The following is a 144179-nucleotide window of genomic DNA, read 5'->3' on the forward strand; positions in this document are numbered from 1 at the left end:
TCCAGGGTTAGGGCCAATGAACGCGGACTCACGAAGTTCGGTTTAAGTCCGGGCGCTGCAAGTCGGGTAGGACCTCTGCAGGCGCGAAAGTCTGGGCCACTGGAAACAGATCCGCGAGGAGTCTGCTACATGTCCGGGCGCTACTAAGTCTGGAGCCTCTGTGAGTGCTTCGGGCACTACAAGCAGGAGACCTCTGGTAGCGCGAAAGAACGGCTACACGCCGGGGGAACTCCTACCTGCGGTCAATCCCACGCTTGTCCGCACCCAGGTCAGGGTGATTCCCGGGGAGATAGGGAAACGGCGAGCCTCTGTGGATTGATTTAGCGGTAGGATTTGGTCAGGAAAGAGTGGCCCCCGGCCCCTGTAGTCGTGGTCAGAGCCCCCCCTGTCTCTGTGAGCGGTGATCTCCCCGTTACATGCAGGACGGGCTCTGCGTGTTACTGCTGAAGGTTTAAAGGTACTGACAGTGGAAACACCAAACCAGGAACCCCAGGGATACCTACACAAGTATCTGTGGGAAGCACCAAACCAGGATTAGTACACCACTGATCTTAGATAAGAGATTCGACATGGATAGCATTGAGACCATTTTTGAATGGGGGCCGGAAGGGTCCCTCACCCGCTATCTAGCAGATAAAAACAAGAACCTAATTAAAAGCATGATTAAAACAGGGGGGAGTCCCCCGGTAACCACCGATCCCCCAAACGCCAAAGCAGCACCTCTTAAGATCGAATGTATCCCAGGGGGACAAGGGAGAGACGGGCGAGGAAGGCAGGCCCAAATTAAAATGACTTATGTGTCACTCTCGCCAGGGGACACTATGAAATTACTAGAAAAGCTCCCAACCCTGCAGCCCAGGCACAGTAACGTAATTTTTTGGCAAAAGATGAAAGGGATGCAACTGTGCCACAACTTACACAACCGAGATATAGCAGGGTTAGTAAGAGCCAAGATGCCCGAGAATCACTGGGCTCGGCTCCGGGCAGAACACCAGAATGGGACTTGGTGTGCAGACCTAGACGGGAGCCGCCGGGAGCAGGAACAGGCTCTGACAGGCTTTAAAAACGATATCATCCTGACCATGGGGGAGGTCCCCGTGAGTTGGAGTGTAATAGTAGGAGTAACGCAGAAAAAGGAGGAAGGGGCTCAGGAATACGGGCGACGAAAATTCGATGCCTTTGTAGCCCACGGAGGAATGCCAGATGCAGATAGACAGAACCCGGCATTCCTCCGGTTATATAGGGATGGGCTGAGCCCAGCACACCAAGCTATCCTAAAGACAGGATTGGTAAACTTTAACACCTTCAATGAATTAGAAAACTGGGCTGTCACTGTAGACAACCAGCAAAGGAAAACACAGGGCGCCAGAGTAGGGATATCAGCGGTAGGAACTGAAGGAGGAAATTGCTACAGGTGCGGGGAATTAGGCCATTTCAAAAGGGAATGCCGAGCTATGATCCCGCACCCTCCTAATACAGGTAATAAGTGCGGCAGAATCGGACACACCGAATCTACCTGCAAAGACAGAAGGATCCCAAGGAGAGAGAGAGCGCCCCCGAAGAGACTGGAGAAAACCCCGGCAAGCGCCCCAGATATAAGGGAGAATGAGGTGGTTTCGGACCCAGCGCACCTCAGCCACCAGCAGCTGCTGGACATTATACAAACCTTGGCGGCACAAAAATCTGCATGAGTGGCATCGGCCCCCGCCCCGGGAACGGACCCCCGTATCTGGGTGAATGCATCGTTAGGGGGCCGGCGATGCAAAATATTAATAGATACGGGGGCTTCGATATCCCTCACCAACATGGCACTACCCACCACCCACCGTTCCATAGTAGTAGTAGGAATAGGGGGGGATAGGACTATAGCATATCAGAGCGAAGCAGTGTTACTTGAGGTAGAGGGGATCATACTCCCCGTACACTTCTGGGTGGGCCCAAATGAAGAAGGGACAATTTTGGGAATAGACCTCCTGGGAGAGTTAGGAGCAGTGGTGGACGCTTTCAATAAGCGCCTGCTGTGGACGGCAAGGAAAGAACACAAGAGCGGGATCCAAGGATACTGGGTCCCTAATAAGAACGTAGCAGCCATAGGCATGGGGGCTCCGGCTCCGACGGCCCGAGACTGGAAGAAGGAGGGACTAGTGGGACTCTTATGTCAAGCACTACCCCGGGTCTGGGCTACAGGCAAGCAAGACTGCGGTCTCGTCACAATCCTTCCTTTACAAATACAAGGACCAGCCCATGCCCCTCATAAACAATATCCCATAAAACCCGAGGCGTTACAGGCAACCGAAACAATCGTCCAGGCTTTGGTTAAACGGGGCATCCTGAGACCCACCGTGTCCCACACAAATTCCCCGATGTGGCCCGTCCGTAAGCCAGACGGGAACTACCGACTAACCATCGACTATACCGCCCTGAATAAGGTCACCCCAAAGGAACACCCTATCGTTGCGAGCCCGGCCACTATATTTAACGGACTGCGACCTGAATATTGTATCTTCTCCGTGCTAGACATAGCAAACGGATTCTGGTCAATTCCACTCCACCCAGACTCCCAGGAGAAGCTTGCCTTCACCTGTGGAGGTAGACAGTACACCTGGACCCGTCTCCCCCAGGGATTCCACAATAGCCCCGACATATTCCACCGGGTTATGAGCAAAGCCCTCGAAAATTGTAACTTATCCCCCTATGAGAGCGCTTTTCTCCAATATGTGGATGACATCTTGATAGCCTCCACTAACCCGACGGGGCATTTGGGAGCCCTGTCAGTAATCCTGCGGGGCTTACAAACAGCAGGATTTAAGGTTAACCCAACCAAAGCACAACTCGCAAAACCAGAGGTCCGATATCTGGGGCATTACATAAGTCAGAGAAAGAAAACCCTTCCCACGGACCGAAAAACAGCAATTGCCAACATGACCCGTCCGAACACAGTTAGGGGGGTGCGTAGGGTAATGGGACTCTTTAATTACTGTCGGAATTTCATCGATCAGTTTGCATCCATAGCAGAACCTATCCAGCGATTGGTAAAAGGGGGGAGACCTCTGCTCAAGTGGCCGAGCTTATAGCATTAACAAAGGCCCTTAGCGCAGGAAGGGACAAAAGGGTAAACATATACACGGACAGTCAATATGCGTTCGGGGTGGTTCACGACTATATGATAGCATGGAATAGGCGCGGATTCATTACCGCAGCGGGGGGACACACTTCACAGGCAAGGTAATGAAACACGCATGTAAAACCTTAGGGATCCGACAGCGGTTCCATATACCATACCACCCCCAGAGTGCTGGAATGGTAGAGAGAATGAATCGCACCCTCAAGAACACGATAGCAAAAACTATCGCAGAAACAGGTCAGGGGTGGGTAGATGTCCTTCCCTGTATCCTGATGCGCCTACGGGCCACCCCAGGTCGAACCATAGGGCTCACCCCGTTCGAACTAATGACCGGGAGAGCAATGCGACTCCCCGAAAACATCGCCGTGGGAGGGGAAGAAATGACACCCCTCCGGGACAAGCTCAAACGATATGTGCAACACTTAGATTCACAACTCCGAGACCTGCACCACACAGCCAGGGACCAGCAAGCCATTAGAACCAGGCTAAAAAGGAAAATGTCAGTCATACCCCCACCCTCCCTCGAGTAGGGGATAGGGTTTTGATTCGGATTGCCCCAGACCGACCCGGGTTTGCACCGAAATGGATGGGACCCCACGAGGTTATCCTTACCAGCGATACATGTGCGTGTGTCGATGTGAAAGGAAAAGGCCGATGGAAACATTGGTCGCAATTAAAATCCTATCACCACGGGGAAAGAGGACAGAGCAGACTGACTGAAAGGACAGAGGATGCTCCGTCCACTCCACGTATTGGCCCTTAACCATCTTTGTCCTTACAGCGGAAATCGAAATAACAACCTTTATTTTCCAACACTAAAGGAACTATATGCCAACCGAGGCATGAATGTATATATGTAGATAGAAATAAGAATAAGATAAGTAAGACAAGTTCATCACCTAATATGAACCTAACGACTGGCGGCCACCAGGTTTTATATATCCTCCCCCAACCCCTCTCCAGAACCATGTGGACCACTTGGAGGATGATCCTCGCGGCGACCTTCCTGACGAGTGTGGCACCCGAAGAACACCCCATCTACCCGCGATTCCACGGGGTAGCCTTCAACACATCCGAGGCACTCTGTGTGCCAGCTGGACCGGACCCTATGAACAGTAGAACTTATCTTAACGCATGGCTACAAGTTTACCCGGGTATCAACGAGATCTGCTTCACTTGCACTTTAGAAGGACTCCGAACATGCATTCAACAGCGGGACCTCCAGAACAGAGACCAGTGCGTTTTTGGGACTCTCTGCGCCCTCCCCGACAACCCACAAGAGGCCCGACCACAGGATACTTTGAATTCAAACATGGACATTTGCGGCTATTACGGACTTGTTGAGGCTCCCGCAGTCTCATTGTATGTATGTTTTGCACCGCTTCCAACGCGGGCCCCCACGACCACAAGGCCCGAAATCTTACCCTGTCCCTTGCAAAGCAGGGGACCGGAGGGAGGACTGGTATTGTGGAACGAGGGGGAAATTGTGTACGACAACGTAAAACATGAGGTGGTACCTGTCCTGATCGACATTTCAGGAATCCAGGTACCCAGGCATTGCTCAGAACGGGTACAGAACTTGTATCAGATGTTAGAGAGAGAGGCCATAAAACGGGCCATTGACGCAATGGGGGCCACACACTACAGGGGAAACATAAACACCAACACATACCGAAGCAAACGGGGTATTATCAATGATATGCTCACAGGGCTGAATACAGGAGACACAATGATTAACTCCATTGACATCCAGGGCCTCAACAGTAAAATTGAACAGCTGAAAGGGGTAATGAAAAACATATTACAGCGGTCATTAGACCAGCAGGTGGAACAAGCATTCTTAGGGGAAGCGGGCGCCCATATCCAACTAGATGGGATTGCAGTGTTAGAAGCACATGCCCGAACTATCAATCGCCTCATAGACAGGGAAAGGGAAGACACTGCCCGGGTACAACAGGGACAGTTATGCCATGCATATGGTCAGTGGATGGTGGCACAAATACGACACAATTTGGACCAGGTACACAGGGGGGAAGTGCCCGATTGGATCGACAGCGCCCAACTAGCGCAACTCGCAGATCAGAAGGGGGTGCTGGATGACCGGACCCTGAAGGGGATGACACGAGTATATCCAGTAATCCCCGACTGCGAGGTTAGTGAGGGCACCGGGATAGGAATGGTTCTGCTAATTCCAACGGTCACACAAGACGCTGGACCATTCCCCATCTTCCGAATTGAAAATATTGGTGTTGTTAGGGGCAATGCTTCCCTCCGCTACCACATAACCGAAAACATGGCCATCTCCAAACATGGCATAATGTCCAGTGTTTCTCTCGCAGGGTGCAAGCAGAGGGGAGAGGTCACCATCTGTCCTCACCCACTGAGACAAGGAGAGGCAGCAGAATGTGGGTTTAACCGAACACAGGACTGCACCTTAGAGATTATACCCGTAGACCCACATTTCGCCCGGGCAGGATACGGGGGGCGGGGTAGATACTGTGTAGCTACCACACGTACATCATTCACATATAACGGATTAACATGCCCAATCCCCGACCCTAACTTCTGTTTTACCCCTCGCAAGCCAGTCACTATAGGTCAAGCTCACATCACCAATATCCGAAATAGGCAGACCATAGCCTTTAATGCCACAGACCCCCTAAAAGACAACCTAAGAGACTACCAAGAACCCGAGCAAGCCCCCATCCCACACCTGACCGAAGTCCTAAGGGAGCTCCGACTTAAAGTAGGACACTCCGTCCGATTATACCACCGGTTACAGTCACACATCAAAACCTTGGAACAAGATACCGAGACGGCGTTACGAAGTCAAACATGGGTACAGAAGGTGTGGGACTGGGGTCTAAATGTAAACATCCACCCCTGGGTCCGAATTACATCGCACACACTGGTGGTCATCCAACTCATCTTAGCCCTTTCCTGGGGATTGGCTACATGTTACACCTACCGCCAGCGGAAGAGAATGAAAGCACATAAGAACTTAGTTAGAACAATTGGTATGATGGGGCAGGTAACCAAGCGGGATGATTACTCCCGCCTACACATGATTTGACAAACTCCGGGACTTCCCTAAACTGTACGACTGCAGCGTACGGAGGCAGGAAGCACCGGACACAAAATATAATAAAGGGGAGAAAGATCGGTTAGAAAAGTGAAAAGGAAATAAACAACAAAAATTCACTTTTGACCGACAGGGGGGACTGTAGGCGGGCATAAATTTTGTGGGTATTAGGATTAGAATATTTCTTAAACTATAACTCGATAAATGAAGCAAAACAGGACAGCATTCAGCCAGAAAGGTGTGAGTAAGGCAAGCAGACATCTTTTAAACACAGAAACCAGGTTGACAAAGACTCAGGAACTCGCATCAATATGCTATTCAGAAAATACCATGAGACCTGGAAAACTTCCTGACATCCCATCAAACACCCATTGTCCAAAGGAATTCAGAGACATAAAGCAATTATCACACTCTTAAACCAAACTTTACATATTAAAACTCTAGACCAGAAAACCCATTAACGGGATAACTATAAAAGAAAACCATTTACACATCAAACTCCACACCCACAAACCTATTGAAACAGGATGATTATATCAGGAAACCACTCACAAACCATTTACATATCAAAACAGATCGTTACTATAACTGTACTCCGTTTTGGCAGGCAAGCAGAGTACTTTTCGGGACTGTCTTGTCTGTGTCCTGATTGTACCTCCGTCGACGTAAAACACTATAATAAACTGTGCTGCTATCAATCTTGGCTCTGGGTGCGAGTGGTGTGGTATCTGTTCACTCGCGCTAACAGAGTCAATGGGGCAGATGGGTAGCAGAGGTGCAAGTGGGTGCTTGATCATGTGGCGCCTGTGAGATGTAAAAGGCAGGGGGTGACATGTGATCTCCTGGTTTGGGTATGCCAGTAACATGTGTCAATGTTCAGACTTGATGGGAAGCTGCATTAATATCTGACTGGAAATAGTTAAAGACTGGGATAGTCCCATACTCTACAGGATACAACAGCCCATTGTGCCATCTGGGATTGGCTCTTATCTGGAGAACAATGGTATGCAAGACTGCAGTTGTCTTGAAGATATGAGGATGGATATTCTTGAATTTTGTTTGGGAATTGGAGAGTTTTACATAGAATGTTCTCATGGGTGTTAGAATAGGGAAAGTTGACAGAATAGAATCTACACAGTCCAGGAGTAGTCTAGATTGCCTGGTTATATGCAAGTATGTGTGTGGGTGCATGGGTGTGTGCCTGGGCATGTGTTTTGTGCACCTGCGCACCTGCATGCACATATATGCATCTTTGTGTGCACAGACATGCATTTGTGTGTGCATTTGTGCATGCGTGTGTACATTCATGACTACATTTGTAAATCTGTGTGCACGTACCTGTGAACATGTGAGGATATGAAGTGGATCAACTTGGTCAAAATAGTCTGTCAGTCCCGCTGAGGGGTAAGTATAGAATCCCACATTCCCTGTGGCGAGCTGCTCCTGCAGAGTGTGTGGGATCAACGTTTGTCCATCTCTAACCCATGTTGGAAGCACTGAATCACTCCTCCTGTTTAGAGTTACCAGAAGACTGTAGTTATCTGAAGAAGTGAATCACTCATTGGGGTAAGACTTGAGATGATCTGAGATTTAAAATAAAACTTGTTTTGAAATAAAATGTACCAACTATTTATGCAAGAAAAACATGTCCCTCCCTCAGAGGTGCAGCATGTTTATCCAGTTCAGAACTTAATCACAGATCTGGTTCTCTTCCTTCTGTGGCAAATTTGCAGATCTCATGTTGTGGTAGGCATGATATCATTGAGTCATAGGATAATCCAGCAGATGAGGTGGTCAAATGGGTGGATAAGTGGCAGATGGAATTTAACCCTGAAAAGTGTGAGGTAGTTCACTTTGGAAGGCGTAATTTGATAAGGAAGTATACTATGAAAGGTCTGACACTGGGAAGTTCTGAAAAACAAAGGGACCTTGGCATGTTTGTCCATTGATCTCTGAAGGCAGAAAGGCAGGTTAATAGGGCGGTGAAAAAGGCATATGGCACACTCGTCTTTATCAATCGGGTATAGATTACAAAAGCAGAGAGGTCATGATGGAGTTATATAGAACTTTGGTGAGGCCACAGCTGGAGTACTGTGTGCAGTTCCGGTCGCCACATTATAGGAAGGACGTGAACGCACTGGAGCGGGTGCAGAGGAGATTTACAAGGATGCTGCCTGGGATGGAACATTTAAGTTATAAAGAGAGGTTGGATAGGCTTGGGTTGTTTTCGTTGGGAGCAGAGAAGACTGCGGGGCGACCTGATTGAGGTGTTCAAGATTATGGGGGGCATGGACAGGGAGCAGCTGTTCCCCGTAGTTGAAGGGTCAGTTACGAGGGGACACAAGGTGAAAGTGAGGAGGTTTAGGGGGGATTTGAGGAAAAACCTTTTTATCAGAGGGTGGTGACGGTCTGGAATGCACTGCCTGGGAGGGTGGTGGTGCCTCACATCCTTTAAAAAGTACCTGGATAAGTACTTAGCACGCCATAACATTCAAGGCTGTGGGCCAAATGCTGGCAAGTGGGATTAGGTGGGCAGGTCAGGGCATTCCATGCGTCAGCACAAACTCAATGGGCCGAAGGGCCTCTTCTGCACTGTAGTATTCTGTGAGACCATTCAGCCCATCAAGTCTGCACCTGCACTTAGGAAGAGCTATCCAATTAGATTCACTCCCTGCTTTTTCCACATATTCTTGCAACTTCTTTCTCCTTCAAGTATGTATCCAATTTCCTTCCGTAGGCCACTATTAAATCTGCATTCACCACTCTCTCAGGTAGTGCATTCCAAATCCTAATTGCTCTTTAATTATAGAATGACAATATTTTGTATTTATATATAAAATCGTAAGGCATACTGTTACCAATAGCAAGTTTACAAGATTGCTTTGTCCTTGAGGTAAATTGAAGTGTCATGTGACCTGCTCTGAATTCTGCCTGCCAAGAAGTCTGGATGCCTTGATTGCTAAGGGCTGGGTTGACTTATCGGGAAGATGGTGCAAGATACTCACACTGTAGACAATACAAAGAGCAGCTGTGCCAACTGTGGACAGACTGTTAGTCTCCATATCTCGCAGGGAGGTGTTAGGAGCATCAGCCTCTATAAATAATTATACTTTAAACTGTCAGTTTAATTCCAAGATAAAATGGAGTTGGGGGTCGATCAGATTGCTAATTAGCATTTCTATCTGGATACAAGGTCTATGTGACTCATGTTGCCATGTAGATAAGCTTTGGAAAGGGAAAAGTCAATAGAAAGTAATTGTGATATCAATACATGGCTTTTCTAAGATATCCCTGAAATTCTCAGACACATGCCAGTCTGCAAGAATCTTGAAAGTTAGAGGGAAGGTAGGATAGCCAGTCCCATGCTAAAGCAGAAAAAATACTCATTGGTTACCACACAAAGCATAAGTGCAAGCTTGTGCACATATTGAAGAGATTGAGTTCATAACAATTTAAAGGAGGCTGGAAGATTCACCTAGCTTGGGTCAAAAGATGGAATCGCAGTGCAGCCCTCACAGTGAAAATCAGTTCTGGGATTTGAAGTTACCAAACTGGGAAAAGAAAAAGGAAGCAGGCCATCAGGAACTGATAATAACTTTGGACTGGTTCCTGGAGAATGACGTGTCCAATTATGTGAAGTATGACATAGAGGGAGATTTTAGTTTGTTTTAAAAGCTAAATGGGGAATTTCTTGTCTATAGTTGAGAGTATAAATTGCCTACTGAATAGTGATTAGGCAATTTATTTTTAGTTTGTTGCAGTAAAAGTGTTAAAACTTGAAATGCTGCTGTGTGATCCTCTCAGTCTATCATTGGGGATAGAATAGAATAGAACAGTACAGCACAGTACAGGCCCTTCGGCCCTCGATGTTGTGCCAAGTTTGTCCAAAACCAAGATCAAGCTATCCCACTCCCTATCATTCTGGTGTGCTCCATGTGCCTATCCAATAACCGCTTGAAAGTTCCTAAAGTGTCCGACTCCACTATCACTGCAGGCAGTCCATTCCACACCCCAGCCACTCTCTGAGTAAAGAAACTACCTCGGACATCCCTCCTATATCTCCCACCATGAACCTTATAGTTATGCCCCCTAGTAACAGCTACATCCACCCGAGGAAATAGTCTCTGAACGTCCACTCTATCTATCCTCCTCATCATCTTATAAACCTCTATTAAGTCGCCTCTCATCCTCCTCCGCTCTAAAGAGAAAAGCCCTAGCTCCCTCCAAACCAGGCAGCATCCTGGTAAATCTCCTCTGCACTCTCTCCAATGCTTCCACATCCTTCTTATAGTGAGGTGACCAGAACTGCACACAATATTCCAAATGTGGTCTCACCAAGGTCCTGTACAGTTGCGGCATAACCCCACGGCTCTTAAACTCAAACCCCCTGTTAATAAACGCGAACACACTGTAGGCCTTCTTCACGACTCTATCCACTTGAGTGGCAACCTTCAGAGATCTGTGGATATGAACCCCAAGATCTCTCTGTTCCTCCGCATTCCTCAGAACCCTGCCGTTGACCCTGTAATCCGCATTCAAATTTGTCCTGCCAAAATGAATTACCTCGCACTTATCAGGGTTAAACTCCATCTGCCATTTTTCGGCTCAGCTCTGCATCCTATCAATGTCTCTTTGCAGCCTACAACAGCCCTCCACCTCATCCACTACTCCACCAATCTTGGTGTCATCAGCAAATTTACTGACCCACCCTTCAGCCCCCTCCTCCAAGTCATTGATAAAGATCACAAATAGCAGAGGACCCAGCACTGATCCCTGTGGTACACTGCTGGTAACTGGTCTCCAGTCTGAAAATTTTCCATCCAAATTTTTCCATAACAAATAAAAGTCATCATCCCTTTTCTCTGTAGCCCTGCAAATTCCACTTTAATGAAGTATTGTTTTGAGGCATTTTGATGGGAAGGGCACTCGATGAATGTCAGCTATACGTAGTTAGTGCAAACTGGCAACCTAATGAATGATGTGGAGATGCCGGCGTTGGACTGGGGTGAACACAGTAAGAAGTCTCACAACACCAGGTTAAAGTCCAACAGGTTTATTTGGTAGCAAATAGCAAACCTAATGAATGTCATTGCCTAACTCACAAAAGATTATGGGCAACATTTTATGGCTTCACTTGTCCCGAAACCGTAAAATCCTGCCCGAGGCCAATGGAACTTCCATTGTCTGCCCCTCGTCCGCTCTGATTCCAGTGGCGGGCAGGGCGGTAAAATTCCGGCCAATGTCTCACAGTCAGATGAATGACCAGCTTTTGATATTGTTGGTCATGGGAAGAATGTTGGCTAGGACACTTGAGGAACTCCAAATGCTTCCTTGAACCATGTCAGGGATCTACCACAGCCACGAGAACTGATATAAAGGACTGCAGACCCACATCTCATCTAAAGAATGGTTCTTAAAATCAATGCTCTTATTTTGCTGCACGTGTGGAATATTTTGCGCTGGTCTTAGCCTGTGATAAATACCGCGCATTTGGAACTGCTGAAGGGGGCAGTCCATTCAAAAGTGGGCACAATTACAACATTTTAAAGGGAACATTGCCTACAATACTGCAGGACTTCTCAGTTTAAAGTTTATGTAATAATATCCCAAGTAGGCTTACATTAAAACTGCAATGAAAATGTAGTTTGAATGTAAGCCTACTTGTGACATTATTATAAAGTGAAAATACCCTAGTTGCCACACTCCAGCACCTGTTCGGGTACACCGAGGGAGAATTTAGCATGGCTTAATCAGCATGTCTTTCGGACTGTGGGAGGAAACCGGAGCACCCGGAGGAAACCTATGTGGACCCGGGGAGAAAGTGCAGACTCCGCACAGACAGTCATCCAAGCTGGGAATCGAACCCGGGTCCCTGGCACTGTGAGGCAGCAGTGCTAACCACTGCATCACCATGCCACCCAAACGCAGACTCTCACTACCACAAATTCTGCAGTCGAGTTTCCCATATTTGGGGACATTGCAGGAGTCAGCATACCCAGAGTGCAATGGGCTAGCCTCGCCTTGGGAGATCAACCTGCCTGGTCATTGACTCTCCCCTACCAGGTAAGTATGGAGTTCTGGAATGTTAATCTAGATTCAATGCCCAAGCCCCTGGAATGGAGTTTGAACCCCAACTTCTAATCCTGAGGCAAGGGCACTACTGACTGAGCCAAGCCATATAATTAGCCTCACTGTTAACCACGCCTCAGTAGTAGAGTAGCATTCTCACCTCTCAGTCAGAAGATTTCAAGTTCAACATTTATCCATTTATAAGCATCACGAAAAGTACATTATCTGGACATTATTTCACTGCTGTTGTGAGACCTAGCTGTGTGTAAATTGGCTGCTGCTTTTCCTATTTTGCAAAAGTGACTACATTTCAAAATTACTTAATTGCCTATAAAGGATTTTGGCAGATTGTGAAAGGTACTATATAAATGCAAGTCTTTTTCAGTGAAGGAAAAAATCAGCAAGGTTTGAAACTCATTTGTTTGTGTGTATGGATATGGTTGGTGTTGAGTACTTGCCAACAACACTCATTGTCTGGACAGACACATTATGAATGATCAGATTATCTACAAAGTTAAGACTTCAGTAAGAGGTCATTGCCTTAAGGAGAAAAAGAATGAAATGGAGAGTGAAAAACATACGCTTTTAAAATAAAATATGCTCCACCTTTAAATAAAACATTTTAAGTGCTAACTGAAATATGCAAGATTGAGAGTGTCACAACAAACATACTGAAAGGTCATTCTTGAGTTTAAATGCTGCCAATATTCACACAATGCTTTGTAGAAAGGAACAGTAATACAATACCAGACACATCAAAGCCCTTTGACAAAGTCCACTAAGGTGGCCCTATGCTGTTACTGCTTCAGAGATGACTTGCTAAGGCTGATAAAAGTCTGGCTCACAATAGGAGTGTAAGGTGTGTTATTAAAGTTAACATGAACTCTGCTTTTCTCTGTGCCAATGCTGTATGACCTGCTGAGTGCTTGCAACATTTTCTGTTTTTATTTCTGATTTCCAGCATCCACATTATCCTCAGGACCGGTTGAACCACTAATCATACTTGAGTTTGTACCCAGACCACCATGGATCCCATGGACTCTTCCCTTCTTCATCAACATCCAATCTGGGACCCTGTCAAAAGCCTAACTGAAGTCCATGTAGACTACATCAACTGCACTACCCTCATTTGCACTTAACCTGCACATAAATTCCCAGGGGCCATTCTACAGTGACCCAGTGGCTAGCACTGCTGTCTCACAGTGCCAGGAACCCAGTGCACCGCCCCCCCCCCCTCCCCCCATCCCCCATCCCCAGAACCCAAATCCACCCAGCCTACACTTTTTGGACACTAAGAGACTATTTAACACGGCCAGTACACCTAACCTGCACATCTTTGGACCATAGGAGGAAATTGGAGCACCCAGAGGAAACCCACACAGTCACAGGGAGAATGTGCAAACTCCACACAGACAGTAACCCAAGGCCAGAATCTAACCGGGTTCCTGGAGCTGTGAGACAGCAGTGCTAACCACTGGGCTACCATAGAATGTAGATCATTGGGTCCTGGGAATTTATGTGCAGGTTAGGTGCATTGGTGTGTAGATGAGGGTAGTTGTTGTAGTCTACATGGACTTCAGGGGAGCACTTCAGCGGTCATGGGCATTTGGCCTCTGATCTTCGCGTAAGCGTTCTCCAAGGCGGCCTTCACAACACACGACAGCGCAGAGTCGCTGAGCAGAAACTGATAGCCAAGTTCCGCACACATGAGGACGGCCTCAACCGGGATCTTGGGTTCATGTCACACTATCTGTAACCCTCACAGCTTGCCTGGACTTGCAGAATCTCACTGGCTGTCCTGTCTGGGTGGTGAATCTGTGGAATTCATTGCCAAGCCTGTGGAGGCCATTTCATTGATTGTATTTAAGACAGATAAATAGGTTCTTGATTGGTAAGGGGATCAAAGGTTATGGAGAAAAGGCGGTTGAGAAACAGAACAGCCATGATCGAATGACGGAGCAGACTTGATGGGCCAAATGGTCTAATTCTGCTCCTAGAATCATAGAATCCCTACAGTGCAGAAGGAGGCCATTCGGCCCATCGAGTCTGCACCGACCACAATCCCACCCAGGCCCTATCCCCACATATTTTACCCGCTAATCCCTCTAACCTACGCATCTCAGGACTCTAAGGGGCAATTTTTAACGTGGCCAATCAACCTAACCCGCACATCTTTGGACTGTGGGAGGAAACCGGAGCACCCGGAGGAAACCCACGCAGACACGAGGAGAATGTGCAAACTCCACACAGACAGTGACCCGAGCCGGGAATCGAACCCGGGACCCTGGAGCTGTGAAGCAGCAGTGCTAACCACTGTGCTACCGTGCCGCCCCTATATATCTTATGGTCTTAGGACTATGGGAGGAAACTGGAACATCTGGAGGAAACCCACATAGACAAGAGGTGAATGTGCAAACTCCATACAGACAGTCACCCGAGGCTGAAATTGAACCCAGGTCTCTGGAACTGTGAGGCAGCAATACAACTCATTGTTTCTGGAAGATTGTTTTGTATCTTCCTCCAAGAAGAAAGACACAAAGTAATTAGCTTCTCTGCTATTTATCTATTCCTCAGTATAAATTATCCTATCTCTGCCTGTAATGGACTTACATTTGTCTTTGCTAATCTTTTCCATTTTACATACCTTAAGAAGCTTTTGCAGTCTATTTTAATGATTTTGCTAGTTTATGTTTTTAGCCTGTTCTCCCTTTATCAGTTTCTTTGTCATCCATTGCTGAATTCTAAAATGCTCCCAATCCTCAGGCTTACTACTTTTTTTGGCAACTTTTTAATCCTCTTCCTTTGATCTAATTCAAACGTTATCTTCCTTTCTTAGCCATAGTTGACTCACTTTTTCTGTTGGGTTATTGTGACTTAAAGAAAGACACATAAATATACATTTGTTTATACCATGTAAAATTTGTCAAATACTAAATACTTTAAATAAAGGAGGCAGTGGCACAGTGGTATTGTCACTGGACTAGTAATTCAGAGACTTAGGGTATTGTTCTGGGGACCCGTGTTTCAATCCCACCACGGTAGTGGTAACTGTGAAACCATTGCCGATTGTTGTAAAAACTAATCCTGTTCGCTAATCTTATGCCTTTTCCTGGTCTAGCCTACTTGTGACTCCAGACCCACAGCAATGTGGTTGACACTTAAATGCCATCTGAATAGACCTGACAAGCCACTCAGCTCAAAGGGCAATAAATGTTGGCACAGCCAGTGATTCCCACATCCCATTAATGAATAAAAAAGCTTGCCATTGCCTGTCTACCATTATACCTTTAGTGTGTTTTCCCAATTCACCTTCATAGTTTCCTTCGTTCAGATTTAAGAACCAAGTTTTCAAACTTAATGATGGTCATTCTTACACCAAAAGTTCTTTTACAACAAAATTATTAATTAATCCTTTCTCATGGCTATTTTAGCCTGGTCCCTAATTGGTTCTTAAACATGCTGCTCCAGAAAGCCATTGTATACACATTCCAAGAATTCAACCTCCACAGAATTAGCACTCATTAAGTTATCACAGTCTATATGTAGATTGAAGTTACCCATGATTACTGTATTATTCTTATTACAGGCATTTTCATGAATTTCCAGATTTAATACCATGCCTTACATTGCCACTATTGTTTAGTAGCCTATAAACAACTCCTACCAATGTTTGCTGTCCTTGCTGTTTCTTAGATCCACCCAGATACTACAACTTGTTCTCCTGATCCAAGATCCTCTCTCACTAATATACTGATCTCATTCCTTATTATTAGTGCTATCCTACTTCCTTATCCTTTTTGCCTATTCTTCCTAATGATGAATTACCTTGAATATTCAGTTTCCAATCTTCCAATCATCCTGCAGCCACATCTCTGTAATGGTAATTAGATCATTTACTTTTATTTTTGCATAAATTCACCTACTTTGTTGCAAATGTTGTGTGCATTCCGATAGAATGTCTTTAATTCTACCTTTTTAACATTCTGTATTTGACTCAATTTAATGCTGGCATCTGTTTCTGCTGCCTTCTATTTGCTTACGAATTTTCCACTTCCCATTACTTGCTTTGTTAATCTCCTATTTGAAGAACAGCAAAATTTGTGGATGGCAAAAAATGTATTAACTATTCATGGAACTACACAAGTCAACAAGGAGGCTTTAGCTGTGGGAATGAAAGGTCTAGATCTACTGATACAAATCCACATAAATTGACATAAATATAGATTTCCATGTGTTTACATTGCAACCTTTCCAAAAATTTCATATTATACTCTTCATTCTGTTTATGCAACAGTTTTATAAATTTGTACATTATTCTAAAACTGTGAAGCAGTAAATAATATCAAAGAACATAATTTAATCTAGCCCAAATATTATTGTGTGTAACTTGTGCAGAAAATCATCTAGTAACTGCTGCAGGAACACAAAGTTACATCTTGTGAGCCTTATTACACGTTTTAATGTGCATTTCTTCAAGTATATTTTCTGTGAAAAGTATGGAACAAATCAACACATAGTATCATATTTTTCTTTGTCGTGTAAAATAAATCTATAATTATAAATGCAGAAGTTTTATTCCTTCTATTGCAAGACATTCATTTTTGAATGTTGTGTGTGTGGGGTAGGGAGGGGCTTAACAACCTTGCCTCGGCCCTGATTATTCTACTTTTGTGATGTTAAAAGGTATTACCTTCATTGAGGTGGTGGCCAGGATTTTGTGGTCAAAGATGAAGCAGGTGTGCTCACTGCTGACCTCAAAGGAATTTGCCCACAACAATCTAGCAGTCTCTGTGGCGTGGTTTTCCCCTCTCTCAAAGGAAGTCTTGGCATATAGCAGTAACGATGTCAGCAAGCAGGAAGGAATACATAATATTTAAGTATTGAGACACAGCAAACTAATCAATCTAACTCCTTCCCTTTCAATTGAAATTTTCAGAAAGCAAAATAAAAGACCATGATTGGATTAAGATAAAAACTAAAATAAGGATTAACAAACCTTTCAAAAATGTTTGTTAAAATGTGGATTGTTTTCACGTTATGGAGAAATTTGACATTCCACAAATACAAGATTTTTTTCATGAGCAGTTTGTTTAGCAATAATAAGATTAGAACACCATTAAAAACAGTTACACCTCATTCAACAAGGTTGTGGCAAGACTGACAGTGTAGAAGTGGAGGTTTTCGTCAAAACATGATTGCAAAGGAAATTGTGGAAAACGTCTGCAGTACACCTCACGATGGGGTAGACTTGCTGACAACAACTTCTGAATTTTTGCATTATCCTGGACATGTGCACACTCAGAAAGGTGCTATCAGTTTCAATGGGGAACATTGACAGTTTGACCGTCATCACTGCAGAAAAATCCAGGTCAATATCAGCTGGTGGAAGGCCATGATTGACTCCCTATTGTGTAAGAAACGCGCCCGCTAAGAATTCCTGGTTGGCTGATATAACTGGCAGAAATCCCATTTATACATTTATCACTGCTGCTCAATGATTGCAAAATTGAGTTTGTATCTATATATGCCCTGTTTGTGAACAGAACTCTCACTCACCTGATGAAGGGGCAGTGCTCCGAAAGCTTGTGGCTTGTGCTAGCAAATAAACCTGTTGGACTTTAACCTGGTGTTGTGAGGCTTCTTACTGTGCTTACCCCAATCCAACGCTGACATCTCCACATCATGGCTACCATCAACACCGCAAACTGCCGGCTCCAAGTGGAGAGGATCTCCAAGAAGATCGCGCATATTGACACAGACATCAAGTTTCTACAAAGATGCAAGAAAGCAGACAAGATACCGAAAGGACTACAGATCACGAACCCACTCAGGTCAACCTATGACACAGACTACACTGAGAGACTTTGCCGTCGCACCTCTCTCACATTCCTCAACCACCTCATACACCAGCTCTACAGCAAATGCCGCATCCTGGAAACCAAGATAGAGTCCATATTCTCAACTTGCGCTCAGGACGCAGACCAGCTGCGAAACATTGCCAAGCAGATGAGACAAAGGAACTACGCAATCTACATGCACACCAAGAACAGGAAACTTGAGAAACTCGGCATCACCACCAGCAGCAACCAAGCCTCCCCCGGTACCACAGTAGATAACAGTACCACCGCAGGGAAGTCCATTGTCAACTTGTCGGACTACACACTTCAACCAGATGAAATTAAAGTTCTCAGCTGAGGGCTCAATTTCTGCCTCACCACCAAAATGGACCCATCAGTCTCGCAGCAGACACAGAGGAATTCATCAGGCGAATGAGGCTGCGGAAGTTCTTCCACAAACCCCAAGAGGCCAACAGTGAATACAATGAGACAGCCAATGAACCGGAACAGCCGACAGAGAGATCCGCGGTGCAGCAACTAAAGAGGAAAGAGTCAAATTGGACTTCTCCGGACTCGACATGTATGCCCAAGCCGTCAGGAGATGCGTCAATGCCAGATTCATCAGCTGCACTCACCAGACAGCCCCGAACGTCACCCAAGCACAATGCAACGCCATCCGCGCTCTCAAGACCAACCACAACATTGTCATCAAACCAGCAGACAAAGGAAGGGCCACCATCATACTGAACAGAACGGATTACTGCAAAGAAGTGTACCGACAACTGAACAACGAGGAACACTACAGACAGTTACCCGCAGATCCGACAAATGAACACACCCGTCAACTCAACAGACTGATCAAAACCTTTGATCCGGATTTTCAGAGCACCCTCCGTGCTCTCATCCCACATACTCCCTGTGTTGGAGATTTATACTGCCTCCCGAAGATACACAAGGCCTACACACCCGGCTGTCCAATCGTATCAGGCAATGGGACTCTGTGCGAGAACCTCTCCGGCTACGTCGAGGACATCCTGAAACCCATTGTACAAAGAACCCCCAGCTTTTGTCGCGACACTACGGACTTCCTACAGAAACTCAGCACACATGGAGTAGTTGAACCAGGAGCACTCCTCGTCACAATGGATGTCTTGGCACTCTACACCAGCATCCCCCACGACGATGGCATTGCTGCAACTGCCTCAGTACTCAACGCCGACAACTGCCAGTTTCCAGATGCAATTTTACAACTCATCCGTTTCATCCTGGACCACAATGTCTTCACCTTCAACAACCAGTTCTTCATCCAGACACATGGAACAGCCATGGGGACCAAATTCGCACCTCAATATGCCAACATCTTTATGCACAGGTTCGAACAAGACCTCTTCACCACACAGGACCTTCAACCAATGCTATACACTAGATACATTGATGACATTTTCTTCCTTTGGACTCATGGCGAACAATCACTGAAACAACTATATGATGGCATCAACAAGTTCCATCCCACCATCAGACTCGCCATGGATACTCTCCGGAATCGGTTGCATTCTTGGACACATGCGTCTCCATCAAGGACGGTCGCCTCAGCACTTCACTGTATTGCAAGCCCACAGATAATCTCACGATGCTCCATTTCTCCAGCTTCCACCCTAAACACATTAAAGAAGCCATTCCCTATGGACAAGCCCTCCATATACACAGGATCTGCTCAGATGAGGAGGATCGTAAGAGACATCTCCAGATGCTGAAAGATGCCCTCATAGGAACAGGATATGGTGCTCGACTCATCGATCGACAGTTCCGACTCGCCACAGCAAAAATCCGCACCAACCTCCTCAGAAGACAAACACGGGACACAGTGAACAGAGTACCCTTCGTTGTCCAGTACTTCCCTGGAGCGGAGAAGCTACAACAGCTTCTCCACAGCCTTCAACATGTCATCGATGAAAATGAACATCTCACCAAGGCCATCCCCACACCCTCACTTCTTGCCTTCAAGCAACCGCACAACCTCAAACAGACCATTGTCTGCAGCAAACTACCCAGCCTTCAGGAGAACAGTGACCATGACACCACACAACCCTGCCACAGCAACCTCTGCAAGACGTGCCGGATCATTGACACGGATGCCATCATCTCACGTGAGAACACCATCCACCAGGTACACGGTACATACTCTTGCGACTCGGCTAACATTGTCTACCTGATACGTTGCAGGAAAGGATGTCCCAAGGCATGGTACATTGGGGAGACTATGCAGACGCTACGACAACGGATGAATGAACACCGCTCGACAATCACCAGGCAGGAGTGTTCTCTTCCTGTTGGGGAATACTTCAGCAGTCACGGGCATTCAGCCTCTGATCTTCGTGTAAGCGTTCTCCAAGGCGGCCTTCACAATACATGACAACGCAGAATCGCTGAGCAAAAACTGATAGCCAAGTTCCGCACACAAGGACGGCCTCAACCGGGATCTTGGGTTCATGTCACACTCTGTAACCTCCCCGGGCTTGCAAAATCTCACTAACTGTCCTGGTTGGAGACAATACACATCTCTTGAACCTGTGCGATGAGATCTCACTTATAACTTGCACTGGAAGTGTACACTTGTGTGAAATGCTGGGTTGGGTCAGTGATGGTCCACATGACATTCACTATGCTCACAGAGAAAGAATGGTAACTATGGTAAGAGATGTGTATTATCTCCAACCAGGACAGTTAGTGAGATTTTGCAAGCCCGGGGAGGTTACAGAGTGTGACATGAACCCAAGATCCCAGTTGAGGCCGTCCTTGTGTGCGGAATTTGGCTATCAGGTTTTGCTCAGCAATTCTGCGTTGTCATGTATTGTGAAGGCATAACCCTCTCTCCACTTACATTGTCTGTACCTTTAAGACTTGATTACCTGTAAAGACCCGCATTCCAACCATTATCTTGTAAATTGAGTTTGTATCTATATATGCCCTGTTTGTGAACAGAACTCCCACTCGCCTAATGAAGGGGCAGTGCTCCAAAAGCTTGTGGCTTGTGCTACCAAATAAACCTGTTGGACTTTAACCTGGTGTTGTGAGACTTCTTACTGTGCTCAATGATCTGGCCCACGATGAGATCTCACTTATAACTCGCACTGGAAGTGTACACTTGTGTGAAATGCTGGGTTGGGTCAGTGGTCCACATGACATTCACTATGCTCACAGAGAAAGAATGGTAACTATGGTAAGGTATCAGAAGGCTGTTGCTGCCCGTGGGATGTGTCCTGGCAATATTTATTGTCTTCAGAAAGGGAGAAATAGAGAACAAAACAATCTCCCCAGTCTTAAAGGGTTCTTCCTGAGTATTGCTTTTTAAACGTATTGCATTATGACTGAATCTACCAGGTTGGTATAGCTCAATAGCACATTACTTAAGTTTATTTATTCGTGTCACAAGTAGGCTTACATTAACACTTCAAAATTCTGTGAAAATCCCCTAGTTGCCACACACCAACACCTGCTTGGGTACACTGAGGGAGAATTTAGCATGGCCAATTCACCTAACCAGCACGTCTTTCGGACTGTGGGAGGAAACCGGAGCACCCGGAGAAAACCCACGCAGACAGGGGGCGAATGCGCAGACGCCGCACAGACAGTGACCCTAGCCGGGAAACGATTTCAGGCCCTTGGCGCTGTGAGGCAGCTGTGCTAACCACTTACATACTGCAATTGTCTACTGTTCTATAAATAGTTTGTACAAAAAAAACTTGATGCTTGAACTTCAATGGAAAAACTTAATCTCAAAGAGAACAGTACAAAGGCAAGTTCTGTATCACAGCTGTAAGGATGACTGATATAGGTGTGAGCAAAGTGGCTGCCAGATTTCCTATATTAAAACAGTGGCTGCACTTCTAAACTACTTCCTTGGGTGTGAAGTGTTTAGGAACATCCCGAGGTTGCGAAAGAGTCTATATAATTATAGGTTATTTATTTCCGGTAAAAAGAACTCAGGCAGTTATCCAGTTTTCTCCTGTGGTTACAAAATAAATAAAACTGTCCAACGGAGGTTTTAAATTACCAACAATTATGCAGTAAAAACAGAAAATGCTGTAAGTACATAACATTGACAGTAAGCCGGAGAACGAACAGATTGTGACGTTTCGGGTGTGTGATGTTTCATTGGAACTAATGACTGACAGGACAGACATTTGATAAGGTTGGAAACACTGGAGAGAGACAATGGAGAGAGGGCGTGGAGTGAAAAATCAAAACCCTGCTTAATAGAAAACCTAGAAGATCGAAGGAATAATCAATGAGGTAATGGGCTGAGGCATTAAAAGTAAAGAATAATGTACTGATAACAAACAGGTCCGCACCAGGGAAATCAGACCTCAGCAGCAGTGTCCTGACAAAGATTCTTCACCACAAACGTCAATTCACCTCCCCTCTGACCGGAGATCTAGTGTCATGTCATTTGAATCTAAGGTCAAGCTGATGAGAGGAAAGTCATCTGTGGGGCAGAGAAAATCGTAACAAAAGAAAAACAGTGCGCACAAGGGAGTTGTTTGAAGGCTGTAATCTTTCCTTAGGTTTCAGATGATGTTTCAAAACCACCCGTGTTTTGCTCTCTCGGGTTGTGTTACCGTCATCAGAACTGGTTGAGGTGAGATGTGCAATATCAGCCTAGGCTCAGTGGATAGTACTCTGGCCTCTGAGTCAGAGTTGTGGATTAAACTTTTACACCAGAGACTGGAGCAGATAAGCCAGGTGCTCACTCCAATGCAGTGCTGAGGGAGGGCTACACCTGAGGTTTCATCTTTTGCACACAATGATAAGCTTTTAAGTGGACATAAAGATCCCAATGAAGGGCAGGGGAGTTATGCTGTCTAATATTTAGCCATCGACATCAAAACACAGATTATCTAGTCGCACTGGCATTGAAATTCAAACACAACATTGCTCAATTGTGTAGTAGGCAGAATATCTATTTAGACTAATGGAAGCATCCTGTTGGTGGAAAATATCCTGCCTTCACAAGGTTCAGAGACCCAGAGTATTGCTCTGAGGACCAAGGTTTGAATCCCGCCATTTCTTTTTAAATCTAGATTTAAAACTCTAATGATCAACATGAAACCATTGCCATAAAAACCCTTCTAGTTCACTAATCCCCTTTAAGAAAGGAAATCTGCTGACATTACATGTGACTCCAGACCCACAGCAACTGATTGACTCTGAAATAGCCTAGCAAGGAATGAAATTGGACAGATCACCCGGTGTTGATGTAGGCACCAGAAATTACAACAGCAAACCCAGCCCTGTCAACCATGCAAAGTCCTCTTTATTAACATCTGGCATTTGCTAAAATTGGGAGAGCTGTCTCATACACTAGTAGAGCAACAGCCTGACAGTCATACTCACAGAGTCATACCTTACAGAAAATGTCCCAGACACTACCATCACCATCCGCATGTCCCACTGGTAGAATAGACCCAGCAGACCAGCAGAGGTTGTGGCACAGTGGTACAGAGTCACGAGCTAGTTGCCCTTGGAGTCCTCAGCATTGACTCGGGACCCATGAAGTCTCATGGCATCAGGTCAAACATGGGCTGGAAACCTCCTGCTGATTACCACACACTGCACTCCCCCAGCTAATGAATCAGTACTCCTCCATGTTGAACACCACTTGGAGGAAGCACTGAGTGTGGCAACAGTGCAAAATATACTCTGGATGAGTACTTCAATGTCTATCACCAAGGGTAGCTAAGTAGCACCACTACAGACTGAGCTGGCAGAGTCCTAAAGGACATAGCTACTAGACTCGGTCTGAGGCAGGTGGTGAGTGTCCATCCAGCAGTAAGGATACTTCAGTTGCAAACAAAAGGAGAACTTACTTCATAAAGTAAATCAAAGAAAAAGTTTAATAAAGAAACTTCATTACTCCAACACTTGAGGCCACCCACTGGGCCATACAAGCTCCCCACAATTCCCATCTGCTTTTTATTTATATCGGGTCAGCTGACCACCACACCATTTTGCCATTGTTTACATTGTCTACTGGGTCACTGCATGTTACCATTGGTTCCATTATAACAGTTCCAATGTTATCATTGGTTACATTATAACAGTGAGGGAACCAACAAGTGGGAAAAACATACAAGACCTGCCTGTCACAGATGCATCTGTCTATGACAATATTGGTATAGGTGACCACCACACAGTTCTTGTGGAGAAAAGTCCTGTCTCCTCATTTATGATATCTCCTTCATGTTGTGTGGCACTACCGCCATGCTAAATGGAATAGGCTTCAAAAAATCTAGCAACTCAAGACTAGGCATCCATGAGGTGCTGTGGGCCTTCAGATTTGTACTCAATCACAACCTGCAACCTCATAGTCCGGCATATTCTCCACTCTTCCATTACTACCAAGCCAGCGGATCAACCCTGGTTCAATGAAGAGTGCAGGAGGGTATGCCAGGAGCAACACCAGGCATACCCAAAAATGGGCTGTCAATCTGGTGAAGCTACAACACAAGACTACTTGCCTGCTAAACAGCATAAGCAGCAAGTAATAGATAGAGCTAAGTGATTCCACAATGAATGGATCAGATCTAATCTCTGTAGTTCTTCCACATCCAGTTGTAAATGCTGGTGGACAATTAAGCAACTCACGGGAGAAGGAGGCTCCACAAATATTCTCAATCTCAATGATGGAGGAGCCCTGCATATCAGTGCAAAATATAAGGCTGAAACATTTGCTACAAACTTCAGTCAAAAGTGTTGAGCACATGATCCATCTCAGCATCCTCTGGCAGTCCCCAGCATCACAGATGTCAGTCTTCAGCCAATTCGATTCACTCCATGTGATATCAAGGAATGGTTGAAGGCACTGGATACACTATTCCAGTAATAGTACTGAAGACTTGTGCTCCAAAATCTGCCTAGCCGAGCTGTTCCAGTACAACTACAACATTGGCTTCTACCCGGCAATTTGGAAAATGGCCCAGGTGTGCCCTGTGCTCAAAAAGCAGGACAAATCCAACCCAGTCAATTACTGCCTACTCTTGATCTTCAGTAAAGTGATGGAAGGGGTCATCAACAGTGCTATCAAGCAGCACTTGCTCAGCAATAACCTGCTCATTGACACTCAGTTTGGTTCTACCACGGTCACTCAGCTCTTGATTTCATTTCAGCCTTGGTTCAAACATGGACAAAAAAGCAGAATTCCAGAGGTGAGGTGAGAGTGACTGCCCTTGACTGAATGTAACATCAAGTAACCCTCGCAAAATTTGTCAATGGGAATCAGGGGAAAAACCCTCCGCTGGTTGGAGTCGTATGTGGTACAAAGGGAGATGATTGGGGTGGTTGGAAGTCAATCATCTCAGTTCCAGGACATCACTGCAGGAGTTCCTCAGGGTAGCGTCCTAGGCTCAATGATCTTCAGCTATTTCACCAATGACCTTCCTTCCATTATAAGGTTAGAAGTGGGAATGTTCACTGATGATTGCACAATATTCAACACCATTCACGACTCCTCAGAAGTGGAAGCAGTTCATGTCCAAATACAGCATAACCTGGACAATATTCAGGCTTGGGCTGATAAGTGCAAGTAATGTTCGTGCAGCAAAATTGTCAGACAATGACCATCTCCAACAAGAGAGAATGAAGCCATCACCCCTTGAGATTCAATGACATTACTATCATTGAAACCCCAAAATCAACTTTCTGGGGGTTACTATTGACCAGAGAAGTTGAACGAGCCAAATATGTTGTGTATTGTAAATGGATACATGGAACAGATTTTGGTTAAAAACTGAGATTTATTAATCGTGTGTGACCTCTTCCAAGGCTGTTTCTTCTGTTTCTGTTTGCTGCGCTAGGTCTATCACATCATTTCCGGTGTATGCATCAAATACAGCATGGCTCCAGAGAGCCAATTGGAATAAATACAAATACATAACAATATAAATACCATGGCTACAAGAGCAAATTAGAGGCTACGAATCCTGTGGAGAGTAACCCATCTCACGACTTCCCAAAGCTAGTCCACCATCTACAAGGCACAGGTCAGGAGTGTAATGGAATACTCTCCACTTGCCTGCATGAGTGTAGCTCTAACAACACACAAGAAGCTCAACATCATCCAGAACAAAGCAGCCCACTTTATTAGCAACCTTTCCACAAACCACTCCCTCTACCATTGATGAACAATGGAAGCAGCATGTACCATCTACAAGATGCACTGCAGGAACTCACTAAGGCTCCTCAGGCAGCATTTTCCAAACCCATGACCGCTACCATCTAGAAGGACAAGAGCAGAAGATACATTGGAATACCACCAACAGAAAGTTACCCTCCAAGTCACTCACCATTCTGACTTGGAAATACATTGCTGTTCCTTCACTGCCGCTGAGTCAAATCCTGGAACTTCCTCCCTTACAGCACTGCAGGTGTACTTACACCACATACACTGCAGCTGTTCAAGAAGGGAGCTCACCACCATCTTCTCTAAGCTAATTACGGATAGGCAATAAATGCAGGCAAAGCCACTGATGTCCATATCCTGTAAATGCATTAAAAAGGCTACTGCATACTAGCAGCATGAAATTACTTCCTTAATCTATTGAGATACTTTGCCTTTCCAGGATAATTTAATGCCAGGTATGTAGGCCACTTGATGGCAGGTAGATAGGCTGTACATCTCAGCAATTAGTTGATCAAAGTCAAACAATATATTCCTTTGGTTGGTTGTAATAGGCACAGTACTCAACCAGGCCACGCTTTTAAAACAAAATGTTTACAGTTAGATATGGATCCGCAATTGGGTAGCACTAGCTGGGCGGTCCAGAATATGAAACAGCGACACTAACTATACACAGGGAACCATTCTCAGCAAAGGAATATGTTAAAATCTTGCACCTTTATAAAATTGCCTGGGAGCTTGGCATGCCAATAATCTCCCATTGTTTTCTCCATGGCAACAGCTTGGTCAGTCTAAGTCGACTTGCTAACCTATCAGCATCCTTTTCCCCTGTATTATGAAATGTGATAGTTCGAAATTTGCTATTTTTGTGTCTTCCTGATGAGTGCAAGACAAAAAAGCATTGGCAACATCTATCTCTTTTCGGCAGTATTTGTAACATCGAAACATAGAAGATAGGAGCAGGTGGAGGCCATTTGGCCCTTCGATCCTGCTCCACCATTCATTACTATCATGGCTGATCACCCAATAGCCTAATCCTGCTTTTTCCCCATAACCTTTGATCCCATTCGCCCCAAGTGTTATATCCAGCCGTCTCTTCAATACATTCAATGTTTTGGCATCAACTACTTCCTGTGGTAATGAATTCCCCAGGCTCACCATGCTTTGCGTGAAGAAATGTCTCCTCACCTCTGTCCTAAATGGTCTTCCCTGAACCCTCAGACTGTGACCCTTGGTTCAGGAGTCCCCCACCATCGGGAATATCCTCCCTGCATCTACCCTGTCTAGACCTGTTAGAATTTTATAACTCTCGATGAGATCCCCCCTCATTCATCTGAACTCCAGCAAAAACAATCCTAACCTAGTCAAACTCTCCTCATACATCAGTCCCACCATCCCCGGAATCAGCCTGGTAAACCTTTGCTGCACACTCTCGAGAGCAAGAACATCCTTCCTCGGAAAAGGAGACCAAAACTGCACACAATACTCTAGGTGTGGCCTCACCAAGGCCCTGTATAATTGCAACAACACATCCCTGCTCCTGTACTCGAAACCTCTCACAATGAAGGCCAACATACCATTTGCCTTCTTTACTGCCTGCTGCACCTGCATGCTTACCTTCAGTGACTGGTGCACAAGGACACCCAAGTCCCGCTGCACACACCCCTCTCCCAATTTACAGCCATTCAGGTAGTAATCTGCCTTCTTGTTTTTGCTTCCAAAGTGAATAACCTCACATTTATTCAAATTATACTGCATCTGCCATTGATTTGCCCACTGACCCAACCTGTCCAGATCATGCTGGAGGATCTCTGCATCCTCGTCACAGTTCACCCTCTCACCCAACTTGGCATCATCTGCAAACTTTGAGATGTTACATTTTGTTCCCTCATCTAAATCATATATATTGTGAAAAGCTGAGGTCTCAGCACCAATCCCGGTGGCACCCCATTAGTTACTGCCTGCCAATTTGAAAAGCACACATTAATTCCTACTCTTTGTTTCCTCTTTGCCAATCAGTTTTCTATCCATCTCAATACACTTCCCCCAATCCCATGCGCTTAAATCTTGCACGATAATTTCTCATGCGGGACTTTGTCAAATGCTTTCTGAAAGTCCAAATATAGCACATCAACTGGCTCTCCCTTGTCAACTCTACTAGTTACATCTTCAAAGAATTCCAACAGATTTGTCAAGCATGATTTCCCCTTCACAAATCCATGCTGACTCTGTCTAATCCTGCCACCGCTTTCTAAATGCTCTACTATAAAGTCCTTGATAATGGATTCGAGAATTTCCCCCACTACCGATGTTAAGCTTACTGGTCTATAATTCCCTGTTTTCTCTCTACCCCCCTTTTTGAATATTGGAGTGACATTAGCTACCCTGCAATCTGCAGAGACTGTTCAATCCTGGAAGATGACCACCAATGCATCCACTATTTCTAGAGCCACTTCCTTAAGTACTCTGGGATGTAGATTATCAGGCCCTGGGGATTTATCCACCTTCAATGCCATCAATTTTCCCAGCACCATTTCTCTACTAATATTGATCTCCCTCAGTTCTTCCATCTCACTAAATCGTGTATTCTCCAACATTTCTGGCATCTGATTTGTGTCCTCTTTTGTGAAGACAGAACCAAAGTATGTATTCAGTTGCTCGACCATTTCTTTGTCCCCTATTAAACATTCCCCCATTTCTATCTGTAGGGGACCTACATTTGTCTTCACCAACTTCTTTCTCTTCACATATCTATAGAAACTCTTAGAGTCAGTCTTTATGTTCTCTGCAAGCTTACTTTTGTACTGTATTTTCCCCTTCTTAATCAATCCGTTGGTCTTTGCTGAATTCTAAACTGCTCCCAATCCTCAGACCTATTATTTTTTTTGGCCAATCTGTAGGCTTCTTCTCTCTAATTTCCTTTGTAAGCCATGGATTGGCCCTCTTACCTATTTCGCTTTTGTGCCAGACAGGAATAAATGGTTGCTGCAATTCCCCCATGTGTTCCTTGAATGTTTGCCAATGCCTATCCACTATCATCCCTTTAAGTAACTCTCCCCAATCTATCAAGGCCAACTCACACCTCATATCCTCATAGTTTCCTTTATTAAGATTCAGCACCCTAGTCTCCGAATCAACTACTTCACCTTCCATCTTGATAAAAAATTCTATCATGTTATGGTCGCTCATCCACAAGAGGTCTCGTACAGCTAGATTGGCAACAATTCCCTTCTCATTACACAGTACCCAGTCTAAGATGGCCTGTTCTCGAGTTGGGTCCTCCACATATTGGTCAAGAAAACCATCCCGTATACACTCCAGGAATTCCTCCTCTATGATATTGTGGCTAATTTGATTTGCCCAATCTATGTGCCGATTAAAATTACCCATGAACAACGATATTCCCTTATCACATGCATCTCTAATTTCGTGTCTAATGCCATTCCCAACATCACCACTGCAATTTGGGGGTCTATATATGACACCCACTAATGTTTTTTGCCCCTTGGCATTTCTCAACTCTACCCATACAGCCTCCACGTTGCCAGAGCTAATATCCTTTCTCACTATTGTGTTAATTTCCTCTTTAACCTGCAGTGCTACTCCACCACCCTTTCCTTTATGCCTATCCTTCCTAAATATTGAATACTCTGGGACAATTCCTACCCCTCGTCACTCTACAGCCATGTCTCCGTAATCCCAATTATATCATACCCGTTTACATCTACCTGTGCAATTAGTTCATCCACTTTATTGCAGATGCTCTGCGCATTAAGGCTCGGAGCCTTTAAGCTTGTCTTTTTAATATTGTTTGCCTTGCTCCCAATATTTTTCTCTATAGCCTTGTTTGAACTTTGTCTTTGGTTTATCTGCCTATCACTTTTCTTATTTCCTTTTCTACCTTTTGTTTTTGTCCTTGCTCCCTCCTTCTGATTCATTGCATAGGTTCCCATTCCCCGGCATATTAGTCTAAACCCTCCCCAACCACTCTAGCAAACAGTCCCTCTAGGATATCAATCCCAGGCAATAACAATTGCAAAAAAAACTTTATTAGCTGCAAAGTGATTTTGGAGGTCCTGAGCTTATGAATGGCTTTATATAAATCCAAATTCTTTAAAATTATTCCCTGGAGCCCATTACATTCAGAGTGTAACAACTGTAATTAGTTTAATAAAAGCAAAATACTGTGGATGCTGGAAATCTGGAACAAAACAGAAAATGCTGGTAAAGGTCAGCAAATCTGACAGCATCCGTGGCGAGAGAAATCGAGTTGTTGTTTGGAGCCAGTATGATTTCTTCAGAGCCTTGTGCCTTCAATAATTTAAATCACTTGTTGATTTTTATCTTTCGCCAATCAAACAGGAGGATGTTCATCCGCCAGCCTCTCAACGTACAGACACAGGTAGCTCATACCACCTGGGTAGCCCTAAAACACAGAATAGCAGACTGCGGAGTCCAGCACAATCTGGGGGTGGGTGGGAAGAGAGCAACAGAAAATATTACAATTCCCATCGTGGCACAAAAGCGATATTATGCGTAGAGATAAGAACATAAGAAATAGGAACAGGAGTAGGCCATCTAGCCCCTCATTAGATGCTACTGCAAGGCAGTGTAGTTTGGGATGTGTAGTTTTTTCTCACTCCCGTTCTTGTATGGTTCAGATGGAAAGGAACTACGGTACCCAAGAATCTTTGCGACGCCCGAGTCATCGGTGAAGTGCACTATGGGACATGTAGTCTCTTTACTCCGTCCCGCCTGTAGCGTCAGCGGGAATGCAGGCGGAGACAAACTACAAGGCCTTCGAGAGCGGGGCGGGGCGTAACACGATGGAGGGCGGGGCATGCGCAGTGTGAGGTTTGCTGGTGCGGCGAATGTGTGGAGACATAGGCAAAGCTGGAGTTTGAAAGCAACGGGTACAGTTGGGGGGAGCGAGAAGGCGCGTGGGTGAGCAAAATAAAGCAATGTCGCTCCAGGTGGTCACAGCAAAGATGGCCGAGGTGGAGCTGAAGGAGGCGGTGGTGGCCTTGGATAAGGTGAACGCTGAGGGCAACATCGGTCAGACAAAAGACGGGGAGCCCACGGCGACAAGCTCAGCGGAAGAAATCAAACGGCACCAGCAGCCACTGCTCAATGCCACTCCGAAGGACTCCAAGTCGGCGATGAAAAGCATCGAGGCCGCACAGAATGGGGACACTTTCAACGCGGACGGCACCGTCATGGAAGCACCACGGACCGTGAAGAAGGTGAGAGGAACGGAGTGTGTTCGGCAAAACCCTCCCTGAACCACCTACCTCACTCTCTCACTCCCGTGATTTACCGGCCTCGACATTACAGTAATCGGAAGGGGGTGGGAGAGGGTGTGACGAATATGTTTTGCTGGGGACGCGGGGACTCAGTGTTGTCGGTGAGGCTCTTGCCTCCGTGGCGGAAGATTAACCGCCGGCTCTGCTTGAATTGGTTGAGTGCTCGGGCCCCGCGCGCCAAAGGGGGCGGGGTTTAGGGCCTGCCACGTATCCATCCGCCTTCCCCTTCCTCTCCATCCATCCACCCGAACGCTGTGGAGATGCCGGCGTTGAGACTGGGGTGGGCACTGCAAGAAGTCTCACAACGCCAGGTTACAGTCCAACAGGTTTATTTGGAATCCCGCTGCTCCGAAAGCTCGTGATTCTAAATAAACTTGTTGGACTTTAACCTGGTGTCGTGAGACTACTTACTGTGTCCACCAGAATGATACAATACAGGAGAAAGCCATTCTGTCCATCGTACCATAGAATCCATACAATACAGAAGGCAGCCATTCGGCCCATGGGATCTGCACTCTTTAAAAGAGCATCTTCCCCATAACCCTGTGCATTTACCATGCCCAATCTACCAAACCTGCACACCTGGAGCACCCAGAGGAAACCCACATAGACATGGAATGGTAGCACAACGGTTAGCACTACTGCCTCACGGTGCCAGGGACCCAGGTTCAACTCCAGCTTTGGGTGACTGTCTGTGTGGCGTTTGCATGTTCTCCCTTTGTCTGCATGGGTTTCCTCCGGGTATTCCGGTTTCTTCCCACAGTCCAAAGATGTGCGGGTTAGGTTGATTAACTATGTTAAATTGCCCCTTAGTGTGAGGGGGATTAGCAGGGTAAATACATGGGTTACGGGATAGGGCCTGGGTGGTGTTGTCAGTGCAGGCTCAATGGGCCGAGTGGCCTCCTTCTGTATTGTATGGATTCTATTCTATGATTCCACACAGACAGTCACCCAAGGCAGCAGTGCTAATCATTGCATCATACCTACTGGCTCTTTAAAGGCTCTTAATTAGTCCTTTCCTCTGCAAAAAGAAAATGCATTTCCAGCCTTTCTGTTTTGAGAGTTTATTGTTGAATCTTCTCATTGTTGGTTGACGAATGGAGGCCCCTAACATTTCTAGCTGCCCCACGCGAGGATGGGATTCCCTTGAGTTTGGCCTGCTTGTTTGGAGAAGTGCCTTTGTACAATATGGCCATTGGCTTGCCATAGTCATGTGAGCTGTATCATCCTTGGTGTATAAAGGCCAGAGAGCAGAAGCAATTTCGCCCTCCACATGGAACACTACACTTCATTTTCAACCAATTAAGTGACACCATTGACCTCTGGCCTCACTGGCTAGTTAAGCAGCTGAGCCATATTCTGGATAGAAGGGGAATTAACCAGAGTGCATAGATTTTACAATTGGCAAAAGAACAGGGGTTTGGGCAACTAGATTTTCTTTCACACAGGGTTTCTATAATCTGAATTCCACCATTTGAAAGAATGATGGAAACAGATTTGACTAAAAGGGAATTGCATGTGTGTTGATGGATAGTAATGTACAGGGCTGAGGGAAAATTGAGGGAGTGTGGCAGTTGCATAGTTCTTTCAAAAGAGCTGATACACACAATGGGTCAAATGACTTCCTATAAATATTCCTTTCAAAGGATGTCAAATTTGCAGTTTTGTTTTTTATTATTTTAGCCCTCACTTATGGTCAACTATCTGTCCATGGGTGATATTTTCAGCACTTTTGTTTGTAGTCTTAATTGGTCACCCTGCATCCCTAGCTAATCACAGTTTGATCTTGGAAGTGATTGTGCTGAAAGAGCTGACACTGCATTTGATTTCAAAGCTTGCTTGCTGTCAGACTGCTTTTCTTCAAGGAGCATAAGCCTGCCCTCAGTACTCACTTAAATGCACTGTAATACGTTAGATTCTGTTCTGAATTAAAAATGGCTGATTTCTTAGTGCTCTGAAAGTCCCAGCGTGGGAATGAGCCAATGGTGGCAGTTGCTCAAAGATTGGGATGGCAAAAGTAACATTGAGTTGAAATGCAGTTTACCTTCATGTCCAGTATGCTGATGTGTGTTATGAGAGTTTTGCAATGGAGCATGGAGGGCAAGCTGTGTGACTGAGTGAAGCAGATGTAAAAAGTGTGCTTCAAAAATTTCTTAGACAGCAGTATTTGTACTTTTTTTTTGTTGGACACATCAATCAGTTACAAATTGCTTGTCACAGGATTTTCTTCCATCGAAAGTAATCTGGATGAAAAAGTGTTATTTTATTACTTCACTGCATTGGCATGAAGTTTTGGAATAAGAGAGAGCATGAATGCTAAATATGCAATTGTAACACAGTTAATAAAGCTATATTATTGTGTAAGTTCAGCATGTCCCAGTTTACTATTCTCTACCTGCTGAATGATGTTTTGTGTGAAAGGTCAATGTTAGGAGTAATGTGAAAAATGCCTGGTGGTAATAACTGGAATAAGCACTTTCTCCGTTGCCTTTGGGATTAAGATTTTTCACAAAGTATCACCAATTCTGAATTGAATTGAATCTCAAGAACATCTGTTCTTTCTGAACAGCAATGACATTTTTAAACCCTTTTCTAAATTATGCTTTCAGTCACTTAGCTAATCATTAATACTCACAGTTGATTTTGCTTAAAACGATTGCCGTTTGAATTTTGAAGATAGGATTGAGTTGCAGAGTGTTTAAGCTTTTATAGGCATTAAAACTTATTTCCATATGTCATATCAACACACTGGTCAATGTTTGAGATTCTTGCTCTGTGCAAGCCCAAAGGCATGCAAAATATCAGGGCATGAACAGGGGGATTGTGTCTGACTGTCTTGGAGGCACGCTGGAGAAAAGGTGTGGCTGTCTGGTGGTCGTTTCGGAAGAATACCAAGACTACAATTGGAGTTGAACCTGTTTAAAAAGGTCACATGGGCCAACTGATGAAAGAATGTCTGATCTGACATTTTAAGCAAACTTTTTTGCTGACATGCTAAAGGTGGTCAGGAATTGTTTGCTGAAATAGGTTCTTTGTGGGCAAGATAGCACTTGCTCACTGATGCATTTTGTAACTGGATCAGGCTGCCTGTGGCTGAGCTGTTCTGCTTAAATCAATAGCTCGTTCAGAATATACAGTCTGGGAGTTGTGTTTATAAAAACATTTTGGTACATTGGTCTGGTTAACTTGACATTAAATTACAGAAATGATGTACAGAAGCAGGGAAATCTTTCTAAAACTAGTGTTAATGAGACCACACCTAGATCGCTGCATAAGTTTTGATCTCGTTATTTAAGAGGAATAAACTTGCATTGGAGGCAGTTCAGAGAAGGTTTAATTGATTGAATGTAGGAGAAATTGAATAGACATAGAGAAAAGGTTGAGTGGATTTGACCCATACTGACTGGAGTCTAGAAGAATGAGAGGTGATCGAATTGAGACAGATAAGATTCTGAGGGGGCTTTACAGGGTAGGTGCTGAAAGAAGTTTCCCCTCATGGGGCAAATCTTGAACTAGAGGGTACAGTTTCAACTAAGAGGTCACCCATTTAAGAGGGAGTTGTGAATCTTTGGAATTCTCTGCTCCAGAGAACTGGGGCCGAGTCATTGAATATATTCAAGACTGATTTTTGAACAGCAGGGGAGTTGATGGTTAAGGGGAACAGGCAGAAAGGTGGAATTGAGGCCAACATCATATCAACCATGAAATCGAAGGCAGAACATGCTCAAGAGGCCATAATATCTACCCCTCTTATTTCTTACATTCTTATGTTATTAGGCAGAATTTCAGTACTACTTTTGCAATCTTAGCCATGTGCTGCTCTGACTATAATACATTGTGACATTACAGCGTAGGTGGTGACCTTCCTGTTCTGCCTGTGGGGAAACTCTTATTCAGTAGCAGGCAAATTTTTTTGTGGTCTAGGCGGGACACATCATTCAGAACATTGTGCTGCAATAGATATAGAGCTCTCTCTAGAATTTTCCAATTCAGGGACTGTAACATTACTTTCTTATGCTGTCCTCTCAGTTAGACAGGATTCTGTTGTGTACTTCCTCAAACTGTAGCAAATACCTTCAGTTCAATATAATATGCTGTTACTTCTATTGCCTTCATTTGGTGACATGTGTTTATATAGAATCTTTGAAAAGTGTTATAAGACTTGTGCTCTCTTCTGTTTTTGACATGTGCAGTAATCCTCTACCGTCTGTCATACACTGGCAACATTTCATTTACCTAGTGTTTTAAATATTAATTAAATCTGGTAATAGCATTGATATGGGTCATTGCTTGTATTTTCATAGTTAATTTATAATTCATAAGTATTCATACTTTAATATTCTGATAACATTTTGTCAAGCAAGCTTGTTTCTGCTTTGATTACACTTAAAAACAGTAATCAGTGAATGTTTTTATCCTCTAACTAGTGTAAAATAGTTAATCAACATGAGTGGGAAGCACTCCAGAGTTACAGACTGCCTTGCTCTTTGAAAGCAGAAACTTCAATGTCTTTTTTAAGAAATCCAGAGAGTGACACATATATTTAGGTTTTGCCTCCCTGTATTAGACCTTCAGACAGTATCTGCACCTGCACAAGAGGTTGAACTGTTAACAGACCTTTGATGTTTCTCTCAAACTGCTGCATGATGCCTAAGAGGATAATGTAGTCATTCTTCTCCCCTGTCCTGGGGTTACTGGAGGAGGAAAGCAGCATAGTTTAAATCAGAAATTCAGTGTTTAAAATAATGTTTTGGGTACATTTGCTTCTCTCATGTCTAATCAAGTTGTTTTAAAACATTTTTGAATTGCCCATTCTGTTCCTGAGGAACTGGTATGTAATCAAGCAGGAGAGAAGAGTTTAATCACCTGGCAAACATATGTCAGCACACAGACATGATGCTCGATAACCAAATGCCTTTTCAACAGGCACATTGACAGTCTTCTTGAAACTGGCCTAAAAATAATTCATACTGTTTTCATGGACTGCACAACTATGATCAAATCACTTTTTAATTTACTCGGCTCTGCTGGTGATTTTACCTTTAAATTGTCTTTACATCTTAACATTTTTTTGTAGATTTTTTGCGAATGAGAAAGTTCTGGTTCTCATTGGAGTCATTATATTGCAGATTAGCACAATGTATTAGAATCATAGAAACCCTACAGTGCAGAAGGAGGCCATTCGGCCCATCGAGTCTGCACCGACCACAATCCCACCCAGGCCCTACCCCCACATATTTTATCCGTGAATCCCTCTAACCTACGCATCCCAGGACTCTAAGGGGCAATTTTTTTAACCTGGCCAATCAACCTAACCCGCACATCTTTGGACTGTGGGAGGAAACCGGAGCACCCGGAGGAAACCCACGCAGACACGAGGAGAATGTGCAAACTCCACACAGACAGTGACCCGAGCCAGGAATCGAACCCGGGACCCTGGAGCTGTGAAGCAGCAGTGCTAACCACTGTGCTACCGTGCCACCCCTATTATTTTTATTGGGAAACCTGGATGCTGAGTTGTTGGATGCAGGTGCAGACTCGATGGGCTGGATGGCCTCTGCACTGTAGGGATTCTATGGTCCTTTGGAAATACTAAGGCAGATAATCCTTGTTTAAGGATGCAGGTTTTAAGGGGTCTCTTAGACAGGTGGGGAGGTTTAGGGAGGGAATTCTAGAGCTTGGGACCATGTCTTTGTTGCCTTTACACTCAACTATCCCATTGTCCTTCATGGCCAGAAAGCAAGGTGTGATTGTGTTAAAGCTTTGTTTAGTAAGCAGGTGAAATGTTTGCTTGGGGCCTTGTAATTCTTCTGGGGATGAGGGAAGCAGGAGGAAAGCTGTTGGTGCATTTCACCCCCAAATATATGTTATAACTGTAAATATCAACAACATTCATTCAATAAAGTCTTGAAATAGTTGTTCCTTCCTTTTGTTTAGAGAAGAAATGACAAGAGGAACTAATTTACAAAATAAGGATTCAAAAGTGCTTTGGCTATTTAAAGAATAATTTGTGTTGATAATACTTGTCCACATCAAGAACGTGCATTGTTGAGATCTCATGCGCTATCATTCTGGACTGCTTCATAACTTATCAATGTGCCTCTTTTAGTTGACCTGTTTTTAAAAAAAAACACTAGATTATCTCAACCAATACCAACACAGATAATCCAATAGATCTTTGTTGGAGGAGCACAACAAATCAACAGCCAAATTATACAAAAGGAACTATAGCAAATTGAATAATACCTGTGATACCCACCTTCACACAGCCTTGGGTGTACCTGCGGTTACTGCAGGAGCCAGTTGCAGCGGTATTGCACATCAGACGGTGTCTGTGATATTACAATGCAGACATGCTAATAAACAGCACAGGAAGAGGAAGCAAACACCGAAACAGCAGTGGTGCAGTGAATAGGATGACAGTGAAGTGTTTCACTTAAATGCACAGTGTTCCCAGCAGGAACCACCTGGAAGAACAGGGCCTTCTGAAATATTCAACAAGCGTGTTGCTGAATCTTGCAGCTGAAGGGAAGATGGAAGGAAGTTTTCACATCGTGAGTCAGTATATTTGATAGCTCTGGAAAAATCACTTCAACAATCTTGAGTTTCAGAAGTCACTGCTCCCTTAGCATTTGTACAGCACCTTGCATTTATGCAGCACCTTTTAATGCAGTAAACGTTTTCAGGCATTTCACAGGAGTGTTATCAACAAAACTTGATACTGGACTACATAAGTAGAGTTTGGACACAATTGCAACACTGATATCCATCTAACTATGGAATATTGCCCCAGTTTATCCACAAAAAGCAGGACAAATCTCACCTGTCCAATTACTGCCCCCTATTCTACTCTCAATCACCAGCAAAATGATGGAGGTATTGTTGACAGTGCTATCAAGCGGCACTTACTCAGCAACAACCTGATCATTGATGTTCAGTTTGGGCTCCACCCAGAATACTCCGCTGTAGAGCTCACGATTACAGCCTTGGTTGTAACTGATAGAAAGCTAATTGTGGCAAGTTATTGCTGCCCTAAATCAGCAGATATCTGAAACATCCCTGGTCTGGATGCCTTAGCGACTCACCTTTAATCAGCTAACCATCAGTGGAGCATGGATGTAGATTACAACAGTTGTTAACATGCAGTATTCTAATACAGATCTTTCGACGAGTACCACTTTTTTATGAGCTCAGATTTGAGAAAGCTTCCGCATCTAAGTTTCAATATCTAAAACTATAGTAATCACTTGGATAAAGAGACTTGCCATCGGCTAAGTATAGCTTAGGAAAACAATACCCCACTCTCCACCTCTCCCCAAAAATAGCTACAGATCTTTTTACTGAATACAAATGATGTAAAGAGATGAGATTAAGAATTGAATAATTGCATAGATTGCAGAAACTAAAGCACTACAGATTAGGCAAGTTGTGAGTGCTATAAATTTTCTTTTAAACTAAGTAGCGAGGGTTGAATGACCATGGATTCCATCTCTGTCTCTTTCTGCCATTTTTAAGTTTTCCTCTACTTGGTGCCACATATATGCAGATTGTAATGCTAGGGTCCCTTTATCCAATTGTATGACAGTGATTGGTTGGGTTTCAGTTATTTATCATGTCTAACCACATCACATATTTGTTACAACACAGAAGGAGGCTATTTGGCCCATCGTGCCTGCATCAGCTTTCTGAACAAACATCATTGCTTAGTGCCATCCCCTGCCCTTTTCCCCGTACTCTGCACATTGATTCTATTCAAGTAATCATTCATTACCCCCTTCTTGAATGCCTCGACTGAACTTGCTTCCAGGCAGTGCATTCTAGACCTGAACCACTCATGCGAAAAAGTTTTTCCTCTTATCACATTTGCTGCTTCTGCAAATCACATAAATCCCTGCCCTCTCGTTTTTGATCTTTTTATGAGCAGGAATAGTTTTTCCCTATTGACTCTGTCCAGTCCCCTCATGATTTTGAACACCTGCCAAATCTCATTTTAGTCTTTATTCTCTCCAAGGGGAACAATTCCAATCTCTCCTTATAATTGAAGTTTCTCATCCCTGGAACCATTTTTGTAAACCTCTCCTGTACACACTCCATTGCATTCACATCTTTCCTATATTGTGGCGCTCAGAACTGTACACAATATTCCAGCTGAGCTCTAACTTGTCTTGTATAAGTTCAGCTTAATCTCCTTGCTCTTGTACTCTATGGTGTACCCCTTGATCTCGCAACTGAGAACAGGAAGTCACCGTAGAGAGGGTCATTGGCATGAACCCACATCATACAACACAGTGCAATACAGAATAACTCTGACATTTCTAGCATAAGGGTGCAAGCAGTACAAAAATAAAATGGCAAAAGCAATTTTATCACTTCAGTAAATTGCTGTAAAAAGACTTGCTGTCCAAGCTTTTCATCTTGCTGATCCACTTACAAACCAATCAGCACCCTTTTCTCGTATAGTGTAAATTGTTCTTTTTGAGATTTAGTACTCTTGTGAATCTGTCCTGATGAGTGCAAGATGGAAAGTTTCAACAGTATGTCTCTTGTTTAAGCAACACTTAAATTCTACCAAGTGAATACTTCAGCAAATGTCAATTTGATCACCAAATTCTTAGAAAGATCAGTGAATTACTTTCCAATAATTTTTGCAGAAAAGTATTGCGCTTTTTCATAGGCTAGCTATTGCGTTGAGCAGAGTATTAATTTTGATAAATGACAGTTTAAAATTTCAAGAATTTAGCAATCGCAGACATGCTTGTCAGAATGCTTTCACAAGTAGGCCATGTGATGCTTTCTAAAATCACAATGAGACTCAACATTAAAATTTCAGTCTTAATTACAATGCTCCTGTCTAAAGGGCATTGAATTCCAACAGCCAACTTGGTGTAGTTCACTATCCTTTGTTCATTTTTGTTGCCCCAGGGCCTCCCTAACATAATGGGAGGCGGAGAAGGTCTGATCAACCTCCTACTGATACCGGTGCATGTTAGTATAAGCTTGGAAAGGGTTTAATTTTCTTTTATTTGCTGGATTACTGGTTTAGGACTGAAAATTGTTCACTTGACCATTTACAGATTTATCTTTGGTCACCAAATTCTTAGAAACATCAATGAATTATTTTTCAATTATCTCCATTTAATTATTTTTACTTTTAAAAAAAAAACAGATCCTATTGTCCCCTTATTCTTACCTCTTCCTCAAATTGTGGACCAGGAAGATGTTTCTTTTTCATATCTCTAACAGACGTGAAGAGAAACTCCTGTTTGCTGCAGTGCAAATCATGTGCTTGTATACATACCTGCAGGCTCAATGTCACTCTTACTTGGATTACTTAATCAATTAGAGTACTGCATATTCCATCTTTATTACATAATAACTTTGAAACTTCTACAATGTCAACTGTTTCTTTACAATGTGGAGTGGATTTGGCAACAAATAACTCTTGCGTTCAAGGTCTACACACATACATTTGTCCCAAATTTAGCTCACCTAGGCCTGGGTTTCACTACATTGGCAATATTGTTGACAAATACAATTAAGTTTAACCAATCGGAAGTGGCATTGCTAACGTCTGGTTTACACCCAAGGTATAGGGATTTGTTGCTGAACTGAACGACTGATTATTTAGTGTTTGCATATCCATAAAAAGCTGAACAATTTGTTGCCCATTTATTATGTTTTAAAAATTGATCTGTGTCAATTGGGATTTTTGTTCTTGTAATGAATTCTCGTGGGTTTAATGAAGCAGTCTGCCAAAACAGTGGTTCCTCAAATTTTTTGGTTGAAGGATTCCTTTTCAAATGGGTTAGTAATCAGTCAAATTATAATATTATAACCTTGCAGATGTACATTTCTAAATATAAAGTTCATTTACATCTTTTGTTTTAGTTCATTCACAGGATATAGGCATCACCAGAAATGCCAGCATTTATTGACCATGGTTAATTGCATTTGAGAAGGTCGTGATAAGCTGCTACCTTGAACCACCACAATGTCAGTATTTCCACAGTGCTGTTAGAAAGGGACTTTCAGGATTTTAGCCCAGCAACAGTGAGGGAGCAGTGACATAGTTCCAAATCAGGATTGTTTGTGGCTTGGAGGGGAACTTGCAGGTTGTGGTGTTCCTATCGTCTGCTGCGCTGTCCTTCTAAGTCGTAAAAGTTGCAAGGTTTGGTGGTGCTGTTGAAGGAGGCATGGCATGTTGCTGCAGTGCATCTTGTACATGGTACACACTGCTGTCACTGTGTGGCAGTGTTGGAGGGAGTGATAGATGATGTTTCAATCAAGAGGGTTGCTTTGTCCTGGATGATGTTGAGCTTCTTGAGTGATGCTGGACTCTGCTTCGCCAGGAAGTCATTCCTGACTTGTGCTTTGTAGATGGTAGACAGGCTTTGGAGAATCAGGAAATGAGTTACTCACAGCAGAATTCCCAGTCTCTGATCTTCTTGTAGCCACAGTCTTTACATGGCTGCTCCAGTTGAGCTTTTGGTTGATGCTAGCTTCTAGGATGTTGATAGTGGGGATTCAACAATGGCAATGCCATTGAATTTCAAGGTGTGATTGTCAGATTCTCTTTTGTTGGAGGTGGTCATTCCCTGAAATGTGTGTAGTGCATATATTTTGCCACTGATCAGCTCAAGCTTGAATGTTATCCAGATTTTATGCATGTGAACACAGACTGCTTCTATTTGAGGAGTTGTGAATGGTACTAAACTCTGTGCAATCATCAGTGAACATCCCTACTTTTGGACTTCCTTCTGAAAATAGTTGGACCCAAGATGCTATCCTAAGGAATGTTGCAACAGTGTACTGGGCTCCAATAACAGTAACCATCTCCCTTTGTGTAAGGTATGACTCCAACCAGTGGCAAATGTTTCCCCCGATTCCCATTGACTTCAATTTTGCCATGGTTCCACAATCGGTCACTTGATGTCAACCACTTTCACCTTACCTCAGGAAATTAGCCATATGTGACCTGATGCCATGAAACTTCAAGAAGGGGGGGGGGGGGGGGGGCGGCGGCTAAATGAAACAGGAAGGATCTATTATGGATAATTCTAGGAGATCACAAAAATGCATGAGTCATAGAGAAATTAGGAGGTTGTACAGTATTAGGCACCTAATTTTGTTGTAGTCTCCATTTTGAGTAGTGTACAGTGCTGTTGACCTAATTATAGAAATATATTTTCATTCCGCTGATAACCAGGCTGGCAACCAAGTTCACTCTAAAATCAAATATCTGCATTTATTATCATTAGAAAATATGCTTATTTCTGAAAGAAGTTAGTCCAAGGTGCCTGAACTGACATTTTAAGAATGATCTGAAATTAATCCAGGAAAATTGTACATTATGCAAAGGGATCAAATATCATGGCACAAATTAAAAGTTAGGAGTACTAAGAAAGATCGTGCAGAACATTTTTACGCTAAGGTAATAGATTTATGGAATAAGCTACAAGTGAATACTGTCAGTATAAATGGAGTCATGGAGTGGAGGGAGGGGGGGTGGGGGGAATGCTGACCTTAGTTCTTTGTCTGTCATCCTGATTGAAATCCGTTGACTGGGTATTAATTGAACCCAGAATGTCTGGTGCGTACTACAGCACTGTCACATCTATTCTCATTTTATGTTGGTTTGAGGATAATTGGTGGAAGGATTGAAGTATTTAGAACTTTATTTGCATGCTTGTAGAACAATCTACAGCTGATGTCTATGGTGAATTATAGCTTTATTTTCCTTAAAAATTGCTAGTATGACAATATATAGCTATGACAGCTGTATGGAAATGCTTGCCGAAATCCTATTCACACAGCAAAACATTCAGAGCAGTTTTAAAGGATGAATGATCTTCAGGGCATTTGAGGGAGTTTATACTGTAAATGAGTAACAGTTTATAAAGGCTTCTAGGTAATGTTTTATTGACCTTCATGGTTTTTATTTGTCCATTGCTGACATTCTTGGGTAAAATTGCAAATTTATCAAAGATTATTTGTAAATTGTTCTGTGATTAGGAGCTACCTACCTTACCCTATACAATGAGAAGTGATGGAGTTGGCATCAGAGACTCTCATCTCAAAACACATCTGCACTTGGGGCTTTCTTCTGGCTTGTCTCATGTGATCTTATTTAATGTTCTATAAAAGATTGTTAGCAGGCTGAGAGGTTAGTAAGTCCAGAGGTGTTGGGGACTTAAAAGGTTGAATTTTGCCATTGGTGCTGTTTATAATTTTCCACTAGTTTAATTTTTTAAGAAAGAGTTAAGACCATTTTAAAGTACTAATTCACGCTGCTACTAATATTAGGCAAGTATGTCTCCAGTCATACAATAATTTTTTTAAAAATCTTTAAATCAAGATGATCATGAGAGAGTGTCTCAATATGGTGTAAATATTTAATCCAGTTCTGCTACTGAAAACACTGGATTTGTTGCATAATCTGCCCTTGACGATAATCCTTGATTGCAGTCACATAAATTATAAATTGATGAGTCATAAATGAACTGGCCACAGATAGTGACAGACCTCGGCATTGTGTTGGCCATTATTTAGATGGTAAGGCTCGTCTGCCTTTGTCGCTATTCCCATTCAGCTCTGCGTGTGAGTAGTGCATCATCTTCACTTGACCTTGCATTTGGTAAACAGAATCAGTTATAAATTAAGTGAACATTTTGTTGCAAATCACATACCCTGTAATATACTGTTTGCTTCAGTTTGGGAACATTGCTCGTTATTCTGGGAGTGGGAGGCTGCTTGGTTAACATTGATATTAAGCAAGCGCCTCCTATATTTAAGATGGAAGGTTGGTTTTGACTTTTATTAAGCAGGTAATAGCTATTTGCTGGATCATGTGCTATTTGAAATTATGGATCACTGAGTTCAGTATCGTAATAAAGTGCACTTGAAAGGGCAAACGACAATAACGTTAAGGTAGGGAAATATTCTGGAATACAAAGTCTCCTGCTAAAGAAGGGGAAAAATCTCCAAAAGAGGTAACAGTAGGGAAAAGACAAGTAACTTTGCACGCACTGAGAATAAAGTCTGCAAAGGAAATGAAGGATTAAATGAATTTGCATTTGGTAGTATTGTTGAGGGGGACATTTCCAGTTAACTGGACCAGCGCATTGACATTGTGGTTGTAAGAACAGGTCAGCCATTTCAGGGGGACTCTAAACACCCTGCTGCTCTCAAATATTGCCATGAGATCTTTTGTATGCACCTGAGCAAGCCTGACCAATTTACTGCCTTGTTCATAAGAAAGCTCCTTGGACAATGTTGCACTGTCTCAGTATTGCACTGAACTAGTAAACCAGATTATGTCAGGCTTTGAAATGTAAATCAATGAAATCATGACAGAGGGCAAGTGTTTCAAGCTGACACTTGTTCACAGAGTTCAAGTAAATGTAATGACTTTGAGATTGCTTGAATCGTGTCTTAGACAAGCTTAATGAGCTCAACCAATATATTCCCCAAAGCCATATGGGCTAAAAAGTCTGCAAAATACTGACATGAATCACGGAGGTCCTGTTGGATTGAGAAATCCAATCTTGTAGCAATTTTTAATTGCTTCAGCTTCTCCTGAATGCAGCTATTCATGCTGCATGGTTCCACGTGCACCATTAGCCATCCAGCGTCTTGTGCAAGCTGCCATTCTTTGCTAGCGTGGGTTGGTGAATATTATCAGATATCTCAACCATGGGGAGTCATAGTTGAGTTCAATTGACCTTCCAACCAATGTTCATGCATGTGCATTTTCCTACAGGAGTCACTGGATAATAATGAGTCAGGAAATTTGGAGGATTTTATTTTGCTTTCTGACCCCTTAGCACAAGAACGATGACTCCTTTAACAGCTTCTTGGTGGAGAGCAGCAAATTCATGATAGATCTGATGATGGGAGACTGACATGAAAAACTAGGCTGACACGCTGAAGTAAAAATCAGTTCACTGTTCTCTGTTGCAACATATTCTGTTTCTTTTGTCCTAGTTTGGATCCATAATGAGTTTTGTGTGCTTGGCATCCCAATCACAGTGTGGAACTTTTAGAACTATGAGCCAAAGCAACAATTTTCAAACGAGATCTTCGTACTGAGTTGTTAAGGATTGGGAAATTTCCCATAGCACCTAATTTCTCTTTGTTCACTGTCAGTATTTCAGTCCTGGCCAGCATCCAGTCAGCTTGTGTTAGACATTTTTATAAAGAGTAAATTGTTGTCTTGGAAAAATACCACTATTTTTGTAATCTGCAAAGTAATGAATGAGTTTGAATAGATTTTGTCCGGTGGCAAAATTATTATTTTGGTCAGCCAGTCTGAAATATGAAATAACTTGTGCATTTCATACCACTTAAAGCTAATTTTAAAGCAGCTGTGATTGCCACGATATTGTATGTTGGTTTGAATATATTACTCATGCAGACTGTGGCCTTGGAAAAACTCACATTGTTTACAGATCCGTTGTGAAAAGTTAATGAGCATAAGTCATTTATCTCCATGTTTTAGAGTCATTTTGACTGGATAAACACTTACATACATTGGACCATGCTGTTCCTGAAAATACTGGACTGACTGACTGCCTTTGCAGCTAGCCAAATTGTTTGTAAATCTTTCAGAAAATCAAAAATATTCCTCTAATTTATAGTAATTCCACCTTTCCAAAGAATCCGTCATTCTGCAAATGGAAAGATTCCAACACTAAAATGCTGAGAATTATTTCTAACGATATGAAGAATTTTTGAATTTGCAACAAAACCATTGGTGTTTTAAAAGGAAAAGTTCTCAAATTCCCAGCATAAAAAGCTTGGAACAAAAAAGCTCTTTCTGAGATGAGAGTGACTATCCTTGACAACAAGGCTACATTTGATTCAGTGTGACATCACAGAGCCCTCACAAAATTGGAATTTTGGGTTCGGGAGGTTGGATCGTACCTGGCACAAAGGAAGATGGCTGTGGTTGGTGGAGGCCAATCAGCTCAGCCCAAGGACATCGCCGCTGAAGTTCCTCAGGGTAGTGTCCTCAGCCCAACCAACTTTAACTGCTTCATCAATGACGTTCCCTCCATCATAAGGTCTTAAGTGGAGATATTCGCTGATGATTGTACAATATTCAGTACCATTTGCGGTTCCTCAGATACTGAAGTAGTCCATATGCAGCAAGACTTGGACATCATGCCAGGCAATAATCATCTCCAACTAAAGGCAATAATCATCTTCAAGTGTGAGACTTACCATCTCCATTGACATTCAGTGCCACGATCATTGTTGAATCCCCACCATCAACATCTTGGGAATTACCACTAGAAACTTAACTGGACCAGCCACATTCTTATTGTGGCTATAGGAACACGTCAGCCATTTGATATTCTGTGGCAGGTGACTCGCCATCTGACGCCCCAAAGCCTTTTTACCTACAATGTACAAGACATTGGGGATACACCTTGCTTGCTGGAATGAGTGTAACAAGGACAAAACAACTTCTTCATCCTTCACCACCAGAAAAATGCACCGCTGAAGCACTTGTTTCAGTATTTAACACTAGCAACTTGGCAAGGCTTTGTCAATACCTTCCAAACCTGCAACTTCTACCACCTAGAAGCCCAACAGCAGCAAGTGCATGGGAACACCATCACTCTCAAGTTCTCCCCCCAGTCTCTCACCATGCTGACTTGGAAATATGCCACCTTTCCTTCATTGTCATTGGGTTAAAATTCTGGTACTCCCTACCTAACTACCCCTGTTAATATTGTCACACATTGCAATCATTCAAAAAGATGGCTCACTAGTACCACCTCATGGGCAACTCGGGATGGACAATTAATGCTGACTTTGCCAGTGACATCTGCATCCCATGAATGAATAATAAAAATTTAAAATTCCAATGATAAAGAATTCATCCATTTCCAATATTTCTAGCAATGTAAGTAATATTTAGATCCCTATCGCAGGATTTCTGCAAACATAGCAAAGAAAACTCTCAAGGAATTCTTAATAATTTCATCACTTTCAAACATTTCTACACACCAAAATTCTCATTAATTACAACTTTAAAATTGCAAAAAATTAAGGCAATATCAGAGTTTAAGGTGGAAGTGTTTTAAAGCTGAACAAAATAAAAATGACTGAAGAGCATGACCACCCGCTCTTAAATGTAAAGGCAGCAATGCCACCACCATCTTCCAGACTCCCCAACAGATATTTAATAATTCTCTGATGTTAAGGCCTGCACCTATCAAAGGTTAGAGGTTCCACTGGCTAGGGGAGTAGTGTGAGCATCTGCAAATACAGGCAGGAGTGGCAAGGTAACAAGATTTAGAGCGGGCTACAAATGGGCCAGAGAATAGTTGAATGTCTGGGACTGGGGATTGCTGTCCGATGGACGAGCCACAGGTTAGATAATTTGTAGGCTTTGGGAAAGTACTTGGGAAGCAGCAGACCTCCAAACACACCTTTTGCAATACGTATGGAAAATAACATTTACGAAAATATATTTAGTTTGTAATAAACGGTAAAGATTGCAAAGAGGCCAGAAAACCAACCAGGGGAGGCTGCAAAGTGCACTGGAGGGTAGGGTTAGGAGAAGGGGTGATTGAAGCACAGAGGTCAGCAGCTGGTCAGAGTTGTAAGCAGACCAAGCAAGTCTTGCAGGCCAATAGGCAGGTAAGGAAAATTAACATTAAAGTCAGAGATACTGTCAATTAATTATAAAAACATTGGCTGCTGCAGATTCAAAAGACTTATTGCTGTTGACTTGTGTAACTGGGTGTTGGGTGCCACTAGTGACATTCTAAAAGGCTGAAACTAGTGTGACTTGATAAAGTCAAAAATTAATGGGAAATATTAATGCAAAAGCTTAAAGTTTTCATGCCAGGAAGTAAGATTTCTAGACTGAGATGCTCCACCAAGATAGACCCGTGGAATTATTTTTGATTATTGTGGTATATTATATGTTTTTGTTCTCATGAAGATAAATCAAGCCAATTAGTTTTAATGTTTAACTTCATTTATCCTCAAGTAAGTGAATCATTGCAATTTATAGTTAAAATGGCAAACAATAGTCTCGTTTTCTGCTGAAGAGAGATCTGTCGCTAAAGCTTTTTGTGATGCATTCATCAGGATAAACGCAAAAATGCCAAATCAAATCATCACAACTTCAGATGAAAAGAGTTTAACTGGCTGGCAAGTTGACTCTGCCTAAGTTACTGCCATGGAGAAAGCAATGAGCAACTATAGGCTCCCGAAGCTCCCAGGTAATTCAAAAGAGACAGAAGCCTTGTATCTTTTGGAATGGCCTGTGAGCTTAGGGACCCTCTATTTCCCCATTGCTTTCTCCATGGCAACTCATCAACCAGAATCGACTTGCTAACCATTCAGCATCCTAATCTCATGTAGTCTGAATTGTTATGATCGTTTTAAAATTTGTGATTCTTGCATTTGTCTTGATGCGTGCAAGACAATGTTGGTAACATATCTCTGTTTCCAGTAATATTCCGTTTCTATTCTACTAAATGACAGTCTTTATTTATCCATATACATCACAGAATAAAGATGGAGGTTTTGATTCACAAGGTATTCTGTTAGTTCACTATCATGATAGATGTGCCTGGAAGCAAGCCTAGACTGACATTAACCAGCTGTTCACAAGTAGACGGATTTTGAGAGTTGGTGCTTCAAACCAAAGTCAGCCAGGGTAAATGAAAGTGGGTATAGTTTTCCTCCTTCGATCCAGATTAGGTGCTAATTTTAATTGTAAAAACAATGTTTGATGAAGTATTGAAGTAAAGTATTAGTGATTATGTCACTGGTCTTGTAATTCAAGAGGTCTGGATTCATAATCCAATGAATGAGAGTTCAAATCCTACAGTCACAATTTGGGGATCTCAAAAGAGGTGACTATGAACCTAATGGTGCAAAAATCAATTAATTAAAATTAATTTAGAAGGTAACTTGGTGTCCTTACCCACTTGGCCTAAATGTGATCCCATTTCCACACTGACATTCTCCACACTTAACTGCCCCCAAAGTAGCAGCAAGCCACTTGGTCGATTCTATCAAACCACTGCAAAGAATGAAGATGCATTATGAGGGAACCTTCACCGCGCAAAATGCAGTCATTCAAGAAGTCCCACCACAACTAAACATGAGCAGTAAATGTTGACCTAGACATTGACTCTCACTTCCTAAGAATATATTCACAATGTTAAAAAAAATTGCCTGTTTCTCTCCTCTGCATCTCACCTGAAAGTATTGATTCTGTGGCTTAATGGGCAGCTGGTGTCTCCAGAACCTTGTCCATGTGCTCATTATCTTATATGAGCCTTGGCAGTAACTGAATTGAACTTGTGAAAATGAGTCTTATTACTGACAGGAAGGATGTTGATTTAAACTGCATTAATTTCTCCTTGTACCACCCATCCGTAAACAACATTATTTTGATATATTTCCCTCTATAAAAGCAACGGTGTATTTCCGATCCCCTCTATTTTGGTATGATCCAATTTTCTATCAATAGCCTCAGAGCAACCTCAAGATAGGATGAACTCGGTTTATTCGCACATACTTAAAATGCGAAAGAGGTTTCGCAACATCCCCCTCGTATTCAGATAGTAAAGAAATGGATGTTAATTCCAATAATTGTATGTTGAGGAAGAATGAGTCTGAAACTAGCCTGTACCTTAACAGTTTTATTTCCAAGACAGCAAAGCAAAGTCGCAGAGTCCCAGAGTGAACAGGTTGGTATGCTCGAGCAATGATTCCCTAATTGGGGACAGCTGTGCTTAACTATCAATTTAAAGCATATATTCTTTTGCAGCACAATTTCAACATTAACAAGGAATAGAAAAAGATGTGCTGGTTAGGCGCATTGACCGAAACAGGCGCCAGACTGTGACGACTAGGGGAATTTCACAGTAATTTCATTGCAGTATTAATGTAAGCCTTACTTGTGACTAATAAATAAACTTTAACTTTTAGAAAAAAGAAAGATTTACAGTATAGAGACCATAGAGAAATTAAATATTGTTTCAGGTGGGGTCCAGAGTCCAGAAGTCCAACGAGGTATTCCTTCACTGAGGTCAGTGGGTTGAAAACCGATGCTGGATAATTCACTTTTCCAGAGGTGTTGACTTCACACAATGAGATAGGTAAGCAGAGATGAATCGGTCTGTGGTGCAGACTTCCAACAGAAACCAGGTGGCTGAGGACAGAGCTCCTTTGTTGTGGCCAGCTGGTCAGATGTTAAACAGCTGACTGAGCTGTGAATTTCAGCACGGCAATATTACTTGTTCCACAAGCCAGAGGCCTATGTCACATGAATATCTCCACAATGTTCTCAACAAAGGATGTTTATCCAGTGTCTAGAAATTGGCTTTGTGTTCCAAGCTGATAACGTCTCTGCCATTATGAACTAAAAGGAATGTTTGAGAGGCCATTGTCTCAGTAGGCATTTTGTCTCTGCTGGCCAGCATGGGTTATCAAATACAAATTGCTTTCTTGTGGCTCTCTTTGAAGTTTGGCTATGTTGTCTGCAGTGGCTGTTAGTAGCCCCTCTGAGATGAGCTGAGAGTTTCCCTGTAACTGCAATGTGGCTTCTTTAGTTCAGTGGTCACAGATAAACACAGTTTCAGTCATTTTATAGGTCTTTGATCAGTTTTTAAAATTATAAAAATAGTGATGAGCATATCTATCTATATCTATATATAATTAAAAATACAGTGTGAGGTCTTGGTCCCTCAGTCTTCATGGCTTCTGAGTAAAATAATTAATTCAATTTCATTTTTAATGTGGCCTAATGAAGGAAGAACAGAAAGTGAAGAAGTGTGCATTCGTTCTCTCATTCACACAGCTAGCAGGGGCAATCAATGGCAGTTCCCTGGTGCATTCTTTAGGCTTAAATCTGGGTTTGCGCGAAGACATTGTCCTGTCCCAGAATGTGGAATGATTTTATGACCAGAGAACGATTGAATCTGTCTTTATGGGAAGTCTCGTCTGGTTTGGAGTCCTAAATTTTCCCCTGTTGGTGATCAGGTATAAGCAAAGCCATTGGTTTCAGAACTGCCTGTCCAACTCTTGGTTAAGTGTCCTCTAAAGGGAGTTTTACAGGGTGGTTAGCACGGTGAGTAATGGCCCAGCTACTTGGGGTTATCTAAAGGGAAATGCCAGGTATCTCACTCTGTGACCGATCCTCTGATCATAGGGCTGAATGACTCTAGTGCAGCTTAACGTCTCCTTGTATACCTTGGTTATCTGTGAGTTCAACTGTCCAAACCCAGGGACTGATTAAGTTAGTTGTCAAGAAATTGGGTGTTTTAATGGGACTTCGGGCCCTCTCGGAGACTCTGTTTAGTGTCTGGCTCTGCTGCTAACACCGATGGGATTCGGTGGGGGAAGTGGAGGGGGGGAGGAGGTCCAGTTACTGTTGCTGAGTGCTATGGGTTAGCATGACAACAAGCGGGCAATCTATATCTGAACCTGGGCCAGCCTTTCTGGGCCTGGATGATAGGAAAACTGCCTTCTGTAAGGGATCCCTCTTGCATCCATACCAGATAGGGGTACGGGGCTGTAGCCTGGTGGGTTGTTGCAAATCATTTTAAATGCAGTGGACAACCCTGTCAGGTTGCCTTGTGATTCTGCACTAAGATGGGTGGGTATGGGATCCATTCTGGCTAGAATCTCTCTGCTGGTCAGTTGGGTGATAGGCACCATGTCTTTTGGAACACTACTGCCGCCTGGTGGATGGTGAGTGCTCGCTCTGCTTCCCTGTGGCTTTTCAAATAAGTGAGGCATCACACTTACTCTTTCTGGGCCAATATGGGAATATTCCTGGTCCCCACTTAAATTTGCCATATAGATGCTGGCTAGACCAATCAATGGTTTCTTAGTCAGTATCTTTGGATTGGGAAAGGGTGCTGTCCTAACTTGTTCCCAGTCCCATGGAATATCACTGTTTTTGAGTGGAGGTACTGCTCTGGCTGTAGTCTCTTGCAGTGTTTCAACGGGCGGAGGCATCTAACTCCCTAGCTGCTTGTTGGTTTGGGTTCTCCAGTTGTATCAAATTCAATTCTGAAAAAGGTTTCTGCGAGCCATACTTCAGACAATTCCTTAACCTTGGTCTTACCTAGTTTAAAAACTGGCCTTCCTTGAGGCTCTTTGATTATGTGAGGTGTTCCACTCACTGTCTCTTTTACCTGCTGTGAGCCTTCTCTGGTCCCTGTTTAATTCTGGGATATTCTGAAAGCCTGTTTTAAATTCTATTGGCCCTTCCTGGGTCTTTTTAAACTTTACTGGCTTGGCTTTGGCCCTGCTACATTCAAGCAGCTCTTGCTCAATGGTTATGGCTTCTATTTCATCCTTTTGGGCCTCTAAATATTCCCCAGCCGTCTTCACTCCAGCAGATTTCCGCTGACTTATGTTGGCATCTTTTATTTTGTTGGCTAACACTTGGTGCCAGGTAAATCGTTTCCATGGAGGATATCCATTTCTGCTACTGGTAGTTCAGGTACAATTCCTGCTGTGACAGGGCCTGAAACAAGGTCACGCTCTAGGCAGACTGTATGGAGAAGTAAAAACACATCCTCCTATCAAGTCACTGATCAGGGTTTTGGCTTTCAGGGAGGTCTTTGGGGATAGGTTTAGGTTTCCCTCCAGCTTTAAAGACTGAGTGACCCTGCATTCTGGAGCAGGACAGCGGACATGTAGGGGGATATTATCTCCCAGCTGCACAAACTCTGAGAGCTTCCAGAGTTTTGTCCTTTCAGGAACAAAGTGCCATGCCCTCCAAAGGGTAAGTTTCAGTCAGGGGATTAGCTGCCTGCTCTGCTGCACTACCCCTTGAGGCAAACTTCAGGAAACCACTCGTAGCCCGATTAGATCTGCAGGTTTTCCTCTCAATCGCCTGGTCTTGGGACCTGGAATGGCCTATTTTGTTACAATGGGAACACATCGGCGTATGGGTGTTCTCCTTTTGGGCTGCAACAGGACTCCTCTCATCCTCCTTTTGTATTTTCTTGTATGGGAGCCTTTCCTACCTAGGTTTCCCAGCTTATCTTTCCAATGTTCATGGGAATGGTTTGGAAAGGGTCTGCCTGAGTGTTTAGCCTATGGGTGAGATTGTAGTTGTCTGCTTTGACTGCTGCATCCCTGGCTATGAGGATTCTCTTCTCAAGTGTACCCGCAGGATGGACAGTAAGCAATTTTTGATTTCCTCCAATGATATCAACTTCCGTTATCCCTCATGGTGTGTGGGACTTTTAAAGATCTTTCCCACTAGTCAAAATGATTTGCTTCAGCCATTGGAACTCTATTGAGTTTTGTGTGGGTTGCTTGCGAGCATTCCAGAATTGTAGGCTATATGCTTCCAAGACTAACTCAGAGGCATTGAGGATGGCAGCCCTAGTCTGTTCATAATTCATCGATACATCAGGAGGCAGCATGAAGTGGATCTCTTGGGCTCTCCTTGACAGCTGTCCTTGAATTAAAAGGGTTCCCATATCTGAGGGCCATTTTGGCTGTGTTGCTACTTTTTCAAAAGTGGCAAAAAAATGACTGCATGTCACTCTTCAAATTTGGGAATAAATCTAGCGTACATGAGGGCGTCAGAGTGGTCTGGCTTAAGAAGATAGATGGTGCTTCCAGACACAGATTTTCCAGTGTTTGGTGTCTCTCCCATTAATTCCATTTCCAATTTTTAGAGCTGGAATTCTCTTTCCCTTTCCTGTTCCCTCTTCTTAATGTCTCTTTCTCTAAACTTAAATTCAAATGGCATTCTGAGCTTGTCAAGCTCGAATTTGGATGGGAGAGGGGATTCAAAGTCATGATTGAACCCCTCATCTGCCTTTTCTATCGGATATGAGAGATCCAAATGTTCTGCCTAACAACTGGATCAGTTCACTTCTCTTCATTTTACTGGCTGACTTTAACTGTACCTCCCTAGCTACAGCTTTAAGTTGTTCTGTGCTAAAGGGTATGTAATGATGCACTTTCAGAGACTTCATTAGTGAACAACAAAAAATTTATTTACAAGAGCAGCAGCATGCCTACTGCTAGTTCTGGAAGCCTCTGGGGTGATTCCCCATTCTGAGTACCCTGTCACCCAGGTCAGATGACCCTTACTCTGCTGTGTTGTCCTTAAAGGGACAATCAACATAGGATGCTAATGTTCCACTGTCCAGATCTGCTTGCTTGAATCTCATCTGGGCATTAAAAAGTTGCCATTTTCTTGGTGTTGGGAGAAAGGAATTTGCTATGGTAAATTACTGTGTTTTAAAATTCATTCCAGACACTGGGCTTTTTTTTAGGTTTCCATTTGACTCTTGTCTCAGATTTGGCTTGTATCTTACTTGCCTAAATTCAAATGGGTGATCCCAGATTTGAGCCCCCAATTTCTGTGGTTAATTTAAACAGCACTAATTTTTGCTCTCTCCTCTGTTAAAATGAGGTGTTTTCACTTGTTTCCCACTTTATAAAGTGGCGCTGCATTTCCCAACCCCTCCGTTTTGGTGTGATCAAGTTTTCTATTTAATAACCCTAAGGGGTTTTTCACAGTTTCCAGCTCCTGGCTGAAGGGTATTAGACGGCCTTTCCCCACTGTGTCTTTGCAGTGACACCCCCAAGTTTTAGTTCATCCCTCAGCAGAGAGTCTTGCACCTTGGAATGCGCCAAGTCACGACACTGGGTCTAGAAGACTAACACGTTTCGGGCAGATCAGAATACTCATGTCACTGTTCTGGCAGTAGTCAACTCGTTTAGGTCAGGAGAATTCCTGGACTGCATAAATTCAGAGATAAACTTATTGAACCGTAAAGGAAACAAGTGTGATCATTTTAAGAAAATACCTTTTATCTTCCCTATCTCCAGTCAGCCAGCCAGAGTTGTGTGGACTGATACTGGGAAGATGGGCTTGCCTCCCACACTCTAGGTGTCTGGGTTTTGCAAAGTTTTCATTGATTAAAGCTTTCAGAAATTGAGGACAATCATCTGACTTAAACCTGCTTTGTTTCATTAAGAAATAAATATTAGCATTGAATATTTCTTGCTTTCCCACACCAACAGTAAAAAGATTAATCTGAAGTGATGTTTAAATCTCTTGAAAAGTATTGTTGTTATGGCAAAAAAAATGCTGATTTTAATCTATATTCCAATTATGATTTGTCAACATTGCTTCAAAACTTAAATGTTTTTATAACACATAAAATAATGGCTTGTTTAGACTTTTGAACTAGAGCTCAGTGATGCATCTTGACCCACGTATCCCAAGTCATCAAATTTAGTGTCCTTTGGGGTCAGTTTGATGTTAAAAGATCTTTTCACAAATGACTTAATCGTGTCTTTGGAGATCAAGCATTCGCAGGATAAACTGTTGATTGCAAAGGTGAAATCACATTCAGTGCTTCTTTTTAACAACTCGTCATTATGTTGGTGTATTTTTCTGTGAACAAATAGTAAAGAAAACCTACCTTAATTGTACGTTTCAGAGCTTCAGCACTGTTTAAACAGTGTTCAGTTTGTGACTTAAATTGTTGCTGTTGTGTTAAGGTGGTGCACGTATTTGGAAAGAGGTGGAGTATTTACATTCTTTTCCTGTATCCTGATATTACTGCAACTGAACAGTCCATCTCAATAGTTGCCTGCCGTAAGAAGGATGAGGAAGGTTCGTTCCTTCTTTAGTCCATCAATGCGTGGGCAGTACAACATTGAGCAGGTATTTGCAGCCGAGACCATTAATTGAAGTGGGTATAAATTTTGTGGAGTTGTGGATCTTATTCAAAGAAGAAAACATTATGATCTAAAATAATCTGTTTCTCCTTTGTCCCACCCACAAGAAATGCTTGAAATTAACAAATTGTATTAAATTCCAGTATTACAATGATTTTAAGGCTATTTTAAATGCTTTTTTTTCTTCATTTGAATTGGTCAGTGCTAGCTTGGAATAAGAAACATGAAATGTAGGAAACTTGATGCTCATTTTGCAGTGTCTAGTATGACTTTTTTCTTTTTAAAGCAGTTGGAATGCAGGGGATTTGCTATCTAAATAAAATCCAGTAAAGGCCTAGTATGCTCCAAGGCTTGTAACTGAACAGACGACCTGCATTTCTTTTGTCAGAGCTGTATGAGCTGTTTCATGAGTCTTTGATATGCTGAAATGGCTAGGTAGTTCTGAGATGATTCAAATTTACTAGTCTGCTTCGCGGGGAGCCAACATGGATCATCCAGCATAGGTCTTGTAACAGTTTCGTTTTATGCCAACTGGAAAGAGAATAAGAAAGGATTTTAAAATTAAGTAGTAACATGAGAGCTTTGGGATCTTGGATTCAATAAGACTCCTATGTACCAGTAATATCATCAGTTGGCATAAACAACATTGTTATGCTTGATTGAAAAATTGAAACCTTATTAAGTTCAAAAACTGGATAATCATTGCATATCATGAGTTAAAGTTTCTTGGAAAACTAATCATTTAAACCAAAGAAGGAGGCCATTCAGTCCATCAAGACCATGTTGGCTCCCCACAGATCAGCCTAGTAAGTCCAAATCCCCACTTGATCTGTTTAGCCTGTAGTTTTATTCCCTTCAAGTGTCCATCCAATTTCCTGAAATCATTGCCTGTTTCTGCTTCCACCACCCTTGTGGGCAACGAGTTCCATGTCATTACCAGTCACTGCGTAAAAAATTCTTCCTCGCATTCCCCTGGCATCCCTTGACCAAAATCTTAAATATGTCTCCCACCAGTCCTTGTGTGGGTTGTCTAGTCTACAGCTTGGGAGTCCTTACAATCCAGCCATTGAAACTTAAATGTTGGCCGTCCAATATTTAGGCCTCTTCAAGTTAGAAGTATTGACAGCTAACAAACAGTACCATAGAATCCCTACAGTGCAGAAGGAGGCCCATCAAATCTGCACTGACTCTCCAAAAGAAAATTTTACCCAGGCCCATCCATCCCCCACCCTCCTGTTCCCATAACCGCACACATTTACCGTGGCCAACCCACCTAACCTACATATCTGCCAAATGGCATAATTAGAGGCCTGTGGGTTCAGACTGTGATTGTGACCTAGACCCCTGAATAGAATGCAGATCTTTTTATTTTAAATTAATTAATCTTGCTGCCTTCTTACTAATGGGGTTTTGGGAAAGCTTTTTGGATGCTTTTGGAGAGGCTTGCACATTTCAGGGAAAGCATAAAGTACGGACTGGTTCTTCGTTTTTAAATTCAGGCTTTTTTCTGGACTAGTGGTAGCTTTTGCTCACTTGCAGCTTGTGTTTGCCTCCACTTGTCTTTGAAATCCCAACATCAGTAGTACTAGAATTATTTTCTAACCTCCCAGTATGTGAACATTTATTTTCAATCCATGTCGGCACCAATCTTCAGATTAGATTGCATCAAAGGAATTTTTCAGCTGCTGACCATTATAGTTTATCTCCTGTTACTTTCTTACCAAGCATAACTTGGGCAAAGTAAAGATTAGCCTTATGGACCAGGAGCACATGTTCAGAATACATACACAATCTATTCCCTGCCAATTCAGAGCTCCAGATGCAACAACTTGGAACTGTTGTGTTCTGTACTGCCCAGATTCATGGAAGATGCTCAGAAGATCGGGTCATTGATTCATGCCTCAACACCACTCTGCTTATTCAAACTTATGTCTGAACTCTTCAAGCTCAGTTGGTCTGTAGCTCAGGTTTCTCACTGGAGACAGTTGTACTCTTTCTATGCTATTAAGTAAATTAATCTTTGGCTGGATTTCTCTTGAGCAATTTGGAAACTTCACGGTAGGATTTGGGGTCTTGCATATCATGGTGTTGATGTACTCCATTATACTGCCATATGGCTATTGATTTGAATTTCAGAATCATTGATGCACACTTAACAATTGTGGGCCTAAATAATAGTTTGTAGATTGGACATGCAAGGCTATTGTCACAATATCACCATACAATGTTATTGGTTTACCAACACCTTCAACTTTCAGAAGTCGATGGTAAATTTAATTGTGTAATTTTTTTTGAGCCGTTTCTATTGCATTTACCAAAATGCAGATGAGTCTGTTTTCGTGAAAGAGGAGTCAGTCTGGGATGTCTGCTTGTGACTCAGGATGGCATTAACGTAAGTTAAATGATTTGATGTTCTGCTATACTCTTTTTTTGGGCCATATGCATGGGCAAAACAAAACTGAGGTTTTGCTAAATCCAGTTATTACTGATTCTGTTACTTGTATGTACCTAGCTGAACATGACTAATGTCTGCCCTTGGCTGCCACTTTTGTTTGGGAGAGGAGAAGGCGTCTGCTGGAAGTTATTGCTTCAGCATATTTATCGTTGATACTTTCAATAAGAATCATTGTGGTTAGGAGAGGAAGTTTTTAAAAAAAAAATTGTGGAATGTTTTTATTTGTGCCTGTCTGATTTTCACAAAGTCATTGGAAAAGGATTTGGTGTAGGGAGTAAGTATAATTCTATTCGAGCAAGTTGGTTAATCCTGGTTCAGTAAACTGAGGACAGATCTCGTTTTGTTGTAAACTGGCTATTGCCTATCATAGGCAGCACTTGGGTTTTTACTACAACAAATAGGATTTTATTTATCTGATTTATTATTGTACATATACTGGGATACAGTGAAAAGTATTGTTTCCTGTGCGCAATACAGGTAAAACATACCATTCGTAAGCAGGAAAGAAACTGCTCCTGAATCTGTTGGTATGTGTTTTCAGACTTTTGTATCTTTTTCCTGATGGAAGAAGGTGGAAGAGAGTATACCTGGGGTGCATGGGGTCCTTGATTATGCTAGTTGCTTTCCCAAGGCAGCAGGAAGTGTACACACTGAGTCACTGGATGGGAGGCTGGTTTGAGTGATAGGCTGGGCTACATTCACAACTCTTTGTAGTTCTTGCTCAAACTTGTGTGGTGTTTCTAAGTAGCTCTGAAAGTGCACCAATATTTTTTAGAGCTGCCTGCTGTAGTTGTAGAAGCAGAGTTGTAAATTTAGTCTTAAAATCCAGCTTTAAATGGCCTGACATTTGTGAGGAAAAGTCTTTTAATTTTGTTTTAAAAACCTTGCAAAATTGGATCTTAATAGATTAGTTTTGAATGTTGCAATGTCAATTCTATACCCAAGTCAAACTTTAGAGATGATGGATTGGAAATTAACCATTGCAGTCTTTGAAGTCCCTCACTGGAGGGTGAGTGATGTCAAAGTTTTCAATTGTACACATTTTATTCTGTCATATGAATGGATTATCCATGATGATGTACTTTGAAGGCAATAAATTGTCAAATTCAGTGTTACTAGGACCTCTGAGGTTGGTGAATCTTCAAACTATATTCACTTGTACTGTGAAAATCAGCCAGCAGTTCAATTGTAGATTTTGCATTGTATCTAGAAGAACATTTCAAATTTTATAGCAATAAACTTTGGCTCAGATGGTCATGGTCTTGTCACCTCTGGCATGAGAGCAGTTTGATATGATGAATTAAGGACATTACAGAAAATGTAAATGGTTTACCTAAACTTCCTAAAGTATGTAGGTTGAGGATTTTTTGTAGTTATTAATATGCTAATAAGGCTTAAAGGCAACAACTGGGTTGTCTCTTCTGCTCTCTCGCACGTGGGTAACATTCACCACCAGGAAAAAGAAAATGTTTCAGAAATGTGACACCTGCTTTCTGATTGGGCTGTGCATTGTCACGGAAATAGTTTTTGCAAATTGTACATTTTTATGCCATATACCATTTTTTAAAAACATGCAGGTATTTTCTTTGCACAAGTGTAGCACCCCTTGCATTTATAGAACATAGAACAGTACAGCACAGAACAGGCCCTTCAGCCCACGATGTTGTGCCGAGCTTTATCTGAAACCAAGATCAAGCTATCCCACTCCCTATCATCCTGGTGCCTATCCAATAACCGCTTAAACGTTCCTAAAGTGTCTGACTCCACTATCACTGCAGGCAGTCCATTCTACACCCCAACCACTCTCTGCGTAAAGAACCTACCTCTGACATCCTTCCTATATCTCCCACCACGAACCCTATAGTTATGCCCCCTTGTAATAGCTCCATCCACCCGAGGAAATAGTCTTTGAACGTTCACTCTATCTATCCCCTTCATCATTTTATAAACCTCTATTAAGTCTCCCCTCAGCCTCCTCCGCTCCAGAGAGAACATTCCTAGCTCCCTCAACCTTTCCTCATAAGACCTACCCTCCAAACCAGGCAGCATCCTGGTAAATCTCCTCTGCACTCTTTCCAGCGCTTCCACATCCTTCTTATAGTGAGGTGACCAGAACTGCACACAATATTCCAAATGTGGTCTCACCAAGGTCCTGCACAGTTGCAGCATAACCCCACGGCTCTTAAACTCCAACCCCTTGTTAATAAAAGCTAACACACTATAGGCCTTCTTCACAGCTCAATCCACTTGAGTGGCAACCTTTAGAGATCTGTGGATATGGACCCCAAGATCTCTCTGTTCCTCCACAGTCTTCAGAACCCTACCTTTTGACCCTGTAATCCACATTTAAATTAGTCCTACCAAAATGAATCACCTCACATTTATCAGGGTTAAACTCCATTTGCCATTTCTCAGCCCAGCTTTGCATCCTATCAATGTCTCTTTGCAGCCTACAACAGCCCTCCGCCTCATCCACTACTCCACCAATCTTGGTGTCATCAGCAAATTTACTGATCCACCCTTCAGCCCCCTCCTCTAAGTCATTAATAAAAATCACAAAGAGCAGAGGACCAAGCACTGATCCCTGTGGCACTCCGCTAGCAACCTGCCTCCAATCCGAAAATTTTCCATCCACCACCACTCTGTCTTCGATCAGATAGCCAGTTACCTATCCAATCGGCCAACTTTCCCTCTATTCCACACCTCCTCACTTTCAAAATGTCCACGCATTTGGTGTGATATAGCCATCTCTTTGTAGATTTGATTATATACAATAACCTACACTTGATGACTATCTAGTGACAATTATCCTTTGGCTAAGGAGGGATCTTTTTGGCTTTGAGGTGGCACCCACTTTTCCCTATTTGACTGTTGCCTGGCAACATTATCATTCGACATGAGGTAATATTCTACATTTATGACACCCAGCTCTACTCCTCTCCTCCCATGATGTCAATTTGCTTGTCTAACATCCAGTTTTGACTGAATGTCAATTTATTCCAGCTAAACTTTGGGAAAGCCAAAGTTTAAAGTCTTTGTCTTCTATTGCACTCTCTACCCATATAACTAATCCTGTGACCATTCTGGCCACACTCTCTCAGGTTGACCAGACTGCTTGCAGCCTTGGCATCCTTTTTGCTCCCAAGTTATAATTTCGATCCTGTATCCAGTTGTCCAGGACCCATTCCAGAATCCCCTCCCTAAACCTTCTAACCCCCTCTCCTCCTTTAAAACCCTCTTTAAAATTTGCCTGTCTGGCCAAGCTATCCTTTGGCTTAGCATCCATTTTCCCCATATGCTTCTATGAAGCCCATGGAGCATTTTGTCTGTGATAAGGATGCTATACAACAACAGCTGTATTCTTATAAGTCTGTGCTGTTGAGCTCTGCTGACTTAAACGATGATTATTGCAGCTAATTCCGATAGGAGACTTCCTCCCAAATGAATTAGTTTTCCACTGCTTTCCGTTGAGTAACTATACAGCACGTGATAAAGTACTCATTAATTTAATTTTTCTCTTTGAGAAATATGAAATGCTCAGCAGTTTTGCATTACAATGTTAAAGCACATGCCACGTGACTTCTCTCAGCAGCAGCATTGGGCTTTAGGCTCTCTTGCATGCAAAGTCATTATAACTCACGCATTTGAAATGAGTATTCTGAAGGAGCAACTGTAACTGATTATTATAGTGCTTTTCTAAGACATCATTCTCTGAGCCAAGTGGTTGTGGGTTTATTTGGGAGAGAGCAAGAGTGGATGAGGATGTTTTCTTGTCTCGGTAATCTCACAGTAAAACATCCTCTGGGAAAACATGATCTCAATACAATTCAATTCTATATTAAGTTTGAAAGCAGCATACGCCAATTCCAAACAAGCATCTTGAACAAAGTCAATTACATAGGTATAAGGGGCGAACTGGCTAAGGTTGATTGGAAAAATAAATTAAAAACTAACAGTAAATAAATAGTGGGAAACATTTAAAGAGACAACCAACAAAATGCATTCCATTTTTAAAAAAACACTCAAAAACCCAGCAAGAAAAATCCATTTGTACCTATCCCAAGATGTTAAAGATAGTATTGGATTTAAAGAAGAAACTTGTAATGTTGCAAATAATAGTAGTAACCTGAGGATGAGAACATACGAACAAAGAAATATATGAATTAAGAGCAGAAGTAGGCCAATTAGCCCCATCGAATCTGCTGCACCATTTGATAAGGTCATGGCTGATCTGATTGTGGCCTCGGCTCTCTTTTTCCTGTCTACCTCCTATAACACAGTAGTAAAGTTTTTCAGCACAGAAAGAGGCCCTTCGGCCCATTGTGTCCATGCCAGCCATCAAGCACCATTTTAACCGCAAACATTTGACTCTCTTGTCAATCAAGAGTCTATCTAACTCTGCCTTAAAAAGATTCAATGACTCAACTGTTCTCTGCGGAAGAGGATTCCATAGACTAAAGAGCCGCAAAGAAAATAAATCTAATCTCCATCTTAAATGGGGCTCCCCTTATTTTTAAATTGTATCCCTTAGTTTTAGTCTGCCCCACAAGGGGGAAACATTTCTCAGCAGTTACCCTGTCAAGGCCCCTTGGGTCTATTTGTTTCAATAAGCAAACTTTTCATTCTTCTAAACTCAAATGGATACATTCCCAAACTTACCTCATAATATAATCCTCTCATCCCAGGAATCAGTCAAGTGACCCTTCTCTGAACTGCTAATGTACAGGTACCGGACCCCATATCAGGGAAGTTCAGAGCAGGATTTGGGAATTTTTATGGATTTTTGGTCCTAGGCCCAGCATGTCCTAACAATACATAAATTACACTTTAAAAAAAGTTTTATTCAAATTGATACCCAGAGCACCGGCTTCGAATGTAGCCAGTTTTTGCATTTTGGGACATCCAAAAAGGGTCCTGTAATTATATCCTTTCTTAAGTAAGGAGACCAAAGTGTGCACAATATTCTAAATGTAGTCTTACCAAACCCTTGTGCAATTGTTGTAAAATGTCCCTACTTTTATATTTCATTATTCCCCTTGAAATAAATGACAAGCAAACGAACAAAAAGTTAATAATGTAGAATATGAGAGTAAACTTAAGAATATCCAAACAGGTTGTAGATTGGATATCATTCCAGATTCCCACAACCCTCTGAGTGGAAAAGTTTTTCCTCATTTCCCCTCAATCTCCTGCTCCATACCCTAAAACTATGTCTCCTCGTGATTGACCCTCAACCAAAGGGAACAGCTGCTCCCTACTTACTCTGTCTATACCCCTCAGAATCTTATACATCTCAATCATGTCTCCCCTTAGCCTTCTCTGCTCATAAGAAAACAGTCCAAGCCTATTCAGTCTCTCCTTATAGCTCCATCCCAGGCAACATCCTGCTGAACCTCCTCTGTACTCCCTTGAGTGCTAACACATCCTTCCTGTAGTGAGATGACCTTGAACTACACACACTACTCCAGCTGTGGCTTAACCAACGTACAACTCCAACATTACCTCCTTGCTCTTGTACTCGATACCACGACTGATGAAAGCAAGTGTCCCATACACTTCTCAACTATCCTATTTATGTGCTCTGCTGACTTCAGGGATCTGTGAATCATTACCCCAAGATCCCTCTGTTCCTGAGTGTCCGGCCATTCATTAAATACTCCCTTGTCTTGTTTCTTCTTCCAAAGTGCATCATCTCACACTTATCAAGGTTAAATACCATCTGCCACTGCTCTGCCCATTTGGCCAACCCATCTATATCTTCCTGTAAGCTACAGCCATCTTCTTCACTATTAACCACCCTACCAACCTTGGTGTCATCCGCAAACCTGCTTATCATCCCCCCCCCCCTACATTTTCATCTATATCGTTTATGTACATAATAAACAATAAGGGTATCAGTACTGATCCTTGTGGTACACCGCTGGACACTGGCATCCAGTCACTCGGACAGCCTTGGACCACTATCCTTTGTGTTCTATTTCTGATCCATTTTGCCAAGTTTCCCTGAATTCCGCGTGCTTTAACCTTTTCAATCAATCTCCCATGTGGGACCTTGCCAAAAGCTTTGCTAAAATCCATATAAACTATATCAACTGAACTTCCCTCATCCACACACTTGATCACATTTTTGAAAAATTCTAACATTTGTTAGGCATGACCTCTCTCTGACAGAGCCATGCTGAGTTTACTGATATCAGCTGGTTCAACAATTGGGAAGCTACCATTCATCACTAGATCACTAATATACAGAGCAGTATTAGCTGCAACTGTGATTTTTACCCTAACAATTCAGGTCAGAAGAAGTTGGGTTCAGCTGTGATACCCTCTGTCATTGAGTTGTCCATTGGTACTCTGTGCGCAGGGTGGAAGAGCGAAAAGGAGGCTGTTAATACCTGTATATTCCTGCAAGAATCTGCACTTGCAGAGAGAAAAGATATTGGCTATGTGTTTTATTCACTGGCATTCCCATTTGTAGTTCAGATCGGTTGTCCTATGTTATTGGGATCAGTGGGATCCAATTTTTGGTTCAGAACTTTTTTTTCTGGTGGTGGTCTGATCTATGATTGGAATTTTCTCCAAGTATTAAATTCCTTCATTTAAGTATGAAAGCAGAAATTATATTTTGAGGACAAAATCTATTGTCAGTTATCAGTGGATTATTATTTTTTGACCAGTTTTGATGATCAGATTCTCATTTGGGCATTTAATTCTCATTCTGATACTGAAATTCTCTCCAATGGATGATACCTAGTTTGATCACTGCCTTCCTCCTGCCAGTAGAGCCAGAGTTGTTGTGATGATGGCAGTTATTGCTATGTTTTTGTAATAGATGGCTTGGTGTTCTAATTGAATGAAAACTCCAACTTGCTACATTACATTTTTCCCCTTTTGTTTTTCTGTTAATAGCTTCTTTTGCAAAGGTTCAGTTCTGGAATACACTGACCTCCGTTGATAGAAAATGGTACTGCAATCAAATATTTTTACCTCAGACCTGTGTAGTCTCTCTATTGCAGTACCACAGACCGATAGAGTTTTTAAGTTTTCCTTTATTAGTGTCACACGTAGGCTTACATTAACACTGCAATGAAGTTAATGTGAAAATCCCCTAGTCGCCACACTGCCTGTTCGGGTACACCGAGGGAGAATTTTGCATGGCCAGTTAACCTAACCAGCACGTCTTTCGGACTGTGGGAGGAAACCAGAGCACCCGGAGGAAACCCATGCAGACACAGGAAGAATGTGCAGACCCCACAGACAGTGACCCAAGTCAAAAATTGAACCCAGAGCCCTGGCACTGTGAGGCAGCTGTGCCACCATGTCACCCACCTCATTTCCTTCATACATCTGGATATTATTGCTTAAGGCGTTTTTTTTCTCTGCTCTCTTTTGGATTCTAGAAAAGGAGAGAACTCCTCTGATTAACCAATTTGACACTAGTTCCGACATTAGTTCGAACCCTAAAGTTTATTAGCTTTCAATTCCCACTTGCTTAAACATTGTTCCAACATTATTTAAAGGTGTCTGTACTTTTAGAGACAATTGTCTTCTTGTGAAGCCTGTAAAGTCCCTGGGCTTGTGATCCCCAAGATTGTTTCAAGGGTATTTAATTAAGATGATTCATTTTTGTATTTGAGAGGAAAATTCCTCAAAACACAAACCTTTTATATTATTACTTTTAAAACTAATTCAATATGATCGACAATATCTGCTGGTTTTCAAATAAATCTGATTAAAACTACTAAAATTGCACCAACAATGATTTCTAGTTATGGCATGATCATCATCTTGCAAGTTTCCCTCCAATTAAGATTTCATGGATGCTGGTTGAACAATGTCATTATTTGTTTAGACTGAAATCCATTTCACAGCTAAACAATTGCCTCATTAATTCTTTGCAGATAAGCATTGTTAATTGGTCTGGGAGTTCACTTTCTAAAAAAAACTCTTCTAATCCAAGTCCAAAAAACAACATTTGCAAGTTTAAAAAGTGCAATTGAGGCAGAGTGAGGACTGGGCAGGACAGGAGCGCAAGCGCATGCATAATACAGATTTTTGGTAAGCAGAGTACAGATAACTGAACACCCCATATACCCAACAATGTCCAGCAACAAGACGTTGACCAACAAAGGGAAGAACAATGCGTCCTGCTCTAACTCTACTCCCAAGCAGGTATGGAGTGTGAAACCACACTGCTTTGGTTAAGATAGCCTGGATGGGTTGAGGAATTATTTTAGTATTGTCTTTTTTGATCATGTTCATTGTTGTGACGTGCAGTGCAGGGATAAAGCAGTATTGGTCCAAACTTTTCTGAGTAGGTGAAAAGGTTTTTCTACTGAGCTCCTTGACTACTTGTGATTTATGACACTGCTGTTTTTGTCCCCAGAATCCATTTTAATTGCTGCTTTAGACTTCTGGTATACGCTTTAATAGCGTAAATAGGACACTGAGTTTTAAATATTTGTGTTATATTAGTCCAGGAAAATATTTTGGTCAGAACATTTATTGTCATAGCATTATCAGGATTTCCTTAATGTATGTTTCAAAACATATTAACTTCTAATTGAAACATAACTTCAATGGATTTAAATTTTTGTAACTTATGTTGTAATTTAAATTTATCCACCTGTTTCGATGTGTGTTCAAAAGGTGGTGAATTATTAATGGCCCTGAAAATACTTTTATCTAGTTATATGTCTCTATCCTAGTTCTCTTCTCAGTTTTATTCCATTTTAAATTTTCTATCCTAAATTTAGTTTTAGTCAACAACAATTCATCTTTACATTTGTTATTTATGGCCTCACTGATTTTCCATGAACATAATGCAAAACAGGAGAAGCAGCAGAAATTTTTTTTTGTTTTGCTGTATGCGTCTGTACCAGGCAGAACATTGGCTTGTATCCATGCCACTGTGCCAGGCTGCAGTCGCTCCTGAATGTCCATGTTCTGTTCTGTTTTGGCTACAGAGTTTGGACAGACAATGTATTCATTTTCATTTCTCAAGATTTATTTTGCACCTTTTCCTTATATAATCCCTTCTTCCATCACTTGGTCAACTTATTAATGCAATTTAACATCTCAGTTAAAGGATGGTGATCTGACAGTGCTGTACCTCCTCAATTCTGCCCTGGAATGTCAGTCTACATCATGCACTCAAGTTGTGGAGTGAGGTTTGAACCTATACATTCCAGATTTTGGTGAGATTGTTATGAGCTGAGCTAAGCTGCCACTCGTAGCAAAGTTATCCTGTTATGTTTTGCATTGATATATGCCTGAAACCATTAGGGTGGCACAGTAGCACAGTGGTTAGCACTGCTGCTTCTCAGCTCCAGGGACCTGGGTTCGATTCCCGGCTTGGGTCACTGTCTGTGTGGAGTTTGCACATTCTCCTCGCGTCTGCGTGGGTTTCTTCCGGGTGCTCCGGTTTCCTTCCACAGTCCAAAGATGTGCAGGTTAGGTTGATTGGCCATGCCAACATTGTCCCTTAGTGTCCTGAGATGCGTAGGTTAGAGAGATTAGCGAGTAAATATGTAGGGATATGGGGGTAGGGCCTGGGTGGGATTGTGGTCGGTGCAGACTCGATGGGCCAAATGGCCTCTTTCTGCACTGTAGAGATTCTATGGGTCCAACAGTGAAATTGTGTTCTAATAGTGAATGTATACACCCCAATCTTAGTGGTAAATAGATTATGAAAAGCCTGCAAAAGCAGCTTTCTGCATGTGTGAACATAGTGCTGAGTTAATTGGTCTTAAAATTATCATCATATGAGACTTGCTAAACTCCTTCACTGTTTTACAGTGAAACATACTACTGATTTTGAACTCTGAATAACTGGTCTACTTGCAATTTGTATATTTCAATCTGGTTGCATTGGTGTGTAATCTTTTCACTGTTTTGCTGAGTCCCTCTAATGGCAGTCATCAAAGTTAGCAGTGACCAACTTCCGATCTTGGAATGTTAACTGTACCAGCTGATTGCTGGTCTGAAATCAGTATAAGTCTCCAAATCTGAAGAGTGCAATGTTGACACATTGAAGCCATTCTGTTTGAATTGCATCAGTACTCTTCCTGATGCCAAGCTGTTAAACTTGCTGCCTACTCACTCAAGCTGAGTATTATGGTATGCAGCCTCAGCATATTGTTTAACCCTGAGCTGTTACATTTCCAGGGGAGTTTTCTTGGAATTCCTGAGCACTACCCACTGACCCTCCTTTCTTACTCCCTCCACACTCCCCTCTCCTCAAGGAGTGATTTCAGTCATGCATTCCTTTTGGCCTCTCTTTCTGCAAATTCTGGCTAATCTAACGCTGTGCTCCTTGAGTAGTCACCTTCACAAAACCTCCTGACCATCACCAAACTTCACTGACTCGCTCCATGTGCTCTGTCAGATTTGCTCCAAGATTTTTCTTGTTCTTGGACCTCTCCCAAAGTCTCACTTCACCATATATGGGAATTCAGTTTTCAACTACACATCTCCCACTAGAATCTCTATCTGCCTGGTCCAACATTGTTCATCTTCTCCTGTTCTTCAGACCTCTTCCATTGACCATTTGATTTTTGATCTTCCTCGTAAATCCATTATTTCTTGATTTCGTCTTTCTCCTCCATGTGATGTGCTGCACTGCTGTTACAATCCCATACTGCTGGACAAGTCAGATCCCACGGGGGTACCTGGCTTGATGAATCCTAACTTTTATTTTTTATTTACATACATGGAAGGTGGCTATTGAATAGAATCAGAGTCTGCTGATGAACTTTTAACAAAAGAATAAAACATATATTAAATGAGAAAAGATTAACCATAATACACCACTCCTTCACCCCAATTATACCTTTACAGATTCATAAGGATAACACAAGTTACAAAATCTATCTTGTACACTAATGTTCTCAGTAAGTATACAGTCCATGTAAACCAATAGGCAGCATGTGGTCAGGCACATCACTCTCTAAAACCAAGAGGCAGGTGCCCCCCGATACAACTTCTATGGATTTTCCAGCAATTCCACCCCAAACCCCAACTTGTCACACTGTGCGCCAACTGGTTTCACTGGAATTCTATCCTCCACATGAGGATTTCCAATCTCTGCAGTTAATGAACGTGCCTTGGAGTCTTCTCCCAAGCAACACTTTCTCTGAGATGTCTTCCCCAAGGATCCACCTCCAGGATTTTAACCTCTCCTGGATCACCCATGTGCATTGAAGTTTTGCCTTTCACATACACTCTCAGACATTTAGCCATGCCAACAGAGAATCAGAGCTTCACAGGCCCATAGTAAGGAGTCACCGGCCTTCTGGTCACATTGGACCTCCGACTCCTCTCAATCTGATGTCCCCAGGTCTGCAGCTTTCAGCCCTGTTTTTAACTTGGAGCCTTTCTGTTCCTCACTCTCAACTTTATTGAACAGAACCTTTTCCCAAGCTCCTGCTATTTATTTGGAAGTTCTTCTTAGAACTTGCTTTGACCCTCTACCTGGTTTCTGGGTTTCTTTAGTTTCTGGATCTGACTTTCTGTCCCAGCATATTGTCATGCCTCGACAGGCAGTGTCTGGGGAATCCTGCTTTCAACTCCACTGACCTTCTCTCAACTGAACTAACTGCTTCTACTTTTCTATTTGGGCCTTACTTTAGGATCGTAAAAACCTCTTTTCAAAGCAAGCATTTAAATATCCAAGATTTGCGGGTAACTTTTTTAAATGAAACAAAAACTGAAGGAATATAAATTAAGCTTAAATTTAAAGCTATACCTTATTCCTAATCTACAAATATAAATCATTTAAAACTATATCTGTTTCCTAATGTTCTTCAGAATTTTTTTGTCACAAGGAATAGTAAACTAAAAGGTTTTCCTGTTTGCCACTGGGTCATAGAGTATTATGAGCTGAGCCAAGCTGCCATTCATACCCAAGTTTCCTAATACTTTCTGCATTGATGTGTGGCTCAAATCAGACTACATCAACACAACTGAGGCAGTGTCACTGCTGCACAAAATAATGGCAGCGATCTAACAGCAACCAGATGATTGTAAATTGGCTGCTGAGTTGTCCTGGGGGTTATGGATGCTGGGGACAGTTATCCTGTTTCACTGAATAAAGCATTCTATTCGTCTGAGCAGCAGTTGTGATGCGTTAAATACCAGTTTGTGACACACAAAGGGGAATCTCTAATTTTTTGCTTCCTATTTAGGGAATGCTATTTTGGGCGGGGCTATGTTGCTGGGATGAGAAGAGTCAGCAGCCATGCATGTTATCCCAGGCTGGGGATGAAATGAGGGGATAAAGACAAAGTGCTGGAAATACTCGGCTCTTGCAGCATTTGTGGAAAGTGAAAGAGTTAACGTTTCAAGTCAAATATGACTCTTCAGAATTTTGTTTATATTACAGATTTTCAGCACCCTCAGTATGTTGAATTTTATTTGATTAAAAGAGGGGACATATAAAATGGCTGAAATCTGAAAATCACTTTTAAAAATTATTACAAGTTTCAGTATTTGCATTTTGCTCTGAAAGGCAAATATTTAAGTTTTGACCTGTTAACACATGGATTCCTCATGATTCGACACCATCACTGACAACATCTGGAGTCTTGTTTTGTTTATTCACTATTGAAGAAGTTAGAATATCTGTTTGTGCAGTTGTTTAACTTGTAGGTAAGTACAAAAGAATAGGAGGTGATTACTGCCCTGTTAATCAAAAAACAAATTACTGTTATACTGAGACATCACCACATAACCTAACCCCATCACTCCACCCCATCCAATGGTAACAGCAATGGTATGAACTTGCCTCGGTTGGGGAAGTGCCAACTGAATCTCACATTCTCGCATCATAAGGCGTGGTGTATAGGTTGAGCCAATACACTGTGCTACCCAGTTAATTTGTTTATGGATATCCTAAACATGCTAATCCCAGATTCTTGAAATCTATCTACAGTAAATACCCTTTCCATTTTTCTTATGAATAGCAGATCCAGTTTGCTGACCAGAAGCAAGAGTTCAACAAACGTCCAACAAAAATAGGTCGTCGTTCGCTTTCTCGATCAATCTCCCAATCCTCAACGGACAGCTACAGCTCAGGTAGGCGCTTCCAGGGCTTCAGTAAGACTTCCTATATCTATGCACATGAGAACATTTAGGATAGGAAAAGATCATTAATCCCAATAATCTCATTCCTTTTTCATGGATCAACATCACTTTCTAGTTTTTCATCAAATCTCCAATTTCAGTTCCCAAATCCCATTCCTCATTTGTCATGAAATTATCTTAATTGCTCACCCATCTATCCTCTTAGGCAATAATCACTGTCCTGTAAAATACATGGTATTCCAGTTTGCGTTCTGGACAGCAATAGGGCAACCTCTTTGATTTGTACTGCCTGCCTCTGCTGCTGCAGTAGAGGTGATGCATCATTCAAAAAATATGCACACAGGTTTGTTTGTGTATAGATTTTGTAAGTAAAACATTTCAATAAGTGTATGCTGCATATTTTGTTTTGCTTACAGTGACTCAGTAGAACTATAGTAGCAGCAGTGCAAAAGCTTATAAGCTGTTTGATCTAACCTACAATTAGTTTTTAAAAAACTGAACCCAGCGCTAACTGTGACAGAGTTGCGTGTTTGATTCAAAATTGAACTGGGTTGTTGTGTAGTTTTCAGATGGTGAAAGTATAGTGGAGGCATAGCATGCTATGTATCAGTGCATGATGCAGTGCAAGTTCAATTGCCTCACCCATTTGGGCTTTATGTTCTGAGCTACTTTGTTGGTATGGCGATGCTGCATGGTGTTCTTACAGGAAGGGTGGAGTGAAGGAAAAATCGGAAGGAGAGTCTTTTGGACCAATATTGCTGGAGACCTGATGATAGGTTGTCAGTTCATTCGGTAATCAATATTTTGTCCTGGGGGCATGAGTAGAAAATTGGACGATTTTGCACCTTACCAAAAGTAGAATAAGAGTACCCAAATACATGCACAAGCTGCCAATCCAGCTTATCTAGTTTATTCTGTAATGTCACTCAACAGCAAGGTGCAATTGGGGTACTAGGGCTAGATGCCCACAGGTTCATTGGTTCACTATCATTTACTGATGTAATTATGTTCTAAAGTCATCATGAGAATTGGATGTCATGCCATCCCAAGTAACTTGAATTAGAACCTAGGTAGGTATCTAAGTGCACGACTAAGGAGCTGCAGAGAGAAAATGGAGAGAACAGCCAGTCAAAACTTAATATGTTGTACCCCTCTTCAACCTGCGTAACTTCTCTTGGATGGATAGGTGTCACATATTTGATTTTACAGATCAACCTGTTCATCTCTCCCAGCCCTCATTCAAACATTTTTGCTATTCCAAACACTTCTCTCTCCACCTTTTTCATCAAAATTGCTGATAATCCATCTTTTTGAGAAACATTTGGCCACTCCCAATGGCTAGGCATCTATTTTTTGACTTCTGTTTGTAAGGTAGCTTAGGTGAATTTTTACATTACAGGAGCTATATAAATATTCATAGGTCTGGCAAGAGTGTTTCTTCTGCTTCTAACTACCACTGCTACTTGCTGTTCTCACCTGTGACAGTCATGATTTTGGAACTGCTGCAGATTGCAGTCCAACTGTGCAATATGACTTCAGGTTGGAGTAAATCACTGCCAGCATTGTGAATTTGTTTCTGATTACCACGACTTTGGCCTTTTTCAGTTTATCCTCTAAATGAAATGTTCAATATATGTTGCCTATGCAAAGGATTAATCCAAAGAGATGAGTACTTTGTATTAATGTAACACTATTGAGAGGAAAGTCTGGGTTAACTACCCTCTGCCTGCACAATTAACAGCTTTATTCTTGAATTATTAAGGATTTACCACACTGAAATTGTTACCGGAATCTGATCACAGCCTTGCACTGAACTGCATTAACCTCCAAGTGACGCTTGCTGTTTGCTTCAAATCTGCCTGCAACTCACCATCGTTCTATATGCAGTGATGGAACTAGCCACTAACCAGCTTCTTTTTTTTCTTCTCTCCAGAACTGATGGGTATGTCTAATCAAAATTATGGTAAGCAGATGATAGAAATAGTTTGGAAAAAAAATGAAGTTGTTCGTAGAGACAGGTATGAGGAAAGCGATCACTTGTCCCAGTGTATACTCCCCTGCAGCAATTGCATCTCATGTCAAAAAGAACAGGCAGAGGAAGCCATTTTGCAGCTGGGAAGATAAACCAACTTGAGTTAGTGCGCTGTTACAATTAATTTGATTTTGTGTTCCTTTTTTGGGAGCAAGAGAGTGTTGTGAATAAAACTGCTAATTATTGACACAAATATTAGAAGACAAGCACTAAACATGTCCACATGACACCTCTTTGTTTTTTTTAGTGGAAACATTAACCTGTTTAAATAACAGCTAAATATGATAATATAACAGAACCGTGGCTATCCTATGAATGCATTGAATATTTTATTCATTACCAGCAAAACAATCTGAATCCAAATCTTTTGTCCCCTGAAGTTGTTGAATAATTCTGGTCTATAGTTCAGTAGGCACTAGCAGTCTTCCACTATCTCACCTAAATGACCATTTGCCATGTGTGAATTTAAGATAGTGAGTGTTGTCACTGCTCAACCTGGGGAGAGAGAAGCTGCACAGTCAAAACAGATGCTGTCAGCGACACATTTTGCAGCAGGAGCCACTGAATAGTGATCAGACTCGAGAATTCCTCAATCTTCTAATTCTGCCCTGCCCAAAATGAGGCCAATTGTAAGTAGTAGAATTGTGTTCTACTTTGATTGATTGAGGTCAATTAACTCAGCACAGACCAAGGGTCAAACTCTTACTTATAATTTGTATTGCTCACTATCATGCTAAAACACACCTTTTAATAACTTTATGGGCTGCAAGAGAGTAGGGAATTCAATGCTAAATACTATGACTGTTGGCTACTGTACATGGAGTTTTGTATTCAACAGGAAAACATTGGCACCCATAGACTATTGTCCAGTCATAATAGGAAACATCTTAGAGACAGTTGTGGGAGGTCTTAATGTCTTTGGGGTATACCCTAAAGCAATGAGTTGGGATTGATCATTATGATAAACGCTTATTCTGTATGAACCATATTCCCGGATTTACCTTCTCTTATGCTAAACCATTGGCTTGATGAGTTTGACCCTGGATCAGTAAATGCCAAATAGCTTATTTTAGTCCTAATCGTAGCTAACTATCTTGTTCCAAGAAGGCAAAGGGAGCAACTTTTTATTTTAATCATTCCAACTGCTGTTTCATTTTGTCATTTTAATTTTTTTCATCGAGGCCCAACCATGGCACATTCCTGACAGCTGTGTTTTTCGAAGAAAATCCTTTGACAGTTTTAATTCAGGCAGTTTTGTGTATAATATGGAAGGGTGGGTTTGTTGGGAGTCACTTATGTTTACCTTGAGTAAACTGGTCTGTTTAATATATATTGTATGAAGGCATTACAACATTTAATTACCTCAACCAGCACTTTGCAAAACAAAAAACTGTTGTGACCATTAAATTGCTGGACTGCATGTAACGGGACCAGAAAACCATTAGAAATAAATGAAAAGGGACTGACAGTTCATTGTTATGTGCGTACAATAATATACATATTACACTGTAAGGCTCTTGAAACCAAGTAAAGTCACTCAAAGAATCTAGTTTACTTTTATTTTACCTACACCTCTGGTCTATAAAGTTATTGCTGAGGTAGAAAAGAAGTGTTTATTTAGGTGAGGGATGACAACATTACTCTAAGTTATACTCTTATAATATGCAGTAATCTCTCCTTTGCCTTATTATGTAGTATCAGTTTAGATTATTATAAATGTAATCACAAGATTGTAGGCCTTCCAGTCGCTCTTTCTCTTCCTCTCTCACCCATCCTTTGATTTGACTGCCAAATGTGTATCAGAAGTTGAATGGCACCATAACTGCACATATTAATCTGCAATGCAAAGACAGTGGAAACAACTACATTTGTGACTGCTATCCTGTATCTAAAGGCACATTATTTGAACTTTACTTTAACCAGGATCTTGTGACTTTTAAAAGGCATAAAAGGCTTCCCATTGATGCAAAATGGAGAAGACAGCAATAACCCACACTCAGAGGCAAAGTATGAAGTATTGAGATAAGCAGGGAATATGTTGGTTGTAACTTGGGAAGTTACTTTGTTTTTAGGCTTGGATAAAGCAAGGCAGTAACTCAGACTGGTTAGCTTGAAGTTTGCCATCCTTTAGGATCTGATAAATCCCAGATTAAATGTTTCGTAGGATATGACATTGCCCTTAAATGTGAAACATCTGAACTTTACAATGAACAGTTTAAGGGATGCCCATGCTGGTGAAACAATATCCTGTAACAATTGCAATTCAGGCAGTTTTGTTGTGTATAATGTGGAAGGGTGGATTTGTTGGGGGTCACTTGTGTGTATAATTAGGAATTTAGACTTCACTTTGCGCCCAGTGTTGGAAGTGATGAGTTCTAGTTTAGCCACAGTACAGATAATGCACCTTAATTCCAACTTCACAACAGCATCATCTACTGCATCATTATGAATTTTCCATTGCTCATCCCTATTTGTCTAGTTTGATAACAGGATACGAAGGTCGCTGAGGGTTTGGGCTTGGACCTTTTGACATGAAGTCTGAAAAACGAAGAAAATAGATCCATGGTTAATAAATCACATCCTGACATTTAAGTGTGAAATTAGTTGATATTTTATTTGATTAATACATATAAACATGGCAATCTTAGCTTTGTTGTCTCCGCTCCTTCTTTGTCCGAAACAGGGTGGTGATCACTTGTTAAATCACTGCCTCTTGGTAATAATCGGTAATTCCAGTAGTTTGTGCCTTGCATTTGTTGAGGTTAAATCTTGGCCCTCGTGTTAACCACAGGTGATCCATTGGAGACCAGACAGGAAATTTAGTGATGGTGAACCTGTCTTGATGGTGTTCACAAACTTTCTTCATGTTGTTGCTGCATAACACCGCAGGTGCAAATCTTGGTCAGAATGTGTCAAATGTATAAGATATCCAGCTGTTCCACTATTTTTCCTCCCTCTCATAAAGATTGTATTTTATTTCAAGTTTTCTTTTGCTTTATGTTTTGTTCAGCCTATCTTTGAACAGAGCAGAATTTTATTTAAATTGACAGTTCAGTGAGAATGGCAGGATGTAATCAATACGTTTGGACATTGGGTAAATAAAAGCACTGGCCATTATTCCCAGACAGTCAACAGTTGGCATATCAGTTTATAAAAGCCATTGATTGCATAGTCCATTTTTCCTTTACCATTCAGCTCATTACATGAGTTCTGTTTCACTCTCCTAGTCAAAAAGATATAAAACTATCCTTGTTGTTCACTGTGGGTAAATGTGTAATGTAATTTGATATTAGAAAGTCACAAGACAGAAATGAAATGGGCCATTCAGCTACACTGGTCTATGTTGCCATTTACCTTCCACAAAACAAACAATCCTAATAAACATTTATGCAACTTGTTCCCTTATCCCTTCAACCCTTTTTCCATAATTGACCTATTGAACGTTGACAGTTTCTCTCTCAACCACTAACCCCAGAACCTTATAACTCTCGTACAAATAAGTTTATCCTGCTCTCTCTTCAAAATCTCTTGCATTCAATCTTATAGCCTCTCACTTGAGACCCCTCAACTACTGGAAATAGTCTACTTCAGCCTCGCAACTCCTGCTAGATGTTTGATACAGTTGCTTTCCATCGAGGCTCTAGTTGAGAATGCCTGCTTGTGAAAAGGACTATAATGTACAAGCTACCATTGGATGAGTGATTAGAGAGAATTGAAGAACTGAACTTGCGTGGTGCATTATAGGATGCTAACAAGGCAGCAACCCTGAGTTCAGCTTAAAATGGTTCAAGCTTCACCCTGTCTTTTGCAGCCCTTTTGTACCCAGTTGTAACTACTCCCAATGTAGTTTTTTCTGCATAACATTCAAAGACAATAAAAGTTTCAACATATTGCTAACAGGGCTTCTAACATTTTAAAATGTCAACTTAACATCTTTAAATTTTGGTGATTTTTTTTTTGTTCATATTTGTTGTTCTGCCTATGGGACATTCTTTTGAGTGATTATCATTCCTGCAGCTCTCCTTGTATTTAGAAGATGGAATACAGTACTAATCCCTGGATGTTTGGAGCATGCATTAGATGACAGCAAGACTCTGCTTATACCTCTTACTTTTCTTTTTCCCCTATCCTCTCTTCACAAAGGGTAGGTTTAATGCTGTCTTAGTGTTGTTAGTAATCGTCAGAATTGATGGGAGATATTCGCCCTCATACTGGTGTTGGCTGATACAGGCAGCCCTTGCCCAGCAATTTGCATTTCAAAGCCATGTTGTATATGATTTACATTGGTTGTTTCCAGGGTAGTGAAATGAAGGAGCAATGAAAACTTCAGAGTTGAAAGTTACTATTGTAACTACAGAGCACTTAACACATTTAGAGTGAAATCACAGCAGCATATGAGAGCGTTTGCTGTGATTCCAATGTTCACAATGCCTCTGAAAAGGAAGCAACAGATTCCGGCCTGCAGCAGAACCTGGGTAACATGAAAGTTTGGGTAACATGAAAGCTTGGGCTGCCAAATTACAAATATGTGCTTTCCCTATAAATGCCAGATAGTGACCATTTCAAACCATCCCTTGACTTTCAATAGCTGCACCATTGCTGAGTTCCCACCACTAACATCTTGGAGGTCAGCATTGCGGAGATGCTGAATGAACCAGCCATATCAACACCACGGCTAAGTGAACAGGAGAGAGACCATGTACTCTGCAACAAGTGGTAAAATCCTGACCCCTTCAAACCTATCCACTATCTAAGGGACTCCAGCCTAATGGACATATGATTTAGGAGCAAGAGGGTGCCATGCGACTACAAACTTGCTCCGCCATTCAATAAGATAATGGTTGATCCGATTCTGGCCTTATCTCCACATTCTGCATTGTCCCCAATAACCTTTTGACTCTCTCATTAGTCAAGAATCTATCTACCTCTGCCGTAGAATGTTCATTGACCCTCTCTGGGGAAGGGAGTTCCAAAGATTGTCCTCTCGGAGAAAAAATATTTTCTTACCTGCTCATACACCCTCAGCAAAACCTTTTTCCTTGTTCTACATGGACCATGGATACTCCCTCCTCCCATTGCAAGTTCCTCTCCAGCCCTGAGCAGACGTCCTGAACCCTGGCAGGCAACACCATCATCATCTAGATTCCCTGTCTTGACTGCAACCCCCTGACTATACGGTTTCCAATTACCACTACATTCCTGATAACTTCCCTGCTTGAAGAGCTTCCTGTGCCATGGTCAGTTTGCTCATCTACCCTGCAGCCACCACTTCCATCCATACAGGCTGTAGGAGCCTCAAATCTGTTGGACAGTTACAAAGGCTGAGGCTCCTGCACTTCAGCCTTCTGGGTCTCCATGCTTGCCTCACCCACAGTTACACCCTCCTGTCCCTGACCACTGACAAATCAGAAGACCCTATCCTATCGGTGTGACTGCCTCCGAACGTAAGTGTCCGAGTAACTTTCCCTTCCCTGATGCACTGCAGTGTTTGCAGCTCGGTCTCCAGCTCAGTGAATCTGAGCTGAAGCTCCTCCAGCCGCAGACACTTGCCACAGACGTGACTGCCCTGGATCACCTTGGTGTCCAGGAACTTGCATATTCAGGAGTCACAACGTATCACCTGCCCTGCCATCTTTTATTATGTGTAAATTCATTCATTCTTAATTAATTTATAACCAATAAACATTTCTACTCCCAATAATCTTTACTACTGCTAGCAACCTTACAATTAAAAATAAATTGCACAAGTTTTGGAGATAAATGAACAAAATATTCATCAACCAATCACTTATCTGTTTTCCTGTGAAGTCACACTTGATTTCTCAGAATGCAGACTCTTTGCTTTGGAGCCACCGATTAGATTAGATCAACTCTTCTAGGTGATAGTGGTGGTGATGGTGGTAGTTACTGCCTCTGGGTTCCCTTTTCATCCATTCATCTAGATAGTGCTTACTGCCTCCGTGTCCTCTTTTCACCTGCTCTTGGTGTCATAGAGGTTTACAGCATGGAAACGGGCCCTTCGGCCCAACTTGTCCATGCCGCCCTTTTTTTTTAAAACCCCTAAGCTAATCCCAATTGCCCGCATTTGGCCCATATCTCTCTATACCCATCATACCCATGTAACTATCTAAATGCTTTTTAAAAGATAAAATTGCTGTTGACTGCCTCTAGGTTCTCTTTTTGTCCACTCCAGACACTGGTTTAATGGGATACTTGCTCTCCCCTAGATACGAGCAGTTCAGTTGATCGGTGTCCCTGCCACTAGAATCAATATTTACCTCCTTCACCGCCATGGCTGTGCTACGTATGATCTACAGAGTATATCAAGGTTACTTTGAGAGCAGCGTTTACTCTCCCCTGCAAACTCTGCTATAGAGAAGAGTAGGAGCAAAATATAATGAGAACACCATCATTTCTAAATTCCCTTCCAAGTCAAACACCATTTTAACTTGGTCACATTGCTGCCCCTTTTATTGTTGCTGGATCAATATTCTGGAAATCTCCAACAGTGCCTTCATGGGACCAATGTCACCATGAAGGCATTTACTATTCTTTCATGGGATGTGACCATTGCTGGCTTATTGTCCATCTCTCATTGTCCTTGAGGAGGTGAAGGTGAGATACATCCTTGAACCACTGCAGTCTGTGTGGTGTAGGCACACCCTTAATGCTGTCAGGAAGAGAATTCCAAGATTTTGAATCCATGGTGATGAAGGAAGGCTGACATTGTTCCAAAGCAGGATTGTGTGATTGTAGCAGCTCAAGATGGCCCAACATCTTTGGGAAACTAGGGATGAGTAATGAATGTGATCATGTGCAAAAAAAAATCAACAACCTTAAACACAGCACAAGTACAGTGATGGTCTTACAAGCTTTCAAATATTTATGATTATTATTGATGTTTGAGGCCTTGTATATGGTGTGAAATTAACCCTCTATCTTTCAAGGCATGACTGAAATATTGGGAATCATTTTTCACTATCTCTGATAACTTATCCCAACCCAACAATAAGTGCTTCTGAGTGCTGCATTCCATCTTTTTAAAACAATTTTCCAGAATCTAAAGCTATTGTGGGCCCTCAAATTCTGTTTCAGTAAGTTCCTATTATGGAAATCTGGGGAGCCAGCCCCATTCATAGAATGGCTGTAAGTCTTTACATTGGAGAATGAATCCTATGTGGCCCCCAGAGGCCTTTCTGACTGAACATAACACCAGCATTTGAGGCCTCTGTCCTAAAGAAATGTAGTGTTAAAATACTTCATAAAGATTTTTTTTTGCCGTATTTTCTAAGGTTTCGTTGTTAATGAGAGAGTTGCAAGCAGTATCTACAAACTGATGGTTATGAGGAGGCAAAGTGCAACAAAGGGTAACTTTAGATGCCGATTTCAGACTTTGCCACTGTGTGTTAAGGTGTATAGAAGTAATGGGAATATTGCCCACAGCCTTCCGTTCCAGTTAGGTGTCACTGAAGCAAAATTTCTTCATGCTGCATGAGGGGAGAGGTATGGAGACATTAAAAAACAGTAATGAAAGGCAACTGAGATACTGCAAAGAGTGGACATTCCTTTAGTCATTCACCTAAATTTGCCAGTTTACTCCTTTGAGCAAAATGTAACATGCGCTTTGACTAAAGATTTTTCAGCTGTACAAGGTATTACATTTGAAATGCTTTTAAGAGGTTTAAAGAAGTCAGTATTTTATATCACTAACCTGGTCACCCTCCTTTCAGCCACATGCACTTTGTTAGGTAGAAGTGCATTGATTTAGACAAATTTCACAATCAAATGATTCTTGATGTAACAACACTTAGTGACCTCTGTCCACATTAATTGACAGAGTCTCAGCTATGAGGTGGTGTTATTAGCCAGAACGTCAAAATACTGGACAACCAAACATGCAGTCTAACCTTACACTGTGGCCTAATCAGAGCTAACAGCTCGCACAGTTTGTACCGTTCAAAATGTTCTTAGTTTTTTGTTATAATGTATATGAACCATCCCATTAATGAAGGTGTGGAGGGGTTCACTGTCCAGTGTCGTCTTCCCTAGATTAGCATTGAATAGGGCAGGGTATTAGTGTTAATATTTGTCTATTGCATTGATTGTTCACTGTTTCGCATTTGCTCCTAGCGGCATCTTACACAGATAGCTCCGATGATGAAACATCACCACGTGACAAGCAGCAGAAAAATTCGAAAGCCAGCAGTGACTTTTGCATCAAAAACATCAAACAGGCAGACTTTGGGCGCAGGGAGATTGAAATTGCAGAACAAGGTGAGAGACAGTACTATGCAGTTATCAATTTTGGTACGTTTTGTCCATTTACAGCACTCTGAGCTGGTTTCTTGTAATACAATAGATCTGTGGCAAAGCACACTTGACCATCATACATCAAAACATACATAGAAAATAGAAGGAGGAGTAGGCCATTCAGCCCTTTGAGCATGCTCTGCCATTCATTATGATCATGGCTGATCATCAAAATCAATACCCTGATCCCCCTTTCCCCACTATATCCTTTGATCCCTTTACCCCCCCAAGAGTCATATCTCATTCCTTCATGAAATCGCATATTGTTTTGGCCTCGGCTACTTTCTGTGGTAGTGAATTCACTACTCTGGGTGAAGAAATTTCTCCTCCTCTCCTAAAAGATTTATCCCTTATCCTCAAATTATGACCTCTAGTTCTGGACTCCCCCCACCATTGGGAACATTTGTTCTGAATCTACCCTGTCTAATCCTGTTAGAATTTTATAAGTTTCTATGAGATCGCCTCTCTCTCTCTCTTCTAAACTCCAAAGAATATAATTCTAACTGATTTAGTTTCTCCTCGTGTGACAGTCCTGCCATCCCAGAAATCAGCCTGGTAAATCTTTGCTGCACTCTATCTATAGCAAGAACATCCTTCCTCAGATAAGGTCACCAAAACTGTACACAATACTCCAGGTATGGCCATACCAATGCCCTATACAATTGCAGTAAGCCATTCCTTTTCCTATACTCAAATCCTCTTGCTATGAAGGCCAACATATCATTTGCCGCCTTTACTGCCTGCTGTACCTGCACGCTTACTTTGAGTGACTGATGCACGAGGACATCAAGTTCTTGCTGAGTATCTATCTTTCTCAGTTGACACCCATTCAGATAATCTGCCTTCCTATTTTTGCTACCAAAGTAGATAACCTCACATTTATCCACATTATACTGCATTGACAAGCAAGGGTTCCCTGAAATAAGTGGGCGAGCTGAAGTCTTCCTACTGGCTTCTGTTGTGTCTAATGACGGATCTTTCCCCTGATGACCTGACTGAAATAGGAAACCTGCTATTTTATTGGAATGGAGGGCAAGTTTAGAGCTTTGGTTGAACTCGTGACTCCATTAATGTACATCAGTTCATTCATGACCCTTCCAGCGCATACAGCACTGTGATGTGATAGGATACAAGTAAAGCAATATCTTGAATTTATTTGGTGCCTTCAACATCTCGAGGTTTTTCACAAATACTGATGGGGAAATAAGATGAACCATGGAGGGTGGGATTACAAGGGATGACTCAAAGTTTGGTTGAAAGGTTTTTAAGATGGTTCAAAAAGGGGACACGAGGAAGTAAATGAACTGTAGAAATTTAGAGTTGCAGTGAATTGGCCTGAGGTGTCTGGAGACTGCTGCCAATGCTGGAGTGAAGGAAGGGGGCACAGTCAGAGGAGCAAATGGTGTGTTACTGGGTGTAACCTGGAGGAATTTGTAAATATATTAGGGTGATGCTGCAGTGCTTTTTAAAATGATGATCCGTGATTGTGTACTTGTAACTTCTGTTTAAAGGCTCACGTGGAGCAGAAACACAAGAGTAGACCAGTTTGGCTGAATGTCTTATTTCTGTGCTGTATGTTTATGTAAAATCTAGTTATTATCTAATCAGAACAAGTAATTTTCAATCTCCACCTGGAAACCAAGAAGTATTGAGGAATCTGGAAACCATTCTTGTAAGCTCAGTGGGAATAAACTGCTGAACTGCTCCCAGCACAATGACCTACCATGTGCCATTAAGGCAAACGACTCCAAACGATATAGAAACAAACAGGTCCTCCAAGCGCTCTTCATCTCAGATGTAACTTATCCCAGAAGGTAAGACCAAAACAATTGCCACAGCCCTTTGCTTCATTCTGTTCAAAAGGGTTTGCCAAGAAATTTGTGTGCATCAGTGCACTCATCATGCAATCAAAAGGTACAACCACTTCATAAAAATGTGAATATATTCCCTTGAGGATTCAATTAAAAAAATACTTTTGTTTTGTGGCAATCAGGAGTTCAGACTTTAACAGGACAATGAGCGCTGTTGTATGTAGATAGAATGTCCCTCAGATAATCTCTTTATTGTGACCCAAGACATGACCTCACCAAACGCTATTCTGGAATGAACTACTGGCCAAACCATACTGATCACTACATGAACACAGTTGATTGGGGTTCACTGTTTCTCTCCATTATTCTTCCAAACTGCTGCAAGTAACAACTGACAATGTGAGCTGAGGCAGAGTATTGGTGCATTTGGTATATGATATTCAAATATATAAAATAACAAAAGGACTGCACTTCTTGCTAGATTACTCTAGTTTAGCAGATTGGGGAGGACCAAATGCAAACATTGTAACTAAGCAAAAGTAGAAATAGATCTGGATGTTAGATGGTTCTTGTTTTCCCAAAGAGTAGTGAGCCTCTGGAATGCATTGCTGACTGGTGTAGTGCTGACTCTCAGTATGCCTTCAAGAGGGAGCTCGACTGGTCTTTAACTGGGGTAAAGATTACAACATAGAGGAGGTAAGTGAATTAACATAACACATGGTCAGTGTGATCTTCTGGACTGTTTTTGATTACCTGAGGGTATCAGAGAGGAATTACCTATCTTTTTTCCCTTATTGACTTTGGATTTCACCCTTGACATTAGATATCTTGTGGGGATGAGAAGTGAGTAGCCATGATGTTCCAGGCATCATCAGTATGGGGCAAACTTGATGGACCAGTTGGTCTCTTCCTGCCCATCATTCCCATATGTTTGGATTAGGTAATTTGAACATTGAAACTGGAAACCTGTGTTCATGATTCTTGTTGGATAAAGGAGATGCTCCCTTTGGTTCAGGAATTGCAGATGGGATTATGAGATTGTTTGCCCAGAATTATGCAATTTTCTCTCCCAAGTTTGCTTTGTTCAGTAAGATGTTCGAAATCCAATGTTTTAGATTTTCACTTGTGATCTAACCATACCTCTGTCTTCTATTTTGTTGTCAGTTGTAGATTAAAACAGAACACGAGTTCCTAGAGTAAATTTATTATGTTAACCAAGCAATCATGTGTTGTAATAAAAGTCTCGAATACTCATTTTGTGCTTACTATTGTTTTGGTGCAGAGATGCCAGCACTCATGGCTCTTCGAAAACGAGCCCAAGGAGAAAAGCCATTGGCTGGAGCCAAGATAGTTGGCTGCACTCATATTACAGCCCAGACTGCGGTGAGTGTCCAACCTTAAATCCCGAGTTATTAAAATCCAGCGGGTGTGTGGTGAGTGACTTTAATTAACACAATGTCCAGAGCCCCTGTTCCAATCCGGCCCAGCCTGATGAATTTTTTAAAGTTATGTCGGTTACTGTGTGAAATCAGTTTTTGATTTTCACACCCAACTCTGGTTGAATAGCAAGTAGAAAATAATGGTGCAGCAGAAGATGTTCTTCTGAGGTTAGAATGGAGGGACATTGTCCGGAGAATTTTAACCATCTGTTGTATTTAATCTAATAATCCAAGTAGAAAAAAAAGTCCTTCCTCTGTACTGGTGACATTTGCCATTGTTATGTTCGCTTTTAAAAATAAATTTTAACTTCCAGTTGAGAAGAACTGATTGCATATTTTAAGACCTTTGCTATAACAAAAGACTAAAATACCTTTCAACTAAGGACTAACTTTGTAGGCAACTTGTATATTTTTAATCATAAAACAGAATTTTCTCCTTTTTTGCTTTTAGCATGACGGGAAGAAATACACTTCACAGATATGCTCGCGCCCCCCTCTCTCGCCGCCCGCCGCCCCCTCACTCTCCCCCCCCCCCCCCCCCCCCCCCCCTCACTCTCTTAGGTGCGCGCTTTATTTTCCCCCTCTTAACTATTGGATGTTTATTATTCTGAAACCTCTTGTGTTTAGAGCCAGAAATAGGGAACTGAAGGAAAGGCAGGGACCAGCAGTATATTAAACAACTGCCAACACTTTGTTGCTTCCCCAGGTTCATGTGCCATCTGTTGTTCTGCATTCACCTTTAATTGATTTACTAGGTAAAATTAATGTTGCGCCATTTACCCCATGCTGTGAAGGTGCGCCGTGTTTATGCTCATCAGGCAGCATTCGTCTCCAAACCTTGTTACAATTCAATATTTTTCACTTGCAACTATTCCACTGTTAATTTCAATGGCGATGTGGCAAACTGCTGTATCACATCTAATCCTGCAGGTAGCACTACTGAGCCATCAGACAGCATCACCAGCAGACACTTCATTGTCTACTGCATGCACAGTTCACTTTATTTCATCTCGTGGTAGAATTTTTCCTTTTTGACTGTGTTTGGGTTAGTAGTACTTGCATAGCCTCTCACTGTTAGAGAGTGTATAAAACCATTTAAGCTCTGTATGATTGTCCACGTAATAGACTGGCTTATGTTCTTGAACTATCACCAACCTTTTTGATAAGCTTTTCTCAAGCTGATAATGTATGCTGGGTACCTTTTCTACCTATGTTGGGGGAAGGTGGTGGGTGATATCAGTGACCCCTGAAAGGCTCACCCAAGCAGGTAGTCTTCATGTTTGAACCTGGACAGTGTTGGCAGACTACATGACCTGCAATGGTGAGGCAGCCAAGATGTGGAGATGCCGGCGTTGGACTGGGGTAAGCACAGTAAGAAGTCTCACAACACCAGGTTAAAGTCCAACAGGTTTATTTGGTAGCAAATACCATAAGCTTTCGGAGCACAGCTCCTTCGTCAGATGGAGTGGTTATCTGTTCTCAAACAGTGCAAATGGAGAACGCTTACCTGAACGCTCTCCAAGGCAGCCTTCACGACACACGACAGCGCAGAGTCGCTGAGCAGAAACTGATAGCCAAGTTCCGCACACATGAGGACGGCTTAAACCGGGATGTTGGATTTATGTCACATTATCAGTAACCCCCACAGCTTGCCTCCTGGACTTGCAGAATTTCACTAGCTGTTCTGTCTGGAGACAATACACATCTCTTTAACCTGTGTTGAATGCTCCCTCCACCCACATTGTCTGTACATTTAAGACCTGGCTGGCTGTAGAGATTTGCATTCTAATCAGTATTCTGTAATTTGATTTCTGTGTCTGTTTGCACTGTTTGAGAACAGAGACCACTCCATCTGACGAAGGAGCTGTGCTCCGAAAGCTTATGGTATTTGCTACCAAATAAACCTGTTGGACTTTAACCTGGTGTTGTGAGACTTCTTACTGAGGCAGCCAAGCCAGACTCGGTCCTGGATGTCTACACACCCAATCCTTTCCATCACATGTCACTGGGTAGGGATTGTGATCTTGTGGGAACCTGTTTTACTGGTATCCTAAGTGGCTATTTGTATTTTGATGATAAAGTTATGGCTTCACTAGTAACATGATTTTTAAAATAATTTTAAATGGCTTTCTTGTTTAATTGGCTAATATGATTAGTGTAATCATTGGGCCTTGTGTAACAAACCACTAATACAAAGAGTAATGATTTTCCTTAAACCTCTGTGATTTAGTTGAAATATATGGGGTTATTCTTTCTAACCAGCAGCTTAGTGGACAGTAAATATAATGAGTGCAATATATGGACAAGGCTAATGAGATGGATTGAATTGCCTTTACTTCATTCTGTGAAACAAGACTGACTGAAATGTTTGTAAATGAGTTACCTCCTGGGTAAAATGAGATACTGAAGAATGCTTTCCAGAGGCAGACTGTGCAGCTTGTTGTATTTGGGAAGCATCGAGGATCATGGCTTGCATATACACCGTCCCCTTAAGGTGACAGGACAGGTGGATAAAGTGGTTAAGAGGGCATATGGTGTACTTTCTATTATTAGCCGAGGCAGGGAGATTATGCTGGAACTATATAAACATTGGTTGGGCCACAGCTAGAGTGTTGTGTGCAATTCTGGAATCCATATTATAGGAAGGGTGTGATAGCATTGGAAAGGGTGCAGAGGAGATTTACCGGGATGTTGCCTAGGCTGGAGAGTTTTAGTGATGAAGAGAGATTGGATAGACTGGGGTTGTTTGCCTTGGAGCAGAGGAGACTAAGAGGGGACAAGATTGAGATGTATAAGATTATGAGGGGCATAGATAGAGTAGACAGGAAGAAACTTTTCCCCTTGCTGAAGGGATCAATGACTAACTGGCTTTAGGTTTAAGGTAAGGGACAGGAACTTTAGAGGGATGTGAGGATAAATCTTTTCACCAAAAGGGTGGTGGGAGTCTGGAACTCACTGCCTGCCTGAAAGGGTGGTGGAGGCAGAGACCATCAACATTTGAGAAAGTATGTAGTTGTGCACTTGCAATGCCAAGGCATACAAGGCAATGGATGAAGTTCTGGAAAATGGAATTAGAATAGTTAGGTGATTTGCCTTTGGCACAGATGCAATGGGCCAAAGTGGCCTTTTTCTGTGCTGAATACCTCTAGTGGCTCTAATTATGTTTATTTGGGAGTGGAAGGAATTGTAAACTTTAAAACACAAGGTTGTGCAAAAGCTGATCCAGAGGTTCAAATATTCTTCTTTGAACTGAGTAGTTAAGAGTGAACAATTTGTGCTCCACTCCCTTTTTTATTATCACTCTGCTTTGTTTCAATTTCTAATGCCACAGGTGCTGATGGAGACACTCGCTGCTCTTGGAGCACAATGTAGGTGGGCAGCTTGTAACATTTATTCCACCCAGAATGAAGTGGCTGCTGCTTTGGCTGAGAACGGTAAGGAGGAATTTTTTTAACATCAACTGGCGTATTCAAGTGATCCATTTTCCACATTCTGTTCCATGCCTTTTTCCCTGCTGTTAGTCTTTTCCTTTATCTCTCTCTCATACAACATGCCTTAGTTCAGAAGGTGGACTATGGACCATGTACAAGTGATGTCCTCACAGTTATTCTGTTGTTCTGCAAGTACACACTTTCTTTAAGTAAAGGTTGCATGTTGTATGTGGTACAGTTTAAGAATGGTACACAATGGGTCATAATTTGTTGTGGAAGTGAATATAATGATAGCTGCCATGAGGGTGGTTTGCCCATGCCCATTTAATCTCTTTCAGCAATGTTTTGTGCCCTAAATTGCTGAAGTGCAAACTGGAAAAACTTACAGCCAGGAAAACCAAGCATCAGGGACCTGAGTGAACGGTACAAGTGCCTGTATATCTCCTTCTCGATTGAATAAACAGTTCAAGGCCTGTGAAAGAAGCATAAATTAGAGTGGCTGAAATTAGAAAGCCAAATCAGGTACAAAAAGGGAAATAATGTTTGAAGTTAGAAAATATTGGATTAAGAGACACACAGAAAAGAGTCATAAAAGGAATGTATATTAAAAAAACAACATTTTCTAAATATCTAATAGCAATTAAATACTGAGAATTGGACACAACATTTGTAAAAGTTGATTTTCAGTGCCAGAGTGTTTCATTGGCAATAACTAAAATTAGAACACTCTTAAACAAATCTCTGACAGCTAATCAAGGCTTAATTAAATACGTACGGACTTCAAATGCTTCCTAAGCAGGCTCCCTGTGCCATTTCAGACCAGTTCTAAGTTTGCCGTGAGTTTTTTTCAGATCTGCCTTACAAGTGTGGCAAACCCCAGTGCATTTCAATTGAGACAGACAGCACAATGCCACTTTTGCAAAGTGAACAGCAGACTTCAGACAGCACCTTTGGAGTTCCATGTTAATTCTGGCATTTGCTGTGCCTGAAGTTAGTGGTATTTCCATGTAAATAATGATGAGGCTAATGGGGCTTGGTGTTATTTTGATAAGTTATGGAACATTATTTCCCCCTATTGATATGTTTTATAAAAAACTTCACAGAAACTGTTAGCACCAAAATGAATACATTGAAAGAATTAATCCAGTTGCCAATTTCATTGAGTCTTTCTGAAAATATCTTGTTTATTTCTGTAATTTTCTGTTGACTTTCCTGTTCAGCAGACCACTTACAGAGATTACTGTTCAGTGCTCAATTGCAGCGGATTTCAGCACTCCAAACACTGAAGGAATGACACTCAGTATTGTCTCACCCTCAACACTGAACTAGGGCTAACTGCTGCTATAACGAGTGTTCACTGCATATAGTAGGCAGCAGTTTTGAACATCTTGGGAGAGTGTAAAACTAACCTACTGAGGTGTCACTTTCTGGTTAATTTGAATGCAAGTATCGTGAACAAAAACTGGCTTAAAAACAGATCTTTAATCAGAAGCAAATCCTTGGCCTTATTACCTGGGACATATCCCCTTTGGACTCTGCTACCTTTCTCCTTCCTTCAAAAACAACCAAAAATAGATTTTAAAGCTATCTCTCTTGACTTTCCACCACTGCTCAACATCTATTCCTCTTCATGACATGCCTTGTGATGTTTTCCGCATTAAAGATGCAGCATAAATGCATGTTGTTGCTGTATATTAATATGATGAGATATGGTTTTGTTGCTTGATTACCAAAAAATAACATAACTCACAGCCTCTTAATGTTATAAGTTAGCCTTTCCAACGATCCACTCATGTATCAGTTTAAGACAGTTCTTCACTTTCAAACTTTACTGGAATGTTTAAAAAAATGTGCTGCATTGGTTGGGCACTGAATATATTTGTGTTAGTGGTGGAAAATGTTAAATCTGCAAATAGTATTGAACAACATTTAATTTGAAAGCTGTTTTGCACGTAATCTAAAATCCTTCGAGGTAATAGTTTGTGCTGGAATACTGCTGAGCAGCATTATGCAACAGGGGATGAAAATTTGGTTGCCTTGACCCTCTCCATCCACCCCGCTCTTTGTCCCCATTCAGCGGCATGGCAGGTGCAAGATGGTGATGTTGTCCTTGCCAGGGCCAAGATGTCCCTCGGTGGGGCAATGCCTGGAACCATACACAGTATTAAAGAGAAGGGCAGACCAATGGTTTGTACAAATTAACAATCACTTTATGGACAGATGGAGGTGGAGCTTTGCACTGCGTGCCAGCTCTAGGGTGTTTTCATTAAAGCCTAAGTATCCTATCCTGCAGATTGTTCCCATTTATCATTCTTACTTCATTTCCCCAGCTTTGTGTCTTCGCGTTGAATGGCATATGACATTTTACTAGGCCTGAACTTCCAGCCTGCACTGACCCTTTTGCAACTATTCTGCACTCTTGCTGAATAGTTATAGACATAGACATAAAACAGTACAGTACAGGCCCTTCGGCCCTCGATGTTGTGCCGAGCTTAGTCTGAAACCAGGATCAAGCTATCCCACTCCCTATCATTCTGGTGTGCTCCATGTGCCTATCCAATAACCGCATGAAAGTTCCTAAAATGTCCGACTCCACTATCACAGCAGGCAGTCCATTCCACACCCCAACCACTCTGAGTAAAGAACCTACCTCGGACATCCCTCCTATATCTCCCACCATGAACCTTATAGTTATGCCCCCTAGTAACAGCTACATCCACCCGAGGAAATAGTCTCTGAACGTCCACTCTACCTATCCCCCTCATCATCTTATAAACCTCTATTAAGTCACCTCTCATCCTCCTCCGCTCTAAAGAGAAAAGCTCTAGCTCCCTCAACCTTTCCTCATAAGACCTACCCTCCAAACCAGGCAGCATCCTGGTAAATCTCCTCTGCACTCTCTCCAATGCTTCCACGTCCTTCTTATAGTGAGGTGACCAGAACTGCACACAATATTCCAAATGTGGTCTCACCAAGGTCCTGTACAGTTGCAACATACCCCACGGCTCTTAAACTCAAACCCCCTGTTAATAAACGCTAACGCAGGCCTTCTTCACGGCTCTATCCACTTGAGTGGCAACCTTCAGAGATCTGTGGCTATGAACCCCAAGATCTCTCTGTTCCTCCACATTCCTCAGAACCCTGCCGTTGACCCTGTAATCCGCATTCAAATTTGTCCTGCCAAAATGAATCACCTCGCACTTATCAGGGTTAAACTCCATCTGCCATTTTTCGGCCCAGCTCTGCATCCTATCAATGTCTCTGCAGCCTACAACGGCCCTCCACCTCATCCACTACTCCACCAATCTTGGTGTCATCAGCAAATTTACTGACCCACCCTTCAGCCCCCTCCTCCAAGTCATTGATAAAGATCACAAATAGCAGAAGACCCAGCACTGATCCCTGTGGTACACTGCTGGTAACTGGTCTCCAGTCTGAAAATTTTCCATCCACCACCACCCTCTGTCTTCTATGAGATAGCCAGTTACTTACCCAATCGGCCAAATTTCCCTCTCTCCCACCCCTCCTTACTTTCTTCATGAGCCAACCATGGGGAACCTCATCAAACGCCTTACTAAAATCCATGTATACGACACCAACTGTTCTACCTTCATCTACACATTTAGTTACCACCTCCAAAGAATTCAATCAAATTTGTGAGGCAAGACTTCCCCTTCACGAATCCGTGTTGACTATCCCGGATTAAGCTGCATCTTTCCAAATGGTCATAAATCCTATCCCTCCGGACCTTTTCCATTAACTTACTGACCACCAAAGTAAGACTAACCGGCCTATGATTGCCAGGGTCATTCCTATTTCCTTTCTTGAATAGAGGAACAACATTTGCCATTCTCCAGTCCTCTGGCACTGTCCCCGTGGACAGTGAGGACCCAAAGATCAAAGCCAAAGGCTCTGCAATCTCATCCCTTGCCTCCCAAAGAATCCTAGGATATATCCCATCTGGCCCAGGGGACTTATCGACCTTCAGGTTTTTCAAAATTGCTAATATATCTTCCCTCAGAACATCTACCTCCTCCTGCCTATCAGCCTGTATCTCGCACTCATCCTCAAAAACATAACCCCTCTCCTTGGTGAACACTGAAGAAAAGTATTCATTCATCGCCTCCCCTATTTCTTCTGACTCCATGCACAAGTTCCCACTACTGTTCTTGACCGGCCCTAACCTCACCCTGGTCATTCTTTTATTTCTCACATAAGAGGAAAAAGCCTTGGGGTTTTCCTTGATCCGACTCGCCAAGTACTTCTCATGCCCCCTCCTCGCTCTCCTAAGCCCTTTTTTTTAACTCATTCCTTGCTACCTTGTACCCCTCAAGCGACCCAACTGAACCTTGTTTTCTCATCCTTACATACGCTTCCTTCTTCCTCTTGACAAGACATTCAACCTCTCTTGTGAACCATGGTTCCCTCACTCGGCCATTTCCTCCCTGCCTGATAGGGACATACCTATCAAGGACATGCAGAAGCTCCACTTTTCATTTGTGCCTTTCTCTGACCGTTTCTGTTCCCATCTTATGCTCCTTAATTCCTGCCTAATCGTGTCATAATTACCCCTCCCCCAATTATAAACCTTGCCCTGCCGTATGGCCCTATCCCCCTCCATTGCAATAATGAAAGACACCGAATTATGGTCACTATCTCCAAAGTGCAACCAAATCTAACACTTGGCCTGGTTCATTTCCCAGTACAAGTCCAATGTGGCCCCACCTCTTGTCGGCCTATCCACATATTGTGTCAGGAAACCCTCCTGTGCACACTGTACAAAAACTGCTCCATCCGAACTATTCGACCTATAAAGGTTCCAATCGATATTTGGAAAGTTAAAGTCACCCATGACAACTACCCTGCGACCTCCACACCTATCCATAATCTGCTTTGCAATTTCTTCCTCCACATCTCTATTACTATTTGGGGGCCTATAGAAAACTCCTAACAACGTGACTGCTCCTTTCCTATTTCTAACTTGAGCCCATATTACCTCAGTAGGCAGATCCCCCTCGAACTGCCTTTCTGCAGCCGTTAAACTATCCTTGATTAACAATGCTACTCCACCAGCTCTTTTACCACCTTCCCTACTCTTACTGAAACATCTATACCCCGGAACTTCCAACAACCATTCCTGTCCCTGTTCTAACCATGTCTCAGTAATGGCCACATTAGTCCCTTGCCTCCCAAAGAATCCTAGGATATATCCCATCTGGCCCAGGGGACTTATCGACCCTCAGGTTTTTCAAAATTGCTAATACGTCTTCCCTCAGAACATCTACCTCCTCCAGCCTATTATATGCCCTATTACAAATTATTTTGGTTATTTTAAAAAAAAATTGAACACCTCACGGGCTCTGCTTCTACTGCACCTAGTTTCAGTTCTGCTATTAATAAAATTGGGAGCTGTTGGCTACAATGCTGAACTGGAATCACTAAGAGTCTGTTGGAGATGCAATACCCAGCAAATATTAATGGTTGGGTCGATCTTACAGATCGCTCGGCCATAATCTACTCTGTGATTAAATATGACAAATCATCATGATGGTTGTGAGAAAAGTTCTATGTTGCAGGCTTCACATTTATCTTGGTGTTTTGAGTATGTCAGGTGCTCCAAAGTCTGTTGAATTGTTTGACGTAAGTGATAAATGTAGCTGATAAATGTGTACCTCAGTCTACATCACGCGAGGAAAACCTCTGATCTACTGCCATAATGGAATCAGGAGTGCAGATAATGACAACCCTGCAAACTAAACTCGTTCAAGTGCTGAGCTTGCATTCATATTGATGTCACCACGAGGTGTCATGTGTTTTTTTAATGATAGGTGAAGGTGAATTTTTCAACAGTTTATGTGTTGTGCTCCTGGTTGTTGAGTTTGTCTCATTGCCAATAGTGCAAGATGCAATTCTTTAAAGCATTCCTGTGCTGTGATTGAACAGGGAAGATCTTTTTTTTTCTGTAATTCATTATCCTGGACATTACAAAAGAGTGTCTGTTGCACACTATTTAAACTTGTACTAATTTGGAGACCTATTTAACACTCTTATAGAATTCATTTAATCACTTCAAATTTGCCATTTCTTTATATACCAATTGTTTTCTAATGATCAAATTGTGCAGGTTATTAATTGCAGTAAATTAATTGAGATTTTTAATCCCTCAGAATTGTGTATGAACTCTGTGTCCCAACTGTTCATTCTATTGTGGTTCCTGCTTCTGACAAAATAATTTTAAATAAAATAAAGGTTCCCCTCTAAGAATATCCAAAATAATTTGAAAATGAAACATCACACAGCAATAATTGTGGGTTTTAGTATTGAATACAGACCACTCCCGAGTTCATAATGATAGCTGAGTCCATTTAAGATTATTTGAGTATCATTCAGTTTGTCAGGAAACGGAGGTAGTTTTAAATAAGCTATATTTATATCTGTGGGTATTACAAATAAGGCATAGCTTTAAGTAATTTTATGCTTCCATATTTTAAAGGGTTAATGACTTCAATTTGCTTCAGGTGCCAGTACAATAATGAGAGTTTATGACCTGAAAGCACACAGGGTTTAAAGGAAAACTAGGTTGTTGCTGAGCAACCAGGGACCACCCTAGGTTTAAACATAATTTTTGAGTTTAGTTTTAAGCTGAACCCACGAGAAGCTGGACAGGACCCAGGGAGCTGGGAAAAAGCTGACTTGCCAAAAGAAAGTCCAGAAGCCAGAGAGATGGGACAAAAATTATCTCAGAAAGACAGTTCTGTTAAAGGAGCGAGATGCTGTTGGGTGAAGTTAAAGTAAAAAGCAGAAAAAAATGCAGAGTTAAAGAGACAGCTGCAAGAACCAGATTTGAAGTCTGAAAGGAGAGATTGAGATCTGTAAGTGGATCCTTGGTGAAGGCATCCGAGAGAAAGTGTTATTTGGGAGAAGATTCCAAGACATGTCTTTTCATGTATGGAGTTTTGAAACTTATGTGGAAATCAGAGTTCCAGTGAGACCAGTTGGCTCTCAATGAAACAAGCATATGGGGAATGAAAAATCTACAGAAGTTGCATTGGATGGCGCCTGTCACTTGGTTTCAGAAGGGTGTGTCTGACTACATTTTGTCTATTGGCTTGCATGGACTGAACATTAGAGAGGAAAAGATCTATTTTGTAACTTGTGTTATTACGTGTACATCTGTAATGATATAGATGGGGTGAAGGAGTAGTGCATTATAGTGGGTCTTTTCTTGTTTAATAAAGGTTTAGTTTGTTTAAAGTTAATTGGCAGTCCTGCAACTCAGTTCATCCGCATCTTTAAACAAAAAATAAAAGTTATGGTCTATTGAACCAGGGTTCCGCTGCAGGATCTGTCTGCCCAGTAGTAACATTAGATGGAGCTGGGCTCGTAATAAGTTGCATCTCCACCTAGATATTCTTTATTAATGAAAAATCAACCAAACTTCTTAATTAGATTCCAGTAAGTTGTATGCAACAAACACCTCTGTGTAATGTCCAGGATAGTGACTTACAAAAGAAATAACTGTCAGAAGTTCAATCTTAACGCAGGTATACGCTAAAGATTTGTATCTTGCACTATTGGCAAACCCAACAGACAGGAGCATGCCATGTGCATATTAAAGAAAGATGTTGAAAAGAAATTTCACCGACTTTCATTCCTAGGCATTCATTCTTCTCTGTATTTAAATTTTGATCCTACAAAGAAGCAATTTTGCTAAATGCCCTTATTAGTGTGTGGCCTCTCTCATAATCTTTAAAAATTTGAGTGAGTAGAGCCCAAAAGGCGATTTTGGGATTGTTTTTCCATCTAGTAACTTAAAATAATTTTGTCTTTTCATTCCCCTGTGGCAGGTTATCCAGTTTTTGCTTGGAAGGGAGAATCCGAAGACGATTTCTGGTGGTGCATTGATCGCTGTGTGAATGTGGAAGGATGGCAGCCTAACATGGTAAAGACAGGTTATTGCTCTTCACCCATTTTGAATGTTGGTAAATGAAGAACCACTCTGTTGTGATCATGCAGAGTTTGATCTGTTTGCGTGTATAAATTAAAAATGATGATTCTATTCAAAGCTGAGTAGTTGGTCTTTTGCATTTTGTTTTTTGTTTGGCTGTTGATTTCAGTTAAAAATTAAATGCATTTCCTTTGGGTCTGATGCTCATTGTGTTAATTTACACCATGGGAAATGACTGAAGTCTCTAGTGCCTGTCCACCAGCCTATCTTGCATATCTTTTGACACTGACCCTAGTTTTCAGCTACTCCTTTGAGGCATTCTCAAATAAACTTGCTGATATGAAAATATTAAAACTGCCTCAATCTACTATGTTCTACTAAAATCTGCTCCTTCATCAGGTGAGTGATGAAGGGGCAGTTCTCTGAAAGCTTGTAATTCCAAATAACCGGTTAGACATTAACCTGGTGTTGTGAGACTTGTTACTGTGCCCACCCTAGTCCAACGCTGGCATCTCCACATCAATCTTCTATGTTCGGGGTACTTTTATTTACTATAAACAATTGATTTGGGAATTGTAGGAAATGAATAACAGTTTCACAAGGACTGAATGATGGAAAGATATAAAAGAGTTCGCACAATAGATTCAGTTCAGTGTAGAAAAATATGAAATGGAAATAAATAAAATGGGAGCAATGTACCCTTTAACAACAACAAAGAACCGTTCAGCACAGGAACAGGCCCTTTGGCCCTCCAAGCCTGCGCCGATCATGATGCCTGCCTAAACTAAAACTGTATGCACTTACGGAATCTGTATCCTTCCATCCCCACCCTATTCATGTATTCGTCTAGATGCCCCTTAAATGCTACTATCGTACCTGCTCTCATCACCTCCCAGGCAGTGCATTCCAGACATTCAGCACCCTCTGTGTAAAAAAAAAACTTGCCTTGCACATCTCCTCTAAACTTTTCCTCATGCCCCTTAAACCTATGTACCTCAGGAAAGAGCATCTGACTATCCACTCTGTCCATGCCACTCATAATCTTGTAAACCTCTATCAGATCACCGCTCAACCTCTGTCGTTCCAGTGAGAACAAACCAAGTTTATCCAGCCTCTTCTCATAGCTAATACCCTCCAGACCAGGCAACATCCTGGTAGACCTCTTTGTACCTGCTCCAAAGCACCCACATTCTTCTGGTAGTGTGGCAACCAGAATTGTGCACAATATTCCAAATGAGGCCTAACTAAGGTTCTGTACAGCTGCAGCATGACCTGCCAATTTTTATACTCCATGCCCCGACTGATGAAGGCAAGCATGCCGTATGCCTTCTTGACTACCTTATCTAGCTGCGTTGTCACTTTCAGTGATCAGTGGACATGTACGCCCAGATCTCTCTGCCTGTCAATACTCCTAAGGGTTCTACCATTTACTGTATAATTCCTACATGCATTGGACCTTCCAAAATGCATTACCTCACATTTGTCCGGATTAAACTCCATTTGCCATTTCTCTGTCCAGCCTGTCTATATCTTACTGAATCCTCTTCACTATCTGCAACTCCACCAATTTTTGTGTCGTCTGCAAATTTACTAATCAGACCAGCTACATCTTCCTCCAAATCATTTAACTACGAACTTCAATAGCAAGATTGCAGAGAAGTGAAAGGACCTTGTACTGAAACAGGCCATTAAAGGCAGTAGTAGAAATAGATCAGGCCATAAAAGGGCAAACTAAATATTTTATTTTGTATCTACAGGTAGAAAAATATACTGGCAGAATAAGATATTGATATCTCTTTATCTTTTTTTGGAAAGGTGGAGTCTGGAACATCTTTGTTGAACTTCCTCTGAGGAGATTACTCAGATTGGGTAGATTCCATAGTGGATGGGTGATACCAGCCTGTGCAATGATTGAGTTCTGAGGATGGGGAATGGCTGTTGCTTATGTGCTTTTCGTCATAGGCTTTACTTTTGACACTTGGGGCCAGAGCTGCAGTGATTTTCCTGTGGTACTACCACATATTTTGCTGGTTATAAATTGTCTTTGCTAATTTGTGTTTTGGTACAGATCCTAGATGATGGTGGAGATCTCACTCACTGGATTTACAAGAAATATCCTAATATGTTCAAGAAGATAAAGGGCATAGTGGAAGAGAGTGTGACTGGTGTTCACAGGTGAGTAGTACTCTAGTATACACACGGCTTAGCCAGTCTTCCTTGTCCCTATTTTATTGATACTACTAATTCTCTGATTCCTCCTAACATTTTAATGTGTCATTCTACACGCTGTTCCTCTTTGCTGAATTCTCATGTGTTGAAGTTGAGACTTCTCATGCCATCTCATTCTATAGCTAATTATGAAACATTTTTCTTTCTTCCAACAATCTGAATGCTTTTAAACTTCAAGCTTTACAGGCAAATTTAGACATGATGATCTGTGTTTTTCGAGTGTAAGTGGGTTCAATACAATCAGTACTTTGCCTATCGCGGGCAGCCAAAAGGGCGTGCTGTTTGATGCAATGTGGCATTCTTGTGTCTGTCCTGATGAGTTCAAGATGAAAAGCTTCAAAGCATGTCTAATTTTCTCAGTAATGCACATTTGTTCATGTGAGCTTTATTTATTTACTGTGGGGAAGCACAGCTCTCTGCAAATGTGAGCAAGATGTATGCCAGTTGGAGCAGTTGATGCTTAAACACTGGTGTATATGAGATGCTCTGAGCAGCTCTCTGACACACCCAGAACATTGTCCAAGGTGGTACTGTAACTGAAGAATCACCTCCCACCCCTTGCAGGTATATAGACCATTTGATAGTCCCCTGCTTCAGCCAAGACTTGGGAATCGTGACAAATTACCCCACGTTTGAAACAAAATGTAATTCCCAATGAATGTGCAGCTATATCTTTAACCCTAAGTTTGCCAGTGAATTCTCATATATATCTTGTGATGAAACAGTACAGTGACTGTACAAAGTCACTTCCAGTCTTTGCCCCTTAGCCACTGGATAATCAATGTTTTCATTTTTAAACCTATATTAAAGTTGCATGTTTTGAATATTAATGCATCTTCAAACAGTACAGTTTGTCTTCCAGAGCTTGCTTCTGGTCTTCTATACAGGATTGTTCACTCAGCTGAATTCCAGCAGTTGTCAAGTTACAAAGGGGCAGGTGAAAAATCCAATCTACCAATTATCATGAAATTTAACTGAGATTTTTTTTTCAGTGGTATCTAAAAGGCATTAGATTGATGGAGTGGAATAGGTAAATGCATTGAGGAACTTGTTTGTCCATGTCTCAGTGGATGATGGTGCTGTCCAGTTGGCTCATCCAGTGAGTAGCTGGGCCAAACCTACTGGGATGTTCCCAATTGGTGTATCTATCTCATTCTCCACACTTAGTTAGCTAATTTTGGACAACACAGTGATGGGGACACTGTAGTTGATGAACAATTTAAAAAATCAGCCAGGGTTCCCTTCTCAAGACCACAATTCAAAACACCCTTCTGAAACTGGACATCAGTTGAAGCTTTGCTGCTGTGGTATAAACCATGCTGACGCTTACTGTCTATACTCAGACATTGGTGAATGACTGGGCGAAATGTCAGAAGGAAACGGCAGCCTGTGATATGATCACTTAGTCAGCCCCTTCAGATAAAGAAGGGAAAGGTGAATATAAGCAAGATAAGGGGAAAAGATAATAACACATTGTCATAGCTTTTCCCACCTCTATGTTGCACTGCCTCTCCTGGCATCATATTGAAATTAAAGGTTTCTAAGTATATTTTTTTATTGGTTTTGATGAGTTGAATTTTGTAATGGCCTTGAGCACAATTCCAGGATATAATTGGAATGATTATACTGCCACAAAGTAAGGGTACTCTTGCAAAGTTGAATGAGTGGGGATTGATGTGCAAGAGTTTCAACCTGATTCATTCTGGCTAAAAATAAAATTTCTGCTTTCATGTTTGGGTGAAAGATCCTCCAGGACATACTATTCGTGGCCTCAAATCTTCAGGCTTTTATTGGGTTTTGTTGTACTACATCATTCACACTTCTGTCTTATTCATGTCAGCTGATTCCACCATAGCACTCTTGCAGTTACCTAGTCCTGCAGCTGGGCTAGATACCCAGGGGTTTAAAAGAATTCCCGTAAACACTTGTCCAATGCAGAATTCTAATATGATGAAAGACTGTTGCAGACAGTGGAATCAGGTAGCATTGCTGCGCCTCTGATCAAGGGGGTGTGATGAGAGGCAGTCTGTTGAAAGTATCTGGAAGAACTTCCACCCTAGAAGGTGTAACTGGGGTGATCAGTAAGTTTGCGGACGACACAAAATTGGCAGGACTTGCAGATAGTGAGGAGCATTGTCAGAAGCTACAGAAGGATATAGATAGGCTGGAAATTTGGGCAAAGAAATGGCAGATGGAGTTCAATCAATGCGAAGTGATGCATTTTGGTAGAAATAATGTAGGGAGGAGCTATACGATAAATGACAGAACCATAAAGGGTGTAGATACGCAGAGGGACCTGGGTGTGCAAGTCCACAGATCCTTGAAGGTGACGTCACAGGTGGAGAAGGTGGTGAAGAAGGCATATGGCATGCTTGCCTTTATAGGACGGGGCATTGAGTTTAAAAGTTGGGGTCTGATGTTGCAGATGTATAGAACGTTGGTTCGGCCGCATTTGGAATACTGTGTCCAGTTCTGGTCGCCACACTACCAGAAGGACGTGGAGGCTTTGGAGAGAGTACAGAGGAGGTTTACCAGGATGTTGCCTGGTATGGAGGGGCTTAGTTATGAGGAGAGATTGGGTAAACTGGGGTTGTTCTCCCTGGAAAGACGGAGGATGAGGGGAGACTTAATAGAGGTGTATAAAATTATGAAAGGCATAGATAGGGTGAACGGTGGGAAGCTTTTCCCCAGGTCGGTGGTGACGTTCACGAGGGGTCATAGGTTCAAGGTGAAGGGGGGGAGGTTTAACACAGATATCAGAAGGACATATTTTACACAGAGGGTGGTGGGGGCCTGGAATGCGCTGCCAGGCAAGGTGGTGGAGGCGGACACACTGGGAACGTTTAAGACTTATCTAGACAGCCATATGAACGGAGTGGGAATGGAGGGATACAAAAGAATGGTCTAGTTTGGACCAGGGAGCGGCGTGGGCTTGGAGGGCCGAAGGGCCTGTTCCTGTGCTGTATTGTTCTTTGTTCTATGTTAATGAGCAGACTAAAGCAGATCCATGATTAATTTAAAGAAGCTTTCTGTTAGGTTTCCTCAGCAACCAGCTTGAACTGTTGAGCTCAGTTGATTTATTACAAACCAATTTTGGAGCTCTTGATTTCTGACCTTTTGCTTCTTTATTTTGTTTTAGGCTTTACCAGTTGTCTAAAGCTGGTAAGCTTTGTGTCCCAGCCATGAATGTAAACGACTCCGTAACCAAGCAGAAGTTTGATAATCTCTATTGCTGTAGAGAGTCTATACTGGATGGGTATGTAATCAAAGACTACTGATGCAAACCAGCTTTAAATTAAGGGGAACAGTAATGTTCATCCATTTAATGGAGAAATAATGATCCAATAAATGGCAGTGTGTGTATCCAGAGATTTTACTGTTCCCAAGTCCTCATCCTGATCATGGATATTGCAAACTAACCATTCAGCCTCTCAAAGTGGTAGAAAGCTCATTTGTGCCTTTACTGTTTTTTGTTGTATTTCTGTGGGAAGATCCCAGTAGAACCAAATGGTTTCCCAAAGGAAGTGGAAGCTTTCAGGAGAGCTGTATCCAGCATCTCCTGATGATCATGGGGCAGTGTCTCTGAACTTTTATGTTTTTATTGAAAATAAACAGAGTGGAAGGGGTCCAGGGGAGGTGAATCAGAATGTCAATAGAGGTGAAGTTGTGAAAAGTTACTTTGTCAATGAATGACTGACCTTTTTGAAAATCTGAACTCCAGCACTTTATGGGCAGGTGGCTTCTCTCTAGTTTCAACCTGTTGAATGGATATGGTTAGAAATGTGTTTCGTTTTCAGAGAGCTTACTAACTCCTCTTGACCTGCCATATACTGATGGTATAAAGCCCACCATTAATGTTGGATTTTCTATTTATTATCAGAGATTACATTGTTTCCCTGAGTTACATGCATTGTACATGTTTCTCAATCACTGGCCTCTCTGACCGATCTTAACTCTCTACCCGGTGGACATGTCTACTCTTTGGGCTCAATACAATTTTTGGAAGCGATTCTGATTTTGGAGAGATATGATACTTCTCTGCTCCCCTGCCGTACCCCTTTCACCATTTGGTGAATTGCGGAAGGTGCTGCATATTTGGGGACGATCATTTTTGCTGGAAGAGAACAAAAGTTTGAAGTAGTTGTCTATTTTAGAGCAGCACCCGCAAAGGTTTGGAGTCAGATTCTTTTCCACAACCTTGGGGAAAATAGAAAAAGTGTATTCAGTCACCTGTATTTTTTTTAAAAAGTCTACATTCAAGAACTTAATTGTGGGTTTCTTAATTAGTTTGCCTCTGAGAAACTTGGGTGATTGTCACAACAGTGAGTGATTATAATACATTTTTGCCTGGTGTGTTAATTTGAGAACTAATTGTATGAATTTTACATCTTTAACAAAAGACTCAAGAGGACTACAGATGTGATGTTTGGAGGAAAACAAGTTGTCGTCTGTGGATATGGGGAGGTAAATATTCCCTTTTTTGGGTGAGAGGGGGTTCTAAGACTAGTCTCCACCCTGTTGTCCTAAACTGTTGAGACCCTCGTGTTGTCCATGTGAACTCCTTACCCAGAGTTTACTTCCCAGCTTCAAACCTACTTTCTTTTTCGTTAAGCAGCCCATTGCTTGGACTATGATGCCAAAGTGTACTGTTCTTTTAGATGATTTGTTTGCTGACATTTGAATGATATACCTCAGTGAGGTCTGTTTCTTAACCATTACTAAGCTTCTGTGAATTTTAAACATTTTATGATCACTTCCCAGATTAAAGTATCAGGAGTTCTGATGCAATCATCAACATTTCAACATTTGTGTGCTAGTTCAGAAAAGAAGTGGCTCCAGAGATTCGGTGCATTTGATGATGTTTGTGCATGTTTGATGGTACTTCAGAATGATGGTGTGTTGGAATCAACTGGTGCTCACCACACAATTTTCAACAGGCCATAGTGTCCATTTACCGTGGGCATTTTACTGCTGCAAGTTGGAAGAAATGTAACCAATGCAAACAAATTTAGTGGTGAATTCAGTTTTGTTTTTAGAATGTTCAACACCTGAAACATTGTTCTAAATTGTATCTTGATGTTTGTGTGATACAATTTTTTTCTTTCATTTTTAAAATAGGTTCTAAAATGATATGCACTCCCACAGAAAAGAATGGGCTGAGATGATGGTATTTTGCAAAAAGAAAACATAAGTTCTGGGGTTTAGGAGATGAATCCTTGCTTATATTCAATTCAATCCAACATTGGGGGTAAAATGTGTCCAATGATATTCACATTAGCAGCAAGATTATCTGAACGACCCATCTGAGCACCAATGAATGCTGGAGTTTTTATGTTTTTCTGCTCTCTTGTCACTTACCCAGTATTCAAATAATCTGGATTTGGATATGGCCACTATCAAAATATACAAATGACACTAGAGAGTGGAGAGCATGGTTAACTGACTTTAAACAACATTATAGGGAACAGACACGTTGGTAGATTTTGTAGAAAGATTTTACTTATCTGATGCAGAGAAAAATCATGCATTTTAGGGTGAAGAACAAGGAGAGAAAATCATTGAATATTGTGAAAAAGAGAGACATGCTGTCGAAATTCTATCTTGCACTCATCAGGGCAGTTTGCAAGAAGTAATGGGAACAACAATTTATGCTGCATGAGAAGAGTGTGCTGATTGGTTAGTAGAGGGATTGCTATGGAGAGTGCACCAGGGAACAGTTAATTGCCAAGCTTTTGTTCAAATTCAAACTAGAAAGGTCAGCTCTGGTTTGGGAATGGTTGTCCCCCAAGCTTCTGTTTAGTTGAAAAAGGTGCAATGTGTAGATATGGATCTTCTGTCTGCAAAGAACAGGGCCCTGTATGTGACTATATGTAGCTTCTAGCATATGTAAGTGAGCCACATCTTGAGGACAGCTATTCCCTGGTTCATTTCTTGTGGCAATGTCTTGACCAATCAAAGTTCACTTGCCGACCAATCAAAGTTCACTTGCCAACCAATCAGTACTCTCATCTCAGACATCCAAATTGTTCCCTTTACGATTAGTATTCTTGTGAACTGTCCTGATGAGTCTCGGACAAAAATCTTCGATAGTGTGTTTCTTTCTTCAGCAATTATCAAGTTCTGTGCGACCAAATGACTGCAATTTTGAATAGAGAGTAAGCACAGAAAAAATTGGGGGCTCAAGCAAAATACTGCTGATGCTGGAATTCCAAATATTCAGCAGGTCAGGCAGTGTCTATGGAGAGATGATCCAATTTCAGTTTCCTAACATGGTTACAAACTGTGTAACTAAATGTAATAATGCTGACTTTGCAGCATGAAGTTTTCGTTTGTGTCAACCTAGAAACCACCAAAATGGTTGCAATGTATTGTTTGATAATTAAGGACCATTTACAATAATTTTGATTGGGAAATTATGTTGTGTCGATGGCTACGTTTATTCTGTTCAGTTCATTGCCATGCTAACTTATGTTGCTTTCCAGGTTGGAAAGGGCTGTTGTGCTGCTTTAAAGGCGATGGGATCGATAGTATATGTCACAGAGATTGATCCAATTTGTGCTCTGCAAGCCTGGTAAGTACCTAGAATTAGAATGCTGAATATATGTTAATAGAAACTTGTAGAAGTGTAAAATTTATTGACAGGTTACGAAACATACAAAATTTTCTGGTTTAATTTGCTTACTCATGACTGGGACAATCCTACACAATGCATTCTGACATGGTGAAGTCACTTTAGTCCATGTCAGTAATATAGATGACAGCTGGTGTTAAACTGACACCAAGGACTTGAATAGTATTCACTGCAAATAGTGTCTTTAGTCGTAACATGATTAGAGACATTTGTGTTCTTGTTGGAAAAGCTTACAGATTGAGGAGAATTTGTGATAATGTTTAAGTGCAAATGATTGAAAGTTCTAAGCTGTGATGAGCCTGAATAAAACCTCAATTGACACTGTTTAAAGGATATTTTGATACTATGCTGGGTTCTTTCAACAGCTCCTGGATAAGAAAGTAGTTATTTTTGATATTTAAATCTTATACGGTATAGTTTAAACCATTTGCTTGTTTTTGTAAATAGAGGCAGGCCTAATTCTTCATTCCAGTTTTTCATCAGTTTGACAAGTTTATGAAGGGACTATGATAGCACAGTACTTTTAGGGTGTTCTCTTTGATTTGATAGATTCCAGGGACTCCAAACCTTGGAAATGCGATACATGGAAATTAAACAGCATGGTCCGAAACATTTAACTGATTCAGGATATTGCAGCCTGGGTCCTCACCCACATCACCGTTGTTGGTTTGTGCTGAGCTGTACTGATTTCCTGTCTCCAAGTGAATTGACTTCAAGCATTTCATCTTCACTTTGAAATTCTCCCATGGCCTGGTCCCATTTTACTTCAGCAGTGATCTCCAGCTCATTTCCCCATGCAGACCTTTCTCACATCAAACAGTGGGTTTCTCTTTGTTTGCTCTTTACCTTTGGTTGCCAGTCTTTTAGCTGCTGCACCTTGTCCTCTTGAACTTCATCCTTAAATCCCTTCTACTTGTCACTTTCCTACCTGCCATGAAAGCCTCTTTAAATGTTCTCATATTTAACCTTGGTGGCCAAATTTTCTGATTTCCTTCCTAATCTGCATCCACTGTTTTCCTTTGAAGTACTTTGAAATGTCATCTTGTACATAACAAGCACCATGTATAGAAAGGTAAGCTGTATTCATTCACAAGTATGCTCACTCTGCTGAGATATGGTTCTTCTGGTGTATCGCCCAAGTGATCATTCTTCATGGCTAAGCCTAGAGTGTCAACAGATTGAGGATCTAAGTGCCAAATGCTTACTGGTGATCCTTGCTGTTAAGTGAGGATGGAATCATACAGTTGAACAGCCTTACGTGAAGAATAATCATTTGGATGAGGCAACAGAGCACTTCTCAGTGCCCGTGGAATCATATCCTAGCATGAGTTAACATCAGAAGAGGAGAAATAAACTGGAATCAGTTGGCATAGCTTGTTTGTGCCAGTGGTCAAACTCTCCTACATAGCCCCAAATCTCCATTGTAATAACTAATATCTTTAGCATCTGCAAACACTTCAGTTGGGCAATCAATAACAACATGGAGGAGATATTGACCCTTAAGAATCTCTAGCCTACTTTGTGCCCCTCCTAACACCAGCTACTGAGAGAAGGTTGCACAGTAGTAGATCTTCAACTCTTACTCCCATTACAAGAAACCTCATCTGACTCGCAGCTTATTCTCCTCTCCTGTTCTTGCTGTGTGCCATTCCTCTGACCTACCATGCACAATCTCCCCAGTCACTCATTCTTCTTAGCTCATTCTTCAGCAAGTGGTATCCCTGACCTGCTATGCACCATATCCCCAGTCACGGCTCATCGTTTGGCAAATGGTGTCCCGCGTTCTGACACTATCGAAACAGACTGACTGTGACAACGTTTAAGAGCAGAAATACCAAATCAGGCAGACTTGTTTTCAAACTCTGTCCTTCTGAATGTGACTCCACTCCCATGTACATTAATGCAGTTCTATCTTTCCTTTGCAGTATGGATGGATTCAGACTTGTCAAATTAAATGAAGTAATTAGACAAGTGGATGTTGTCATTACTTGCACAGGTAAAGTATTAATAACATTGTTTAATGTTTATGTAGGTTCAATATAAGAAACAGAAGTTCAAGTTGGAGTTGCAGTTAACCACTCAATGATTAAAATCTACCTTTGCGAATTGATTTTTCTTTTTAATGCTCTAATCCCGGTTAGGCATAGATAGTTGACATGAAGAAAATTTTTAAATTAATTTAGAAGAACCCCAAAATATTTATTTGTGGAAATCAAAATATTAGCTGATCTGTGATGCAGGAATATGGCCGTAGTAATTTTTTTAGGTTCTGGCGCTTCAACACGAAACAAGGAGGGTTTTACAAAGCTTCACCTGTTTAGTTCCCTATTCTACTGCCGAAATAACCAAAGGATGCCCAAGAACAATCTGTGTATTCCGTATCTCATTACTTTGAGTCACCTAGGACATCCAGAGCACATTACACAATGTTACTCATCAACAACTCCACAACTATATCTTGTTAAAGCACCTGTCTTGAGTTTTAATGCTGGGTATCTACCGTGTCTTTAGGTAACAAAAATGTAGTGACCAGAGAACACTTGGATCGCATGAAGAATGGTTGCATCGTTTGCAACATGGGACATTCCAATACTGAGATTGATGTGGTATGTAACTGGATGTAATGTAACTCAACATACCATATTCCAATACTAAGATCAGTGTCGAATGTAACTAGATGTGAAATAACTGAACCAAATTATTCCAATATTGAAACCCACGTAACGCATACACAATGTAAGATAACTCAACATTTTAGTTTAATAAGAACTCTCAAACTTGTAAGCTGTTGTACACATTCCTCCATGCTTATTATTTTCCCATAATTATTTTCCCACCATGATAACCCTCATGCGGTCCATGGGGAATCACTGATTGATCTCCCTGTGGGGCCTGTTGAGTACGTGTTTCCCTGGTAACAGGCAGTGGCCTGCCTAGCTAGAGCTCATTACTTGCTTTTGTAAGGCAGGCCCAGGACTGGGTCTGCTGAACGGTAGTCCCAGGCAGGAACTAGTGTGTGTACACCACAGTGACAGTTTTACTTTGTATTCTGTAATAAACTGTGTTCCTTTCCAGTTGGGCTTCCTGAATCATTACACCCACCCTCTAGTCAGAGGTCCACTGATCCTTCTGTTAGTTTTATGGATACCAGTATTCTTCTGGCATGTCAAGTGCTTGTTTAGTTTGTGTACCTAGAGCTTGAGAATGTAGCCTCCCAACAGCCAAACGTTTTCAGAGAGAAGAGTTACTATGTATTTCTGCCTCATAATTCCATGGTTTTCTCCTCTGTGCTTTCAGGCGAGCCTTCGAACTCCAGAGCTCACATGGGAGCGCGTTCGGTCACAAGTGGATCATGTTATTTGGCCAGATGGGAAGAGGATTGTGTTACTGGCTGAGGTAATTGTACCTTTAGCAAACTATTCAGTTTTTCACTTGTTTGTACAGTTTGTGTGGTACTGGAGGAGATTAGAGATAGGTAGGGGCTAGATCATGGAGAGACTTGAAAATAAGGATTTAAATTTTAAAATCGTGAGTTGCTTGATTGGGGACCAATATATGCCTGTGAGAACAGATGTGATGGGTGATTGGGATTTGACCCAAGTAAGGAAATGGGTAGCAGAATTTTGGATTACCTCAAGTTTGCGGAGGGTAAAATTTAGACGGGTCTGGAGTGCATTTGAATAAAGTGGTCTGGAGTTAACAAAGGCACAGGTGAGGATTTCAACAGCTGATAAACAGGAGCAGCAGAGGCAGCTGATCAGATGGTTTCGATCTTGATGACAAAGAAGTCCAGGGGCTCCTAACATTTGCTGTTAGAGGTGACGATGAAGGAAACGGAAGGTGAGGTTTAAGAAGACGGTTTGCAATGGAGGAAAGAAGCCTGGATGATTCTAGAATAGTGAGCAGTTTTATCAGACAAGAGCAGAACCTGATGATGTTTAATGTGGCCCAACCAGATCTGACACTGGTGGCTAAACCAGTTCTTCATTACATCCTTTTAAGTCTGCATCCTGTGGTTTAGCTCCAGCTAGTTGCCAGGGAGAGGGATGGAGCCAGCAACTAGCAAACTGAGTTTGTGCCCAGGACCATAGACTGTTCAGTGTTTGGTTGAATGAAGTTTCCAGTACTGGATGTTAGACAAGCAGTCTGATAGTTTAGCAACAGTGGAGGAGTTGAGAGAGGTGATGGTGAGGTTGAGCTGGATATTGTCAGTGTACATATGAAACTAAAGCTGTTTTTTGGATGATGTTGCTGAAGGGCATCATGTAGATGAGAAAAGGAGGGAGCCAAGGATTGATTCTTGGAGAACACTATAAGTAGCCTTACGGGAGCAGGAAGAGAAGCCATTGCAAGTGATACTTGGGCTACAGTTAATTAGATAAGAATGCAACCAGCTAAGGGAGTGGTATGGCAAGGAAACCAGGCGGATCCCTTTCAAGAGTTGACTAATAGGGAGGTTGTCGCAGCTGTAATGGGATCTGTACATTCTTCCTAGATGGGTGGCATGGGTGAGCAGAATTACCTCCTTCACCTGTAACTATCTTGGCATACAAAATTGTGCTTTTAGGCAACATGATCTGACTAGGAAAACTGAGAAATGAATAGAAATGACCTCACTGTGCAGCTGAAGCTTAGCTCCTGAGATGTATCCTGTGTTCAATCTTTCAGGGTAAAATATTTGCAGTTGAGTAACCGGTTGTCCCACTTCCTCCTTTAACTAGGGACGACTGCTTAACTTGAGCTGTTCCACAGTCCCTACCTTCGTGCTGTCAATTACTGCAACCACACAGGTACGGTAACTTGTGTTTTATCATGCTGAATTGTTAACAGTGGAATTGAGGCATATACTGTGACATAGGAGCGCTGAACGCCTTCAGCAAATAAATTAATTACAACACTAATTCGAGAGACGTTTGTCACTATTTTATTGCAAAGTGTAATATAATGACAAATTCTCAAATCGATATTTTTGGAAGTGGTTATGTTTCGCTTTGCATATTGTCTTTATAAACAGCCTAACCCATATTCACAGCCACCCTTTGCTCTTGCCATCTCACGAGGTCTTGCCAGTCCCATCATATCAACCATAGATAAGACCATCTTTATTTGTTTGTATCACTGTCCACCCACATCCTACCACCACCTATATCCACCCCGGGAAAACTTATTCCCTCAATTCACTTACAACTTCATTTTCAAAATCCCAACTGTCTTAGCCTTTGGTCTTCCGTTCACCACAACATTTCTGCAGCTACCAATTTGCACAGCTGCACTCTCACCTCCACCTTCGATGCCCTGTTCCTGAATAAACCATTACTCTGTCCCTCTGGTCTTTGCTCCTGTCGGGCCCTCCTCTCCACTCTCAAGTCAAAGAGACGCAGACTTGAAAGGATGCGACGAACAACTGGTTTAGCCACCCAATGTCAGATCTGGCTGGGCCACATTAAATACTATCAGGTCTGCTCTCATCAGTTCAAACTGCTCACTATTCCAGGATTATCCTGGAATGCAAAAGTATACCCCTGCCAGCTTCTTTTCTGAAAACTGTCTTCTTAAACCCCTCTCTGTCTCCTTCACCATCATCTCCAACGATAGTTATGAGCAGCTCATGGATTTCTTTGTCATTAAGATTGAACTCATCCAATTAACTGCCTCTGCTGCTTGCTGCAGTTGTGTTTTCAGTTGCCTATACCATATGCTCTGGAATTCCCACCAACACCTCTCCACATTTTTCCTCCTTAAAACCAACTTCTTTGACGAAACCTTTCATCTTGCCCGATTTCTCTCTACACGGTTCAGTGTCATATTTTCATATATAGCACAGAAGCACCTATTGGGTCCATGCAGTTCTCTGTAGGGCAATCCAGTCAGTCCCATTTCCCCACTCTATCCCCATAGCTCTGCTCCCTCAAGTGCCTATCCAATATCCTTTTCAAATCATTTACTGGGTCACTGCTCCTACCACACTTGCGCACAGTGAGTTGTAGGTCATTACCACTTGCTGTGCAAAATACGTTTTTCCTCACATTCCCTCTTGCATCTCTTGCCCAAAACCTTACATCCATGTCCCCTAGTCCTTGTACTATCAGCTAATGGGAACAGCTACCTGTTCTTGTACACCTCTGACAAGTCTCCTCTCAATTTCCTTTGCTCCAAGGAGAACAATCCCAGATTATCCAACCTAAACTTGTAGCTAAAATCCCTCAACCCTAATGCCCTGGTAAACCTCCTCTTTGCTTTCTTAAATACCCTCATGTCCTTCCTTAAAGTGCTGACAGACACTGCTCTAAATCTCACCTAATTAGAGCTTTGTAAAGGTATAACTGAAACTTCCCTGCTTTTGTACTCGGTGTCCCTATTTATGAAGCCCAAGATCAAATATGTTTTGCTAACCACTGTCTCAATATGTCCTGCCACCTTCAAGGATCTATGTAAATAAATCACAAGCTTTAGAACTGTGCCATTAAGGCTATATCGCCTCTGCCTATCTCCCCGCCAAAATGCACCACTTCACACCTCTCTGCAGTAAACTTCACTTGCCATTCATCTGCCCACCCCACCAGTCTATCTATTTTCTGTTGTGGTTGATTGGCATTTTAAGTTTGGTATCATCAGCAAGTGTTGAAATTTTACTGCACATTCCAATAGCCAAGTCTTTTATACATATTTTTAAAAAAGTGATGCCAGCACTTTGACCTTCGGAGAACACCACTGTCAACCTTCCTCCAATCTGGAAAACAACTATTTACCAAAACTTGCTTTTTTCTGTTCTTGTTTCATTGTGCTTCTTTAAAACAACTTGGGATTTGTTTTAAATGGTGGTCTGTACGATTCTCCAGAACTGATGGACCCAGCCCTCTGTTTATCATCCTGTGCAGTAGGCTTGATAATGTCAGCATGAAATGTAGTCAGCAGAGGCTTCCCAGATTCAGGTCAACAAGCTTTCTGCCAGTAACGACAGTGCTTCTGAACAAATCCACCCGAGTCCCAACTATTAAAGCTATTTGATCCTGTTTGACAGATCAGTTTGTTCAGATATATATTCCCAGTGACATGGCACAGCATTGTTCACAGGATGATGCTTGATGCATGGTGTTTCTACACATTTTACTTGTTTGCCAGACCTTATTGCGCTAAGATGGCACAAAATAGTAGTTGAGCCAATGACACTGTTAGTAGATGCACTGTCTGTTGTGATATTCAGCTACCTGGAGCATATGTTTAATTGCCAGTCTCTCTGATGTTAGCTGATTTCAGCTGGGCTACAACAGGTGACCTCAATATCCCTGTGCTAAAGAAAATACATCTCAGCAAGAGTTTCCACTCCTGATTGCTTTCTAGTAAACCCCTGCAGAAAAATGCATTTGTGGCCTGGCTATAATCACTTTCACTGTCAAATATCCTACCAGCTCTTGCCATCTGTGCTCATATGTGAAGAATGGTTACCGCATTGACACCTTCAGTGAACAGCCAACAACAGTACCCAAACCTGAATTGGTACCTTTGGTGATGGAGGAGGAAGATATAAATAAGAAATTTTCCTTCTAGGTTTATGTTAACTCTATTGTGATTAAGACTAGCTAAATATTTACCTCAGACTCTGTCGTAGCTCTGAATTCTTACTTTCCAAGGTATTCAGTTATGGATTTCCTGAGTGTATCTGATACCCATGTGTTTTGTGCTAATGACTAACTATTAACAGTTTTCTAACCCAGAGTTGATAAGGAAGGACTACACAGTGGAGCAGGAAGAGCTGCTCAAGCCATGAGGCTGTCATTCCCAGGGTGATTATTTAGCAGTTGAATGAAAATGTCTGCCCCAGTTTAATGCAGATCTTTTCTACCAAGCTTTTAACGTTTGAACAATTATTGCTGCATTCACTTTCTGATTTCCCACATTTTTAACCTGAACTGCGATAAATTATTATTATTTTTTTCCTCCCACATTTTTTTCCTCTACTATCCTGAAGGTGCTCAGTCTTGCTGAAGAACAATTCCAAGAAGAATGACAGCTCTCTGGTATCTCAGCCTTTCTTGTGTGTGGTGGGGTAATGAATATAGTAGGAGGAGAAGGAGGGATTGTAGCTGGGACCCATCCTGTTCTTGCCCAATGTCAACGCGTGTCTCGGTAGCACTCACGGGCCCTAGTTAATTCATTATCCATTGCCTGTAGCCAAGTTGGCACTGAGGCCAGTATTGTGCCCCAATTGCTACTCTGATTCAAGTCAGGTCATTTGGATTCCGTTATTTTGTTGTACCTGTATTTCACTGTTTACAAATAATAGAGACTAATATTTGGTTTGTCCTCAGGCACTGGCAATGATAGAGCTGTACAATGCCCCGGAGGGAAGGTATAAACAAGATGTCTACTTGCTGCCTAAGAAAATGGGTACGTTCCAAAATGTGTGTATGCTTTTGCTGCATTCCATGCTGTTAAGGTGACCTGGCACAGCATATCTAGGGATTGAATCCAAAATCAACTGCTTTGAGTGACTTGTCATCGGTACCCTCCCATCTGCATAAGATGCTGGACATACAGCAGATCAAATCCTTTGGGGATGGTGTAGCTTCATATGAAGTGACTTTCATATTAACATTAATTGACAAAATAGAACAAAGTGAATGAGAACACCATGCAAGCAAGATATAATTTATTTGTGAAATGCCTATAAAAGTATGTTCCCATTTATTAACCCCAGGGGAAAAATAATCCTTTTTTAGTTCTCCATCCCTTGAGCGCCAGATGGGAGGGTGGCTTGTGCTGCTCTGCAACTGCTCACTGTGTAAGAACAGACTGAGGTAATTTTTTTACTTTATTCTTTTTGGAAATTGCTGGACCCACTTGACACATACAGATGCATGTGGATAGATGGGGCATCTGAGGCAGATACCTACACGGACACCAGAGACGGGCAGACACACTCTCATAGGCACTAGAGGCAGACACTGTCAATATCACAATCTTGTCTTCTAGTGATTTGTGTTATTCCACAGTCCAACCAGAAAAATTCAGTGAGCTGTAGACTGCAGTCCTACTGGGCTACTCTCAGTTTAGAAGTTATTCAAACTTTTCGGCCTTAAATTGATTTTAAGAAAATAGTTATTTTTCAAAATGTTCCATTGTATTTGTTTTATGGGATTGCTGCTGCTGAACTCACTGTTAACTCACGTTTTTCAGATGAATATGTAGCAAGTCTTCACCTGCCCACATTTGATGCACATCTCACAGAATTGTCAGACGAGCAGGCAAAATACCTGGGTTTGAACAAAAATGGGCCTTTCAAGCCAAACTATTATCGGTAAGATGCATTAAAAAATGCTGTTAAAACTACAATTTTTTTGGGAACGTGAGGTTCATCTATTAACTGGTGGTAGAGATGAAAATGATGGCGGGGAGGGTGTTTGGCTGGGCATTCTGACTAGAACTGTGAATGAAGCAAGTCCTTGAGACAAGGAAATGCAAACATCTAGAAGAGTAAAAATTAGTTAAATTTTCGATCTGATCGAGGGTCCCAGTTTTGAGATGATCGTGTTGTGCATTTTCTGATTATAAATCATATCCACACAATTGGTTGGTGACAGCTAGATAGATAGGACAGATTAGATCGAAAGTAAACTCTTGCTATACCATAAAGCACTAGGATACAGTACGGATCTTGTACAAAATGCATCTCCTGCAGGACCCAAGCAAGTACCTCCCAAGTCATAAACAAGCTTGCGTTTGATAGAGGGGGAAGCTACTTCTGCACTGTCTGATTATACTTTGTATAGTGGGCAAGAAATAATACTTTTCACTGAATACCAATACATGTGACAATAATAAATCAAGTAAAAAAAAGTTTAGATGGTCTGAAATACAACAAAGCTGCACCTTTGTATTCATGGATAAGACAAAGTGACTGGTGAGAATGACAGGAAAAAGAATGAGAAAAGGGAATATTCAGTCTGTAACTCTAGAAGATTTGCAAAGAGTCAATGATACCTAAAGATGGGATAAGGAACTTTGTGCAGAACAGCCTTGTCTCTTTTACATGTCAATGAAGGCAGAACCTGGTGACGCATTGCTGATGCATTTTTATGTTCTTTGTCCTAGGTATTAAATGGAAAGCAGTAAGAACAACAAAGAGGAGGAGGAGCCTTTCATCACTACTGTACAGGATCAAAACCTCTGATTTAGAGCTGGCTTTGATTAAGTAGTTTTTAGGTATATAGTCATTTATTTATTTAAATAGAATGTGTATAATCCCACCAGATGGTTTTTACTGCACTAGAAGATGAAAAAAGTGTTTCTGCTTAATGTGATTTTTTTTTCTTCTATTGCCGTAGTGTTTTAAAATAATGAATTGGTAACATCCTAGCTATTAACCTTGGAAAAGAAACTATGGAAATGAAAAATCAAACCATCAGCTGTTTTAAAAGTTTTAAGGTGCACATATTCCAGTCTGTCTTTTGTTTTTTAAAATTTCTTTTTGAGTAAAAGAGTATGGTAAAGAAATGGTTAAATACTTCATATTTAGAATATTATTATGGAATTCCTCAAAGGATTTTTTTTTAAACAAAGCCCAGCCGTATGAGCTGGAGGACTCGCAAACTATAACTTGTCATTTATGTTCCGTTTATGAATTTTTTTTTAAAAATAGGGTCTAGCAGACTAGGTTCTGTCTGACTTGTGGGTAGTGTAGCACTTAAAATTCCTCCTTTACAGTACTGCTGTTCTTGGCTCAAGCCCCTGGCAGTGTTTGACACCTGGTCTCACCTGTTGTGAACATGAGCTGCTTCTGTCCTCAGCTGGGGTATTAGCTTTGTGTTGGTGGTGCACTTGAAGCTTAGAACACTGAATTGGGACTGACTGTGGGTCATCTATTGTTGTACAGGTAATTTGTAGACCCTTCACCCGCTTTTTTTTCCCCCTTTTGTTTTTGGAAAGTGAGCTGTATGGTTATTCTGTGACCGGATTTAAGTGGAATAAAGTTGCCTTTTGGCTCAGCAGCTCTTAAATGGAAAAGGGGAATTGTCAGCTGTTTTAAAAGGTGACGCTGCATTTGTTTGCATACCAGTGGATTTATATTGTGGAACACCATGAAAGAGAGTTTTTGGTGTCTGATGGCAGTGTGTTTTTGATTTAATTTATTATTCTATCTCTCCCACCATCCTCGGAAGCTCCAAATGGTACTAGCTGTTACACACTGTTAGCTGATGGCTAGGGCTTGTGATTTGCCCCCTCTCTCTCAGACCAGCATTTTCTTTGATTTGGGGACTTTCATGCAAGTTGTGCTGCAGCAAATCTCCTGCCCAGGAAGTAAATGGAGAAATGTTGTACAATTTATTACTGGTTAGAACCATAGATTTTCACAACATAAATTTAGCCCATTGACCCCTCTACCAGCTCTCTGAGCTATACACAATGCACACCACCCACCCCATCCCCGTTTACATTTTCTTGTTTTTTACTCTTATGACAAATCACTTGCCCTATCGATGGCTACCAGTCTAATTATTTGTGAGAAATATATTGTGTACGTTAAGCAAGTGCATTTATTTAAAACATTTGATCACATTTGTTTTAGGATTCCAACAAATATCTTGACCCTATGCATTTCTGCAAGCTGCTATATTTGTGGGGTTTTTTTTTTACCCCCAAACCTGATGCTTATATTGAATCCCAGCCAGTTTTAGTGATTTATGATTTTTAATTGTTTTGATCGTGGAGAAGGGGTGCTAGTGAATGTAATAATTATCATACGTAACAAATAAAAGTTTGAGGGGAAAAAGGACACCAGCAATCTGCTCAGGAGAGCAGAAAAATCAACTTTTAAAAAAAATCACTTGTTTATCTGCACAAACTGAGTTTCAAAATTGAGGTAACTATTTTAAGTACTGTATTAATGGTCAAGTATTGTAGTAGATGAGCAATAATGAATCTGTAATCATAAACCCAAATAAAGTGTTGATAAATCCAAAGTATTTTCTATTTTCTTTCTGTTGCATCTTGTTCATTTTTCAGTGAGGCATGTATTGATTTCCATCATTATTTCAATTCTTTTTTCACTTCCCCATCCCTCCTTGTATGCATATTTGGAGAGAGAGAGAGAGAGACTAGGCTGCAGACAATTCTTTCAGTACACAGTCTCTAGCAAACCCATCAGATTTTATGCCTTTGCAGTGAAGATAGCACCATTCCCCAACCCCAGCATTGACTTGCTGAAGCTTTCCAAATTCTTCAAAAGCAAATTTGGTGATGAGGTGTGAATTAAAGATTTAAAAGCCCGATTGAGGTTTGTGGCCTACAATTAGGGGCCAGTTTTGAGTAGAGGCCTAGAAATCTCTAATATGTAAATCAAGCTGCAAGAGGTTGAATCTTTCCAGCACTTGCACTAGGCTTTTAAAAATGCCTCTCCCTATCCCACGTCCCTCTCACCCTTGTCCCCACCAACTGGCTCCTCATGCTAGGGCTTGATTACAAAATTTCTATCCTTGTTTACAAATCTCTGTGTCCTTGCCATCCCTCTGTCTGCAACATGCTCCAACCCTAAATAAAAATGCCCTTTACTCCTCCAATTCTGGCTACCTTTGCAACCCTATATTCGCTCCACGTCCTTCGCAAAGTCCTTATCCGTTTTGTCCCACATTCTCACCTGATATCCTTAAATCCCTCTACTTTTCAAAGGCCTCCTGAAAACCTGCCCCCTTGATTGTGCTTTTGTTGCCTTACAAGATGCATATACTACTGACTTGCACTAATTTCCAATTAAGAGTAATCATGAAGTTGTGACATCTTTGCCATCTTTACCTTTGACCCCGGAGATGCCCAGTTAATCCATGACACTAGAGGCAGAGACCCAGGAAAGTTGAGAGAGAACAGAAGCTTGAAGTGAAAAGGAACACATTAAAAAGACTAATCCAACAGCCCCAAAAGTCTTTCATTTGTTTATTTAATTTGTATTTTTGAAGAACTTTAAACTTTTTTTTACCAATATTGGAAAATCAATTCAGTAAAGGGTCTAATTGGCTATTGATTCAAACTGGAGGTTGGCTGGGAGATTTTTTTTCCAGTTAAAATGAACAATTCTCACTGTAGAATTGTAGCTAGAAAGAAGATTTCTTTGGAACTTGTTTGGTTGTATAAACAGCATACTCAGGAAGCTTCAAGCTCACAAAGCAAAGCTGGTGGACACGTGTTGGTATTTGCTCCTGCCACTTGGAAGATGCAGTCTTGGAGTGGAAACCCTGGGGGCCTAGACAACCCCGGAATTTGATCGAGTCCACTACATTGCCCAGTATATAGAGTGGCAAAATGGATTGATAACCAATGAGTGACAGTCTGCTTATTTCATAATTGGGATTCAGGCTCAATGTGGAGTGGGGAGAGAGGTTGCAGAGCCATTGGCACTTGGCAGAAAAACACAAGTGGATCCAAATTGTGCCAGAAAACTCATGGCAAGATACTACACCGAGTGAGTTGATGGAGTGTGGCTACCAGGCAACGCTGGCATCGAGGCAAGATTATGAAAAATGTTCAGCCAGGAACATGTGGAGATGGCTGCACTTGGTGCTCATTTTATTCCCCTTGAATATCTATATATTTATGGTATTGGCCAATGGTACCAGACTTATTTGGATAAGGCGTGAAGAGATTGGATGCAGACACCATCACTGAATGGCCTTGTCCCATTGTGCTCAAGTAATAAAAAAGCAAACATGCATTTAAATAGCACCTTCGACACCCACTGGACATTCTAAAGTGCTTTACCACCAATGAGGTACTTTTGATGTTGTAGGCCCATTGGTGTTTGTGGCAGCCTGCTTGCTATGCACAATGTAATATTGACTGGATCATCTGTTTTGAGTGATGTTAGTTGAAAGTTAAATGTGTCAGAACAGCTTGGAGAACTCATCTGCTTTTCAAATTAGTGCCATGGAATCCTAACACTCCCCTGTAGGAACAAATTTGGTTTAATGTCTCGTCCGAATATACAGTGTCTCAATAATTCTGGTGGTTGCCAAAGAAATTGGTGACAAGTTTCAAATGAAAAACTTGTAAAGATATTTAAAGGAAAAACACTCTAAGGATGTTGACAAGCCAGCAGTAGGTTATTGATTGGTGCAGTGAGACTGTCAGCATCAGGATAACTAAACTGAAGATTTGCCACGCACAAGCTACAAGTATTTGCTGATGAGGAGGAAAACAGGCATGTAGTGTGCATTGTAACATTTTAAAAGGATGTTATCCTTTTTTTACAACTTCCCAAGCAGACACGTGCTTGAGTCTAGGATGTGTGAAATATTCACTTTGAAAGATTAGCAGTTGTAAGTAAGCCCTGGGCAGGGTGGATATAAAGTAAGTAACGTTTATTTGTTAGTCACAAGTAAAACTTACATTAACACTGCAATGAAGTTACTGTGAAATTCCCCTAGTCGCCACAGTCCAGCAGCTGTTCAGGTCAGTGCACCTAACCAGCACGTCTTTAAGAAGGTGGGAGGAAACCGGAGCACCTGGAGGAAACTCAAGCAGACACGGGGAGAACATGCAAACTCCACATAGACAGTGACCCAAGCCAGGAATTGAACCCGAGTCCCTGGCGCAACGAAGCAGTAGTGCTAACCACTGTGCTAGGATATTCATGATATTTTCTTCCCACCAGGAAATCTTGTGCTCTGAAAATGTCATTTATTCCAATGTTACCATGCTCCACTCCCTGTGTCATCCACCCTGCATGCTCGCCACTCTCTGCATCTTTAATTATCTCCACTCTAGTGATCTATCTAATGAATCGTCCAGTAATACAGATGAGCAAAGTGTCAGGTTCAGAGCCCAGCCTTTTCACTGAAATAGTTGACTTGTGTCATACCAGCAATAATTGTCCTTGGCGCTCCTAGATTTCAATGGTTGTCCGGTTGGGGGGGGTAGATTGTGTAGATTGTCCTGAGGAAGGTTGTTTAGACCTGAAATGTTGACCCTTGTTTCTCTACAGAAGCTGCCTGACCTGTTAGTTTCAACAGTATTTTTCTGCTTTCGTTTCCAATTCCCAACAGCCACAGCTTTTTTGGGGCACGTGTAGATGTCTGTGAAAGCAGGACTGAGCTTGGTTTTGATGCCTCATGATTAATGCCTTACTGTTACACTGCAGAAATCCGGAAACCTGGCTTTCTGTATGTGAACATGCAGCATTCCTCCCCAGCCTCAAACTAGGTAAAATTCCTAATGTTAGGAAAATAATGTGGTATGGTTGGACGGTCAGTCTGGTCAAAGTTATACCTCAGAGGTGACAACAAAAATAATCAAACGCATTGATTTTCCACTGCACTAACTCCAGAGGTCCTGTGTAAATTCCCTGCCTCTGAGCCAGAAGCTCTGGGTTTAATTCCCACCGGAAGTCTTGTTAGCCAAGGAAGGTTTGTGCATAGCACAGCCAAGTAGGTTAAATATCCACCTGTAATACCTTTCAAAACATTCCAATGGCGGAGGTAAGAATGAGAGAGATTGCTGGTCAGCCATGTGATGGAAAGAGTATTGAAGCTTCTGCCATTACTATTCATAGCTCCAGCTTACAGTGTGTATGTAAAAGTGTGTGTTGCCACAACAATTTGGACTTCCTGAGTTCACCACGCTAATCCTAAAGGGGTCTAGACAGAGTAGACCCCTTTAGTAGAGTAGAAAGAGGGCAGCTGTTCCTTTTGACGGAAAGGTTCAGGAACTGAGAATTCTGGTATAAGGTTTTTTAAAATTTGTTCACGGGATATGGGCATTGCTGGCTAGGTCAGCATCTATTGCTCATCCCTAATTGCCCTCGAGAGGATGGCAGTGTGCTGTTGCACTCCATGTGTTGTAGGTCTGTCCACAGCACTGTTAGAAAGGAAGTTACTGGATTTTGACCCAGGAACAGTGAAGGAATGGCAATTATAGTTCCAAGTTAGAATGATGTGAGGCTTGGAGGGGAATATGCAGGTGGTGGTGCCACCATGCATCTGCCCTTGTCCTACGTGATAAAGGTCATGCTTTTGGAAGGTGCTATCGAAGGAGCTTTGAGTTGCTGCAATGCATCTTGTAGATAGCAGCAGTGTGTACTATGTCGGTGGTGGAGGGAGTGAATGTTTAAGGTGGAGGATAAGATGCCAACTAAGCAAGTTGATGCTGCACTTATCCAGGCAAGTGGAGAGTATTCCATCACACTCCTAACTTGTGCTGCTTCAGACTTTGGGAGTCAAGAGGTGAGTTACTCTCCTCCAAAGTCCTAGCCTCTGACCTGCTCTTGCAGCCACAAAGTTTATATGGTTGGGTTTCTGGTCAATGGTAATACCCCAAAGTTGTTGATAGTGGAGTTTCAGCCATGCTGTCATGGAAAGATAGTTAGATTCTCTCTTGTTAAAGGCGTGAGTGTTACTTGCCCTTTATCAGCACAATATTCTCCAGTCTGTGTTGCATATGAACACTGCTTCAATAGCTGTGGAGTCATGAATGATACTGAAATACACATCGGCAAACATCCCCACTTCTGACCTTACGATGGAGGGAAGGTTAATGATGAAGCAGCTGAACTGGTTGGGCCAGCACTGCACCCTGAGGAACTCCTGCAGCAATGTCCCAGGACTGAAATGACTGACCTCCAACCACTGCAACAATCATCCTTTGTGCTACGGATACCCCAACAAGTGGAAAGTACCCACCCCCCGGCCAATTCCCATTGACTCCAGTTTTGTTAGGGCTCCTTGATGCCAAACTCAGTCAAATGCTGCCTTGATGTCAAGGATAATCACTCTTGTCTCCCCTCTTGATTTGAACTCTTTTGTCCGTGACCCTGGCGGAACCTAAACTGAGCATCAGTGAGTAGGTTATTGTTAAGCAAGTGTCGCTTGACAGTGCTGTTGACATCATCTTCCATCATTATGCCGATGATTGAGAATAGACTTTGGGGTGGTAATCTGCTGGTTGGATTTGTCCTGTTCTTGGTGGACAGGGCATCCTTCTCCAATTTTCCACATTGCCAGATAGATGCCAGTCTTTAGCTACACTAGAGTGGCTTGGTTAGAAGTAGAAGTTCTGCAGTTCTGTAGAAGGGTCATATGGATTCAAAATGTTAACTCTGTTTCTCTCTCCAGATACTGCCAGACCTGTTGAGTTTATCCAGCATTTTTGTTTTTATTTCAGATTTCCAGCATCCGCAGTATTTTGCTTTTAATTGAGGGTGGGGTATTTGAGCTGCCTCCAGTGAGTTGTTTAATTGTTCTGCCACCATTCATGTTATGTGACAGGACTGCAGAGCTTAGATTTGATCCGTTAGTTGTGTGATTGGCAAATGAACCAACAGTTGTAAGAGGAATATTTTTTCTGCAGTGCATGGTTAGGATCTGGAATGTGCTGCTAGAGAATGGCTTGGAGGTATATTCCAACGTGGATTTCAAAAAGGAATTGGATAAACTTCTGCTTTAGTTGTGTCCACATTGCACACTTCCTCAACCTTTTATGTAGGTGTCGTTAGCTAAACCAAGCATGGTCCACTGAGGTGAGAGTCCTGCTAATGTAAGCTTGTAAATGCAAACAATCTAAAGAGAAGTTTTGAAGCTTTCAAGTGGGCTGTGCCTATTTCTGTCTACTGCTTCATAGAATCCCTACACTGCAGAGGGTGGCCATTTGGCCCCATAATTACCCTGATAATCCCCCTGACATTAAGCACCTAACCTGCACATCTTTGAACTGTGGGAGCAAACCGAGGAAAGCCACGCAGACACGGGGAGAATGTGCAAACTCCACACACACGGTGGGACTTTCTGGCCGCACTCGCCCCCAAGGCCAGAAATGGACCTTTGCATGGTCTGCACCTGCCCGCTACAATTCCTGTGGTGGGTGGGACAAGAAAATTCCACCCAAATGGTCACCCGAGGCCAGGATTGAATCCTGGTCCCTGGTGCTGTCAAGCAGCAGCGCTAACCACTGTGCCACAGTGTCCTGTTGTGGGTTTGTCTTTGGGAAGAAAGATACACTGCCTTGGAAACAAATGGTAGTTGTAGTTTGTGTGGATGAAAGGATTCGCTAAACTGATGCTGCAGAGAGCGGGCACTGACATAAAGGGGCTGAATGGTCTCAGTTCTGATTCGAAAGGGGGCGGGTAACAGAGCTGACTGACGTCCCGTTTGTCCAATCACAGGCCGAGTCAGCTCCCATTTCCCGCCTCCGAATGAATTGTCCAATGAGGAGTGAGTGGGCGGGTTCTGGAGGCTGGCGCTTGGTTACAGAATGTAAGCGGCTTCAGTGGCAGGCCGGGTGAGGATGGAAGCGGCTAGCGGTAGCTCCGCTTCCCGGGCCAGGGAGCTCTCCCGAAACCAGCGCAGGGACTCGGAGGTGAGTCTTGAACCCCGGGCTCGGCCAGCAGAGTGTCACTGACAGCGGCGAGGCTGGCAGTCACCCCCCCCTCCCCCCCGCTTCCCTGACTCCGAGTCACTCACTGGTGGACACAGGCGAGAATGGATCCAACACAACTTTCCCAGCAACAACTCTGTGAGAAGCCCAAGTTTTCTTATTGCTTTAAAGCAACAATACCAGGTTTGGCCAGCTTTTCAAAATTTGTATTAAGAAGAACAGACTTGCCTTTATATGCCGCTTCTGCGGAGCCGGGGACGTCTAAAAGCCCTGTCCAGGCAATGAAGTACTTTTGAAGTGTAGTCACTGTTGCAATGTCAGAATGGTTATAGCACTGAGGAGGCCATTCGGTTGACTCTCCCAATGAGCAATTCACCTCGCACCCTTGCCGTCTACCCCACGTACTCTTCATTTTCAGATAATCATTCAGTTCCTTCTCAAATGGGTGGCACAGTGGTTAGCACTGCTGCCTCACAGCACCAGAGACCCGGGTTCGATTCCCGGCTTGGCTCACTGTGTGGGGTTTGTACATTCTCCCCAAGTCTTCGTGGGTTTCCTCCAGGTGCTCAGGTTCCTCCCACAGTCTGAAAGATGTGCTGGTTAGGTGCCCTGGAACAGGCGACTAGGGGAATTTTACAGTAACTTCATTGCAGTGTCAATGTAAGCCTTACTTGTGACTAATAAACTTTTTTAAAAAGTCTGCCTCCACCACACACTCCCAACCACTCGCTGCCATCATCAAACATTGCTTCTTTTGCCCATTACCTGGTCTGTGTCCTCTTGTTTTCGATCTTTCCATCAATGTGAACAGATTTTCCCATTTATACTCTGTCCAGACACCTCCATGATGGTATTCAAAATAGTGGTATTCACTATCAAATCTCCACTCAACCTTCTCTTCTCCAAGGAGAACAGTCTCAACTTCTCCAATCTATATGTAACTGAAGTTCTTCATCCCTGGAATCATTCTGCTGAATCTTTTCTGCATTCTATCTCATGCCTTCACATTTTAAAGTGTGGTGCCCAGAACCAGACACAATACTCCAGCTGACCCTGAGCCAATGCTGTACAAGTTCAACGTAACCTTGTTCTTGTATTCTGTGTCCCATTAATAAAATACTATATACTTTATTAACCTCTCTCTCTCAATCTGCCCTGCCACTAGCACATACACACTCAGGTTCCTCTGCTCCTGCACCCTTTTTAGAATTATATCCTGTTATATTGTCGCCACATTCTTCCTACCAGAAAGAATCACCTCACATTTCCCTGCATTAAATTTCATCTGCCACTTGTCTATCCATTCCATCAACCAGCCTCTATTGTTTTGAACTTCTACACATCGCGCTTACATAATATTTCCCAGCTTTGTATTGTCAGGAAATTTTGAAACTATGCTCTGCGCACTAAAGTCTAGGTTATTGACATATATCAGAAAGACTAAGGATCCCCTGGGGAACTCCACTGCAAATGTTCCCTCAGTCCAAAACACATCCAATAACTGCTACACTTTCTTGTCACTTAGCCAATTTTGTACCCATGTCACTACTGTCCCTTTTACTCCATAAGTTAGAACTTTACTCACAAGTCTGTTGTGCGATACTTTATCAAGTGCCTTTTTCTTAATATAGGAAAAGTGACAGCCAACTGTGTACAATAAACACCCATAAACAGCTACATGATAGACCAGATCATCTGTCTTTCATGATATTGATTGAGGGATAAATATTGGCCAGAACATTGGGCATAGTTCCCCCTCTTCAAAATAGTGCCATAGGATCTTTTACATCCACCCCCGATTCACAAACCTCGGACAGTGCAGCACTCCCTCAGTACTACGTTCAAGTGTCGGCTTTGATTTCTGTGCATTAGCCCTGGAGTGGGCCTTGAAACCAGAACCTTGTGACTCAGTCAAGAGTGCTACCAACTGAGTCACAGCTGGCACATACCAATAAAGCCTCAAGTTTAAAATAATGTTTTGGAAGTCTTGCTCATTGTAACTCAGTTTAGTTTGTGAATAGTGTTGAAACCAAGCCAATTAATTAATATGACTTGAAATCTGGTTACTATATTCTGCTCTAGCTTTCTCATTCCCATTTTGAATTTCTTATCCCAGTATCTCATTATTTCTCCCTTAATGTCTCTTGGTTCTTTCTTGTCTCTCTCCTTGCCTCTTCTGTCAATCCTCATCTTACTTTTTCCCCCCTCTTCTGTCTCACTCTTGCATCGTTCTTTCATTCCCCCATCTGTCTCTCTCAAACTCTTTTGGCTTTGTCAATTCTTCTCACTCCCTTGTACCCCCAAAACGCTCCTGCTCTCTTTTATCCTCCTTCTGTGCATCTCCCTTCTTTCATACCCCGTCCCTTGCTTTTCTTCTCTCTTCCCATCCTTCTACCTACTCTTTTTCCATTCCCCCATTCACTGCCCCTGTTTAATATGTGATTGGGAACCTGTCATGTATAGCCGTCATACAGAGGAGAGGTGAAGAGTTGGTTGAGGGGCGGTTGTTCATCTGGTGTTGTTTGGATGAAGGTGGGCACAAGCCTGTGTCCCTTTGATCCTATTTGTTTTCAGATGGCAGCTCTAGTTTGAGTATCAGCTTGCCATATCCAGAACTTCCTCTGGAAATACCATGGACTAGGCAGAGTGAATCATACATGATCATGCCATGGGAATGTTACAGGAGTTTCTCCTGTGTGGATCCCAAACCAGAGGTACAGATTGGCCAATGGTTCTGATTTTAAAGTCCTTATCCCAAAGGTGGGTAGTAATTAGTGTCTGCTTGGCCAAGTTTAATTTGGCTAGATTTCTACTCTATGAACTCTAAGTGAGTTGCTTGTGGTCGCGATATTTTGAAGACGTGGTGATGATGACAAAGTTGAAACCAACAGAATGCTCCTCTCACCAATTTTTAGGGTTCACTGGATTTCCCTAACCTAGAGTTTGAATATGGAGATTCAGACAGTATTGTTGCAGAGCTGTCAGGTAAGGTGAATTGCATCTCAGATACTCTGTATATTTTAGTCCTCTGTTTTAATTAGCGTGCATGTAATTGTTTTTTGAGCAGGCCCCTTGTCTGCAGCTGAAGTGAGTCCTGTATCTCTTTAATGCAGCTGATTTGGAGATGTAGCTCACAGACCTCCTGCAGTCGGTGGCAATGAACGTGCTTGATGATGAGAATAAATAATTCACGTCTGTGTTCCATCTTATAAGAAAGGCAGAATTTTTATTCCTATAATACCTTTCATAGCCTCGATGTCCTGAAGTGCTTCAGTCAGTGAAGGACTCCTGAAGTGTAGTCACCATTGTAATAGGGCAAGTCAGTAGCTAATTTGCACACAATGAGATCCCACAACAGCAGTGTGATAAATGACTAGATAAAATTACATTTATATAGCACCTTTGAATTCAGTAATTGTCCCAAGCTGATTCACGGACATGATTATCTGATACCGAGCCATGTGTGGAAATATTAGGAGAGGTGACCAAAGCTTGGTCAGAGAGATTTTCATGGCAAATTTTGAAGGAGAGAGAGAGAGAAGAAAACTGGGGGGAGCAGAATTTCCAAAGCTTAGGGCATTGACCAGGGTAGAAGAAATTTTTTATGCTTGCAAACAAAATCAACAGAACCTTTGTTTAGTGTCTCCTCTAAAAGACAGAACTTCAAATCCTTCATGGTGGAGAGGTATTGTTGGTGTGTATGTATGGAGGCTGCCTTCATGTCTGTGGGTAATATTGCTGAGAAGCCAGATGTAACTGAGAAATTGGAGGAGGCTAAGAATGGAACCTTGTAACAGATCACAGGTGACCATACATGGAGGGAGGAGTAGCTGTTGCAAGAGGTGTGCAGTCTGCAATGGGAAGGGTCACTTTCCATGTTGCCGGTCACATTGTCTCATAAGAGAGACAGAAACTGGACTGAAAGCATTTGAACAAGGTGGACATAGTGTTGATTGAAGATACTTTTTAGAACCTTAAGAAGGCTAGGTTTAAGATGGGGTAGTCAGTGCAGAGGATAGCCATAGTATCTTAAGGAGCATGGTGTATAGAAGTTGTGAGGCATGAGTCTATTGAGGGGTAGTTGAGTATTTTGGAATTGTGGGGGAGGGGGGCATAGGGAGAGTGGTTAAGGCCCCAGAAGTGGGGAGGGCCTATAGAATAGTCCAAGTTTGATTTGGATATAGAGAAGACCTATAGAATAGTCCAAGTTTAACTAGATATGGTTTGCAAGGCCATGGAATTTTCATGAGTTGTATAACTGGTGTTGGATTCTATCTGGCAGTGGGGGGGGGGGGGTCCTAATCACTCTGAGATTGTGGGTATTGGTGGCAAGGCTGGCATCAATTGCCCATACCTAGTTGCCCTGAGAACGTGTCTTTTCTTCAGCTGCTCTTTCTGCTTGTCGCTGTTAGATATAATTGAATGGCTTATTTGGTCACTTTTAGAGGGCAGTTAAAAGGCAACTATATTTGTGTAGGACGGGGGTTAGATTTAGTCTGAAACTGGATAAGGACTATGTGTTTCCTTTCAGGATATTAATTGACCAGTTGGGTTATTATGAAAATTGGACAGCTTCATGATCACTTTTACAGAAACCATTTTTTAATTTGTGGATTTTTTTATAAATAGAAATCAAATCCTCAAACTTCCTGATGATATTCCTATTAACATCTCTGGACTATTAATCCAAGCCTCTTGATAAGTAGTCCAGCACATGAGCTTGATGTAAGAATGGCAGCAGATAGAACAAGGAGGTGACTGAAGACACCAAAGATGAAAATAATTGAAGAATTTGGAATCAGTTTTTAAAATCCTGTTTGAGAAGCTGTTGCTGAAAGCTCCCCAAATTAGAAGTCTGCTAAACCCAAAGTGTCAATTCGTAAATCTCTCATAATGCTCCAGTTTTCAATGAGTTCTCTGGCATCACAGAAGTCATGTGGAGATGCCGGCGTTGGACTGGGGTAAACACAGTAAGAAGTCTCACAACACCAGGTTAAAGTCCAACAGGTTTATTTGGTAGCAAATAGCACTAGCTTTCAGAGCGCTGCTCCTTCATCAGGTGAGTTGGAGATCTCCCACTCGCCTGACGAAGGAGCAGCCCTCCGAAAGCTAGTGGCGTTTGCTACCAAATAAACCTGTTGGACTTTAACCTGGTGTTGTGAGACTTATCACAGAAGTGGACAGTGTGGAGGAAACTCATTGCCATGCTGCACAATGTTGAACAATCTTTCCTCTTCTCTTCCCACAGAGCTGTACAGTTACACAGAAGAACCTGAATTTGCTGCAAACAGGGATTGCTTTGAAGAGGATTTTGCGATTCATGGTAGTGGGCAATCGCGAAGCGCAGTGAGAGGGGCGTTCAAAAACCCTCAGCACAGTTTCCAAAGTTTGAGCAGGATTTTGATGAGAGCTGATATCCCAGAATACGGGTGAAGAAGCTGAGCCCTAGAGATTAACGTATCTCTAAACTGGTGCTTCCCAAAGCTTTGCCTGCCAGGACCCTATTATAATGCTTCAAGCTTGGTTCAACCCAGAGTGGAAACTGGGGTGGGAGGGGGAATCCTTTTGAGCGAGTGGCGGTTCAAACAGCAGGGATACGGGCACAAAAAACAAGTAAAACACCAAGCCTTTTATACACTGGTGACAGCGATGGGGCTTCAGAGCTCATTGGATTAGGTCGTGGCTCCCAAACTTTGAGTCATGGTACCCCTAGTGACCTCCCAAGAGCATTAGGGAACCACAAACATTCTCATAATGTCAACACCCCTTTTTTCCCACAAAATAGGTGCGAACACAGAAATCAAATGTACACAAGTCTTTTCTAGCGATATCTATGCATATACTAGGAAGAGGCACGCAATCACAATTACGTTCACCAGCGACTTGACCCCGTCACATTAACCCCTGGCCAAGCCACCTCCCATAGCCCTTAACATTAACCCCTGGCCAAGCCACCTCCCATAGCCCTTAACATTAACCCCTGGCCAAGCCACCTCCCATAGCCCTTAACATTAACCCCTGGCCAAGCCACCCTCCCATAGCCCTTAACATTAACCCCTGGCCAAGCCACCTCCCATAGCCCTTAACATTAACCCCTGGATACAGTACCCATTTTAGGAGAGGGTAATCTGGGAATAATTGAAAAGTTCTCTTAATAAAAATGTCATTTTTAATGGGACACAAACACCTCACTCTCCCTCTCACACACACACCTCATTCCCTTACATTGACACATTCGCTCTCTCTCTCATTCACTACATATTCATCCTTCTTGAACACTCAGCCCCCCCGCCCCCCCCTCGTGGGCGCCCACCGGCCCCTCCCTTGCGGGCACCCACCAGCCCCTCCCAAGGTCAATGCCCACTGTTGACCACGGGCCTTTCTGCCCAGTGAGATGGAATACATCAAATGGACAAATCATTGATCAGCCTGTTCTATGATTTGCAGACCCCCTGGAGACACTTCACGGACTCCGAGGGTCTGTGGACCCCAGTTTGAGAGCCCTTGGATTAAGACACGCCCACCAGCAAATAAAGAGGCCTCGCACCAAACCATAGGACTGGCAAATCTGAGTCATAGAACATAGGAGCAGCAGTAGGCCATTCGGCCCTTTGAGCCTGCTGTGCCATTCAACATGATCATGGCTGATTCTCTAAACCACACTCCCGTGCTTTCCCCATACCCGTTGACACCTTTAGAATCTAGAAATCTATCTATTTGCTTCTTAAATGTATTCAGTGACTTGACCTCCACAGCCTTCTGTGGTAGAGAAGGAGTGAAGAAATTTCTCCGCATCTCAGTTGTAAATGTCCTCCCACTGTGATGTCTTGTATTAGGCCCTCCAACCAGAGGAAACAACACTATGCATCCAGTCGTGTCAGAATTTTATACATTTCAATGAGATCCCCTCTTATTCTTTTAAATTCCAGTGAATATGGGCCCAGTCGACCTAGTCTCTCCTCATACAAGTCTCTGCTCCACAGCCATCATTGCTGCTTCCATTTGCTCATCCTGTGATCCCACTGGGATCATGACTAACAATGTGGGAACTCCTGCTATAAATACCTTTTAATGATAAAGGATGATTACTATAATGCTACCAGAGATGAGGGAATTCAGTCACCTGGATTCTCTAGGGGATCTGGAGTTGTCCTTCAAAGAGCAGAGACGATTTAACAGATGTGCACAATGTCATGATGAGTTTTGATGAGGAAAAATTGTTTCCAGTGGTAAAGGGGTGGTGAGCAGAGGACACAGATTTAAGTTGATTGGCTAAAGTGACAAAGTGGGAACTGTTTTACACAGCGAATTGTTGTGATCTGGAATGCGTTACCTGAAAGACTGGTGGAAGCTGATTCAATAATAACTTTCAAAAGGGAATTGAATGAATACTTGACAAGTAAGCATTTTGCATGGCTCCAGGGAGGGGGAATGGGAATAATTGGATAGTTCTTTCAAAGAGACAGTGATGGGCCAAATGGCCACCACCTGTGCTGTACATTCTGTGATCGGAACCATCCCAGAGATTTCATAGGATCATAGAATCCCTCCAATACAGAAGGAGTCCATTCAGCCCATCGAGTCTGCACTGACTCTCTGACAGGGCATCTTACCCAGGCCCTTTCCCTGTTCTTTTCCCTGTAACATCACACATTCACCATGGCCAATCCACCTAACCTGCACATCTCTGGACTTTAGGAGGAAACCAGAGCACCCGGAGATAATCCACACAGACACAGGGAGAATGTGAGGAGAGACAGGCTGAGTCCTTCAGTCGCTCCGCCCACTCTCTCCTCATTTTGGAATTTTCCTTCATAACCATTTGATTAAGTCTCCTTTTTCCGTATAGCTGTGCCATTTTACACCATTTAGCCTGCAGTTAGTGAGCACACTGTGCTGGGTAGGTTGTGCAACTGAGTGCACGGCTGGGGACTGAACCTCTCATTCATTGAGATCAGTTCTAACAGTTTTGCCTGTGCAGTGCTCCATAACCCACATTGGTTCAACTGACTGATTTCTTGACGTGTGTTAATAAACACATGCACAGACTGCCCAAGAGCCCTGTTAACCCCGGGTCAATTAACTTCACCCTACTGGCTGAGGAGAAGGAGCCACAAATGGCAGGTCCAGTTAGGGCATAGTTATGGCTTTTATTTTGCAGAGGGGAAATAATATGTTCAAAAGAAGAAGTTTCTCCTCCATTATTTTTTAAAATTTTGTTCATTTGTAGCCTGCCTCAAGTTGCTACATATTAGGGGGTCACATTGTTCCCTGGGGAACAGATTGAATTGGATTTGATAACCAGCGGGAATCCAGAAATATTTGTTTAAAGTTTATTTATGAATGACTTAGAGGAGGGGGCTGAAGGGTGGATCAGTAAATTTGCTGATGACACCAAGATTGGTGGAGTAGTGGATGAGGTGGAGGCTGTTGTAGGCTGCAAAGAGACATAGATAGGATGCAAAGCTGGGCTGAAAAATGGCAAATGGAGTTTAACCCTGATAACTGTGAGGTGATTCATTTTGGTAGGACTAATTTAAATGTGGATTACAGGGTCAAAGAACAAAGAACAGTACAGCACAGGAAACAGGCCCTTCGGCCCTCCAAGCCTGTGCCGCTCCTTGGTCCAACTAGACCAATCGTTTGTATCCCTCCATTCCCAGGCTGCTCATGTGACTATCCAGGTAAGTCTTAAACGATGTCAGCGTGCCTGCCTCCACCACCCTACTTGGCAGCGCATTCCAGGCCACCACCACCCTCTGTGTAAAAAACATCCCTCTAATATCTGAGTTATACTTCGCCCCTCTCACCTTGAGCCCGTGACCCCTCGTGAACATCACTTCTGATCTGGGAAAAAGCTTCCCACCATTCACCCTATCTATCCCCTTCGTAATCTTGTACACCTCTATTAGATCTCCCCTCATTCTCCGTCTTTCCAGGGAGAACAACCCCAGTTTACCCAATCTCTCCTCATAGCTAAGACCCTCCATACCAGGCAACATCCTGGTAAACCTTCTCTGCACTCTCTCTAACGCCTCCACGTCTTTCTGGTAGTGCGGCGACCAGAACTGGACGCAGTACTCCAAATGTGGCCTAACCAGCGTTCTATACAGCTGTATCATCAGACTCCAGCTTTTATACTCTATACCCCGTCCTATAAAGGCAAGCATACCATATGCCTTCTTCACCACCTTCTCGACCTGTGTTGCCACCTTCAAGGATTTGTGGACTTGCACACCTAGGTCCCTCTGTGTTTCTATACTCCTGATGACTCTGCCATTTATTGTATAACTCCTCCCTACATTATTTCTTCCAAAATGCATCACTTCGCATTTATCCGGATTAAACTCCATCTGCCACCTCTCCGCCCAATTTTCCAGCCTATCTATATCCTGCTGTATTGTCCGACAATGCTCTTTGCTATCCGCAAGTCCAGCCATCTTCGTGTCATCCGCAAACTTGCTGATTACACCAGTTACACCTTCTTCCAAATCATTTATATATTATCACAAATAGCAGAGGTCCCAGTACAGAGCCCTGCGGAACACCACTGGTCACAGACCTCCAGCCGGAAAAAGACCCTTCGACCACTACCCTCTGTCTCCTATGGCCAAGCCAGTTCTCCACCCATCTAGCCACTTCTCCTTGTAAAGGTAGAGTTCTGAAGACTGTGGAGGAACAGAGAGATCTTGGGGTCCATATCCACAGATCTCTAAAGGTTGCCACTCAAGTGGATAGAGCTGTGAAGAAGGCCTATAGTGTGTTAGCTTTTATTAACAGGGGGTTGGAGTTTAAGAGCCGTGGGGTTATGCTGCAACTGTACAGGACCTTGATGAGACCACATTTGGAATATTGTGTGCAGTTCTGGTCACCTCAGGATGTGGAAGTGCTGGAAAGAGTGCAGAGGAGATTTACCAGGATGCTGCCTGGTTTGGAGGGTAGGTCTTATGAGGAAAGATTGAGGGAGCTGGGGCTGTTCTCTCTGGAGCGGAGAAGGCTGAGGGGAGACTTAATAGAGGTTTATAAAATGATGAAGGGGATGGATAGAGTGAACGTTCAAAGACTATTTCCTCGGGTGGATGGAGCTATTACAAGGGGGCATAACTATAGGGTTCCTGGTGGGAGATATAGGAAGGATATCAGAGGTAGGTTCTTTACGCAGAGAGTGGTTGGGGTGTGGAATGGACTGCCTGCAGTGATAGTGGAGTCAGACACTTTAGGAACATTTAAGTGGTTCTTGGATAGGCACATGGAGCACACCAGGACGATAGGGAGTGGGATAGCTTGATCTTGGTTTCAGATAAAGCTCGGCACAACATCGTGGGCTGAAGGGCCTGTTCTGTGCTGTACTGTTCTATGTTCTATGTTCTATTTATTAGTGTCACAAGTAGGCTTACATTAACACTGCAATGAAGTTACTGTGAAAATCCCCTAGTTGCCACACTCTGGCACCTGTTCGGGTTACACTGAGGGGGAATTTAACACAGCCAATGCACCTAACCAACACGTCTTTGGGAGTGTGGGAGGAAACCGGAGCACCTGGAGGAAACTCACGCAGACATGGGGAGAATGTGCAGACTACATAGAGTGACCCAAGCCGGGAATCGAGCCTCGGTCCCTGGCATTTGAGGCAGCAGTGCTAACCACTGTGCCACCGTGCCATTTGGGTATTGGAGAGATGAGGGATGTGAATACTGGCATCAGTATAATTGAATGCTTCTTGTGTCTCGCAGGGAAGGGCAAGAAATGGGTTGAACTGGAAGAGAATGAACACAAATCCTACTTAATGAGATTGCTGGATGGATTGGAAGTAATAAGCAGAGAGAGGAGGCTTAAATTTGCCAGAGCCATTCTTTACCTGGCCCAAGGTAATTAGCGAATGACAGTATAACTCCCTAATTTTCTGAAGTATCTTCCCCCAAGGGTGGTGTTCTGTTATGTAAATTTAGTGAAAAAATTAAACTAGCAACTTGGATTCAACCAAAGTTACCCTAGTCAAAACACAGCCTTAGCTCTGCACAAGGATGTCCGGCACCCCAACTAGTCAACACTTCATATCATTTACATACCATTAACAAGAAGACAATTTCGTCCACCTAATCTCCATGAAATCAACCTTGAAGAAGGTTCTCTGTCCTTTCCTCCCCCCATACCGCCACACAGGGAAGGTGATGGCCGAGTGGTATTATCGCTAGACTATCAATCCAGAAATTCAGCTCATGTTCCGGGGACTTGGGTTTGAATCCAGCCACAACAGATGGTGGAATTTGAATTCAATTTTTAAAAATGTGGAATTTAGCATCTACTGATGACCATGAAACCATTTTGATTGTCAGAAAAATCCATTCGGTACACTAATGTCCTTTAGGGAAGGAAATCTGCCATTCTTGCCAGGTCTGGTTTATTTGAGATTCCAGAGCCACAGCAATGTGGTTGACTCTCAACTGCCCATGGACAACTAGGGAAGGGCAATAAATGCTGGCCAACCAGCGACACCCATGTTCCACAAATTTAAAAAAAACCCTTCTCCATATTCTGACCCTCCACTGTCAATCACGGCCTTTTCCTGTTTTGGTGGCCCTGCATATTGAACCCAATGTAGAAGTCAGGAAGTGGAGAGTTCTCTCAAAAGGTCCTGTGCAGAATCCTAGTCATAACTCGCATTGTTGCCCATTGCCATTAGATTTCTGCATCTCTGACACCTAAGCCCTCCCTCAGTATTACACTGGAGTGTTAGCTTAGATTATGCACTGACGTCCTGCCATGAGATATGAGCCTGCAATATTCTGACTTTGCGATATGTACTATGAACTGAACCAAACTGCTATTTAGGTGGCCAGTAATGATAAGGATGTTCTCCCCCCTGTAGGTGGGTAAGTTTCTTTATGTGCCATCTGTTTTTATCTGATGGCAGAGGGGAAGAGAACACTGATTTCCCAGAACACTTTCTTCATTGTTTGAGGGGGGTGGTGAGGAGAGGCGGGAGGCGGTTCTATGCATGCAGGTCACTCCGAAGCTGTCCCCTTTAAGATAATGCTCAAGAAAATTTAATGTACAGCTTGTTAGAATGAGTACGCCACTCAAAAATGTTGAAGAAAATTAAGAGGGGACATTGCAGTCATCTTCCCCACAAAAAAGAAAAGTCAAATGAATGTTTTTTCCTCCTCCTTGCTGTACTGACCCCTCGGTTTCGATGCTCTCTACAGGTGTGTTTGATGACTGCTACACGGAAACGGAAGTGGTGCATTGGGCCCGGTACAATGTCTTCCTTCTCTATGAGATGGGCACGTTTGGGGCATTGGTGGAGCTCCTGAATATGGAGATCGAGTGAGTGAAGGAGGGGACAGTGGTAATGATCTGTTTGTGCATTACTGTTCCGCGTGAAGTAGAATCAAACTTGTAGGCTGACTGGAGGCTAAACGCAGGGTGGGATCTGATAAAAACGTGGGCTGGAAGACGTGTTGACAGTGAAAGACCTGTTCCCCGTTGTAATGGAGAGGACTCCCCATCCTTAGGGTGGATAATTGGGGGAACTGGCATCTCGTTAAATGTGAATCTTATCTTATGAACATGCATCAATGGGGGCGATTCTCCCAAAAGTGCTGAATTTTCGAGAAAACTGTTCTGGATCACGACTGTTTTTTCAGTGCAACTTTAGACCTGAATCTCCGCACTCTGGGCAATGCAGAGGTCACAAACATGAATATTATTAAGATCCCGGGAGTGTGGGGCCTATTCACGCTGGAGTTTGACAGTTCTGGAACTCTGTGGCCCCGATCTGTCAGTCTCCCTGTTTGCTGGCCAGCTTGGTCACTGGCCAGCCCAGGACTCCCACAGTGCTGCCCCTCCAGCCCCCCTCCACGGCCCGATCGTGGCCCCCATGACAATTCGCGGGCCATTCCCCACCCAAGCCGATCGAAGCACCCCGATGTCCAGCCCCCCGCACCCAGCTGTGGCGATCCCCCCCCACCCCCCTCGCCCCGGCAGACCTCCCTCCCCCGCTGACCCACCCGGGATCAGACTCCCCCAACAGGAGGCAGACCCACCCCCAGCAGACCACCACCACCCCCCCACAGCCCAACCCGATCGCTGGCCTCCCTCCAGCCCAGACCAATCCCTATGCAGAGTGGCAGCGGGACCCCCCCCCCCCCCACCCACCCCCACCAATCGCCCTTAGGCCCCACCCATAATAGGCCACGCCCCTAGGCACTGCCCATGCCTAGTGGGCAGTTCCAATGTGCCCCCTCGGCATGGGCACTTTGCCCCTTCAGTGCCAAGAGGCACAGGCTGGTACTGCCAGGGTGCCCATGCCCAGGGGGCACCAATCCCCCCACCGCCCAACCCTCTGAGTGAACCCCCTTCACTCCGCTAGTTCCCTGAACTTGGGGAGCTAGTCTAAACCCTGCCAGATTGAAGTGCTCCTGGCAGGATGAGAGATTCTATCGGGCCTGGCAAGTTCTGTGCCGGGTCTAATAATCACATGTAAACTACATTTAAAATACATTAAAAACAGATTCAAATGACTTACTACTCTTCCCGCTGGTTTCCAGCGCGGTCTCAACTGCGACTGTTCCCTGGCTCTGGGAGACGCGCATGTGTCGGGGACGCATGCGCGAACCCCACGAAATGGCCAACACGTGATTCTCCTGACCGGACTTGCCAGAAAATTTGTGGATCGCAATGGGAGAATCGCCCCCAATGTGCCAGACATGGAAATGCGACAGGTGCTGTATAAACAACTAAAAGGTTGTTAATCATGAGGAAATTGTAAATAAAAGATGATGTTCAGTGAACTGTTTTGCACAGGGATTTATTCTACAAATATACTGATTGATAAACATGGCAGAAATGTAGACAATGAACCTTCCACTGTCTGTCTTTAACTCTTGTTCCAAAGACACTCGAGTGGTAAACCCCCAGGTGATGATTGCATATCATAGAAACCCTACAGTACAGAAAGAGGCCATCCAGCCCATCAAGTCTGCACTGACCACAATTCCACCCAGGCCCTACCCTCATATCCCTACATATTTACCCACTAATCCCTCTAACCTACACATCTCAGGACACTAAGGGCAATTTTTTTTTAGCATGGCCAATTAACCTAACCCGCACATCTTTGGACTGTGGGAGGAAACCAGAGCACCCGGAGGAAACCCACACAGACAAGAAGAGAATGTGCAAACTCCACACAGACAGTGACCCAAGCCGGGAATCGAACCCAGGTCCCTGGAGCTGTGAAGCAGCAGTGCTAACCACTGTGCTACCGTGCTGCCCAAAGGGAAATGTGAGACTACAGATAGAATCTGCAAAGTGGTGGTTGCCAACATGAATGGACTCACTGAATACAGCAGGGAGGGTGGGAAGCCCAGTGTGGTGTTCCCACTGGATTAGAAACAAGGCAGCAATACACCTAGTTTTAAGTAAAACAGTAAATTAATCCGGGCTTTTGGCCTTTCATCAAAAGCTGGCAAGGTAATGGAAGCGAGCATTTTTGGTGTCAGGTTGGATGGTCCCCATGATCCAGATAATGGCAGCCAGCAGTGACTCACCCTGCCTGACTTTTTGTTGAAGAAAGCAACTTCTACATGGATGCTGAAAAGCCCAATGATACATTATCCCAAGATACCAGAGAGTCTTTGATAAAGTTCCACACAAAATTCTTGAAGTGAATAAGGAATTGGCTGGAAGAGAGCAAAGGAAGTGCCAATTGGCATCACGGTGGCACAATGGTTAGCCCTGCTACCTCACAGGTATAGGAACCTGGGTTCAATTCCAGCCTTGGGTGACTGTCCTTGTGGAGTTTGCACGTTCTCCCTGTGTCTGCATGGATTTCCTCCGGGTGTTCCAATTTCCTCCCATAGTCCAAAAATGTGCAGGTTAGGTGGATTGGCCATGCTAAATTGTCTGTTAGTGTTGTAGATTATGGGGATTAGTGGGGTAAATACATAGGGTTACAGGGATAGGGCCTGAGTAAGGAGCTCTGTCAAAGCTCTGTCGGTGCAGACTCCAATGGGCCGAGTTGCCTCTTTCTGCACTGTAGGGAATCTATGATTCTAAGAATTAGGGGAGTGATTTTGGGTTAAGGAGATGTAATGATCATGTATCCTTGATGCTGGGGCCTGTACTGTTTCTGGTTTACATAAATTGTCTGGATTCACAAGGTATTAAACCAATAGGGATCATAGAGTTCCAGTGAAACAATTTGCAAGTGTACGGAACCAAAACAGGAAATTCAAGTCAGTGTAAGGGCTTGGAACTGGAAGAGAAGTTTAGGGTGCATAATGAATGTTACTGACTTAACCTAGGGCAGTGACGTGGGGGGGTGGAATCTATTGTAACAATAAACTTAGCAGTAACCATATCCAATCACTGCAGAACAGCCATTTATAAAGGAAATTCCACATTGAGCCATGAGTTTATGTTTGATGCCCTGTGTTCTGTTTAGAGCAGATTACTTTGAACAAGACATCCAGCCACTCGGGCACAAGGGAAATGCTCAAAGCCTCAAGAAAGGCCACAGCGCTCATCCCTAGAGTCTATGGAATGAGTCATGAGGAAAATTTGGAAAACTCCTCAGCTTTGAAAAGAGGTGATTGATGAGGAGAGAGGCTGGAATTGCGGATAGCGAAGAGCATTGTCGGGCAATACAGCAGGATATAGATAGGCTGGAAAATTGGGCGGAGAGGTGGCAGATGGAGTTTAATCCGGATAAATGCGAAGTGATGCATTTTGGAAGAAATAATGTAGGGAGGAGTTATACAATAAATGGCAGAGTCATCAGGAGTATAGAAACACAGAGGGACCTAGGTGTGCAAGTCCACAAATCCTTGAAGGTGGCAACACAGGTAGAGAAGGTTGTGAAGAAGGCATATGATATGCTTGCCTTTATAGGACGGGGTATAGAGTATAAAAGCTGGAGTCTGATGATGCAGCTGTATAGAACGCTGGTTAGGCCACATTTGGAGTACTGCGTCCAGTTCTGGTCGCCGCACTACCAGAAGGACGTGGAGGCATTGGAGAGAGTGCAGAGAAGGTTTACCAGGATGTTGCCTGGTATGGAGGGTCTTAGCTATGAGGAGAGATTGGGTAGACTGGGGTTGTTCTCCTTGGAAAGACGGAGAATGAGGGGAGATCTAATAGAGGTTAACAAGATTATGAAGAGTATAGATAGGGTGAACAGTGGGAAGCTTTTTCCCAGGTCGGAGGTGACGATCACATGGGGTCACGGGCTCAAGCTGAGAGGGGCGAAGTATAACTCAGACATCAGAGGGACGTTTTTTACACAGAGGGTGGTGGGGGCCTGGAATGCGCTGCCAAGTAGGGTGGTGGAGGCAGGCACGCTGACATCGTTTAAGACTTACCTGGATAGTCACATGAGCAGCCTGGGAATGGAGGGATACAAACGATTGGTCTAGTTGGACCAAGGAGCGGCACAGGCTTGGAGGGCCGAAGGGCCTGTTTCCTGTGCTGTACTGTTCTTTGTTCTTTGTCTTAAAGAAATACATAAGATAGGAAGAGGATTCTAAATGTTAATCCTGAGCACAGCTTCACGTTAAACCAGGAGTGTAGGTCAAGGGGAAGCAGATATAAATCCAATTGAGGACTGATGTCAGGGAGCATTTCTCCAGACAAAGAAGTGATGAATACCTGGACTGATGCACTGTGGGATTTGACTGTTACCTTGTTAATGGAAGTTTGCAGCCAGATCTAAATGTAACTCTGTTTAAATGCAGTAACAGCCAGGCGTGCAGCAGTTCCCTGAGAAAACCAGCCATATCCCTCGCGGATAGCACTGAGCTGAGGTAAGAGTCTTTTCTTATTGTGTTGGTGCCCGCACAAGAAGTGATAGCATGTGTCTTTAAATAAGTCTGATACTTTTTGAGTTCCATGGGAGCATGTTTAGCCATTGCCCACACGTGTTCCTAATCCCCGCTTCATCTCCTGTCCAGGAGGCACTGGCTCACATTGTGCTGGCAGGCACCATGTGGTACTTGGCCCAAATCTACTTCTGTCAGGTGTGCCCATGGACCGAGAGTGTTGCCAGACTGCTTCTCCAGCTAGGCATGATCCAAACATCCACACGTTCCCAGATTCCTGCAGGAATGGCTGGGCAGCCGTTGAACAGTGGGCAAGTGGTTACTGATTCCAATTTTTTTTTGATTCCTCTAATGACAGATTTTTGGAGTCAGTTTTTGTGGCATTTCCATCCTATTGGCCAGGGTCAAACTTCCTGCTCTGGCTGAGACATTCTGGCTGCTTTACTGATTGACACAACCCTTTAAATGGAACTAAGGAAGAGCTTTAATTCTGCATTTCCCTGCTGGCTATTGAGATAATGTTTCCTCCCCAGCCATCTCCATTAGTGCTCTGCTGTTTGGTGTTTGTATGATGCCAGTTTTATCAAAGTCCTGACTTTAGTGCGTGGCTGATATTCCAGGGTGCTGCTCAATATAATGTACCTGATGGTGGAGATCATTCGCAGAGAGGGGGAGGATGACAAGCCAGAGTGGAGTTCAGCGAGAGACGGATTCCGGACTGAACTCAGTGAGTATAGTTGCAGCTCTTCCTGGTGAGAATTGATCAACTAATCCGACTGCCCCTCCGTGTTACAGCTTTCATCTTTTTTTGTAAAGACGGATTTGTGTTTTGTTTTATTTTATCAGATATGGGTGTCTCTAGCTGGGCCAACATGTGTTGCTCATCACTAATTGCCCTTGAGAATGTTGTGGTGAGCCACCCTCTTTAACTGCTGTCGTCCATCTGGTGCAGGTACACCCTCAGTGCTGTTAGGGAGGTCACTCCTACCAATACTATCATGAGAAGATGCATCTGCAACAGCTAGATTGTTGAGGTCAAGGTCTAGAATGTTTTTTCCTCTTGTTGGTTTCCTCACCACCTCCTGCAGGCTGAGCCTAGTAGATATGTTCTTCAGAATTTGCCCATCTTGGTTAGTTGTGGTCATATTGAGCTACTGTTGATGGTGGACATTGAAGGCCCCCACCCAGAGTTCATTCTGTTCCTTTCCAATCCTCAACATTGATGCTCAACATTGAGGAATACGGATTCATCAGCTGAGGGAAGGTAATAATCAGGATGAATTTTTATTTTCTTTGAATATTTTCCTTTACCAGATATGAAAATATTGAAAATAAGGGTGGGCCAGCTGTTTTGATGCTATTCAAGCATCATCCAATTGGGTAATAAGATTTTTTGCTTTCCAGTTGGTGTAGGAAGGCAATGTGCCACAAGGATCAGGAGGAATTTCTTCAGCCAGAGGGTGGTGAATCCACAGAATTCATTGCCACAAAGGTTGTGGAGGCCGAATCATTGAGTGTATTTAAAACAGAGATAGATAGGTTCCTGATTGCTAATGGGATCAAAGATTACGGGGAAAAGGTGGGAGAATGGGGTTGAGAAAATTATCAACCATGATCGAATGGCGGAGCAAACTCGATGGGCCGAATGGCCTAATTCTGCTCCTATATCTTATGGATGGATGTGTTGGCCGCTGAGTGGCTGGAGTAGGGGGTGAGGCCGGGATGTGATTAAACCCTCCAGGAATATATTTGATCACAGTTGATGTAATCCTAACATGTTCCCTGAGATCTAAAAACAGAAACTAGTGCAAATGTGCAGTGAGCCAGTCAGCATCTTTGAAAAAGGGCAGGTTTTTGACTAACTGGGTGTGGACCCATCAGCTGACCCCCTTGAGAGTTCTGGTGAAGGGGTATGCAACCAAAATGTCAATAGTCAACCTCTCACTCCACAGGGGTGCTGACTAAACAACTGTGTTTTCCACATTTGGTTTTTATTTTAATTTTGGATTTCCAGTATTTGCTGCTTGTTTTCACAGGCAATGTGGCTTGTTGGGATGAGGTGAGGGGTGGGGGAAAGAAAGAGAGAGAGAGAAAGAGGCGAGAAACTGTGTTAACTGGTTAAAAATAAATGTAAGGTGCTCACTGCAGGGATTTAGTCCAGTTACATCAGTTATAAAACAAGTAATGTCCTGGATTTTCTGTCTGATAAAAGTTGTATTCTCTGAGGCATTGACCCAGAATTTGGGAAGACATAACCAGGACACAGTGTTGAGACCAGAGCCTATGAATCGTAACTAATCAATCTAATAAGGAATTCAGTCAAAGCCTTTTTATTAGAGTGCCTTTAGGAATGCAGGACTTGTTAATTGTATCCCAATTGATTTTAATGATGTGCAGTGGAAGGCATAAACTGGCGTTTTACTTGAGCATATCGAGGAGGCAGTGGTGTAGTGGTATTGTCACTGGGCTAGTAACCCAGAGACTCGGCACAATGCCAGATGGTGAAATTTGAATTCAATAAAAAAATCTTGAATTAAAAGTCTAATAACTATTGTCATTTATTGTCTACTAATGTCCTTTAGGGAAGGAAATCTGGCCTTCTTGTGACCCCCGGATCTGTAGCCATGTGGTTGGCTCTTAAATGCCCTCTGAAATGGACGAGCAAGCCACTCAGTTTGAGGGAGAATAGGGATGGGCAACAGATGCTGGCCCAGCCAGCAATGCCCACATCCAACAAATGAACAGGGGGACAAAATATAAAGAAACACTTGCTGAAGCTGTGGTATTATTGAGTTAAGAGGGATATGCTTGTAATGTTTAACTCTAAATAAATGAGTAAAGATTGGCCCCAGTATTGTCCTTCAACGACTGGCTTTCCAGAATAGATCAGAGCTCATTACCACATTGAGATAAATAGCACTGCTATTTTTAAGAAGCTAAATAAGTTTGAGAGAAAGGAATTGACAGATATGCTGATGGGGTGAGATGAAGTGGAGCAGGAGGAGGTTCGTGTGATGTTTTGACACCAGTGTTGACCAGTTTGATCACTTAGCCTGTTTCTGTGCTGTAAATACTCCAATGTAGCTTTCAATGTGTTCCTGTGAACCATGAACTTTAAAGTTAAAACTTTTCAACTGTGGTGTGATTTTCCTCCCCCTCCCCACAATAAAATATGCTTGTTTTTGGTGTCCCTGGGTTAGGGATGGCAAAAATCAGCTAATCTCCTGCCCCGATTGCTATCCAGTGGCCTCTGCCAATCCTCAAGTTAGGGTGAGGTCTGGCTTGTTTATGATGCACCCTATTGCTGAATAGCTATTTTCCAGGCTCACCCGCATGAAGGTTGATC

The 144179-nt window shown here is 42.5% G+C and overlaps 2 protein-coding genes and 1 non-coding gene across 25 annotated transcripts in view; 2 read left to right on the forward strand and 1 right to left on the reverse strand.

The window, feature by feature from the left end:
• Nucleotides 1-12118: 12118 nt before the first annotated feature.
• On the reverse strand, nucleotides 12119-12277 carry LOC144508124 (U1 spliceosomal RNA). The gene has a single exon (XR_013500221.1). It is a non-coding gene; the product is annotated as a U1 spliceosomal RNA (small nuclear RNA).
• Nucleotides 12278-31113: 18836 nt separating this feature from the next.
• On the forward strand, nucleotides 31114-117619 carry ahcyl2b (adenosylhomocysteinase like 2b). 7 transcript variants are annotated; one of them, XM_078235756.1, is made up of 18 exons: nucleotides 31129-31531; nucleotides 71711-71819; nucleotides 73762-73791; nucleotides 81991-82134; nucleotides 85264-85364; nucleotides 88752-88854; nucleotides 96699-96793; nucleotides 98868-98974; nucleotides 102168-102284; nucleotides 103429-103492; nucleotides 105511-105599; nucleotides 107585-107655; nucleotides 108171-108265; nucleotides 108957-109055; nucleotides 110381-110449; nucleotides 113969-114047; nucleotides 114837-114957; nucleotides 115752-117619. In XM_078235756.1, the coding sequence occupies exons 1-18, from the start codon at nucleotides 31250-31252 to the stop codon at nucleotides 115756-115758; spliced, it is 1782 nt and encodes a 593-aa protein (XP_078091882.1). In that variant the 5' UTR covers nucleotides 31129-31249; the 3' UTR covers nucleotides 115759-117619. The 7 variants fall into 7 exon arrangements, with proteins under 7 accessions (XP_078091884.1, XP_078091882.1, XP_078091885.1 ...); XM_078235755.1 differs by having other exon boundaries at nucleotides 31135-31531; nucleotides 71708-71819; XM_078235758.1 differs by lacking the exon at nucleotides 73762-73791 and having other exon boundaries at nucleotides 31114-31531; nucleotides 71708-71819.
• A 6233-nt stretch (nucleotides 117620-123852) lies between these two features.
• The window catches only part of LOC144508040 (striatin-interacting protein 1-like), a 47717-nt gene continuing 27390 nt past the window's right edge, over nucleotides 123853-144179 (forward strand). For 4 of the 17 annotated variants that reach the window (XM_078235762.1, XM_078235776.1, XM_078235767.1 and 1 more), the window contains exons 1-7: nucleotides 123876-123995; nucleotides 126929-126998; nucleotides 129262-129336; nucleotides 134747-134881; nucleotides 136220-136340; nucleotides 140750-140818; nucleotides 141454-141560. In XM_078235762.1, the coding sequence (XP_078091888.1) occupies nucleotides 123924-123995; nucleotides 126929-126998; nucleotides 129262-129336; nucleotides 134747-134881; nucleotides 136220-136340; nucleotides 140750-140818; nucleotides 141454-141560 (649 nt within the window). In that variant the 5' untranslated portion in view covers nucleotides 123876-123923. Of the gene's footprint in view, nucleotides 124197-126928; nucleotides 126999-129261; nucleotides 129443-134746; nucleotides 134882-136219; nucleotides 136341-140749; nucleotides 140819-141453; nucleotides 141561-144179 lie in introns of all 17 variants that reach the window. The other 13 variants (XM_078235764.1, XM_078235765.1, XM_078235775.1 and 10 more) reach the window with 7 other exon arrangements.

The sequence above is a fragment of the Mustelus asterias genome, chromosome 19 (genome assembly GCF_964213995.1).
Source record: "Mustelus asterias chromosome 19, sMusAst1.hap1.1, whole genome shotgun sequence".
Taxonomy (NCBI): Eukaryota; Metazoa; Chordata; class Chondrichthyes; order Carcharhiniformes; family Triakidae; genus Mustelus; species Mustelus asterias.

Coding starts and splice junctions, on each gene's coding strand:
- ahcyl2b (XM_078235755.1), top strand. CDS start 31,250: ATGTCGCTCCAGGTGGTCACAGCAAAGATGGCCGAGGTGGAGCTGAAG. Junction 105,600..107,584: donor ATTTGTGCTCTGCAAGCCTG/GTAAGTACCTAG, acceptor TTTCCTTTGCAG/TATGGATGGATTCAGACTTG. Junction 110,450..113,968: donor CAATTACTGCAACCACACAG/GTACGGTAACTT, acceptor GTTTGTCCTCAG/GCACTGGCAATGATAGAGCT.